Source organism: Canis lupus, chromosome 22, assembly GCF_048164855.1.
Source record: "Canis lupus baileyi chromosome 22, mCanLup2.hap1, whole genome shotgun sequence".
Lineage (NCBI taxonomy): Eukaryota > Metazoa > Chordata > Mammalia > Carnivora > Canidae > Canis > Canis lupus.
In genome coordinates this window covers 4663975-4808153 of record NC_132859.1, presented here as the reverse complement: position 1 = coordinate 4808153, position 144179 = coordinate 4663975, and the positions used below count along the sequence as shown (strand labels likewise).

The 144179-nt window shown below is 37.4% G+C and overlaps 1 long non-coding RNA gene across 1 annotated transcript; it reads right to left on the bottom strand.

The window, feature by feature from the left end:
• Positions 1–54348: 54348 nt before the first annotated feature.
• LOC140614413 (uncharacterized) lies at positions 54349–103875 on the bottom strand. Its single transcript, XR_012015275.1, has 4 exons — positions 103760–103875; positions 60853–60888; positions 55326–55387; positions 54349–54572 (listed from the first exon to the last, which is right to left on the bottom strand). It is a non-coding gene; the product is annotated as an uncharacterized lncRNA (long non-coding RNA).
• Between the last annotated feature and the right edge of the window lie 40304 nt (positions 103876–144179).

The window sequence follows — 144179 nt, the reverse complement described above, 5'->3', positions numbered from 1 at the left end:
ACAAACATTTGAGTGGCTGAGTAAAGCAGATGGCACTCCTTAATGTACCTGGGCCTGATCCAGTCACCTGAAGTCCTGATAGGATGAAAAGGCTAAGAGGGAACTCCTTCTGCCTGTTTGAGCTGGGACATCAGTCTTTTCCTGCCTTTGAACTGGAATTGAACATTGGCTATTCTAGGGTCTGGAATGAACCCAATAGTTTTTGAATTGAAATTCACACCACTGGCTTTCCTGGTTCTCAGGCCTTCACACTCAGAATTACACCATCAGTTCTCATGAGTTTCCAGCCTTCCAAGTGCATTAGCTTTGGACTGCTCATCCTCCATAATCATGTGAGCCACTCCCTTACAATAAATCTTTCATCTCTCTCTATATACACATATACAATATACATAGATTCTGAAGAAAACTATTGTCTGTGTGAAAATATATGTATGTGTGTGTGTATATTGTTTCTGTAGAGAACCCTAGTATAGAAGAAAAGAGGAAAGAAAAAAAGGAAGAGAGAAAAAAAAGAAAAAGAAAAAAGAAAAATCTAGTCAAGCAGCAGAACACCAAGTACAAAGACCAAGAAAGGAAAATAAAGTCTATCTGTTTGAAGAATAGCGGGGGAGGGGAAAGGCCAGAGGCCTAGAGAACAGAGGTAACTGGTAGGAGGTGGAGGCAGAGAGAGAGGCAGAGGCCAGAGCCCAATGATAAACTATTCTCCCGAAAGTTGTAGCTGTACCTGTTTATTTTCCTACCACCACTCCATGGTAGTGCCCTTGGCTATGTTGAAGGGTATAGGTACAACTAACTGGACATGAACAAAAAACTGAGAACAGTATGTAAATGATGAGTTATGCTAGGTTGATGAGTTTTTATGAGAAACAGAGACAAAGATATCAAGGATAGAACATGTGAGGTTTAAAGTAAGCTGTATTTTGGGCAACACTGCACTGGGGTATCAGACTGGGAGTGGTAATTCTTCAGGATCACAGATTTTATGTTTTACAAGACTGTTTATTTATGAGTTAAGCTAATATTAATATCAAAATAAGCAGATATTCTTGTATCATTCAAACTATACCAGACGAAAGCATTTTATTAACTTGGAACATGCAAGAAGGAATTTGAAATGGAGGAAATTCCTACTGACATATCCATATTCTCTACCTGATTAAATCCTAATCAATATTTGTTTCCTAATTTCGGGGTAAGAGCCCCTTGAGATGTGATCAAATAAGCTAAACTGTGAGAGTAAAGCAACATCAAGAACTCTGCATAGATCTATTAAGATTTAAAAAGTATCCAAAGACAGCAAGAAACAGCCAAGTAAGGAATATCAAACAGCAAAACCCAAACTTAGAAGAATTAGGCATCTTGAGAGCATATAGTTATTAAGACACCTGTACTTTGTCTTGCAGAAAAGGCCGGTCTTTCTCAGGTCATCTCAAGTTTAATGTCAGTGTGAGAAGTGGCCTGTGCGTATTGGTGGTCTGGACAACAAGTAAGTGAGAAATATAGCTGAGGCTCTTAAATTTTCAATCCACATCTATTCAGAATCTCAAGAGGTTTTTTTTTTTTTTTTTTTTTTTTTTAAACACACTTTTGGGACACCTGGATAGCTCAGTGGTTAAGCATCTGCCTTTGGCTCAGGTCATGATCCCTGGATCCAGGATCTAGTCCCACATCAGGCTCCCTGCATGGAGCCTGCTTTTCCCTCTGCCTATGTCTCTGCTTCTCTCTGTGTGTCTCTCATGAATAAATAAAATCTTAAAAAAATAAATAAATAAAACACTTTTATACATTTTATCTAATTCTCAAAATGTTTAACAGTTTTCATAAAGGCTAAAAGATTTACTCAACCTGTAAGTAATAAATGATAGAGCAAGAGCTAAACCCAGGTTGTTTCTGTAACCCAGCTCTTTATCACTGGGAAGAATGGTTAGATTTAGGGACAGGGGGAAAATCATCTCCCTCATTTTTGGCGCCAATGAAAGGTGAAAACTGAAGGTCAAACAAACAAACAAGCAAACAAAAAATTCCTACCTTGCCCAAAATAAGAACATAAGAAAGAACTGGGACTAAAATCCAGATTTTTCAACTCCAGAGTCACTAGAAAGGATTTTAATTCATTGTACTTTTCTATATTTGACATTTAATTATCAGTGAGTGTGGATCTTTAAAATCTTGTAATATTGAAGTTCCTGAGATTTTCAGAAAAATAGAAACTTCTGAAGGAAACCATTTCAAACCTTCTGATATTTTTCTAAGTTCATTCAAATAGATTCTAAAGGAAATTTATGTTTATTTAGGTGTTAGTTTCAAATGCATTCCATTCAACTCCACTACTGTTTATTGAGAACCTATGTGTAAGTTACAGTGGTGGATTAGATATGTCGTGCCTAAGTTATCTTGTGATTTTTCATGCTCATTTCTGGAGCTTTATTCTCCAAAGTTCTGATGAGTGCAATGGCAATGTTGATAAACATTCTAGAGAGTGCAATGGCAAGAAATGAGAGAATATTAAGTCTACTTTAAATGCAAGTAGAACAGATAAAAAAATAAAGTATATTTTAATTCCAACTTAGAAACAAGTACTCAACTCAGTACAAATGACGTGATTTAAGAAAGAGCTATATTGTTTTCCACTCCCAAGTTCTAAAAATTAAGACACAAAGCTAGAATCTGTTCATTTCTTCTTACCCTGGGAAAAAGTTATACGAGTCTATGATTTAAGTGATTTGTACACATTGGTAGTAACTTACACGCCTTTTTAATAAAATGAATGAAAACTTACATATTGCTGCAATTAGAGGAATTAGAGACCATATTCTCTCCTTTTCTGTTCACGGGCCACCCTGCTAAAAAACCTAACAAGGATGAAAGACTACCAAAGGACCTAATGGCCAAAAGACACACATCTGTGAAGCATAGCATATTCCAAAAAATTTATTCTCATTCGTTTATAACTGTTCATATGTATTATGCCACAAAAAATAAACAGGATCTCAAGCCATTTCTATTCATGCTTGAAGTTCACAAATAGTGTCAACTTAATTTTTTTATGTTTCATATTGCTCTAGCTAGAGTCCTTTTTTTCTTTTTTTTTTTACTTCTTATTGTGAGTTATAGCATATATTCCTAGGAATATAAAATATATGTACAGTTTAAAGGATATAATGGAATAAACAACCACACATTTACTAAGAAATAGGCCATTTTTAGAATCAGAGGAGCCTTCTGCTTTCCCTTTTCTGATCTAATTCTCCTTTTGCCTTCCTAGGGAACCACTATCCTAAATATGTGTTAATCATTCTCTTGCTTTTCTTTAGAGTATAGCACATATTTATGTCTTTTTAGGCAACTATCTTTGCACTTTACTCATATGATTTTTAAATGTATCTTCTGAGACTTTCTCTTCAAAATTTACGTATGAGCTGTGTTTCATTGTCACTGATGCAGAGTATCCAAATTATTTGAATAATTTCCTCATCTGTTCTACAAATGATGAATATTTGGGTTTTGTGGGGGGTTGCTATCATGAAAAGCCTGCTATGAACATTTTTCTAACAGGTTTAGAAATTTAGTTTGTCTTTTTAAACACAAAAGTTTGCTTTCACGAAAATGGGTACAAAGTGATACAAATGCTTTCAAACATGATTACAACTATGACATTAAGGAATGATGCAGCTAATATTTTATTCTTATAAAGGACTTTACAGAATAGGGGTGATCCTGGAAACCTACATGACTATAATCTTGTTTTATAATGTGAGTATGCATCCACTTCTTTAAGCATAAACCAGAAAACCTTCCTGTATAAAGTTTTACATAAATATTTCTGGAAAGAAAAAAATTCTGTGTCAAATAAGTAACCCAAATTGAGTTTGTAAGCTACATTTGCTATATTCAAGGTACTCAGAAATTGGTATTTTCTTGTGAAGTAGCAGTAATCTCCCCAACCCTACAGCCTCCCTTAATTTATCGAAGTAATGTCACAACCTGAACCATGTGTGCTTGGCATACCTTATGGATCCTGGGCTCTCTAACAGCTGTGTGGCCCCATGCAGCTTGACAATGTTTTATCAAGGGCACACCTGTGAAGGCTCAGCCTGCTGGGCTTGCCATTTACTCTGGCAGAGAAGGTCAGGAGGGCCCATGGCCTCCTTTAATATGAACACCCAAAGAAAGGATCTCATGTCACTGAGCGTTATTCAAGAATTTTCAAGTGGATTTTTCCTTACGTTTATGTTTTTCTAGTTGCATATTTCACATCTAAAATATATGTTCCGTATAAAAAGAAAAACAGAGTTATGACTCATTCCTCTTATTTTCGTGTCCTTATTTATATTGAGGTACGTGATCCAACAGCTTCAAGCTGCTTTTACAATGAAAACATAATTTGATAAATATAAATATATATTTATTATATATTATATATTATATTATATATATATAAATATAAATATATATAAATAATAGTGAAAGGGAATATAAGGGAAGGGAGAAGAAATGTGTGGGAAATATCAGAAAGGGAGACAGAACGTAAAGACTGCTAACTCTGGGAAACGAACTAGGGGTGGTGGAAGGGGAGGAGGGCGGGGGTGGGAGTGAATGGGTGACGGGCACTGGGGGTTATTCTGTATGTTAGTAAATTGAACACCAATAAAAAATAAATTAAAAAAAAAAGTTGTTTTCAAAGACTGTGGATACGTTTTTAAAAGGAGATTTTATTTATCTTATGCACTATTTGAACACAAGCAATTACTTGTACCAATAGATCCTGTAAAGGTACTAAATGATCTATAGGACTGTTTAAGTGTGGGAGACAGTCATTTACTCAAGTAAATGCTTTTGAACTTTTTGTACACAGTCTTATAAGAAAAAAGAATGACTTGAACTGAACACTTAGTGTTTGACACATATACAGCAAAATAGACACATAGCAGAAATCTGACAGGGTAGCTTCCTTTATTGTAATTCACCTATTGAAAAAAAATATTCGTTAAACATCAACTACATGTGAAGCCCTGTTCATGATAGAAATATAAAGAACAAGAGACCTGATGCCCCTGCCTTTGACAAGTGAATGCTCCAATACAGAGACAATCCATAGGTAAGCAATAAAAAACATAGATAGCAAATTTTATGTATATACACCAGGTATAATATACACATATATAAATGCTCAGATACATTACATATTGTGCTTAACAACTGGATTGATGTAGAGTGCCATGATAGAAAATAATGCGCGAACCGCTTTAGAAACTTGACTAGAAAAGGCCTATCTGAGGAAGAAATATTTATAATTATGACGTGCTTTTCTAATGGCACAGTGTGTATGGTTTTCACCTTGTGGCTTGTGTTGATATTTCCTAAGTCTTTTATTGATCTGAGAAGTAATTTAAAAATGCTTTTCATCTGTATCCTATTTAAATACCTGTTTATCAACTCATCATTTTAAGTTATAGGTTTTCCAGACTCCTTTTCATCCAGAATTATTATATAAGTTTGAGAACATAATTTATTGGTGACACTAATGTTTACCCCTGCACATCATAATGGGATTTATTTCAATTTAAATCCATCCTTGGCATAACTTGTTTTTGTCTCCCCTGCTAGATTGTTGGCTCCAGGAAGCAGGAAGCTGATCTTATGCCTAGCACAAGGCTTGGCGTATGTTGAGGAATCAATCTTCTTTTGAAGAATTATTCAAAAGAAGTTTCTAAGATAAATATTATAGCAGTATTATCTCTTACCATTATGACTCTTATCCTTCCCAAGTAGTGCCTAACTTTGCAGATATTAAATTATTTCTACTGTTGATTGAACAACCTCCACTCCCTCTTCACAATGGTGAAGGCTGGAGACCTTAAAAAGGAAAAAATGAAAAATTTATTTGAGTGTCCCTTGCCAAAGAGCGGTGATGGGGAAAGCTATTTCTGAACATGAAGTATGTATCATTTATGCTTGCTTTTCTCTATTCCCTTTAATATTTTGCTGAAGGGCTCTTTTTAATTATACAGGAGAGGAAACTATAAGAGAAATTGAAATAGACATCTCTTTGCAGAGAAGTACCAGGCTCTGGCCACCTGATGCATCCATGTGCTGCTGGGATGGTGCGCTAGTGAGATGCTGGACACCCGGAAACAGCGATAGGACAATGGTAGCAGGTAAAAAAGTCAGTGACTGATAGGACCACTGCTGAATTTGGAAAAGTATTATGTACCTTAATTTTTCCACACTTTAATTATACTAAATTATGGGAGTTTACACTAAATTATGGGAGTTTGTAGACCCTGCTAATGTTTGGCCAAAATAAAAAAGCCATTTCATATATTTATCTGAATTCTTTGTTTTTATCTAAAGAATTGCTGTCTATGGTGAATCACTTTCCATGGTTGATAAAAATATACAAAACCAAAAAACACACATGCTCCTGGGGAGGAGCCCTCTCATATATAGGCCCTCTCATATATTGGTAGAAGAAGTGTAAATTCATTGTTTCAACAAACATTATAGGTTCTGGGGCTATGACAGGGTGTTAAACAAAATCCCCACCATCCTGGGGTTTATATTTTAACTGAGAAGATACAAGTGCATATATACCAAAAAAACAGGTGATATTTTATGCTATGAAAAATAAAACAGGTTAAGGAGAATGGGCAGTGTCAGAGTTTGAGGAGGGGGTTTGGTATCTTAGTGTGTCAGAGAAAATCTGACATTTGAGCAGAGTTGTAAAGGAAGAAAAACTAGCCATACAGATATTTGGAGAAAGATTACTCAGGACTGAAGGTCGAAGTGTTAAAGCTCCGAGGTCTGTGCAAGCTTAGGGTGCATGAAAGCCAAATGGAATGAGTAAATGAGAAGCTAGGATGCCAGAGCCTAGGTCTGAATGAGATGGAGAGCCTTTGCTTTTTGTTTTAAAAGTGTTTTAAAATAGCAGTGAGAGGACTCATGTTAAAAGGTTCCCTCTAGGGATCCCTGGGTGGCACAGCAGTTTGGTGCCTGCCTTTGGCCCAGGGTGTGATCCTGGAGACCCGGGATCGAATCCCACATCAGGCTCCCGGTGCATGGAGCCTGCTTCTCCCTCTGCCTGTGTCTCTGCCTCTCTCTCTCTCTCTCTCTCTCTGTGTGACTATCATAAATAAATAAAAATTAAAAAAAAAAAGTTCCCTCTAGCTTCTGTACACCACTATTTGGGCAACATTGGTATGAGGTACATGGAACAGGAGGCCATTATAATCAGCCAAGCAAAAGACAGTAGTGGCTGAGACCAGTGGGGAAAGCAATGGAGGTATGGAGGTGGTCAAACTCTAGATGTATTTGGAAATATTATATATATATATATATATATATATATATATATATATATATATATGACTGTTTTCTATGGATGGATGGTTCTAACCATTTTGCCTGAACTATTACATAGACAGACTCGCTCTTTTTTCAGGTAAGAAATCTGTAGAAGCAGCTGGTTTGAGGGGAAAAACCTAGGGGTTTGTTGTTTTGTTTTGTTTTGTTTTTGCTTTTGTTTTAAATATGATCAATTTGAAATGCCTATTAGAAATCCAATTGGAATTGTTAGTACAGCAGCCTATAGCCCAAGGTTAGGGATCCTTGGGATTATCAAAGTAGAGATGAAATTCAAATCCCTAAGCCTGAATACGATTTCAAAGGACACAGAGTCAAACGACATGGAGAATGGAAAAGAAACAGAGTTAGAATACAACTACTGGAATTCAGTTTCCCATGAGAGAGAGAGAACAGTTTAGCAAATAAGAGCATGAACTTTGTGGTCAATGTTTGAGTTCAAACCATAGTTCCAATATGGATGGATTCTTTGACCATGGAGCATAGGTAAATGGCAGGTTTATAGTTACTTGTCTCAGAATTATTGTGAAGATCACATGAGGACCCAAATACAAAGCACTTAACATAGAAGTGCTCGATACAGGTTAATCATCATCACGGTCATTGGTAGGTGACAACTTCTATGGAAAGACACATGATAATACATGTACGAATGATCGTCAAAGGATAAAATAAAGTGGTGGACAGGAGTTCAAGTTATACACATGGCAGCACCAAGCTTCCTTCTGCCCCGTCATGTTCTCTATTCTAGAGACTTCAGTATAGATCTTATAGACGCCAGCCATAAAGACCATATCTCTTTCCCATGTTTAAATTTCTTAATTTTTTATTGTAATATTATTGTGTTTACTGGAGTATCATAAGATCTGGGTTTTTTAATGGTTTGCATATATAAGCACAAGGTTATGCATATATCTGAGTCATTCACTGGTCAAGTGATCTTAATTAGAAGGAACAAATCAGGAGAACTGATCATGAACTACACTGAGTAAGTGACCAGGGAGTCAAAGGAAAATCAGAAAAACATGTAGAAAAGAGATGGGGTGGGGGAGCCAGAGAATAAGCAGTATGTTCTCCAAAAGATTAAGAGCAAGAAAAGAGTACTGATGATGCTAAAGTCTGACCAGGGAAGGGCTGTTTGCTCCTAGTATTAGAATGAGTAATATAGTTGCGTTAATTAGGGACCCCAACCAAGAAAGCAGTAGCTTTATTATTAAAAACCAGTTATTTGGGGGATGCCTGAGTGACTATCTTGGTTAAGCATCTAACTCTTGCTTTTGGCTCAGGTCATGATCTCACGAGTCATAGGATCAAGCCCCGTATCAGTGTCAGGCTCCATGCTCAGCAAGGATTCTGCTTGAAGATTCTCTCCTTCTGCCTCTGAGCCCCCATCATGCTCTCTCTCTCTCTCTCTCTCTCTAAAAATAAATAAATCCTTAAAAAGAACAGTTATTTTCCTCTATGTTGGCTTCATTCAAATTCAATATTGCTGATTATCATGCATTCCAAGTCTAAGTAAAATCAGACGATGAGCCTAAAAGAGTTCAATGCACTGTGGTTCTACTTGGGTATAATGGTCTTAATAGTAAACAAAAATGAAGTTTTAAAAATCAGAAATCTAGTTGAAAGAATATAGGTTTTGTAGAATTATCTGTAGAATTTTATTTCAAGCAACTTTTATAATTTAATTCAGGACAATTTGAAAAAATGATCATGTCACTTAATCTTTTCCAGTTAACAACCAACAATTCAATTAAATCTCCTAAGTACTATCTAGTAATAACATACATTTAGATTATTTTTAGGCAAGTACTTACTAAAATTGTTTAGGAAATGTTTTGGACAGGTATGTTAACCTGCAGTCTATGGAATCATAAAAGGTCTACTGATGAACTTCAGCACATCTAGAGCCTCCCTAAAATCGCATGAAAATGTGTATTATTTGTGTCCCTGTGAGTTTTTCTGGAGATAGGGTCCAACAACATCACAGGATTCTAAAATTGATTCTGACTCTCTCAAAAGTTTTCAGACTGCTTCACAGAAAACAACGCATCAACTATTTAAAATAAGATGTAGATCTCAGAACACTGATAGATTATGAATTGGAAGATATGAAAATTTACCAGCAAGATGTTATTCATGGAGACAACTCTGACTTCCTCTAGTCATTTTTCTCGAAAATTATTTACGGTCTTTAAAGTTGTTTATCTTCTACACTTAGACAATGAAATGCTTATTTTTTTTTTTTCCTAACCACTCCCTCCTTCTGGCAAAAACATCTATCTAATCAGGGATCAGACATGCTTCTGGGTCAACACCAACATTTATGGGTTTCCTTTATTCTCATCCCAGGAGTTTTGACTTATTAAGCTGGAGGGTGGAGCAGAGAGGTTTTTGGAGCTGTAATAACTCATCTTTGTAATGAAACCCTGATTTACTTGATTTCAGTGGATCTAGAAGAATGTTGTGAGGGACAGCAGGAGAAAGTAGCTGAGAGAGGAGGTGAAAGCAGCAAGGACAGGATCAAAGGGGGAAACACATTTGCTTCTTGGGGAACTGGCAAGTTTGCAAACCTGTGTTACCAATTTGCTTAGCATGAGGATTTCCAGCCTAATGAATACATTTTGTACAATCAGTTAACAATTATATATATATATATATATATATATATATATATATATATATATAAAATGCAAGATGCCTAGTGCACTTCAATGTTCACTAAAAGGGATGGAAGATAAATAGAAATAACACCCTCAACCCTTAAAGGATGTTTAATTTCATGGCAAAATTAACCTAAAAAAACTAAATCAAAAAGAAGAAATTATAAAGTCTCACAGACATACAGATATTTATAGAGATCTGCCTAGAAACAGATCTATATTTATATTAGATATAGATTATTTATATAGAGAGTGTATATGTATAATCCACTAAATTTATTGACTGGTTTTAGATTTCTATCATTCAAAAAATGTTTAATTGAAACACTAAATATATAGACAACTGTAGAATAATGTATCAGTAAGATACTCAACAAGGTTAAATAGATACTAACTTTGAGCATTTTTTTCTTTCTTTACAAAAGAAAAAAAAAAGATGAAATGCTATAGTTTCAGTTAATATCCTTGTCTTTCTTCCTCCCTCCCTTCCTCCCCAGGGGTAAACACTGTTACTGCGTATCATTGCCACCTGGGTCTATGCATAGGTTTTACATTACTAAAAAAACATTTTAGGAGTCTCAAAACTTTGCATAAATAATATCATGCAGTACGTATAATTTTGTGTCGTTTTCCAATTTCTTTGTTTTTTGTATTTATGTATGTTGATACACTTGGATCCATTTCATACACTCAAGAGTTCTATATTAATCCATTTCTATGCTTAAAGAATAGTGCAGTTGTTTACAATTTTGCTAAAGGAACATCTTTTTTGTACAGGTATAAAATGTTCTCAAGAATAGATATCTAAAAGTAAAACTGTTATTGTCTACACCTTGAACTTTACCAGCTGTAAAATTGTTCTCCAATCTGTTTGCACTATACAGAAAACTTTCCATTTCTTCCCATCCTCAACTACTTTTGGGATCATCAGTTTCGCCAACTGTATGCCATGAACTGGAATCTCACTGTTGTTTTAATTCGCTTAGTAAAGTTAAACACTTTTTAGATGCTTCTGTTTACTGTTCTGTAAACTATCTGTTCCTTTCTTCCCTTGTCCATTTTTTATTAGTTTGTCTTTCTTTTCCTCACGGATTTTCCCCAGCCTAAGGCATATCTTTTTCACTTTGTTCTTATTGTCTTTCATTGAGCAGAAGTTTTAAGTTATGTAATTCAGTGAACAGTTTTTTGTTTTGTTTTGTTTTTTCATTATGGTTCAGGTTTCTTCTATTTAAGAAAAACGCCACGCAGGGGCACCTGTGTAGCTCAGCTGGTTAACTGTCTGACTCTTGGTGACTCAGGTCATGATCTCAGGGTTGTGAGACTGAGCCCCACACTGGACTCTGCACTGGGCGGGGTGGGAGTTGAGGGTGGGCAGGAGTCTGATTGGTATTTCTCTCTCTCCTTCTGGTCCTCCACAGCCCTCCCCCTTGCAAACACTTGCATGCTCTCTCAAATTTGGAAAGACGAGGACATTCCAGACATGTGAGAGACAAAACTAGAAACAAGGCAGAAGACAGCAAATAGACTGGCTTGACGTCAAGAGAAAGGACTTCAAAGAGTCACCTTGCCTACCTCAGTAGGCAGTCTACCATATGCAGCACCTCATTTGGAGGTGTCCGGAGCTGACTACACTACGTTATCCTACAAATGGACCTTGAGAGCTTGCTTGGAAGTTCTAGCAGGGGACTGCAGCTACTGGTATACCCTTGACTGAAGAACAGTTCTCCCCTATCAGGGAAGGTTGTCCTCTTCAACCTAGCATGCAGCTTCAGGAGAGACGCACATGGGCTGGTAAGAGAGGAAGGAGACACTGCCGGGGCAGCCAAATCCGGTGAATCAACCCTGGCAACCAAAGGGGTGACAGATGCCACAGCCAGTTTGCTTTCATGTCCTTGTCCACCTTTTATATTTTATATATATATAAATATACAGTGTGTGTGAGGGTGTATACACACATCTTTTCTACATATGTATGTAATATTTTGTGTTAATATTTAATAGATTAATGATAATATAAAAAACATATTTGTGTGTGTATCTGCCATAGAAAATGGTAATAATTTAGGCCACTTGAGGTCATGGCAGAGCCAACTCAAGAATGGAGACAGCTTTTGAGTTCACTGTCCCAGGTCTACGCAAGCACTGCTAAGGCTGAAGGGATCCTCTATATGTTGGCACATCTATAACCAGATGAGGCACAGCAGTATGCCAAGGCACATAAGTTGGGAATCTCTGTCATCTTGCCACCAGAGCAATCACACACTAAGTTATTCTTGGCAGACCTTTGCTAAATTTACAAAATCTCAGAGGTACACATTCTTCACAGTCTCACCATGGAAAATCCAACAAACCTCTCTCCAAGAAATGTTTCCTCCTATCATCTGGATTCCTTGTATCTTACACTCACTTCTATTATCTGAGGCCATTACTTTATCTAATACAAAGGCAAGGATGCTTTCCCTCCTTGGTCACTGCTCTTAAGATTAAAATCCCCATTAACTGAAATGCTTTCTCAAATGTTTCTTCTAGAAAAATTTCTAATCAGGACAGTAAAGTAACACTAAGCTGAAGTATGGAGAAAATATAGATTACGTGTACACACCAATGCAAGATATTACACTCTATCGTACTCAATTTTTTCTCATTAGTCTTGTTTGGTTCTTTCCATCATGTTACATCCAGCCTGTCATAAGCAAAGGACAGCACATTTTTATAAAACTAATTATATTTTTTCAATGACAGTTGGCACTGATAATTTTTTTAAATTGTCTTAATATTTTGAAAATTCGTCTATGTGTTTAGTCTGCCAAACTTTTCCCTCACAATAAAAAGAGAAAAGGAACATTAACAAATGTATCTAAGGATACATCACTGCTAAAGACAAGTATATAGGAAAGGATTTGAAAGAATGAGGCCAATTAGGAAGTAGTTCCTTGACACTGCAATCAGTTCATCAACTTAAAATCATTCCCCCATGTTCTTATGGGTACCAAGTCAATCAAAACGGGATGAAAGGAAAACATTTCTCAAGACTCATCAGAACTTAACAAGAGTGACAAGTGCATGCTTCTCAAGTGAAAACACACACGTCAACTGGGAAAACCCACTTACTACTATTAGATTTGTGTAATTACTATGCTTAGAGAGTAAATTCTGACTCATGGCATATATCATCTTAAATTTTTATTAGCATCAAATTTCCATTTTACGCAGATGGCTCCAAAATTTTACATAGGTATATTTGTCATACTTTTCTCTTATAAAATTTGGCTAAAGTAATACTCTGTAAATAATGTATTACAAGCCCTTCAGATTATCATCATGCAGACTAAAAGTCAAGTGAAGGACACTGCTTTAGTCCAATGACTCTGGAAAGACTGTTTTGCCAAATGTGTATTACTAGCTTAAATATATTTGTATGTTTTGAATATACATCAAGAACATGATTATGCACTATATAAAACATTATTACATCAGCCAAAGAAAATTGTAATGCATTGACATCTATTTCATTGCTGATGAGTCACTGATCTTCCTTTGAAATATAACCCACAGTGATCAATTACTTTAACTTCACATAATCTAATAGAAATAAAAAGGTAAGTCAAAGAGGATTCTGTAGTGGCTGGAGGAAAAAAAAAGAAATATGTTCCACATCAAAGCTCACAGAATCTTCATTAAACATATTAATCTTAGACTAATAGGCATCATAAAGTCATTCTTACTGATGTCATTCCCAAATACATATAGACTGTTACCTAACGGCTCAATTACATGTAGCCACTTAATTAGAGATCTGTTGGGCCTATGCTACAATTTAATACACATGAAAACAGTAATAACAAATGTTATCAAATTTATGGAAAAACATGATCCTGCAGATAAAACTATTGAGAAAACATCCAGGCCTTGTACCAAAATCCAGTAGTAGGTCTGAATACACAAGTCAACCCAAAAAACATCAGGAATACCTGATTTATAACTGAAGCTAATAGATAATTTATATAATGCTAACAACCAATCAAACCTTTCAATAAAATTGTTCAACTGCATAATTCCCAAGAGAAAAATACAGTTAAGCTGCTGCATTGTTTAAAGTATAATTGAATCCTTGAGTTAAAAAACAAACATTAAAAATCTTGACATTAAACTGTCTAAGTATTTGTTCCATGAATATGTAATAGAAAAACTTTTAAAAATATTAGGAATACCCAAATTGTCTTTTAAATTTTTAAAAATACTATAAAATGGATTAAAAAAAATCCAGTTGGGTGGATCACTTAGAATTATACCTGTGTTGCTTGGAATGCTATGAAATTGGAGATTTTTTTGGCATCTCTATTGTGATTTTCATGGAATGCAGATTAGAAAGAAATGCCACTTGTCTTAATGCAATAAAATGGTGTTCTTAATATAATAAAATGGTGTTTGGTTGCTTATTATTGCTTTCAGAGAGAATTTTTTTATGTTTATTCACTCAGTTGTAGCTTGTCTTAATCTTTATTCACTGAATATTCCTGATTTGATTGTCTAAATTTGTGTCTTTGAAAGTCATTTCTATTGAGTTTGCACTTACTGTCTTATCCACAGAGGAAAAAAAAATACATTAACAAGATGTCATTAAAAGAAATGTTAACGTAAAATCAGGCTTTATCAATTCAAATATTTAAGCAGTTCATTGACTTAGCTTTGCATAAAGTCAACTGAATCACTGAACTTTATTTTTCCAGATTCTAATTCCTACCTAAAATTTTAAGATAATTTAGGAAGAAATAGTGCAAGAGGAAGTAGAGTGGGGGAGAACATGGACTTACTGCATCCAAAATGTAGAGGGAGTCCCTAACTCCCACCCCATCTCATACCCCATGGTCATCGTGAACAGAATAGAGAAGAAAAGAATGACATGCCATGAAGTATTTAGGGGTAAGAGAGATCGATTCTAACACTCCAAACTGTGGCTGAGATCCCCAGGCAATACCCCTATTGAACAATAACCAGCAACTTGCAATTGGGGCTACTTTCCCACCAGAGTTCAGGTTGCCGAGGCAGGTAAGAAGGGCAGAGTTTCTTTACTAAGAAAGTAATACTCTCATATTTCCATATGGTCAGAATTTCTGAGCAAACATCATCCTCCACTTGGGTTTAAAGGTGAGTGAATAGAAAACAAGCCTTATAGACAATGAAATACCCAGGGAATATTTATAAATTTCTCCTTCCTGGAGCTATTTGTTCATATTAAAAAAAGGGTTTTGTAACAACTTAGGGACATCCAACCCCCCACATCCCTTCCAGATATGATTTGTTTAGATAACAAAAATCTCTCTCTCTTCAGCAGTGGAGGAAAGTCATCTCTACATCAGTCCCCATATAAGCTCCAAGATTCATAATTTTCAAGTTCTCTACTAAAGAGCCCCTATTTTAATACATAAGGTGATATACACCCCCCCCCCATATATTATACCAACAGGGAAATGAGGCAGGGAGCTAGCATTAAGATTGTTGTATAATTAAATCATGCATCTGTCTTAATCAGTAACCTCATGCTGATAGGATAAAATAAATATAGATAAAAAGGTTTCACTCTGTCCAAAGGAACTAATCATCTTCCTTTATAATTGTAGTCCAATCAACACATAAAGAATTTTGTTTCCAATAACTGGAAAATAAACATTTTCAATCAGGTATGGAATACTTATGCAAAGCGACTATGTAGTAGGCTCCAAAATCATTGTCAATATAAAGAATATACAGACCATATTCTCTAACCATAGTGTTCAGATGAAATTAGAGTCAAAGAAAACAAATACACATATATATACATAAGTATTTACAAATAATCAATGCATCAAGAAGACCTAATATTACAGAATAATGATAAATGTCAGAATCTGTAGGATTAAAACTGAAGAACTTTTTTTTTAATTTTTAAAAAGATTTTATTTATTTATTCATGAGAGACAGAGAGAGGGGTGGGGGGCAGAGACACAGGCAGAAGGAGAAGCAGGCTCCATGCAGGGAGCCTGATGTGGGACTTGATCCTGGGTCTCCAGTATCACACCCTGGGCTGAAGGTGGCACTAAACCTCTGAGTCACCCGGGCGCCCTAATTCTTTTTTTTTTAAGCCTTTATTTATTTTTTGGAGAGAGAGAGAAGGAGAAGTCAACTCTCAGTTGAGCCGGGAGCCCAACTTGGTGTTCAATTCCAGGACCCTGAGAAGATGACCTGAGCTGAAGGCAGATGCTTAACCATCTGAGTCACGCAGACACTTCAAAACCGAAGAGATATTTAAGACCAAAGTTAATAGCTTTCAAGGTAGTGAAATTGTAAAAGGAAACTCATCTAAAATGGAGTCAGGAGGCCAGAAGTGGGGAGCCCTCATGAAGTACCACTTGTTGCAGCTCTGCAGTTCCAAGGAAAAGGGGCCTACTTTACTATCCCAGCAGGATGAAGGAAGATTTTCCCTTGCCTTGTGATACCCCAGCCAATGAAAGACCATCACAAGTCAGCCAATGAAAAGCCACTACACTCTGAACTCCCAATTTGGTCCACTAGACTTCCATTCAAAACAGCCCCTCAGATTTCCATCTTTTTCTCCATTTACTAGCATTCCCTTTCCTTTGTTCTCTAGACTTGCCTGAAGCTGTGGTCTGCCATAGGCTGCATGTCCCAAATTGCAATTCCTCTTCTATTCTCGAATGAACCCATGTTGATGGTAAAATAACTGGCTATTTTCAAAGTTGACAAGGCTTATGTTTGCAAAATGGAGAGATTAAAATTTACTGAGCTAAGGATTCAACTTAAAGTTGAGCAAAAGAATAATTGCAAAGTATAAAAGTAGTATCAGAAGTCATTGAAATAGAAAACAAATTAAATGACTACATATATTTAACCTGCTGCCCCATATATAGTCACTTGTCAGTTCATTTTTTATCACATATTTTCGCACTTGAAGGAGGTAACAAGATTATTATATGGAGATAGCCACTTATTAAAATAGCAAGCGGGGGTTGGCAGGCAAAATTACTATCTTGGTAGGACTGAGAACACTTGATCAAAGATTCAGAACCATGATGGATTCAATGATCCTTTAAAATTAGCAACAGGGACTGGGGTGCTTCAGGGAATCTTGTAGGCCTGCGTGACCTGAGCTGGCACTGATTGAGCTGGAGCTCTTATTTGAGAAATACAAATCTTTGAATCCCCTATGCTCCATTTTTTGCCATCTGGTATGTTATTCACTACCCTCATCTATTCACTGAACCATAATATCTTTTATAGAGGACAAGTTGGAAAGTTAGTAATTTGAAAACAATTGCTAATTATTGCCAACTGGAAATACTAACAGAGTAAAAACAATTGTCAATATTAAATTGTAAATAAACATTTAAAGATGCAGCAAATCCAAATTGAATGCTTTTTAAAAATATTAAAAGGAAGTGACTCAGTGATTTATTATCTTCCTAGAAAGAAGGTACTAGGTCTAGAAAGTTGGACTAGTGACTTCTACCAAGTATTCAAATAACTCAGGTAATTTTAGTATTATATAAAGGCTTCTAAGGAATACAAAGAGGTTATCTTCGTATGTGGCTTTTATGAGGTAAGCATCATCTTGATACAAAAAAAACAGACACAGAAAATATGAAGAGGGTATCTCTGGGTGGCTCAGTGGTTTAGCACCTGTCTTTGGCCAAGGGCATGATCCTGGAGTCCCAGGATCGAGTCCCACATCGGGCCCCCTGCATGGAGCCTGCCTCTCCCTCTGCCTCTCTCTTTCTCTCTCTATCTGTGTCTCTCATGAATAAATAAATAAAATCTTAAAAATAAAGAAAATATGAAGAAAGAAAATAATCTTTATCATTGATTTTGGTGTAATCTCAACCAATTTCTCTATGGTATATATGGATTAAACTGAATAATTCAGTTAATCAATTTCAGTAAATTAAAACTATGATATTAATATTTTTATACCAAGGACTTTTTATATTTTTGATTATTTAAAGTATTTGTGCTTTTAGAAGTCTGGTCTATCAGAGTAAGTGAGTCAACACTGGTTCCAATCCAACTGTGTTAGTGAGCAGTTGATTTAGACTCGTGGTTTTAACTCGAAATGAGTATATGTAACCTTAAAGCAAATAATTATATTTGTTAGACTGTAAGAATCACTTAAGTACATATTTTTTATTGTTTAACAGTAAAAATACTTAAATAGACTATATAAAGTCTATAGACATACTTAGAATGCTTATATGACTTTGGTTAAGTTTATAGGAGAGACGCACAATAATCACACAAAAACTTCTTTGATCTTTCCTGGTTATATAAATAGAATCGTATTTATAAGATGTAGCTACAGAATAAAGAACTGAGTTTTTTTTTAAATAAATTGAAAATCAATGCAATGATCTAAGTAATCTTGTGCACACAAAAGCTACTTTCAAGAACACTAAAAATTCAGTGCCTATAGACAGGAACATAGATGAATATTCATCCAGCATGCCTCCATGACAGTTCCATTCAGGCAGTATCAATCCTGATTGTTCAGAAATCAATAGCTGTGTTGGGGTCTATGAGTTGATGCTTAATTATTTTGAGTATCACCTGGCTAGAAAGATTCTGAGTTATTGTGAAGCCAATTGTCCACTGGTAAATCTAGAGGAGTAGTTCCAAAAAAAATTCCAACCTTGTTATATGGTAACATGACATACTAACTTAAAAGTTTACATTAAAGAATAAAGATCAAGAATATTCAAGACACTCCTGTAAAAGAATGAGGTGAAGAGCTTGCACTACTAGATACTAAAACATAGAACTATAAAATTTAAGACAATGTAATATAGGCTAAATGATAAAAAAAAAAAAAAAGAAGAGGGGAATAGAGAGTCAAGAAATAGTTTTATGCCCATAGATAGCTTGATGTAGGAGAAAAGAACTACTTCCTACTACATCTACCCCATACAGGCATCTGCATTCCCACATTCTTTATTTTCTGCCAATTATCTCAGATGAAGCATCAGTACTTGGGTCTAGCATCAAATTTTGGGCATGTTCGCTGTGTCCATCCTTCTCCCCTGCTTAAGGACATCAGCTGGCCAAAATTATGCCTCTGTTTTGAGGGTGAAGAATATGACTTCTCAATTCTTCTGTCCTCAATTTCATACAGTGTTTAACAGAGACACTGAAGAATATATGTTAAATAAATTATTGAAGACTGTAATCCCCAAAGCATTACTGGATTTTCAAAATTATGTTCAAGAGCATTGCTGAAAGAAGGGAAATAAAACTTTCTGTTCTTTTCCCTTCTCTAACCCAGTGGCTCAGGATACAATCTTATGTTTTCACTGCTACAGGTCAGCAACCCTGTGGGTAAAGTAGATTTTCATGGAATTTTTGAGAATCTAATAATTTATAAAAAAAAGTTGTTTCTTTGGGAAATAAGTTGTAAGTTAAAAGGAGATGACTTACAAACTCTTTGTTTTAATTATCTTGACAATATCATGCCTATGGAATGATGCCTGAGACACATGAAAATTGTAAGACAAGATGGAGTGATTGAGGCCGTAGTGAGACATTCACGATCTCAGTCAGGGCACTTCAAAGAGGGGCTAGAGAATATTTACAATCAACATGTGGCTTCATGTGTCGTTTAAGTAGCATTAGATGTTAAAGTTGGTAAAAGAACACAGAGAAGATTCTAACTCAAAAAAGGAAAAATAAAAGATTTTAATTTAATATATGATTTGAAGAAAGCTTGGAAAAGTTGATGTAAACTCAAATTATAAAACATTTGCCTTCTTTAGCTCTGCTACTAACATGGGATATCCTTGGCATCAGTCCAGCATCAACCTTCACTGGATACTCATCTTTAGCACCTACATGTTGGCCTACAATGTTAGTCTTGACTAAAATCAATCAGAGCTCCTTGGAGACCAGCAGATTGCATGGCTCCCTGCAATGAAAATAAAAATAAGTTCAGGACATTTTGCTGCATAAAGCAATGAAGGGTTTAGCTTAAAGGGACTTTCGTTGTCAAGTTATGATAACCTGAACAGTAATTTTGTGCAAGATCATGGCAAATACTCTGAGATATGCTAAAAAAAGAAAAGGCAGAAATGGGTTTCTAAACACCTATAAAGAAACACCTAGGCTGCAAATCCCTTAGGGGTAAAATCTCACAAAACATTGATTTAAAGAATTAAAGTGTGGTTGGGTAGTATAAAATCTCAACTCAAATTACGTAATAAAATCTATAAAAGATATTATGGTTCAGTGAATAGATGAGGGTAGTGAATAACATACCAGATGGCAAAAAAAAAAAAAAAAAAAAAAAAAGAGCATAAGGGATTCAAAGATTTGTATTTCTCAGATAAGAGCTCCAGTTCAACCAGTGCCAGCTCAGGTCACGCAGGCCTACGAGATTCCCCGAAGCACCCCAGTCCCTGTTGCTAATTTTAAAGGATCGTTGAATCCATCATGGTTCTGAATCTTTGATCAAGTGTTCTCAGTCCTGCCAAGATGGTAATTTTACCTGCCAACCCCAGCTTGTTATTTTAATAAGTGGCTATGTCCATATAATAATCTTGTTACCTCCTTCAAGTGCGAAAATATATGATAAAAAATGAACTGACAAATGACTATTTGGGGCAGTATATATATGTATACACACACATACATATGCATGAAATCATTGTGAAGCTTAAAGAATACTTTGTTTATTCCTTTAAATATGTTTAGATACATACTCAGAAGGACATCAGCTATTGAATTTTGAGGTTTGCTTCATTAGATTTCTAAGAGTTGCTTACATGCTTGGAAGAATGTAGTTGTATAGATATACCAATCTGTCCTGTTGTTGGAAGGTCTTAAAATCAGATAAATCTGGGACTATTGCTTGAAACAGCTAAGGAACTTTAATTAAACTTTATTATAAATGCTATTATTTCTGGGAATTTAATCTATCCAATTTACTAATTAGGCATTTATCAAAGTAAGAGTGAATTTTAACACAAAATTGCTAGATTCATAAACAAGAGGCTTAATTATTTGAGCTTTAAGGTTTATGAAGAATTACAAACCTCTTTTAAAGTATAATACTTTAATAGGCTGAATTCCAACCAAAGCACAACTATATCTACTTTTCTACATACTAAAATACTCCTTACATATTAAAAAATATAATAACCCATTTATAAATTTGGAGGCTGTCATGCAATGTGAGATAGTGGTTGGTTATATGTACTACTTGACTTTGCAAAGATACAAAGATCTGGAATGGGATCTCAGTTCTGCTGCTACTTAACAGCCACTTACCTGGGAAAGCTACTTCACCTCTCTGAGCTTGAATTTTCAATATTAACATGGGTATGGTAATAGTATCTTACACACCATTTTGATGACTATGGTAAGTAAAAGACTTTGCTTTAGGTCCTGCTAAATAGTAGTCATGAAAATGGTAGTTATATATTGTTAACACAGGCAAAATTAGCCAAAAGTGTTTGTGCAATATCGAATGTCCAAGGAGACCACATTCAGGTAAGCAAAGACTTTGTGGAGGAAGGTAAGTCAGTTGTATAGGACAAAAAGGGAATTTCAGGGAATTTCTGATTGAGGCTCAAAAGCAAGAAAACAAAGCAAATCTTGAGTTCTGTAAACAAATTTCACAAAATTTATATTGAGGAAATAGCTATGAGCAAATGGATTAAGTTCAGATTGTAGTGAAGCTGTAATAACAGAACAGTTTTGATGTTAGTAACGGCTTACATATTAAGAGATGTGAAGCAAACAGTTAAGTACTAAATATTGAACACTGGAACTAGATGTAAATATACTGTCAAAATGATATTTAGACTAAAATATGTAGAACACAAAATTGCTTCCCAGTATCATTTCCTAAAAATAAAATTAAGTTTCATTCAGTGCGAATGCATTTAAAAATGCGAAACATTGCAACTTTCCTGAATTTGATTTTCGAAAATGACAGGTTTATTCTCTTGATGTGTTTTAGAGATTTAAATGGTTTTACCACAGAACTATTAAGCTAACACAAAAACCTCAATCTCAAATGATAAAGTGGTGATGAAGTCCTGAAGCAAAGTGTCATTAGTCCTGGTTATGAACTGAAATGGATCTCTTTTTTCTTTTTTCTTTTTTGCTTTAGGAAATTTAATTCCTTCACATGATGATAAAATCATGTATTTTCTCACCATAGGGTATTTAAAACTAATTTTGTTCCATGTAATGAATAACTTATTCTGGAATCCTTTCTATGTTAGAAATAAGCAGTAGCTTTTCAAGAATAAAACAAGCTGATTGTTAATAAAAACTACATATACATTATTTTGAGAGATGATTTAAGTAAAATAATTTTAAGTAAAAATAATTTTCTTAGGGTCATAATGCTTAGTTTTAGAATAGACATTTGTTCAAATAGTTTTTCTATTATCTTTTATGTGATTTTTATAACAATTGGGCAATCTGAAAGAAAACTTTTTAGTGATATGCTCTTGGATCAGCCCAATAGATCTCAAAATGTGGTTGCCATACCCACAGAAACAGCAGCATCACCTGGGAAATTTATAAGCACAAATTCTCAGGCCGTGTCCTAGTCCTCTGAATCAGAAACTGGACATGGGGCCCAGCAGCCAGTGTTTTAATGAACTCTTCAGATATTTCTGATGTACACTAACGCTTGAGAACTACCGATTTAAGCTTTCCCACTAGATTAGAGATTTTCAATAAACTTTAATTACTGTGTACAGATAATCAGAGAAACATACATTTTTTATGTCTAACATTTTTTCATTCAGCCCAATTAGCATTTTCTAATTCCCTGAAATTTTGCTGCTTGGTGTTCATATATGCCGAAGAATTTAAGTAGGTAATTGCTAACTTAAGAATGGTTTCTAAGTAATTTTTCATCAAGCCAGTAATTCATACTTAATTATAAGTTTATGAGGAACTCACACATTTTTAAACCTTAAGGGGAAGAGATATTGTACAATCCTGCCAGAACTTATCCCATGAAATCCACCCATCGCTTCCATCTTTGATTTGACAGCGTTTGCCAAATGGTGGTATAAAGACTTGCTTTCTTGTAAATACTATAGAGAAGTAGAAACTACCTTTTTATTAATTCAGGTGCAATCATCTATTCACATATTACGTTTCTAGTCATGCCCAACACACATACATGATCATACACAGGCACAAACATGTACTTACAACCCCATTGCCCAAACACTTCCTGCCCAGGAAGAGGAGTGCCACTGCTGTCCCAGCTAGAATTAGTAATTTTTTTTCTCTTACAGAAAGAATATTATATCAATTGTTGTTCTACGGTAGTGACATGAAATATTATACTACAGGGACAGTAAGGGCCAAGCATGTTTTGCCAACTTTCTTGGGAACCCCATAAACTTATCCAACATAGTTTCTCTGGGGGGGAAGGAGGAATAGCTAACCTTGCCACAATTACTTCCTTATTTATGGATCTCTCTGGTCTAGGTTAGCATTGCCTAGTCGAAATATAATGTGAGCTACGGATGTTTTTCTAATTTTTAGTTGCTACATTAGAAAGGTAAAAAGATCCTGATAAAATGCAGAGAGGTTATTCAATCCAATACATCCAAAGTATTACCAAGTCAAAATATAATCTGTATAAAAATTGAGATATTTTATATTTTGATTTGGCATGTAGCTTGCATTTAGAGGACCTCTCAATTCACACAAGTATTGTAACTAGTAGCTATTGAATACATGTCCCAGTTCTGGCCTCATAAGCAAGCAGGTTTTCTTCAGACATGATTAAAAAAAAAAAAAAAAAAAAAAAAAAAAACACTAAAAGCTTTATTAACATATCCATTCACCAAATTAAACTTTCTCATAAAAGGCTATACTTCTGTGTGTAAGACCTAAGTATATGAGGACTTTAGGTTATATATTAATATATTTTTTTGGCTTGGATTTCGAGCAGTAAGGTGCTACAAGTGGTGCTCTTTTTTTTTTTATGACTTTTTAATTTTTTAAGGTAGATGGTCCTGAATCTAAGCTTTCAGAATGTTCCTTGCTGCACAATAGGCCTAAATATCATTTGTAGGATTTCCATAGCTCTAGAACTATTTTCAGCAATAGAATATTTGTGTGAATATTTCCATGTTACACTAATACACACAAACTTTCTTAGGCCGTGATTATAGTGGCTGTTTACGACTGGGCTTACTTTAAAAGGGGATAATCAAAAGGAATTTTGCTGAGTTGTACTGAGAATCCAGTTTAGGAAAATAATGTCTATTGCCATGTACAGTCCAAATCTATCTTGGGTAAGTCTTCTCATGTTATCTTCCTCAATAATTCTTCTCCAGGTCTCCAAAATAATGAGTGTTTTTATCATTAACATGAAAGATATCTGAAATCATCCTTATTAGCTTGACTGTATCCCCCCCCTTAGTTTCCCATATAAAATTTTGATAATTTCTTTGACCCTTTCATCCCTCATTCATTTCAGCACTAGCAAGTCTGTAATCTCTTTTTTAAGTGCAATATTAAATCATTTTATTTTTCTTTTCTTTTACTAGGGAAGGTGATATAAAATTCCAAGGAGCTAACTATTCCCAAACAATTCTACTTTTTAAAGTGGTAGTACAACTTGATTTTTGTAAATTGTATTTTTTACCATGTTTTCTTATTAATAAGTGTACTGTTATAAAATTGCAAAAACAAAAAAAAAAGCAGTTTAAGGATTACATTTTCCTCAAGCAAATGTTATTTAAACGTCCTTGACTCATACAAGTGACAAAACAGACTCAACGAGTAAACCCCATTTCAATAAATTACAATTTTATTTCTTAACTGTTTAGTATTTCTTTGTATTTGCATTGTGCTAAGTCATTTTTCAATCACAAATCTCCCTTCTCCTACCCTCTAGCATTTCTTAGCAAGAAAGAGCTATTTGGTTAGATACAGACTCAAAACTCATTAAAAAGGAGTAACTATATAAGGTCAGGGAGCAAGAACTCCCTGTCCCTTTCAAGGTCCTTTTATAGCTGAACTAAGAAGTCAAATTGACACGAGACAGATTATCACGATAAAATCAAATGTAATGGGTTACTCACAGAGAATCCACACAGACCCAGAAATTCCAAATAGAGTCCATGGAAGTGAGGTATATGTATCATTGTGAACTGAGGAGAAGAGGGTAGAGGTTTGAGGAGAGGTAGAGGGTAGAGGGTAGAGGTTTCAAAAGGAAGGAATGCCCTTCATAGGAAAATGAAAACGAGTAAATGTTTGGTAAACAAGTATTTACAGGGCCACTCATGCAATGGGACATCGAGGACTTTGATCAAGGAGGTCTTCTTGCTAGGTTGCTCCTCGTCTATGCAACCTAGTTCACATCACATTGTGTCATTTTCTATGGTGAGTGCTCCTTCCCAAAGCACTTTCTCCATCTAAATTCTTTTGAGGCAGTTCAGTGGGGGAGGTAAAGAGATTTTCCTGAATCTGCTGGGTTTTCAACTGCTTTTAACCTCACAATTATTTTCATGCCAAGTGGCCTTTCTTGGGGTGGCCTGCTCTTTGCCCCTAGGTCACTTTCTCCTCACTTCTGCAAAAGAAATAATGACACAGTGTGTTGAGATAGAGCAAAGGAAAAACCAATCGTGATTTTTCCATTGTTCCAAGTTTTGAGCTATTGTGTGAAACTGAATCATCAACTACATATTCTCTTGGATCCAATGAATGTCTCGTTTTCTTTTTAAAGGTTTGTTACAGGTTTTTCTCTTTTGTTGCCATGTATTTTTAACAAACCTTCTACACCTTTTTGGGAGTATTCCTTTCTCAAACATTGACCCCTAAAGGCACCCACACACTCATTTCTTTGATTTCAGGCTAATATGTCTTATTAACCAACTGTAGCATCTCTTTTGCTTTATCGAAGGTAAGAGAGAGAAACTGCTCATGTACTGAAGAGGGGTAGTTATAAAATGTCAGCCTTTAGCCTAATTCCAGTCATCCTTCCGAACAAAGCATCCAGATAGTAGGTGGCTTTTCTTTTTCAAGATTCAACAGATAATTTTTTCATCTTATTCAAGGACTTAGAATTTCAGTCTTGTCAAAGACCTCAGTCTAATATAACAAAAGGTTTATATTTCAGTAATACTCTACAATTCTTAAGTGAACTTCCGACATACCCGAGCCTCTTTTATGCATGTACTCATTAAGAACCAAATGTATTACTTCTCCAGACCTCTAAGCCCATCCTATTATATATAAAAACATTAGAAAAGATACCCTAGCGTGTGTATGTTTCCCTGATGCCAATAATTCCAGATACCCTAGAATTGGACCTCCATTCTCTGAGACAGGATTAGGCTCCTAGAGTATTGCCTTCTCAATTCATTTTTTTTTTTTTTTTTTTTTGCCTTCTCAATTCAGACTGCTTTTCCTTTGAGATAGCAAATAGTACCTATTTTGTCCTCCCATCTGTGCACCCACATCATGCTTAAGCCCATCCATGTTCAACCATACACTGGTAGAGGTAGCTTTTACAACTTAATAGGCCATTAAGATAATTTGTGAATATTTAGTTATGGAAACCACCGGTAAGGTCAAGTTAACGATCAGAATTGCCACCTCCGAAAACATGTAGGTTATCATGTTTCACTTCCCTGCTTTGTAAAGCTTTTTGCAGGTGTGTGGTTATCTGGGACACCGTGTGCCTACGGGCTGAGATCAGAGGCTCTCTGGAAAAACTTTATTCCTCTTTAATTGTATTTTACCCTAGAGGGCACTGCCCTCTTGTACTTGATATACTATCAGTAGATAGTCATTCATAGGCTAAGGCTTCTCATCTTCAGAAATTCTCTATAAAAATGCAAATTTCCTTCAAATGGCTCTGAAACGGACTGCTAAGAGGTTATTTATCCGGAAGAATCCTGGGGAAGCTGGAACTCTCAGCTAGGATTCCATTACCTTCTAAGAGTATTTTGATGCTGATTCGAAACCTGAGGCAACCAAAGAATGACAGTGTTCCCCTGGGGCCGGCAAAGAGGGAAGGAACATGACTTGGAGCAAAACGGAGAGGCAGATTTAAAGGTCTGATAATTGCTTTCTGGATCAAATAACATTAATGAGTCACTGGTCATCTGAAAATGTGTTTTTTCATTTATGGTTGGAGAGAAGACAGTTTGGTGGAAAAACAGAGAGCTTACATTCAAAAGACCTAAATTTAAGGCACTCACTGAAAGCGTAGAACTAAAGGTAGCCAGGTCTTGAGGTTTCAGTGCCACCATCATCTTCACCAGTAATGTGACTTCAGGCAAAAGTATTGCTTAGTCCCCCCACCACAGAGTAGAGAGGACAGCAAGGTTATTTGGAGGATTCCATCAAATGAAACAAGGTAAGCGCTGGAAAAAAAAAATGTTACTATTACAATTACCATGATTCCTACCATCACGACGGCCTAACATATCAGAGTTGGTACTACATGCTGGGCACTCTTGTAAGCAATTTATTTATTCATTTAATCCTCCTCAGCACCAGGAGGTAGATTCTTTTGAAACCCCTACCTCACCATCAAGCAAACAAAACAGATTGTTGAGCAACTTGAAGATTTTATACTTAGTGAGTAGGAGAGTTAGTATTTGAACCTAAGTAGTCTGACTCCGGGGCCGGGAATCTTAGCCACTTCTGTGTTATGCTGCTGCTGCTGCTTTTTTTCTTAGTATTAATATTAATAATAATGCAAAAACTCACAGCTATATTCTTGAGGAATTTCAGATGGTTTTCAATCAAATCCCAATACCTCCGTTTCTTTGGAACAATGCTAAAGGTAACAGAGATAATCTGCCTCATGGGTTTGCTGCAAGGCTTTAATAAAATACCGTTTGTGCTAACACAGTATTTCTTAAAGTTTAAATTACCTGGAATCTTGTTAAAATGCAGCTTGTAATTCATCATGCCTGGGATATTTCTAACAAATTTCTGAATTTCCAATAAGTTTCCAGAAGATGCTGATGGTCCAGGTACCACACTGAGTGACAAGATGCTATGAATCTCCTGGAAAATTCTATATTTTTAGTTTCAGTGACTCTTGGCTACTTGCTATGTGACAAGTTTTGGGCCCATGGGGCTTGATGAGTATCGGTGATGTATTAGGGCAGAGTTCTGTACAGACAGGGCCGTTCCGTTACCCAAAGATATGATGTACGTTACAAAAACAGAATGAAAGTTTGCGATGCTCTATAAACATCTTTAATTTCCAAACTGTCTTGAGACATTAAACATGGTATCCATTTAAGCATTTTCTGGTTTAAGAATAAAAGATGGCATCTTTAAGTGTCTCCCAAATGAGAAAAGTTATAATTAAATATAATCACTATCAGTTGCCTGGGATAGAAGAAATGACATTTTGCCACCTTGCCCCCTTGGAAATGGTGACAAGGTGTCAGAGATTGCATCAATGGCTGAATCGTCTTGTACTCTGTGCTTCCATCCTTCCCCAATAAGGGAAAGGGAGATAAGGGTTTTTTCCCTGTTCTTGTTTTGAAATAAAAGCAGTAACACCCAGCAGAGGACTGACGATAAATGTCTGATTCTTAATATTATCTTGGGGGAGAAAAAAAAAACCTTTTCACCAAAAAACAATATTTTTCACTACTCTGTCCCTTGGGATTTTGATTCTCTTATTTCCTATCTTATTTAAAACAAATATAAAAACAAACCTAACAGAAACTTTGATTAATTCAGAGTCTCACAGGGAGACAGTGTCTGTCTTTATCTTTGGCTAAAGAATTCCCCAAAAATGATTGGTAAAAGTTCTTACGAACCATAAAATATCAAATGTCAATCAAATGTCAGGATAATAATATTGCAGCTATAAGATTTCTTCACACAATAATACGGAAATCTCTTTTAAAAGTCTAAACAGAACCTATACTCTTTAAAAAAATGGTTTCCCCCAAGCAGTTTTTGGAGGTGATGGAAGAGGTGACAGTGATGAATATTTGACCCTTTCCCTCCGTTCATCCTGGACAGCTGTCTTAGCAAGAAAGTAAATACTATGCCTCTCAGTCACCTTGAAACTTACAGTCTCTACAGTGGCCACCTGATTGCTTCAATATTCATTTGTTCATTTCTTCCACAAATGTTTGAGAAAGTGTCAAAGAGGAGAAACAAAGTCATGGATATGTGGGAGAGTGTCACAAAGAGGCCAACTTGCTTCATGATTGTGCCCTCATTCATGCCAATGAATAAAGATGGAATTGATTTGAGGATGCCATAAATGTTACCAATTTCCAAGCATGGGGTAATAATAAATGGTATTTTGTCAAAAGGTTTAAGAAGTATTAAAAAAAATGGTAAACTTTTGAAGTTTGTCATTATTTAGAGAAAGTGCTCAGTTGATTTACTAGCTGGCAAATGAATGCAGTAAAATAACAGCAACCCCATGACCATCGGTGTTGAGAAGTACATAACTAGACTGATATTAATGCTCAAATGGGTGATTTTATATGTAATGCTCAACTCTAAGATTTTATTTATGCCAGAGAGCCAGAGAGCCAGAGAGCTAGGGGAAAGTGAACACATGAGCAAAGGGATGGGCAGAGGGAGAAGCAGTCACCCTGCTGAGCAGGGAGCCTGGTGGGGGGCTGGATCCCAGGACCCTGGGATCATGACCTGAGCCAAAAGCAGACACTTAACGGACTGAGCCACCCAGGTACCCCAACTCTGACATTTTGGAGAATAACTTCTAAATGGTGCGTGAGGCATGTCTTATCTTTAGATTAATGGGTGATGTGGAAGACGGGGCACAAATGTCTCTCAACCGTGAAAATTAGCACCTTTTCCTGGTGTGTAGTATTTTGCCACAATTTGAGAATAAAACACTTTTGCAATACATGAATTATAATTTAGCAAAAGATTGAGAATAGACAAAAAAGCTCAAAAGGTTTTTGTTTTGTTTATCTTTTAAAGATTGTATTTATTTATTCATGAGAGACCCACAGAGAGAGGCAGAGACACAGGCAGAGGGAGAAGCAGGCTCTCTGTGGGGAGCCCAATGTGGGACTCGATCCCAGGACCCCGAGGTCACGACATGAGCCAAAGGCAGAAGCTCAACCACTGAGCCACCCAGGCATCCCAAAGCTCAAAAGCTTTTAAAAGCACTAAAAATAACCTCTGTGAACATCATCCTTATATTTAAAGATAAAGAGGTTATTAGAAATAGAAGGCTTAGGTTTCCTTAAAAGAGATAAATTTTATAATCAAAAGATTCTATGTGGCAAAAAAAAAAAATTGGTATCCATATAAAAAGTTGGAAATTTCTTTGAAATGCTTGATGAACTCAGAACAGCTGTTTAAATCCTTACCTTTAATAATTATTTTTTTTACTCTTACTGATTTATGCATGGTCATGCACATACAACTACTGCATTAAAATAGTGACCCAGACAACCAGGAATAGAGTCTATAACCTTGAAAAGGTGTTGTATGTAGGATAGCCATAACCCAATATGAGATGCACTCCCCAGCTCTTCACTGGGGATACAGAAGATGCCACTGCCCCTCCCACACTTAGGAAATGCTCTGAAATGCCTTCTTCAAGGCATTTCACAGTGCTGATGACTACATCACATTAACAATCCTCAAGCTTCCGCCACTAAGACAAACTGAACACATATTTGAGAAGTCGGCGTCCCAGATTAGCAACTGAAAGTACGAGTTAATCAGCTAAATTTGAATTTCAGATAAATCTTTAGGGTATATCCCATGCAAATATGTGATACAGCATAAGTGTATCCCATTCAATACTTATCCTAAAAACCTACTTGTTATCTGAAATTTGTGTTTACTGGGTACCCTGAGCTTTATCTAGCAACCCTATAGAGAAGGCTTGATTTCAGGTGTGAGCTATCATCTAGAGGAAGAGGAGGAGGAGAAGAGCAGCATAAGCAAAAGCACCAACTACTTGTAGAAAAAGCAAACTATTAAGTGCTCCGTCTGTCTGTGCTCTGTGTTATCTTATTGAACTCTTCCCAACAGTTCTCTGGGGTAAGTACTTTGATGGATGAGGAATTTAGCCTGTGTCTGGCACATAATAACCATCATATCTGTTAGTCGTTTGTAATTTTTAATATTACCATACCTCTTCTCAAAGAAGAGGTCACTGGGGCTCTAAGACCCCATGTTCCCTGAGTTTGAAAGAAAGCTCCTTGGAATTTGAATCGTGTCCTGTTGCAGGAGCCTAAGATCTTAGATACTTTGCTGTACTATCCTAGATACTTTAGTCTTTGAATGTCTGAACTGTACTAGGTGGCTAAAGCTTTGAAGTGGCCTTCATTCTGACTGTTCTAACTCATGCCAACATAACTCTAGTTGGTTGGTTGCTTCAAGCTTAAGCTCAGAAGTGAGAATGGTATACAGCTAATATGGAACAAAGGTGTTCAGCATGAAAATGTAGGACAATCAGAACTAACAGGCATTCACACATATCAGACTTTTGACAGCATTCACAAATACCAGAAAAAAATAACTTGGTAAGAATTACAGAGGGGGCATCTGGGTGGCTCAGTGGTTGACCATCTGCCTTTGGCTCAGGCCGTGATCCTGGGGGTCCTGGGACCAAGTCCCACATCAGGCTCCCTGCATGGACACTGTTTCTCCCTCTGCCTATGGTCTCTTCCTCTCTCTCCCTGTCTCTCTCATGAACAAACAAGTAAAATCTTAAAAAAAAAAAAAAGAGTTACAGAGGCAGTAAATATCTGCCAAGTAAGTATAATCAAGGTCCTCTGATTCCTGGTAGTGCTCAAAAATAAGGTCATCTTCATTTCAATTTTTCCTTCACGTATTTTGAATAAACTAACTTGTCAATAGAAAAGTCATTTAGTAATAAAGTCCACTAAATTTCTTCTGGAAGTCATAAGTGCAGAAATCAATGATAAAAATCACCTAATACACACTTTTTCAATTAAACTTATCTCTATCACCAAGCCTATGATTAGTTTATTGGAAAATCCTTAAAAAATCCTAATTATAAATTCTTCATTTCCATTCTAGATAGTCTAATTTTGATATATTACTTTTGGAAAAACATTATTAGTTCAACATCTGAATAAGAAGGCTTCATAAATAATAATTCAGACATCAGCTTTTAATAACTAATGTCTTACACCATTAACCTGTCACAGCCACCAGATTTATGGAGTAGCAAGGTGAGAAAGAGAAAATAGATTGGAAATCATTCTGGTAACTACCCATCTTCCCCCAGTTTCACCATTTAACCAACGGAAGAGAAGAACAATATAGTATGACAGTGTAACTGATGACTTGTTTAAATATCAAAGGGCAACGAGCCAAACTTATTTTGAGGCTGTAACAAGATGAAATTCAAAATTAAAATTGATTTATAAATCTTATGACTAGTGTAATATTTAAGCTTTTCTCCCTCCCCCCCCCCCCGTAATATATGCCTCAGATGTTGTTGGAGCTCATTTTCATAATATCTCATAGTTGCTAATTGCAGATGATTTCCCACGAAACTTCAATGAAGTTTGATAGCAATTTTTCCCCCTTCTGAAATAGTGCCGATACATTTACATGAATGCCAGGCCAAATACACATTCTTGTCTACTGAAAAAGTAGAAGTGATGGTTGTGGGTTTTCGGAACTTCATTTTTAAGAATAATTCCATAGAGTACAGGAAACTCAAGATGAAGCTGTATAGTCTGCTCAGAAAAGCAAAGAACCGTGCATCTTTCCAGAATGTTTTGCTTAAGAATTTTGAAGTTCTTTCTTTGTATCAGAAGTAATTCTTTGTGTCTTACAAAACAGAATACACTCTTAATTTAAAGTAACTTTATAAAACAAGTCTCATAAAATATAACAGAGCTGCATATTCAAAGTCCACTCTCCTCAGGATGCAAAGGAATGAACTATACTAATTTTGATTTTGTTTCTTGGTATGATATGTAAGATGGTTATTATTTGTATCAATAATGTTTGATATTTATTTTTTATTTATTTTTTTTAATGTTTGATATTTAGACAAGAAAAACTGATTTTCTCCAGATGACAGCGTCTCCATTCCTTCCCTTTGCCAAATGTTCACATAGTCCGCAATTGTGGTTCAACTTTAACAAAGAGTAATAACAGTCATATTTTTCCATTAAAATCATCTTTGTAGAGTGTCTGCTTGTAGAAAAAGTAATTTTTGTGAATTTATAGTATAGCAGTGTTTTCTAAATCTGGCAGGAGGCGTGTCATATCATATTCTCTAAGGGTTTGAGGGAAGCTCCAAGTAAAGGAGGAAGCTATGACATTTCAAAGCCTGGTTTATAGGTAATCATCAGGAACTGGCAATGATCTAAGTACTATTTCTCTGTGCCCTTTTCATCCATTTCTTAAATTTGCCTGCTACCAACTTGAGGGGAAAATGAGTTTCAAGACTGTTTGTGAAAGTGTCAGAGTTGGACTGGGGTTTTGCAAATGTGTATTAGGAGACAGTAACAAACAGAAGGCAAGTAAGGGGAAACTTGAGGCATGCAGAACTCTAAATAATGGAAGCCTGATATCCCACCAATAATTTGAAGGGCAGATGAAGACTTCGGGTGCTCAAAACAAGCATCAGCATCGTCTAAGTCCAAATTAAAGGTTACATTCATGGTTATCATTTGTTACAGTAGAAATCAATCCTATTGAAACCTATTTTGTAAATGACTCATTATAAAAGGCAACACATCACACAAAACTAACCTTTTATAGAACATAGTTTATATCTACAGGTTCTTCCTGAGGTAAAATAAAAGGAACTAGGATGACCAATCACTCTAATGTAAAAAGGATTTCTGACGCTGTGTCCTCTTGCTGCTGTTCCATGGATGAATGTTCCTATAGTTTTTCTATTCTATTCCGAATGCCTTACATGCATTTATTTAGTTCCAACAGAAACTAAGGGAGTGGTAGTAATAATGACCATTTTTGTTTTTATTTCCTCGTCACAGATACAGATCTCCTAACTCAGAGACACCTCTTCTTCCTCGCACTCCTTTGCTGCTCCTTCCCTCACTCTTCTTCACCTACAAATATTTAATAACACTGTGTCACTTCAGGAAACATCACATTCCTCTGACTGTAAAATAAGCTCCTCTTGTTATTACCAAGCTCTCCCCCCTCTTTCATGAATTTCCTGCAAGACAGTTGCCTGGGTGACATTTATACCTATTCCTGGAAGTTACCACACAAAATTGGAATCCTCGATATACAGACAATTTTCTTTTAGTCTAGTTAGCGGTGGCGATTAGAACTTTAAGCCAAGGTTGAGCATGTCCATTCTGGGTGCCAGGTACATTTCAAAAATGAACATTGAAAAAGGACATGTCTTACCACAGTGACAATCTACTCAAAACTTTAAGTGATACTGAGGAATAGGTATTAATTATAGAATCTCCTTTTTTAATAGGTTGTGACCTTTGACTTACTAACTATCAAACTATCTTAATATTAAAACCAAGTCAAAATTCAATTGCTCTCTTTCCATAAGGTCAAGTTTTGAGACCTACTGAATATACTAACTCTGAAAATTCTATCTTCCCTTAGTTTGATATATGCATACAGTTTTAGCTAGTTGTTTTAAGAAAGGCTACTGCCTTTTTGAGTGACAGTGACCTATCTTCGGCTATGATATTGCCTCGAATTTTGCATTCATTTGAAAATGCCAATCTTTAAAAATCGCTGTAATTCTTCTTGGAGAAGAGTAAATGTCTTTTAACTATCAATTAGTAAGCTTGATCCCAGAGATGTTCAAGTATTATAGGTTATCAAGACATCTGGCAGATGCCTTGCTCGAGTTCAGCTGTGCTTTATGTGTTGACATCCCCCCATATAGCAGTATGACATGCTTAAACCCAGAAGGATGCATTGCAGTGTATAGTAGCAGAATGAAAGGTTTGAGGAAAGAGTCTAAACAATATAGGTCTTATTACTGATTTGGGGGACTGTAAAGGTTATTTTATCCGCTAACTTGGACAAGAATTTTGAAATCTTTTACACCAAATAAATTCGCTACAATGCTGAAAGGAATAGCTAATGGGTTGTACAAGAAAAGATGTTAAAAGGGGTGTGGGTAGGGACTGTCAATCCAGATCTTTTACTGGGTATATATTCCTTTGGCCATTATGAGCTCTACTTCCCTCATATGTTAAGATGATATCACCTAACACATGGTAGTGAAATGGCATTATGAAAGTCACTCTGCAGAATGACAGGAAGATAAATTTAATCAGTAATAAGAACGTCTATATACTAAATATTTCTATAAAGCCAGATACAGCTACATTCATTGGATCTTAGGTGAAAATAGTTATTTCATTTGTTTCAGGAAACTGAAAATCAGAAGTTTCACTTGTGTCCCCCAAAGACAATTAAAGACCAACAGGTATGACTTAGTAGCCTATCTGGAAACTACTTAAAATCTTTAAATGTCTATAACCCAAGTGTGACTAGCCAATCTTTCAAGGTGACTTTACAGAAATGGAGCGGTAAGAGAAGAGATGATCTCCTCCCTGTACTCTGCCCAAATCAGACCTTGCCAAGAACCTGGTGTTCTGTGCCAGGGGCTATAAAGACAGCTTAAAGACAGTGACAGATTGATGCAAATCCTTAAATCTGTGCCATGTGTAAGATAATTATAGAATCTGAAGATTGAAAAAATAATACAGTGGGTAAGCAATTATTGTCTTTAAATATCTGACAGATTATCCCTTGAAGGAAGCCTAGACGTGTTCTTTGTTATCTTAGAGTATCATCAGAACTACCTGAAAATGGTCAATCTTAGTAATTAGAAAGCATCAGAGCATTGGCTGGAAGCTCCTATGACATGGATGTCATATGGGGTGATTTAATACAATACCCTTTCCTCAGGCCACCTTGGAGTTCATTTGTTTTGCATTTTTACTATACTGTCTTGGTATAGATTATTTTTAAAGTATTTCTAGGGACTTACTGGTCCTTGTGAATCTTTTGATTAGTGTTTTTTATCAGTTCAGGAATACCCTCAGGTATTCCACTTTCAAATATCTCCTTTGCCTCACTTTTTCTTCTTCTTAAGTTGTATTTAAATGTTTATTAGATCTTCTTATTCTAATCTTCATGTTTTGTGATATCATTGCTACCTCTTCTCTGTGGCATTCAAGATACTTTATTGTGATTTTCTGGTTCAATAATTTTATCTTCACTGGTTCTGAATATGCTGTTAAATTATTCCACTGAAGTGTATTTTGAGTGAATTTTGACTCCTTGCTATTCCTTAAGTCTTGATTAAATCAGGTGTGTATTTGACTTTATATGGATTGACCTAAAATATGTGAATATGTGTTTGTGTACTTCTAAAATCTTCTGCTGTAGAAATCTATGGGTTAGATGTCGATATTTAACTTGGAAGGTCAAGGTCATATATATATAAAAGTTATGGCCACTTTAACTTAAAGATACTCAGACACTGGCTATCCTATGACACAGAATCATAGTTAGGAAATTGGACTTTTTTCTAAGTAAAATTTTATTCTATATATATTGTTTTTAATTTTTTTTTAAATGCTCATTTATTTTAGAGAGAGAGTGAGCAGGGGGAGACACAGAGTCATGGGGAGGGGGAGACAGAATCTGACTCCTTGCTGAGTGCGGAGCCTGATGTAGGGCTCCACCCCACAACCATGACCATGACCCGAGTCAAAAATCAAGAATTGGACACTTAACCAACTGAGCCACCCATATAGTCATATTTTTTTTTTTTAGATTTTATTTATTTATTCATGGGAGACAGACAGACAGAGAGAGAGAGAGAGAGAGAGAGGCAGAGACACAGGCAGAGGGAGAAGCAGGCTCCATGCAGGGAGCCTGACGTGGGACTCGATCCTGGGTCTCCAGGATCACACCCTGGGCCGAAGGCGGTGCTAAACCACTGAGCCACCTGGGCTTCCCATATAGTCATATTTTTAAATGTAAACCTTTCTTCCTATTTTTCATCCCTAATCTTTGCAAGTCCTACAAAAGTATCTTACATTTAATTAGCATTATTCTAAAACACATTTTAAGTGTTATTTAGTTTATTTAGTACCATTTTTCATAAGTTTATAAGCTTAAAGCAACTTAAGAAAATATTGTTTTATGTACTTTTCACTTAGAGTGAAAATATGCAATGCTTTTTTCTATACAGTTTTCTTCTAAGTCTCTAAACTGTTAAAAAAATTATCAAATTCACGCCTGCAGTCAACATTTTTGTTTGAATAAAATGAAGTTGGCTTAAAACTATTAAGCATTTTCAAACACCCAGAAGGGATTGGTTTTCTTTTTATTTCTTCAGTGATGTGCTGGATGTTGGAGTCTATCCAGGGGTATTAAAAAAAAAGTTTTTGAGTAGGTATTTCTCTATGAACTTATTGTCAACTTATTCTGACAAAAATATTTTATAATTTCTGCATTTTTATGAAAAAGATTTAAATATTTTGCTACCCAAATTGGTGGTTGTAGAATTATGGGATTATGAACATGGGAAGGTGCAGGTAAAGTCAGAGATTAAAAAAAAAAAAAAAGTTTTATAGAAGAACTCTCTGCTAATCAGACATTAACAGAATCAGGAACTGCTATTAAAAAAAGTCTCTAAAAATCCTATTGGACTATTTCTGGCTTTTGTAAATCCTCCCATCTCCTTTGGGGAGTTACTTGGCAGGAATTAAAATATTTATGATAACCACTTAGAAATAGGATTATGGCATATGAAACAGGGTGATTTATACAGCATTTGCTTAGCTTCCTTTCACTCTTTATATATGTTCACGAAACAACTAACAGGAGCTCATTCACAAGTAACAAGAACCCAACTCACAATGGTAAGGCACACTGGCTGGTCCAGGGACAGGACCCTTAGTTTCAGGCAAGGGTGCAGATATTATTTTCAGGGTTTGGTCTCTCTCTGGTCAACTTCTCTGCCATCTCCTCCATATCAACCACTCACAGGCCACTCTCAGGCCAACATCTTCACATGGCAGCCCCCAGGAGTTATAGGCTTATAACTTGGAGTAAAGAAATCATCTTCCAGTTAGTGGTATCAACAGAAGTCCTAGATTATGTACTGTTGGATCAATCAAGATCCCTGGTTCTTTCTGTACTAGTCACCATCAGAATCAGTGAGATGGAAAGCACCGAATAGTCAGATTTAAACTATGAGCCCTTTTCCAAGAGCTCATAAGGCCTGTAGAAGTTGGGGTACCAGGAAAGAGAAGCTCACACAAATATACAAATTGAGAGACAAGGAAGGGGATTTTTCCCTATGGCAAAAATGCATTGTTACCACCAGAGAATAAAGTGGTTATTAGGTAGGCAAATATTGCAGAGGTCCACATAACAACTAATATAAGGTAATTTAGCATGTACATGAAACCAACTTTTTAAAAACAGGCCTCCCGAAATGTTGTAAGTGGATGAAAGATGACCTCCCTGATGAGTCATAGAAAAAATATTTTTTTCTCATCACTCACCAAACTCAATTAAGTTAACTTAGTTTCATAGTTATAGTTTAGATATGACTAGAACACAAGAAATCTAGCTAAAATCTTTTTCAAAACGGGGTGTGTGCATATATGTTATTTGAGAGAGACAATGGGTGCATGAACACATGGGTGGAGGGGCAGAAGGAGAGAGACAAGCAGACTCCACGTGGAGCCCCATCTCACGACTCAGAAATCATGTCCTGAGCCAAAATCAAGAGTCAGATGCTTAACCAACTGAGCTACCCAGGTGCCCCTAAAATATGCCTGTTGGTGGAGCACCTCAAACATCTTGAAGATTCTGTGGATTACACAGAAGCTTATTTGAAAACTACATAAAATAAGAACTTCCTAATAATGTTGACTAGAACCTTATTTATTTATTTCTGCTAAAGGAAGTCACTTGGTAAGCAAAATCCAGTCAATTTATGAAAGTTTTAAAGATTAAATAGTATTCTAATTATAGAAAAATTCAGAATTCCTGAAGGTTTAAGGTGTCCCACAGTCGTTATGAGCCATAAAATTCCAGTGCACATGCTTAGTTGTCCTATAATCACTGGCAATCTCCAGTCATCCAGAAACTTGGAATAAAAATACTTATGCCATCACAACTCTACGTGAAGATTAAATAAGAAAACAAATGCCAGGCATATGGGACACACTCAAATACATAGTAGTTCAAACAGAATAGAGAATTATTTCTTATCCTCTAACAGTCCAAGATTGTGTATGTAGCTGGCTGGCAATTAGCCAACCAAATTCTTTTCATTGTGTGGCTCTATGAACTCCAGGGCTTTATCATGTGCAAGCATCTGCTAGAAGAGGAAAGAAAGAAAAAGCTTTGTGGCGTCTTCATAATGCACAAATGGTACACATCACTTCTGGTCATCATTTATTGAGGGTCATGGCTACACTCAACTCAAACAATGTTGAGGTATATTGCCTAGTTTTACCAAGTAGGAAAAAAAAATGTGTTTTGTTTTTGTTTCTGTGTGTGTGTGTGTGTGTGTGTGTGTGTGTGTTTTAAGCCATAATAGCCATGCCAATGCAGTGATTAAATGGGTTTCTTTGATGCAAGCTAAAGGGTTTATAAAATTTTGGCTGAAAGACTCATTTATTATAATGGCCATGAGCAAAGCAGAAGCTCTTTCTGAACCATAAGCTTTGCTCTAGACATTATATATATATATATATATATATATATATATATATATAAAGAGAGTTCTAACTAAATCCATCCCAGTTGACAAAGAAATCAACTCACATGTAGAAAGAAATTGACCACGTTAAAAGGAAACATCACATTTGCAAATTTGGCCAATATGACAACATGTCTCAGTACAGGATATCATTAAATTAAAAAATAAAGACCTAAAAACCAAATGAATGGATATATGATTTTAATACATTTGACAAATTTAAAAAAATGTTTTAAATTCTGAAAGGTTTCTAGGCTTAGGATTTTAATTGCAAATCAAAGATTTTTAATAGAATTTTCTTTTGTTAACTTGCAAATGCTTTGGCCTTTTCCAGGTAGATCAAGTTATACACAGACTACTAGTTTACTCACATGACTATCCACCCCATTCCTCACTATAATGGTCCAAGAATTTCCTAAATACATATCTGGCCTCATATGCCCAGACTCACCCCTAATATGCTGGTACAAATTACAATTCTAATAGGGAATCCTATGGAGTCATTAGTTCACAAGACAGAATCAAAACCAGCTGAATCGAAGCTACAGTAATTCTCAATTCATACTGGATAATATTAAATGGATCACCATACAACTTGCAAAGAATTGTCTTTCAGAGAAATCATAGTTGTTCATTCAGTTCTAATAGCCCCACACTCTCGTATAGAATTTTCAATCTAACCCCCCCCGCCCCCCCAAAAAAGGACCATAGATAAGGCTGCACATGGAGTAAAGTTAATGCCCACAAACACAAATCAATGGAATAATTTTTATACCCAAGGAGATTCTTCTGATATTCTCTTGTACAAGACAGCACATTAACAGCCACTGCCTTTGTTGTAATGCATCCAGAGTAAGTCACCAGATGAGAATGTGACCCTTGGTCAAAAGAGCACAACTGGGCTTACTGTTAATTTGAACAGACATCGTGGCATAAAACAAAGACACAGACCAAAACCTTGTCAGTTAGAATGTAAATGAACCCTGCTGACAGAAAACTCTTTTCTGCATCCAGAAGCCAGAGTCATCCTGGGAGGCCCTGTGAATGGTCGCCTGTCAAAGCTTGAAGAGAGCCAGGGCTTCCCCACATAGTTTACGTGACATTGAGCAGAACTGGGGGCGGCGATGAGCAGAACAGTGCACCGGGGACAGTGTGCCTTGTGTGCTAGGCAGTTTACAAGACTCTAGTAGATGAGCAATGCGTTTCGCTTTCTGGGGTTTTGTTTTCGTTCTTTCCTACATTCATAAGTATTGGAACTCACAGGAAGCTTCCAAATAAGAGGCAGAGTCGGGTGAGCAAATGAAAACTGATGCCTTCCCCATGTCCACAGAGTGATGGCTCCGTTATTTTTCTGGCTTCCAGTACAGCTGTGAGGAAGCGTTTGCCAGCGTCGTCTAAAGGCCCTGTCCCCTCTATAAAACTGCCCTGGAGTTCCAGTGAGGACTTCAAGATAAGGCCTCTTGGCCTCTAGAATAAGGCCAAGATAAGGCCTCTTGGGCTCTAGAATCTACTAAACACGTTGTAGTAACTGGGCCCCAACTAACGAGGTGGTGTAGGCAGCTATTCAGACAAGCTAACCCTGGTAGCTGGGCACAACCAAAGTTCGTAACACACACAGTGCCATCTGTCAAAGGTATTAGGATAAGAGGAGACGCGGCAACAGGCTGAGGTGTAGCAGAAGTTGATCTGCTGTGGGATCTCCCTACGTCTCTACGTTACCTGGGAGACAGAAGTCACTTGGAACACATGAGAGGGTTCCCGTTTCGTCCTTGAATATTGCTATCACAAAAATGTGTGTTTGTAACGAGCCGCTATTACAAATGTATTTTTCCGACTGGAGAACAAGATCACTGATCCCCACTTTGTGGATCCTTACAAATTTGTTTTCCTCACCTCTTCTCCCTGACCCACAAAGTTAGGAGAACTCATAGTTCCCACCTCAACTCTTCTTTTTAATACAGAATTTTCCCACAGACTTTCTCACTACTTATTCAAACAGGCCTTTACTCTTTAAGCACACTAGAGCCGCCCAGTGTGCCTGATGCACCAGTTCTCACTACTCCATGTTTTTGTTTTTGTTTTTTCTCCTTTGGTTGCAAATACCCTGTTATTCATAAAGTGAAGTAATTTAAGATAAATTACCTTCTTCTCACAGAGCAGTCAGGTCAATTCCACACACCAGATTAGAGCAGAAGTGGGCACTGTGGGCAGAGGGGATGCCTTAGTGGGATCTGAGGTCACGAAGGTACACAGGGAAACATGGTAGAGCTGGAAATCTAGGGCATGGGTAAGGCTCTGGCAAGAAAGCAGAGGCATCACTAGGGAATGAGCAAGATTCTTGGAAAACAACTAAGGACACCCTAAATTCCAGTTCTGTTTACTTTATACATTTTGCAAAGTAGGAATCTCAGCTTTTATCATCAGCAGTAGACATTGGGAGAGACAACTGTGAAAGCCCAGGAGTACAAAGCTATGCTATTCCTTATGTAGATTTAAAGACACAAGAATGGAACATATTTGTGACATAGAGTATCACAAGGTAAGCCAATTAAAATTTTTGTTTCCAGAGCAGTGCATCAAGTGTCCAAGCTCACATTTTACTGTCCTGCTCAACACCCTTCAACCCAAATGTTCAAAAAGCTTTCTTGGTCAGAATTTAACTCACCACACAACGTGATGACTTGGACTTCGGAGCGTGACTAGTGTGGCACAATTTCTTTCAGATATTGTTGGACTTTTAGGAAAAAAAAAGGTTTCCGCCTTTTATATCTTATAATCAAGTAGTAGACTCGAACATGGACAATAGCACTTTTCCCATAATTCACAGCATCAATAGGTCATGGTTGTTGGAGAAGGCTTGGACCTTTGATGTTAAATATATTTTGAGTCAGATCTCCGTTTCTGTAGGACTTTTGGCAAATTAGCTTCTGACCCTCGGTTTTCTTATCCATGAAATGGAGATGACTAATACCTTCCTCTCAGAGTTACTGTAAGACACTTAAAACTCACAGCAGATAAGAGATAAAGCTTCCATTTTTACGACCCATCTGCTTTGACAGACCTGCTGGCATTTTCTCATCGTTGTGTAGTGTGGGGTAAGGGCTGAAATCGTGTGCTGCCTTGACATCTGGAACCGTAAGGGCATCAAATGGCCTTACATTCTTCTCATCACTGCTTCCAGGAAGAAATCAAAGTCATTGTAGAAAATACAGTAATTGACATCTACGAGATGTCCAATAAATGCCATATGCTCTCCTAGGGAGATCAGTTTTTCTGATGGATAAAGAGATTTAGAGAAGTTAGACTATCTAAGACCACACACCTGCCAGTGGGAGATTGCAAACTCACACTGTCTGCCATGACACTCCACGCTCCTTCCACTATATCAAAAGTCTTCGTAGCAGCAGTAACAACAAAAACCACTGCAAACAATAAGAACAATATAAAGCGTGATTAAGTTTCAAGTATGGTTCCAGGTCCTTTCAAATTATTTCCGATGACTTACATGGGAAGAGTATCTTCTAGTTTTCCTGAACCTTTTTAATGAGCTAAGGGTAGACAGAGCTAAAGGGAGAAAGGCAAGAAAAAGGGAGAATGTAAAATCCAAGAGGGCAGAAACCGGAACTGCTGCGTTTAGAATTATATGCCATTACTAGCACCACAGGCTCTCAGTATTTGTAGCAAAAAAAGAAAAAAAAAAAAAAAAAGGAAGGAAAATGCGTTTTCATGCAAGTTCCCAAGGCTTGGTAACTACTGGAAGGAAGATGCCATGGATTCAGGCTGGGGCCTCACTCCATGGCTTTGATTCACTCACTCAGTAAACATTTATGGTCCTGGGCACTACAGGTTTTAAATGAGAGTTGGGGCCAAAAAATTACAGAATTTCAGAGCAGGAAGGCATCTTAGAGATTGAATTCATACTTCTGTGCTCCCTGTTAACCCAGGATAAAATTCAAATTCTCAGGGCTCCTGGGTGGCTCAGCCAGTTAAGCATCCAACTCTTGATTTCAGCTCAGGTCATGATCTCATGACAGGCTCCGTGCTGGGCATGAAGCCTGCTTAAGATTCTCTCTCTCTCCCTCTGCTTCTCCCCCACCTAAAAAAAAAATCCTCCAACTCTTTCATACAGCGTACTGAGATCTTGACAGTTTTCTTCCTGTGCACCGATGTGACTGCATCTCGCACCAGGTTTTGCTCTCCCTCTTTAGGATTTGTACTTGTCCAAGGGCAGCGTTCTCCTTTTCCTCCGAGCCTCTGCCCCGCACTGCATCTCACCTGTGGCATCCCAATATGCCCCCTTCCTCTGGCAACTTCTGATCATCCACAGCATCACCTCGATTCGCATGACCTTTGGGGTCAGTGCCTCTCTTTGAGTACACACCACCTCCGGGGTCTGTCAAAGCACCGGAAACACAGTGTGACCATGTCTCTTACTAGACAGTAAGCTCCCTGAGCACGGGAGCCAAGTGTTTCCACCTGTGGAGCTCCAGTGCATTGCTCAGGGCCTGGGACTGACACTTCAGATATTAGCTCCACTGTGCAGAGGCATGTCTTATAAACAAGGCCTGAGGGATATAAGCCAGGTTTCAAAAGATGAGTAAAATCTGACAAGGTGGACTCGACCCAAATTCCCAGCTCTAAGAGAAGCAGGAAAGCTGAAGGTATGCTCAGGGGGTGTGTGGCTAGAGCAGAGACATTTAAATAGAGGCTGGCTTTGAAACCTGGGTTGGGAGGAGACTGGTTTAATAACACAGAGAAATGCCAGCATCCTCCTTTGAAGGAATTTGATCGCATTCACCTTTTTTATACACCTTGGCACTTGCTATGCACTCAGTCTGGGAGTTACTGGAGGACTGACAGCAAAGACATGGCTCTGTTAATCACACGTATATTGATTCAATAACCAGTATCGTAGAGGAAGAGCCAGATGACAGCACAGAAGGATATTGTAAGCTTCATATTTAGCAGGTCAGGGAGTAGAGGCACGGAAATCTCTGGGCAAGGTCTCCAAGGCAATACGGTTTGATTATATGCCAAGTAAGAGGGGGAAAAAAAAGTTGTCCAAAGGCATCTTAGACATCCTAAGACTAATGTTTGTGAGCTATTAGTCCTTTCAATTACAGAAAGAATAAATAATGGACAATATTCTAGTGAACACTTACAAGGATATGAACCAAAATATTTTTGCCAGAGACAATATATTGACTACCTCTTACAAAACATACTGTTCTTTAGTCAATAATATGGCTTTAATAGTTTAAGTGCTAGTTAGTGAATTTCTGGAGAAATCTAGAAACATTCTTCTGAGTGTGCGTAGGTGTGCTGGTCACGTCACCCGTACGTGCTAGTGTATAGAAACAGGCAATTGATTACCTCAGTGACGGTCCACGAGATGTGCTGTTTTGAGCATTCCCCTCAGTATGATGCGTGAAATAGCTCTCTGAATTCTTTAACACAAGCCTCAAAGAAACGAAACTGCTCATCGCAAACCATCCTGGGACACGCAGAGTGGCCACGGTGGGGTAGACATTTAATTCAAAATAAAGTTGAAAAGAAGCGACAAGTATTCCATATAAATATATCTAAGGATAATATGCGAAACCATATTTTGGAGTTTTGCCTGCTGCCCCAAAAGCACATTTTAAAGTTAACAGTGAAGCCTGGTAAGGCTCTACATGGGCAGATTTTATTTTAATTTGTTGCTTTGCTGCAGGAATCTTACTCCACGGTATGCCCAAGTTTCTCTGCACACATAAGACAATGTTTTTTTTTTTTTCAATAGCACATTCATAAGATTCTAGAAGATGTGAGACTTTCTAAGGAGTAGAATCTGATGTCAGAAACTACAATATATGATTACTCTAAGTTCCTCAATGGCTGCTCTTCTATTGGAGTCATTCTCACCGTGTTCTTGGGGGAGCAGGGAAGAATCACTGTCCCTTCATTATCAGCTGATGATTCCCCAGGATCCTAATTTTGAAATGGCTTATCTGTCTTTTCAAAGATATATTTTTTTTTTGAAAAATAAAGCCACTCCCCATCCCTTTAAGATGCAATATCCACAAACTCCATTCAATTGGAGGAGAATTTAATGATTTTTTTTTTTTTTTTTTTTTGGTCTAGTAAAACTAGAATCACAAAGAAAGGCAAAGAGCCACCAAAAAGAACACGGAGATTAGAGCTTCTGGCCTCATCTCTAGCATTAAGTCTGTGTGACCCAGAGGTTGCAACAAAAGGTGACAGTTCAAGCAGCACTGGAATTATTGTGATAGTCTTGGTGGGGAAAGCTGTAAAAAGTCCAGTATTCCAAGATAATTTGATTTTTCAAGAGAAGCGAGGAATTTAGACTTATGGGAAAGTTCCTGATTTTTGAATGTTAAAAACTAAATTTAACTAAAAATAAATGGAAGTGAAAATATAGCACATGAAGGTCATGGTCTTTTTCTGGGAAACTTTAATTTTATGTCTTGATTCAACATTACTTTGCAGCGAGCTGAACCATGAAAAAAACCTCATGGATTAGGACCATAACCACACTTAAAAGCTGTCCACATCTTTCTATAGCTTCAAGAGGTGCTAGAGAAAATGCTATTCGATATTAGCCTCCCCGTTGCCTCTCATTTATTCTTCATACAGAAGCCAACGTGATCTTTGAAAAACAAATCTGTGCACAGGACTTCTCCACTCAAGATCTTCCCATCACTTCTTATGACTCTTCCAGTGCAAGTCTAAGTCTTCACTACAGCCTGTGAGGTGGTTTTAAAACAGCCACAGACACTTTACTGATAATCCCATTAAGAGGTTGAGTCTCTTCCCACCCTCTGAATCTGGGGTGGGCTTGTGACTTCATTTGATTATTTAAATGAGTCAGAGAGGGTCTTGAGCAAGGTCTGAGTCTAGATCTCAAGAGGCCTATAGCTCCCAACTCTCATCCTTCTGGATAACTCCTGCCATTATGTGAACAAGGCCAAGGTGGAAAACCATGTCAGTTAAGGTCCCAGACAAGTGAGGGAGGATATTCCAGGTCCTAAGCTCTAACCAAGCTGCACGTTGACTTCAGCTCATGAGGGACACCAGGCAAGACCAACAGAAGTCACAGAATTGTGAGAACTATTACTGTTTTAAGACACTAGGTTTTAGTATGATTTTCTATATAGCAGCAGATAACTAATACAGCCTAAAGGTGCTGAATGATTTGACCACTGGGTACCTCCCTGTCTTGCTTCCCACTTCCCTTTTCAAACCATTCTGGTCTCTTTGCTACTCTTCAACCACACAAGTATGGCCCACTCTTTGCCTGAGTGCAACATACTTTTCCTCCCAATTTGCACACGACTCCCTCACTCAGTGCAGTCTTCTTACCACTCTGTGGAAAAGAGCAACCATCTTCCTTCTCTGATCGCTCGTCAACTCCTTCTGCCTCATTATTCTTCTTAGCTTCTTGTACTACGATCTTAGTTGGCAATATGTTTATTTACATTTAAGTCAAGGAAGAATGGAAACTCCATGAAGCTGGAAAGTTTACTAGAATATCCTCAATGTCTAGAACAGTGTCTGGAACAGAACAGGTGTTCAATTAAAAATGTGTTGTAATGAATTACTGTTCAATTCCTAGAGATTATTCCATAGGGATTCAAAGTAGAAAACCTGCTCATGTTTATGTATCACCCTATATGTACCTTGAAAAACAAAACCTAAAAATCCTAGAAAATAGTAGTGTATATATGCTCTTGAGTTTTTCTATAACACAGGAATAGGAGTTCCCTCCATGGAGCAATTGCAGATCTTGTATTTATATAGAAATACAAAGGAAAAAAAAAAAAAAACTAATGCCATTCAGTTTCTCTCTGGGATGCTTTTCCTAAAATGTCTCTATACTACTTTTTTCCTGATCCTTAAACAAATTTGTGTGCTGCCTCAATCATTATATCAACATAGGTCATAATTTATTTACCACTTAATACCCTCCTCCTACCACCTCACCCCCATGATTTGAGTCTAAGACATTAGATTTGTGAATACTTCATTTGTATTGGCTCCAATTGCTGCTTTTTTAAAAGTCAGACTATTTTTAGAGCAGCTTCAGGTTCATAGCAAAATTTAGAAGATCTAGAGATTTCTTTATACCTTCTGCCCCCACACATGCACTGACTCCCTCATTATCAACAACCCCCCTCAGAGAGGTACATTTGTGACAACTGATGAACCTACACTGACATATCATTATTACCCCAAATCCGTAATTTACATTAGGCTTCACTTTTGGTGTTCTACATCCTGTGTGTTTGGACAAATACATAACCTGTATCCATTCTAATAACATACAGAGTAGTGATTTACACTGCTAAAAATTCTGTGTCCCACCTATTCATCTCTACCTATTTCATGCATGTCCTTGTCTCTTGATTGAAACCATTTGGACACGAGTGAACCCCAGGAAAGGCCCTACCCTATAAGAATGTATCACACATGCCAAAGAAATTAAGAAAACATCACCTGACATCCCTGGTGCTCATGCACACAGGCTGTGGGTCAACATAGCACACACACTGCCCACTGCACACTGCTATTTGCAAGTCACTTTACATAAGTTCAAATCTGTTCCTCTTCAAGCAGTGACCTAGGTGTCATACTAGATTACTTCAGTTACCTTTTTTTCTCTTTTTCTTTTTTCATTCTTTCTCTCCTTTTTTTTTTTTTTTTTTTTTTGTTGTTGTTGTTGTTGTTGTTGTTGTTGTTGCTGTTTCCTTCTCCACTTACTCAGCAAATCCAAATCTGGAGGCTTTGACTTTTAAATAGTCATGTAATCCATCCTCTCACTTTTCTTCAGTTCATCCACACAACTATAGCCAAGGTGCTCATTAGCTCTTGTCTACGCTGTCATAACAGCTTCTTACCTAACATCCTTGGCTTAAGCCTTGCTCCACCTCGGGTTCATTCACAGCTGTCAGCATTCTGTCAGCAGCTGAAGACGCGAGGGAGGAAAGCACTTAGCTCTTCTTCCTAGCATCTCCAGATGTTCAACTCAACATCCACCAATCTCACCTATTTTCCTATGAGGCTAGAAATAATCTCCTAGAGAATCTGCAGTGAACTTTGCTTGAAGCTTTTCCTCTGTAGCTTTTTATCCTTTTGAAAGAATATTGCCTATTAGAAAACCTCTGGAACATTTATTTGTAGCTTCTCTTCTGTTTCACCTTGTCAACAAACAGTAAGTCTGATTATGAAGTCCCAGAAGGAGACATTGCTGCCTTTTTATTATTTGAAAATACAGCGTTCAGGATTAGGCTCTCTGGTGGCCTTATTTCTTCTTGTTATGAGGGCTTTCCAGTATTCTACTTCATATCTTTATAACTTGTTTCCTTGGTTTCTATATGTTATATATAAAATTTGGTAGTCCATTCTGTCAAAGAGTTCTATGTAATAGTCTCAGACTTGCAGTCTTCTGTATGTTTACTTTTCAGTTATTAGAAGTCCAATTCTTTCTTCATGTAAGGTTAGAAATACAAAAATATCCACAAGTAAAATTCTGCTTGGGCCTCTGAGCTCACACTGAATTGGGAAAATATTAATTTCTTTCTGTTGATGCCTCCAGGGTCCCAGACATAAGTGAGGAGGAAGATTTTTTTTAAGATTCTTTTTAGCTCTGCCTTTTATGGAAGTACTATATAGAGTTTTCTTCTGTCAAGTTGTATTTGAGATTTCTGATTTTGCTTTTATGGAGTTTATCCATAAAGCATATACAGAATTGTTAACAGCATGAGAAAAAAATTACATTTAGTAATTAAATTTGTTCCTAAATTTGCTGAATATATTAGCCCTTTGTATCCAAGAAACACTTTTAGTTCACTTTCATATATTCCCATTTATCTTAGAAACCCTTAGAAGAATACTGTTTTATTATATTAAATCATTTGTCATTAATACTGTGTTCCAAGTTTCTGTGACAACTGAAAATTCAATATGCCACCAATTTATTTTTTGACTATTTCTTGCTAAAGTCCATGATAAATCACTTAACTAAAACTATGGCAAGGAGCTATAACTATTCATTTGTACTTTTCATGCTAAGATTATTTTCAAATGGTAAATGGCAGATTATTTACCTTGTCTACCATTAAACAACTTAACTAACCAACATTCTGGTCATTGTTGTAATTCTATCAGAAAAGGCTAGAAATGCTCATACCAGTAACAAACTATAGAACAACAGGATTTGTAGAAAATCAATTATCATTGCCAAAGTAAGGTACCTATAGTTTTGGATCTTTATTCACATCATTCTTCTTTGGGAAACTGATTCAATTAGAGTTAGATTTTTTGGAAAATTGCCCAAATTAACACACAGTTTACTGGTGCCCTGTAAAAATTCACCTTGGGCAGCCCAGGTGGCTCAGCAGTTTAGCGCTGCCTTCAGCCCAGGGCATGATTCGGGAGACCCGGGATCAAGTCCCACATCAGACTCCCTGCATGGAGCCTGCTTCGCCCTCTGCCTCTCTCTCTCTCTCTCTCTCTCCCTCTCTTTCTCTCTCTGTGTGTCTCTCATGAATAAATAAAAAAATAAAAATATTTTAAAAAATAAAATAAAAAAATAAAAATTCATCTTTATATTGCCTATTGAACTTAAAGATATCCATTCCCACTAAGGCTATAGATAAGATAGGGATGTGAGGAAAATTAAAGTTTCTTGAAAGTCACACCAGAAGACGTTTGTTCTCCTGCTCTGGGTATATTACAATATAACGACAGCAGCTGGTTTGGGATGCCTACTATTCTCCTCGGCAAATATAACCCTGCTCATTGAAATCTTTGGTCTAAGGCAGAACCATAAATACCTCCAGGAAGAGGTCATTTTGCATGGTTGCAAGAGAGAACCAGAAGCTGGAAGTCACCTAAGAGGATGAGGATATTGGGAAAGAAAAAAGAGCCAACATGCATGGAGCCTCTGGGATACCACACTCTGAGCTAAACTCTCTCATATCCTATCTCTCACATAATCCCCCAAACAAGCCTATAAATAGCTTTCACCATTCTCATTTTATAGATTGAAAAAATAATTCAAGAGGCTTGTTTGAATAAAAGAAGTACACAGGAACATATCACTAAAAAAAAATTTACAAATGGTTGGCTGACTGCTAGAACATTTCCCTAAACACTGAGAACCCCAGGTTCAACCACTCTGTCCAGAAGGTAAATGCTCAATGGACTGGTGACTCTTTTTGGTTACCAACATCACCCAACTCTATCAGCTCAAGCTCAGCACGGTAATTATCTCGTAAGAAAGGTTTCCCAGATAATTAACCATGCCTGCTGCAAAGTAGCATATTTGAAAAGCTTTTATTCAACAAAAAACATCAAACCTATTTAAAATATACCAAAGGTGCTCATATATTCTTCCTCGTAACGTTTCTGACAAGATTTTTATTCTTTAAATTGTTTATGTAAATCAGTATCTGCTGCTTTAAGTTATAAACATGTAATCATGGACTTCAAAAAGGAATCTTTTTGAAATATTACAAGATTAGATTTGTCACGAGTTGGCAAAAAATTAAGTGTATTGTTTTCAATGAATCACATTTGGATATGTGTATAGAGTGCATCTGAACATATTTACATAATTTAGAATTATGTTGTTTTTCCATAAATAAACTTAGAGCTTTCAGTATTAATTACTTTGAATCTTGTCTTCATTGCAGTAGAAAAAAAATGTTTTTCAAACTAAACACATTTGTTGTACAAATGAGAATGCTCTTGCTTTTGCCAAAATGTAGAATTGTAAGACCCCATCTGACATAATGTGCTCTGTGTTTTGCGAAATGACAATTACATTTCTCACATACAGAGATATGTCATTAGGAAGCACAATGGGGGCACCATGCTATCATTTTTTGAGGTGAATGAAGCATGGTATTGATCAAAACGATGACTCTTGTTGATGATGAAATGCCTTTTTTTTTTCAGTCCCCCCTAAGGTGGTATCAAAACAATGTAGCTTCTAAATATATCTAATTAGATACGAAGTTGGAGTGGATATTTCCTAAGCTTAATTTTCTTATCCAAATAAACTTCAAAGCACATGATATAAATAAGCTTTTTTATGTAATTTGATTGTGGATACCTAGATCATTGTGTTAATCCAGATGTTCATTAAGCCTCCCTTTGTGGTTTTATATTATACACGGAAGTAGACTTTGTTATTGAAAGAAATCCTTAGTAATGACCTATGTGTGTTCTCTTCCCCTACATGCAAGTTATTTTTTATCTGTCTTCTCTCAAAGACATTGTAAATAACTGGAAATTTTATCATCTTACTGTGACCTCACGTAAGTCATTTGAATGATTACTACTTTAAAATAGGATAGCCTCTTTCTCTCCTTGTACTCTTACTCCCTGGAAATTCTCTAAAAGTTGTACCTTGATTTAAACATTAAAAAATGCTTTGAACTCTTTGTGAGAATAAGGTATAGGCTTTCCAAGCCTTTTTAACCTACAAATTCTGCATTGTAGGTTGATCGAACACAAAGCATTACGGAAGTTCAAGGGGAATAAGATGAAGTCTAAGAAATGATCCCTGCTGTCAATGGCTTTATTTTTTTTTTCTAGTGAGACTGGAAATACCTAAAAATAATGTTATTTTTTGTCCTCAAAAACCAATTAACTTACTTCCAGTCAGTAAGTACTACGAATTCCTTCTTATCCATTACGGTTCAAGCACTTTGGATAAGACAGCCAATCTCCCTTAGATGCAAATGTCCTCCCTTCCGTCCTGGATCAAAAGTTGGAGGAACTTTTGATCTCCAAACTATAATTATCTCACAAGTATGATGGGAAAGCCTATCTGAAAAAGACGCCAACACCATACATGAAAGAAAACAGAGGTAAGCTGTGAGAAAGTGTTCTCCATACTACCTATGCCTGTATGGAATTGGCCCAAACCTGGTGCTTCCCTTGACTTTAGACAATGGGTTGTAATCAGTCACTTCCAACAAACCCATTCTTAACTTAGACACACTGCAAAAGCTCAAGAAGAAACAAGTGATGAAGAGCTATTCACACTGTATTCCAAAAGTCATTAAAAGCATTTTTACTGCTACATATCTCTGTTACACTCATGCATTCTATTTCTAATGTCCCTATTTTGAATTCAAGTAGCTAAATTTGGGCAGCAATCCACTTTCTCCTCTGTAAAGATTATTATTAATATTATTGTACAAAATACTACTGAGGTAATATACTCTGTTGTAAGATTTAGTTCTTGCATAAAATCAGTGGGGGCAAGTTTTCATTAAAAAAAAAAAAGACATCGTCTTGAGTTGGAAATTTTGGCTCCTGAACACTCATTAAAATATAGCTGTGTTTTTTAATAGATGCATTTCAATAACTATGTAGGATGCCAAGTAATAATGAGAGAGTATCTTCCAAGAGGATTGAAAGAGAAGGAGTTGGGAGAAAGGACTTCTTCCCTTCTTGGCTCTATAGCAGTGGTTCTCAACCAGGATGGTTTTACTGCTCAGTTGACATTAGGCAATGTTGGAAGGTATCTTTCATTATTACAACTTTGGGTGGGATGGCAAGGGGGATGGTTCTATCTGCATCTGCTCAACAGAGACCAAAGATGTTGCCAAGCATCCTACTATGTACAGGAAGGGCCCCAGCAACAAAGAATCCTCTGGCCCAAAATGTCAGTAGTACTGAGGTTGAAAAGTCTTGCCTATAGAATATTCTTTAGAGTTCAGATATTTAGTTGGAATAAACCATAGATAGGCAAAATGATTAGGCAGGCATAGCAGAAATGTTGCACATATTTGGTCATAGACACCTAAGCCTAGTCTCTCTTAGAGTCCAATTATCTACATATTCATATATGAGTTACCAATGAAAGATATTGTCAGTCTTCCCTTGTCATTTAGTAGCTGTTACATAATATATCAATGGTATTACTGGTATTGGCAACTTTTGTATGAGCTTTCACAGGCCTTTGGTATTGAGGAGTGCACACCTTTACGATTTAAAGGGGTTAGTTTCAACTGGGCCATTGCCCATATGATTTGTACAAGTATGCTGCATCTGTGACCTTGTACTAGGCCTTCAAATCTAAATCAAATACAGCACCTATTGTGATCTTTCCTGCAGCTAAAGTCAAAAGGGAATACTCTAATTCTGCGAATTAGTCAATGGAAAGGTTTCTTCGAGGCAGAATTTGTTGAGCAACTTTGACAGTCACGTTCAGATACATGACTATATTGAAACGGAAGTCAAACTGCACAGTCACTAAAATCCGTTTAGTTTCACAGACACGGGGGCAAGGACATCCACAGCAAGAATTAAGTGTCTAGTAGATACCTCGATATTGTCAAATGCAATCTTACTTAATTTTCTATGACTTATTTTAGTCTTTACAATATGAAAATTATTGCTCTGCCAGAAGGATACCAGGCCAAGTTCTGAATGCTGAAGGAATAGGCAGCACAATTTGTACAACCAAAGTCATCACGTAAACTTGTTAATTGTGTAATTTAAAAAGCTAAGCCTACTGTACATATGAACTCAATATAAAAAATCAGTTCTTATTTAATATTGGTTCTTGAGTTAATACGGAGAACTGAAGTTCAAATATAGCATATTTCCTGTTCTGATTTCACAAAAGAGATTTTGGTTTGCTTTCAAATGTCCAACTTCTGATCTCTACCAGTAGTAATTAAAATGGGCAGAAATAAGACATGAAATCATTTCCTGTCAATGGAACAGCAGTAGCACCTTGGTACAGAATCAAAGCATCTTCAACACTTGCGCAGTAACATCTGAGGAAGTCTCTGAAAGTTGGTCAAATAGAAATTAAAGTTTCTACTGCATTTTCTAATAAACATGGTACTTAAGCATTCATATAATTTCAGGTACATGGCCTCAAATCTTATTTCTTCTGTATCTTTTTTAATCCTTATTAATAACAATAGAAAATTTATTAGCCCACATAAATTAACAGTCACTATTCCCTATGGAAGATTAGAGGTAATAAATAAAATGCTCACACCTCATGACTCAAATCATATTAATGTCTTGAGCAAATAATTCTATTATGGGTCAAAGCCTGAAATGCGATAAATTTTTCATTTTCTCTTGATTTTTAAAAATGGTTTGTTTTTGGTTTCTTTATCTATCTTCTGTTATAGATAAAGAATTGAAACCGGAACATCCATTTCTTCAAAGTTACCCAGTGGTAGGACTAGGAAGGAGCTGAGATAATAAGACTTGTATTAGATACAGAAGAATCCCATCTCAGTGCAATGATCAGATTTAAAAACAGTTCTAACTGAAGGAATTTCTATTTGAACATACTTGTTTACAGATAAAGTGGCAGGATTTTTATTGATTTTGATTTCCTTGTTCCCTTTTCTCTTTGCAAGAGGAAACAGATTTGATTAGATGAAATAAGGGTTTTCATCTTACCAAGCCAGATCTATGTAGATACATTTATTGTTTAGCAGGGAAACAAACAAGCCACTTTGTAGTGTTTTTCTAGCTTTGCCACTGAAGTAGCTCAGTTAATAGATGTAATATAAGCATACCTTATAGGAATATGGATGATGGTCCTGGTTCAGCTATTCCATGTCTGCCATTTCCTTGAAATCTAACATATTAAAAATACATTTAAATTCACCATTAAACTTCATAAAATCATGTACTGGCACCCCAGTTTGGAAAAGCCATAGTACTATAGCTAGTGTCTTGGCGCCGTACATTTCTCATGATTGAAGATACCCTACACGTGTTACCTATGTACCTATTTGGTGGTTCCAAATGTTCTGGGAGGCTCACAGTGCTTGTCTATTCTGCCTTCATTTGTTACTATAAAATTTCTCCTTTTGGGGATACCTGGGTGGCTCAGCAGTTGAGCATCTGCCTCTGGCTCAGGTCGTGATCCCGGGGTCCTGGGATCGAGCCCCACATTGGGTTCCCCGTAGGGAACCTGCTTCTCCCGTTCTGTGTCTCTCATGAATAGATAAAATCTTTAAAAAAAAATTCTCCTTTTGTGGACACAAATGGTTCTATCATTGTGTGGTAGCAATGATCAGTTTCACCGGATCTTCAATATCAGATGTGATTTGGGGAATTAGATAGATTATTGGACCCTAGCCTAGAGCCTGGATTCTGGCCCCAGGTTTACCAGTTACTCACTACAAAGACTTTCAAATACAGGAAAGGCTATAGGTAAGAAGTCCGTTTATGCGAGAAAGTTGGGACTGCTGCAGCACGGGGTCTTGCACATGGTGGGCTCTCAACAAGCCCGATGGACCCAAGTTAGTGAACTGAAAGAACACCCATGCACTATTTAGATTTGGGGACCAACAGTGACCATCCTCTCCCACCCCCCGCCACTGATAGAGTCTTTGTGCTTCTACCCAAAATTTGCTCAGACCAGGCCACACAGTACACTGTGCATATCAGGAGATGAATTCCATCATATTTCATAATTCCATTGTCACTGATATTTCAAATTCCATTGTCACTGATAAAGAGAAGTTCTCATAGGTTACTCTACAATTGCTCTAATTTAGGATCCTCCTTCATGTGTTCTCCTTGTGAGGCCAAGGAAAAGATTCTCTCCGACTTTAGACAGTATTACCTTATGAAATTATAATACCAGCCTCTTCTTCAGAAATAAGTCCACTACATTATAAATAAATCTAGATGCTCTAGATTTCTTTTCATTGTGAATTTTTTTTAACCAGGGTATCTTACTAAATTTTAGTTTTTATTGTATTTGAGTCTCTTAGTTTATATATCTCTAGACCTTTCTCTCTACATATATACCCACACACATCCCCTTGTATAAGTAAGTTGAAAATATCTATGTGTGAAGAACATTTAACAGACCTGACCAAATTCAGAGGAGTATTCACAGCCCTTAAAAACCATTAGGATTATTGGCTCTGACTTCAGATAAGCAAAACCAGTCCCGTGAAGTGAGCATTAGCCCCTTTTGAATTTTTGTGGAAATAAGATACTCTGAATTTGAAGAGGACAGCTGACAGTGGATTTATAAAGGAGAGCTGTGGCAGGACAGCAAGTTTAGGTTAAGAGAATGGTGCTCTCCAAAGGAGAGTCTTGGGGTTTAGAACTTGAGTGAGTGAGCAGGAGTGGGTATGCTAAAGGTTAGAAGTGTGTCCAGGCAAGGAATGAGAGGTTCAGATTGAAATGCAACAGGGCACTACCCTTGATGAAGGTAAAAGGTTTAACAATATGTGACAGTGTGTTCACTTCTCACGGTGACAGTGCACTGCTGGCATTCAGTGCTGAGAACAGAGATCTCACAAGTTAAGCAAGGAGTGAGAGTCCCACCCACTGAAAAACTGTCAGACTCAAGATAACAGTAGGGCTCCCATTAGAAAAACACTAACAGGATAAATCAGATTTCATAGGTGTTTATACTTAGCAGTATTTAAGGGTATTTAAGTATTTAAGTATTTCAGAAAGTTGACTTAGGTAAATTTAGGGACCCAGGCCTGGAGACTGAGCAGTGAGAACAAGAACTCAGTAGCATGGTATTGGACAGATTTGCCCATCTAATAAATGATGAACATCATCATCAGCAACCCAGACCCTATTGTATTGAAAACTCATGCCCAGCACTTCAGGAAAAAGAGGATAAAAGATATGGACCATTGGTCCACTCTGGACACAAGCCTTTTTTTTTTTTCTTTAAGATTTATTTGAGGAAGGGGGGGGGGAATAGGGGGACAAGGATGGGGACAGAAGTGGGGCTAGGGGCAGAAGGAGAGCAAATCCAAAGCATACTCCCTCTGAATGTGGAACCTGACCAGGGCTTGATCTCAGGACCCATGAGATCAGGACTGGAGGTGAAACCGAGTCAGATGCTTAAACCAATTGAGCCACCCAGGTGCCCTTGGACATGAGTCTTTTACCACACAGAGATCCTCTCCAGATTGGGATGGTGGGCACTTCTTTCAGGAAAACAAATAAGACTCACAAAACAAATAAGACTCAATCAGTCTTGCAAGGTCACTAATCTGATGGAGGCAACGGTCTGTCCACTACCTAAACATCAATTTGTAATCCTTACACCTTACTTCCCTGCCCAGAGTCAGATTTCTCTGAGCCTAATGTGTAAACTGGCCAGCAAAGTCCTTTTGGTCACCCCTGTGGCTTACACTCCCTACAACTTAATCACTTAGCTCCTGCCACTCCTCAAGCCTCCAGAGTCCTTGGAGAAGACCGCTTCCTTAGACCCAAGTGTAGCTGGCCTGGCTCCCAAAACCTAAGTACATACATCAGAGCTTGTAGGCTATGCCGGGGCCTTTAATCTACCTTCTACTGTAACTTTTTATATTAAAAATGGTCTTGATTTTTATTTCTGAGGCCCAGGAATCAAGGACATTTAACTCTGTAGCATTTTAGAAGTAACAGTTGGTTTTTAGCTTTAGAGATAATAAGTGAAATCATATATCCAGAATTTTTAATTGATCCCTAGAGGGAAAGCTGTAGCATCTGCAATCCCAGAGCAAAGATCTGGGATAAGATATAGGAGAGTGAGGTTAGGCAGAGATTGACAACTCAAAGAATTACCCTGCATGCTTATCCTCAGGAGCCATTTTGCTTTTTGTGATAAAAAGGTCTGCTTCCCTCCCTCTCCAAATACTTTTTTACGTAGCATTTGCCAATCACTGGGCTCTTCTCTCACTGAATGGCCTATGATCTAAGATCAGTTCTCTATAAGGCAGTTTGGAGAAATTACAGGTTTTATGAATAAAACTACCTATAGTATCAGCAATCAGCATCCTTTTAGTCCAGAATGAAAAAGAAAAAAAAAAAAAAAAAAGGCAGCTCTGTTAGGCCAGTTAAATAGTGGGGGCTTTTTCCATAGCAGAGACCCTAGGTGCTGCTCTTAGGTGTAAAGACTTACCTTGATTCATCTCCCTCTGCCCTGCTTGGTTATAGAGGAATTATTTTAGGAACTGTGAGCCTCTGGGGTCTATTCTCTAGGCATAAGCACCTGGCAAGAAGATCGATTTCTTTCCTTCAGGACTTCAGGAGATTAGAGGATGCTCTTCTAGGTAGATGTTAAGTTATTTTGCCATTTCCCTTATATTTTAAGGAAAATGCTACTATTTCTGATGACAATATTAGTAATATTTCTTATGTAGCTTCATGCTCACAGAGCCATGCGTGCTTGTCTTTGAATGGCTTTCTTAAATGCAGGCCCACGCTCCCTCCCTAAATATGTTTGGCTCCCCTGAGCTTCAGAAATGAATTGCATGAATTACATATCAACTAACTTTCTAAGTCTTGCAACACTTCCCATATTCACAATTCAGAAGCTAACCAAACATAATTGTAAATTACAGACATCTAAAACAGATCATTATCTTTCCAGAGTTAAGTTCCTCTTGGGAAACTATTTTTGCTCAAACGGTTCACTGGAATGATTTCCTCTACAGAAAATGTAGATAAGATCTTAATCCATTATTAACTCATTGCTTTTAACTTCAGCCTTGATTCGAACAGCAATGAAACCAAATATGTAACATGTTATGCTTATGTCAGAGATACTTCTAGCACAAAGGATCTGTTTTAAAATAAGAGAATTCCATACATCTCCTTAAGGTACCAGTGAAGGAAAATCTTCCTAATGGATAAAATGTAAGCAAGTATACCGACTGCAATATTTATCAAACTTTCCTAAATAGTCAACAAGTTATAGAACTTCTGTTTCCAGCCAAGATAGAACTAACAGGAACCTGGTTTACCCTCTGACCCCAAACAACAAGTTAAAATACATCTTAAAGTTTAAGACATTGGATGTGAGGAAATGAAGGACAGTAAGGTCTAAGACAGGAAGCAATAGGAGGTCAAGATTGCTCCGGCATGGTCTTGAGCCAGTTTCCAGGCCACTGAGCAGGGAAGGGGAACCCAAATAGAGCCTGGTGTTCTACTTGCTAAGTCAATGCCCATGGTCTGAAGAGACAGGCAGCTCGAGTTTCGGTTGGAACACCTAAGACGAATGAGCAGCATAGACGGAGAGCTCTAGAGATTTGCAGAGGGTCCGTCTCTAGAATTTAATACAGAACTGTCAGTACATGCATGTGAAGGAACCACTGAAGCCAGAAAAAGAACCCTCCAAAAAGATTAGAGGAATAAATAGTGCATGGTAGCCCCCATAGGGCCAGAATAGTCCCTGTGACCATAGTCATGCTGGAAAAAATCTCGTAGGTTTATAGGCAATAGTACTCAGAATGGTTTTATTTCAATAATGGGGAAGAATTAAGTCCCAAGAAGACCAAACTCTTTCCAAATACCTTAACTGAATTCCAGAACGAAGTTCAATAATCTTTATAGGAATACAAACACTCAAAAATTCAACCTATACTTCAAGCAGAAGATCATAACCTAGAATCTACAACCTGACAAATAATATTTCATGTAATAAATTCATACAGTAAAGACCTGTTACATCAAGAGATAAGTACCAAGACTATGCTAGTTCTCAAGAAGTTTCTAGTCAAGTAGGCGGCAAAAGGGAGACAGGTATTATCCTAAAACTATGCACACTGGGAAAGTACAGATTCAAAGTGGGAATTCCATGTGGAAAATGCTTTGGCAAGGGCTCTTATTTTAAATAATGAGGCTCTCCCTTTACCTCAAACAAAGTAGCATTTTATTGAAATGCAGTCATGGATTAGAAATGGAAACAACCAGAAAACCCCAAGGAAGCTGGGCAGTATCTTCAGAGACATGGTCTCTTGCTCATAGAATCTTCATCTATGCCTATACATCTGCTCTATTGTATTCTATGGACAGTCATCCCCAGGACTTTGGCCTGCATTGAACAAGAGTGCCAGTGTTGCCCCAAGTAACCAATGACCCGGCTATTCCTGAAGCTAGAATGTTCAGTCTGTTTTCCACATTCCCCAAAGAGAATGCCTATTAGGCTCCACGCAGCTTTTTGAGCTGGACCACACCATGTGTACCATTAAGTTAGGTGTTAACATCCCTTTGCCCACCCATCTGTGCCTGCAAATGGAACACAACTAACCCCCTCATCAGCAGCTGTATGTTTAAGGCAGAGTTACTTACTCAAGGGCGTGGCAGGCAAGAAGTCCTCACAAAGAGCTGGAAAGATGATTAGACATTTGTCAAGTAGTTGCGTGAGACGGAGAACATTTCATGCAGAGAAAAGCAAAGCTATGTGAGTACTCAAGGTCTAATACTTACAAATTTCCTCATATTGGCTTCCTCTGCTAATAAAAATACAATGTTTTTATACAAGTTTGATCCACATCCTGCCTATGTGGTCCCCTCTGAGGGATATTTTCTTACAGAGATGGATCTGTCCAGGGATCTCTTGGCTTTGTTAAATGCATTAATAGAAGAAAACATCCAGAACAAGTTCTGTCTCTGCACTCTGGCTGGTCAGACCAAATCCGCAGAATGCTACTGCACCTGGGAAGCACCCTCAGTGGGTAATTGGCAAAGTAGGCCGGATTGACAAGTCATGAGTTGAAAGAAAAAAAAGAAAAAAACATTTTGTGGAATTATTGAAAAATTAGGGATATTTCACCTGAAAACAAACAAAAGTAATTAGTGGAGGCTACCTGACAGCTGACCGAAAATATCTTCACGGGCCATCAGGTTAAAAGAGACCAGACTGGGTCTGATGATACTAAAAGCAAAACCCCATGGGATGAATGTGATTGAAAGACAGATCTCAACTCAGTAGAAGGAAAACATGAACAAGTACACAAATATAGCTATTAAGAAGGAAACAAGACTTTCTGTGATCCATGCTATGACTCCAGACTAAAATCAAAAACTAGACTACAGCTATCATGTAGTGTGGCAACTGAAGAGAAAAGCAAAGGAGAGACAACTCTGTAATTGCTTTTGTCACAGAGGTAATACATGGCAAGAGTTTCTGGGATTAAAAAATATTTAATAGCGAATTCAGAGAATCATTGTTAGTTCTCACAAGGGTAAGATAAAATTACACATAAGATAAAGAAATTGTTCCACCCCTCAAAAAAAAAAAAAAAAAAAAGCAATCAGAGCGTTGTAGAGGAAGTTTAACGATACAAAGAGGTAAAGAGACTCAGGTGATTAGAGAACTATATTCTATCTTGCAGCAAGGTCCACAATATACTGAGAAACATTCACAATTTTAAGTGATCCTGATTCTGGAACCAAAGCATCTTTTTTCTATAAGAGTTGATTCAAGGGAACCCTGGGTGGCGCAGCGGTTTGGCGCCTGCCTTTGGCCCAGGGCACGAGCCTGGAGACCCAGGATCGAATCCCACATCGGGCTCCCGGTGCATGGAGCCTGCTTCTCCCTCTGCCTGTGTCTCTGCCTCTCTCTCTCTCTCTCTCTGTATGACTATCATAAATAAAAAAAAAAGAGTTGATTCAATACACTGGTAATGAAATAGTGAGGATTTACATCGTACCCAAATAATTCCTAGAAATTTGAATAGAAAAAAAAAAGGGGGAGCCTGAAAATGAAGCAATGGAAATATATTCTCTGTGTTGGCATTTTCATAATTAGCTATGGAAATCCCTGGCTAACACCTACCTCAACCACTTAGGAACCCATGTTGCTCTTGTCATTCTTTTCCTTAACTCTGACAATACAGGGAGCTACATCCTGATCCTATTACTTACTATGAGACTTACTTAGATCTCTCTGTGCCTCAGTTTCCTCATCTGCAAGATGGAGATAACACTGGTAACTTCTTTGCTGCATAATTTTAAGAATTAAAAGCTTCTTAAATATAGAACACTCAACATTATTTCTCCCCTTTTCCCAATCTATAGGCATACTTCCCTTAAGCCCATGCCTCCCTACAACTTACTATATTATTTAACCCCTCAGTTAATACTGGAGATAAGAAAGAAGCTAGACTACATTTAAGTTTATTTTTTTTCAATTAACAGTGACTAAGGTACTTTCAAAATTGTTCCTAGGTAGTTCAGAATTTTAATTTCTCCTCCTATTTGTATTTAAAGTTTTCTTCAAATGTAGAAAGAGCTTATTAATTTGGATATCTTTAAATCTATTTAAGAAAACCTCACCTTAAAACAAATTTTTAAGTGTTACAGTGTTCTTTTAACTCTGCAAGTAGCTGCTTCTTTCCCAGATTTAAGTTCCTCTGTGGTTGTTATTCAGCATCTTATAAGACTGAGGATATGATCTCAGCTCCTATTACTAGAATCCTCTGGCATATCTTTTGCTATCGGCTATCTTTGTTCTTAAGCTAGGTTTGGCAGGCACAGTCACAAGTATCTGACAGACACGTGTTTTTCCATTGTTAAGAAAGGAAAGTGTTCCTAAGACAAGTATGCTCAAATCCATAGCAAACTTTTGAAAATGCACTGTACATTTCCTTTATGCCCAGCACACATGTTGGTCTGCCCACCAGGCAAGCTGGTATCATTAGCCCCCAAGCAAAGATGTGCAATTAAACCTCTACCTGGTGCCACCAAGGCACAGGCTCACATGGTGAGCTGATGATGCAGGAATTTTCGGCTTAGTCAATGCATCTGACAGATAATTTTCAGCTTAGTCAATGCATCTGACTGAGCCTTACCAGCACTTATTGAAACTATGGACTTGTTTTTCCTCTCAATGTGAACAAAAGTATGATCATCCAGAGGTATTTGCATGTGTACTAAGGGTCTGAAGTATTCAAAATTAACATACACACGTAACTTTACTGGAATAAAGCCATGTGAAAATCTATTTATGAACATAAATATAATCTATTATTATAATTTGCTATGGAATAAAGTTATTTCCTGACTTGTGTGGCTATAAAGAAAAAAAAAGCATGATTCTTCCTCATTATGTAAGAAAAAAAAGTCAGTGTGTGCTATTAGAGCAAAAATTATATTCTTCATATAAAAGAATCTGATGTTCTCTCATGCCTCCAAATTAGAGAAAGGAGCATCCCATCTAGGAGGACTACAGAGCCTTTGAATTCATATCACATCTAAGAACATTCTCTGCTAAAATAATCTTAAATATTATTGGGAACAATTCCCAAAAAGTTGTATTTGATTGCAGAATCATAGACACCTTCACATAAATTACTTACATATAAGTAATAGAAGAACCATTTTATAGTGGAGGGAAACAATTTGTTAAGTTGCACTAATATGTTAAAATCTATTAATGTTTTTCAGAGAATACAGGTGAACTGCTTTAAGAAATAAACTGAAAGGCTTCTGGAAATATGACAGACAAGGATGATGGGACAAGCCTATTTTCCAGTTCTAAACACAAAAAGGCTAGAGAAAGAAAAGGAAAAAAAACAAAAGAAAAAGCAAAGTGAAAAGAAAGAAAAAGAAAAGAAAAGAAAAGAAAGAAAAGAAAAGAAAAGAAAAAAGAAGAAGACGAAGAAGACGAAGAAGAAGAAGAAGAAGAGGAGGAGGAGGAGGAGGAGGAGGAGGAGGAGGAGGAGCAGCAGCAGCAGCAGCTATATTTAAGAGCAAGTAGGTATTAAGCACAAAACAAAGGAAAACCCCCAGGTACCATAAATGAAGAAAGAAAATAAAGCCAGAACTTCTATCTGTAGCTAAAGCCAGGGTGGCCACAGGGATTTTAGTTCTTGATTTTGACTTGAGGAGCTAGGGGCTGGGCTTCCAGTGCCCACAGACATCAAACTTGGTTTCACCCATGGTAGATGGAAGATCTGGAACAGGAAGCCCTCTAGTCCTGTAGGAGAGAATTAGAAAACTTCTCTCACCGAAGCAGGGCGTTGGGAGAGGAGTAAGTGCACAAGAAGCCAAAGTAAGAGCCTAAAAAATGAAAAACTGGGATCACTGGACCCTTCAGGGCCCATGACAAAAAATAAAAATCTCTCTATTCATCACTGTCCGGGAAACCACTGGTTCTGAATTTGGAAGGGGGTGTGACATAACACTGAAAGAGAACTTGGAGATATAACAAGATATCAGCACAATCAATTACTGTAAATAAAAAATGATGGGAAAGGACCAAAATCTATAGAAAATGAAAAAAAAAAAAACACACACACACAAAAACAGGTGAAGTCAATCTAAAAACTCAATAGGTAGCTTTAAAAAGTAACCAAATACAAACATAATCAGGAAAACGAAAAATTAGGTAACTACCATTAGGTACTTAATTGCTAAACACCCGGATCTAGCTTTTCTTAAATGTTAACACATAGCACAGCCATAGTATAATCACAAAAACTGTAAAGTTGACATTAGAATCCTTAAAATATATTTTTTACTCAATTTTTTGCAGCTTTTCCACTGATGTGCTTCTGTTCTAGAAGATAATCTATGAGACCACTTCACACTTAGTTTTACCATCTCCTCAGTCTCTCCCAATCTGTAACTGTTCTGTAGTCCTTCCTTTCCATAACCTTAATACTGGTCAGTCCTTTTTTTAAAAATATTTTATTTATTTATTCATGACAGACACAGACACACACACACACAGAGAGAAAGGCAGAGACCCAGGCAGAGGGAGAAGCAGGCTCCATGCCAGGAGTCCGACGCGGGACTCGATCCTGGGACCCCAGGGTCACGCCCTGGGCCAAAGGCAGGCACCAAACCACTGAGCCATCCAGGGATCCCCCTGGTCAGTCCTTTTAAAGAACGTTCCTTACTTTTGATTTGTGTGGATTTTATCTCATCATTAGATTGAGTTTCAGCGTTTCTCTTCATACCACAGAACGGATACTTCATCCTATCAAAAGGTACACATCAGTGTGTCTTCTTACCGGCAATATTAACTTTGATTGGTCGGGTTGCTCTTTATCCATTTATGCATTACAAAGTCATTATTTTTCCCTTACTAGCTAATATAGATCTCTGGGGAGAGCCTGTGGGACTAGGTCATTATCCTGCTTCTCCTCAAATTCCTTCTTTACCGGTTAATTTTTAGCATCAATTGTGTATGTTTCCTGCCATAATTATTACTTTGCTGTTCTAATGGTGGCTTTATATTCTTCTCATTCCTCTTACATTAATTCGAATTCTTCTGTAGGGAAGAACTGTCCATTCTTCTCTCCCATTTATTTATTCAGTTATTTATCGCTCATTATTCTGTGGTCTATGATATAACATGGATTATTTGTTATGTTATTGTATATTTGGCCATTGGTAACTCTTGCAAATTGGCTATGTTTTTGCAACCTGCCCCCATCTTTCTTTGAGCACTACCATAATATGAGCCAACCTTGTAATATGCCACTTCAAGAACCCCTGGTTGCTTTTATTGGAGAATGTTTTATTCATGGAAAATTATGCTCAGAGACAGAATATCGTTGCCAATTTAACACAGGTTCACTGTGGAAATTGTAATTTATAATTGTATTTCATAAGCCAATAGTATACAGGATAATGTCTCTTAATAAGCCATTAAAGAAATAACATATTCCAAACCAATGATGGATTAATTATACTGTTATTCCAGGCATAGGGGAGAAGGGAGTCCAAATTTAGTTGAGGTGTACCTTTGTTCAAGCTAGTTCTCAGTAATGTTAGTCCTCCCAACGAAAAACTGGGTATCGGCTGCTGGCTTAGGTCCCTCACTGCTAGGGCATGAAGCTAGGAGGCAGTGGCATTGGTATTGGTAGACAAGATGTGCTGCACTGTAGGTTATTACTCCAGGGATCATTATATGGTTTGCACCACTGCTCATGAGAAGTAGCCTCACCAAAGCAGGAATAGATGTTTCTCTTCCTGAGACTGCTGGCATGGTTTAAATACCATTACCATCCAAGAGTTGCCCGGCCACACCAAAAGCAAGTGTCTCAAAATCTTCAGAAAACTATTTAGATCAGTAAGGAGTAACTATGCCCAGACTGAGCACTCTTGGAAAGTCCTCACAAATACTTGGTATTTAAAGTTTAAAAGTCAATTATGTCTTAGCCACTCTTCCATATGTTTTTATGGCTAAGTCCTCAGTGGTACCCCTACCAGCTGAGCTGAGTGCTTATCAAAAACAGATGTCAATGACAGTGCCCCAACATAGCTTCTTCAATGTAGACAAATTCACCCTTAAAACTTCACTTAATTCGGAGCAACTCGGTGGCTCAATTAAGCATCCAACTCTTGATTTCAGTTCAGACCATCATCTAAGGATGGTAAGATCCAGCCCCAAGTCAAGGCTCATGCTGGGCATGAAACCTGCTTAAGATTCTCTGTCTCTTCATCTGCCCCTGCCTCTGCTTCTGCCCCTCCTTCCAACACTCTTTCTCTCTCCCTCTCAAAAAAAAAAAAAAAAAACAAAAAAAAAAAACACTTCAATTAATTCATAAACAAGTGGATTTGAAATCATAACAAATGAATATACAGAGAATGGGATTCAGAAGCCAAGATCCGGATCTCAATATCTTCCTTACTACTGGGTGTCACTGACCACTCAGCCTCAATAGAGTTAGGGAAATTGTGCATATATCCTAACTCATGGCATTTTTGTTTAATCTCCAACTCTTCCTGCATGTGCCAAGACAAAAAACTAACTAAAACCAAATACCAGGAACTAGGACAGTGAAACCTAAAACCCATAGAAAATATATATATATCTCAAAAGTAACAACACTTTGAAAAAGTAACCTCTCTAAAAGACAAAAACAAAAACAAAACAAATAAACAAATAAAAACCCAAAAGCCAAAACAAAACAAAAATTGTTAAATATAGGACTAAACTACTAATAGCTTTAAGATCCATATGGAATAAGCACCTGGGCAGAAACTGGGAGAAATAATACCAGGACACATGGTGGCCTGAAAATAGGAAAGATACAAGACTACTAATAGGTAGTCATGAGAAAATTTGGAGAACCAGAAAACAGTTTAAATATGTAGCAAAGGGATTCCTAAAAGTCACATGAAATAACTGATCATAAATGTGTATCCTACTGGTAGCATAACTATATATAAAATAACTTCAAGTGACTTTAGACCATAATCTGTATCTGTATCTCTAGAGGCATATAATCTAAGAATGAAAAGAACTGGAAAAGTTATACTGTTTTCGAAACTCATTTTATTAGGGATAACATTGGTATTGTTCTAAGAATGTTTGTTGTTGAGTTGAAAAATAAAGGAGTTATTCTGAGAATCAGGATTTTCAGTATGAGAAAGAGGAAGTACACATGTAAGAGCAATGAATTTATGTAAAAACCATGAATGGTCCTGAATTTGAATTTAAATTACTAGTATAAATCTTTAATGCATTTTATGTTGAGAATATGTATTTCCTAGCTCTGCTCATGGAAACAAAACAAAACAAAACAATAACAATGAATATACTTAGCACCCAGATTGGGATCTCTAAATAAAGGAAACAGCCTTTTGGAGAATTAGCTGATTCTAGAACTGGGAAGAGAAATTAAGAGATGAACCTGAAACTTCTGGTCATACCATAAAAGCGAGGAGTAATGAAAGCTTATAAACTACTAGAGTTTAAGGGGCAAAGTGATACATGTCACCCTCCAAAGCCCATAGTTTATCTCAGGATTCACTGTTGCTGTTATACATTCCATGGGTTTTGGACAAATGTGTGACATGTACCCATTATGGCATCATAGAGTATTTTCACTACCCTAAAAAACCTCTGTTCAACCTATCATCTCCATCTGACCCCTGATAACCACTGATCTTTTTGTTCCCTCTATATTGTTTCCTTTTCCATAACATCCTGTAGTTGGAATCATAGTATGTAGCCTTTTCAGATTCACTTCTTTCACTCATTCGTATTCATTTAGAATTCCTCTGCATGTTTTTAGCTCTAAATAATATTGCAAACAGAAACAGAAACCCTCACTGGAGGAAAGCATTCTCCATTGAGTCTAAAAATTCCGAATTCAGCCAACTTATGGAAAAATAAGCCACCTTGAGTAAAAGACAATGAGACAAATACTGCCACATGTGAACATCATTTATTGGAAACCTAAGTTACTGAAATACTGAATAGAAAATAACTTTATGAAATTTTTTTAAAAGGGTAGAATGAGGGGAAAACTCAATAGATATTAAAAAATATCTAAGCAGATTTTTAAAAATAAGATATTTTAGAAGTCATAAATTTAGGGCACCTGGGTGGCTCAGTGGTTGAGCGTCTGCCTTTGGCTCAGGGCATGATCCCAGGGTCCGGGATCAAGTCCCGTATCAGGATCCCTGTAGGGAGCCTGCTTCTCCCTCTACCTGTGTCTCTCATGAATAAATAAATTCTTTAAAAAATAAAAATAAAACAGACAAAAGAGTGATCAACCTAGAATTGTGTATCCTACAAATTTGTCTTTTAAGAAAGACAACAAAATAACTCCCAATTTCATGCAAATGAAGACTTACAGGCATTTGTGCCATCATACTATTATAGAGAACCTGTACTTTGGCCAGTGAGTAGCTTAGAAAGAACCACAGCCTATTAAAAGAGACATATAAAATGTGGCTCTGGGCTATTTACAAGAGACCCCAATAAAATGTAAGATACAATGAAGAAAAAAAAATCAAATGGAAAAGATCATTAGGAATTTCTGAGGGTTTATAAATATGCTTATCATCTTGATTGTGGGGGTGGTTTCAGGGTATATACACATGTCAAACCAACCAAATTACACATCTTTTAAGTATGTGTGGCTTATCGAATGTCAGTTATAGTTCAGGAAAGAGGTTTCAGAGAAAATAAAATAGGAAATGATACATCCAACAAATATTAACAGCAACAATGAAGATAGCTTTTGGTAAAATTACATCAGACAATCTTAGAATCTCACTTTCCTGGTTCCTGTCCCCCCACCCCTCACCAGCCAGTCATGCTCAGTTTCCTTTGCTGCTTCTTTCCTATTGCCCTAATCTCTCAACATTGACCACCGCAAGTTCACATCCCTTGCCCGTAGCCCTCCACTGACTTCCGGACCCGTATATCCAGCTGTCTATCCTACGTTTCCACTTGGATGTCTGTGTCATGCACCTGGATGAACTTAAGATTTTCTGCCTCCACATCAAGATGCTATTTCTGCAACTCTTCTCATCTCCGTAGATGGCAACTTCATTCTCCCAGTTGCATGTACCAAAAAGCCTAGATAATGACTTGACTTTTTGAAGTCTCTTCCACCTCCCATATCCAGGAACAAGCAACACCTTTATGTTTGCAGTCTATCTAGACTCTGACCACTTCTCACCACCTTGATTGCTACCATACTTGTTAGCATCACCATTCTCTCCTTGGAACAGTCATGGCATCCTGGTCAAATAATGCTATTATTCTCTTCAAAATTCCTGTTTGTTCCATCTTTGTCAGAAAAAGCTCAAGGGCTTTGAGTGTTTTCCAAGGCCCATACATAACTTTTGCTTTTTTCCTTATTCCTTGAGTGTCACCTGCCCTAAGGCCTTTGTACATGCTACTTGTTCTGTCTGCAATGCTCTACTTCCCAGGCTCAGACCCTCAATCCCCGGGACTTTAATAGAGAAGTCTTTCTCAATCCTCCCTAAAAGGGCGAGTCCTCACTTGTTTTTTTTCCTCCCTCCAGCGAAATTCTTTCCAGTTAATAGGTAGTAGTTGGACAATAAAAGTAATGATCTCTCCCCCAATGTCTAGTGCCTAGAAGAGCACCTAGTAGGTCACGGACATGTAGTATTTGTTGAATGAATATCATAAATACTTGATATCCATATCAATTTGCCTTTAATCAGGCTTTGCTTTTTCACTTTTACTTTTTGACTTTTCACACGTAATGATCTCCAGGGAGATTTTCCATCCTCAAATGATATATTTGCTATGCTTTTTTTACTCCTGCACAGATACAGCGAATATGAAAGGCAATATACCCTATTCAAAGATTTTGAAACATAAAAAGTCATCCCAAAGACACTACGTAGGAGTATTTTTTAACACATGCAAAAAAAAATATTAGTGAATGTATTTTATATCTGCAATTTATATACATAAATATAAATATATATATTTATGACTTAACTTCTTTGCTGAAGAAGGTTAGATATTCATGTAATTATGTCTCTTGGACTGCTCAAATAGTTCAGAATTCACCATTAGGGAAAACCCCCAAGTTGGTGAGGTGTCTGGAAAACTACCTAGGAAGAAATAAGCCCCCAAAACTACTTCTGCAAGTGGTGCTCCCTATGATCCTCCAGACTAGTTTATTCTAAATGAGAGTCATGCAAAGCCAGTATGGATGGTATAACAGATTCTTACCAGAAAGTCGTGGGACATAGGGATGGGAAGGCATGTCAGGCTTTGATTATGAAGGATGTTGAATCCTAGGCTTTTCTTATTCTCTGGATTCTCTGGTATGGGGAGGGAAAGTCAGTCAACGGGTAGAAGGGCCAAGAATCATTTGAATGATTTGCATATATTACAGAAAGGACCTGAGTGCCAGGCTATAGGCTGCACACTGCACAATTCCATGGGTTGCCAGATATATTGTGGTCCATGGCATCTGCCTGGGTTGGATAATGTGGCCACACTAATCAAGTATGAGAAAATTTTGCAGATAGTTAAAAAGATATTTAATTTCAATAATCTGGGCAAAAACTTGGAGCAGTTGTTTTGTTTTGTTTTGCTTTGTGGCTTTTTTTGTTGTTGTTGTTGTTGTATAGAAGGAAGCTGAATTAGGCTACTACTGCAATTGTTTGCAAAGATAAAGGTCGGGTTGGGGTCTAGCAGTGGGAATAAAAAGGAAGAAGAAGATGACAAAGCCATTTGAAGCAAGCAGCAGCAAAACCAATGAGTCAGATGCAGGGAGGAAGAAGAAAGCAATCTCATAGTGTCTACTACAGATGGCTTGGAGAATGCCTCACAGGAAGAGCTAGGATGATGAAAAAAGTTAAAGATAGATTTCATGTTTGATACACTGTGTTTGGGAAAGATGTAGAATTAGAGAATGCATTTTCTAATTCCCAAAGACTTTTCCCCATTGATCTATCATCTTCCATGAAAAAAAAAAAAATTCTCATTTTACTTTACACTTTTAGAAGACAAATTACTGCATATGCTGGTCTTTTTGAACTGACCAAAATGCTCATCCTTAGGAGTTTTACATTTTCTTCAGCACGCATTAATTTCCCACTGTAAATAGTAAGATCAATACCATATATATTTGAGGAGAGGGTCATCTACTATTTTCACTGAACTTACCTTGACAGTCACCATGCTAGAAACTTCGAGTTGTATTTATTCATAGCCCTGAAGAGTTATGTGTTTTCTCTTTTACAGAGGAAAATTGTCTGAGAGAAGTGAATCCAGTTACCAAGTCCCCATGGGTAGAAAGTTACGGGGTTGAGTCGCAAGTCTAGATCTAACTATAAAGGTCTTCCTTGTCTACTCTCTGATAGTATCTCAACATAGACAGTTCTAACAGTGCTTACAGGCTGAAAGAAATAAGTGAGGGAAATACTCATACTTGACTATCCTTGCAGTCAATGTTGTTTGATAAATTTGAACTGGGCAATACTAACTGAAGCATATAGGGTGATAAAATCATACCTATCAGGTTTTACGTGCAGGGAATTTTATACGCAATTTCCAAGTTTCATTGAAGTGTTCACTAGTGTAAGATCACTGGCCCAGCACCATCTGTTCCAATAGCTTATTGTTAAATTACTTCAAGTCTTACACAAATTGTGTTTCCTCCAAAGCAAAACGTGTGTAAAATATCTGGACTAACTAGCCTAAGAGTGGGACTTGCTCATAAGAAGACCACCTAGAGGGATCCCTGGGTGGCGCAGCGGTTTGGCGCCTGCCTTTGGCCCAGGGTGCGATCCTGGAGACCCTGGATCGAATCCCGTGTCAGGCTCCCTGCATGGAGCCTGCTTCTCCCTCTGCCTGTGTCTCTGCCTCTCTCTCTCTCTCTCTCTGTGTGACTATCATGAATAAATAAATAAAATCTTAAAAAAAAATAAAATAAAAAAAAAGAAGACCACCTAAACTCTAGGGGATGTTTCTCCATGTTGAAGAACTGAAAACAAACAAACAAACAAACAAACAAAAAAAAACTGCTTTGTAGTGGAGACATGGGGTATTTGAATTATGACAATAATTCAAGTCCAATACTAGCAAATTCATTAATACTGCAATGAGAATAAAATAAAAAAAAAAAAGGTGGAGACTAATCTTGCCCTAAAACAGTAAAGAAATTGGTATGAAACTGCTTTATAGGGTACAAATGGGAAATTATCTCTACTGTTTACGTATAAAGTTTAGTTAAATGTGCTCACACTTCAATTTCAAGCACATCAGCAGAGCACCGGATGGAAATGAAGCTCTGTGTCAAGGCCCAGAAATGATAAAGAAGAACAGGGCAGGGCCCTGCCCCTCAGAAACTTCTTGTCACTCAAACCAAAAAGAAAAGTCTTGCTGTCTTTGTCAAATCACATGGAATTCTAGAAACCTGATTAGTAGGAATTAAAAACTTGGGGAAAGTAACAGGATAAAGACTTAGTTATGCAGCAATAAATATCCCAGGAAAGCAGAGGTTATCTATATCTTGTAGATTTTCAATAGTGCCACATTTTTTTCCCCTGAAGATTTGTTATGACAGTAAAAGAAAAAAAAAAAGTTGAAACTACTATTTCGGGGTTGGCAAGAGCATAGAGATTTCAGGTTATGGATTTTCATAACCAGTGAACAGATGAAGACAAGAAGCAAATTAAAGGTTGTTGCAATCTGACATGACAAGCAAAAGATGCATCATGCCAAGTTGTGTCCTTAAAACCCACTCCCCAGAAACCCCAACCACTGAAGCTGCAGGTAGACTCTTGAACACTAATGATTCTGGGAGGAAATCTCTAAAGTCACACCTGGTTCAGACAGAGAGAATACACTGGGTGTCCCTGGTTTTAAAGGTCTCCAAAATATGAAGTGTTTTTTGTGACACTTCAAAGGAGAACACAAGAAAAACAGCCTCTGATGAGAGGAGGGGCTCTGGAACTAAAGAGTGGAAAGGCCCATGTAGGATTTCCTATAAGAAAGGAAAGCTCACGGGGACGCCTGGGGGGCTCAGTGGTTGAGCGTCTGCCTTCAGCTCAGGGCGAGACCCCGAGGTCCTGGGATCAAGTCCTGTGTCCGGCTCCCTGCACAGAGCCTGCTTCTCCCTCTACCTGTGTCTCTGCCTTTCTCTCTCTCTCTCTCTCTCTCTGTGTCTCATGAATAAATAAATTTTTTAAAAATCTTAAGAGGAAAAATAAAGGAAAGCTGACCTTTTATTAAATTAAGGTTTTAAACATTTCATATCCTATCTTTTCTGTTCTACTCTGCTTTCATATCTCCTTGCCTCCTTCCGCTTTTCCGGTTATCCTTTTCTAGTATAAATGTAAAATAAGTAGATTTCACAAAGCAAGGATGTCATAAGCAAATATAAGTTGACTTTTGATAAGGTATTCACAGATGATCCTATTTCTTCAGAGATTATCCCATTAGAGCTTGACGAGAATTTGGTAGCCAATGATATTATATCAAGGTCTAGATTATAAGTGCTTTGATGACAGCTTCTTTATTGAAGCTTTTAACTATATAGAAAAAGCACCAGTGACTGAATAGTGGTGAGTGCTTTGAGAATCCACTGGGAAAAAAAAAAAGAGAGAGAGAGACAGAATCCACTGGAAACACCTAGTAAGAGAAGGCACAGCACCCTGAGGGTTCAACCCAAATCCCTATCATATGTCCACATAAGGGTGACTGGCCTCCTTGGTTCCAGCATCTTGCCCCAGCTGACTGTACCTTGGCCTAGCTCCTCCCTTCATAGAGCCCAGCTTCTCTAGCACCATTACTTCTAGGGAGGAATCTCTCTTACCTGCAACACAAACCCACAACCCACATGCTGTATTTTATGGGAGTTGCTTTTAACCTTTCACCTTATGCCCCAACACCATAACCCATAATTTTCTGATTAAATACAGCCATACAAATAATCAGGTGTCCCAAAAGAAATCTACAAGTCAGTGAATTGGGTGGGAATTTTATAGCAGATGCTAAAAAAAAAGGGAACTAACGCTCCCTGTCTTTATACACCTTCATATTTCAGTTCTCATCTGCTTGAAAGAGTTAAAGAAGGAAGAGGTTTCACTACACAGGGAATATGGGTTCTTTTAAAATTTACCCAAATTAGAGTCGCATCGAAAAGAAATGCTCCTTTATCTGCTACTTTTAAGCTGGGAACTTCTTTTGAGAAACATAGACAATAATTATAGGATATTAAAGGAAAAAAAGGATGTTTCCAAATGGTTTTCCACCTGTATGAACTGCCATTGAAACCTCTGCATAAGTCCCTCTGTTCCTGCAGGCAAATTTTGGTGTAGGAAATTTCAACAGCAGCAGTCTGATAAGACTGCAGTGAGATTGCCCACAGTCAGTGCACATGTGACCCAAACGTACTATTGAATATATTGCACCCAAAGGGAGAAGAGGCAAGAATACAACAGTTTTTAGTATCCGTAGGGCTCTCCATCCATCACATCCTTTCCAAGGCTAAAAGCTCGGTCAGATGCCCACTTCAGTTTTATGTAATTGAAAACAGTTTATGTTTTTCTCCCTCTGGCAGCAATCTTGCACCCCTTTCAGCCCCTCTCATTCTCCAAGACAGAATTATATCTTAAATCCTGACCAACCAAACCCCTCTGTTCTCTGCTGCTGGGCATTTAGAAGTATAGAGCCAATTTGGGGGACTAATCCTGGAAATGTGACATTTGTACCCTTCCAAAATAACCCAGTTATTATAGACACAATTTGGGGGGGGGCAAATAATTTAAAACATCTACATTTACATTATCTTTCAACATTAAGTACGTATTTATTCCATTCTGATTGCTAATGGTAATGTCTGCTGTTATTAGTTATAGTGCTGGTAATGATAATTATATATGCTGCACAAATACTTCTGTTCAGATTAGCCTAATCTAGTATTAATAGAACTCACTTTAAGCTTTTGCTGTAACAGTCTTTTGTGTATTTAAATTGTTTCAAAGAAAAATTGGCTGTTATTTCCCTCCACCCCCATCTCCCCAGCCAATAAAAAAATAAAAAAAAAAAAGAAAGAAAGAAAGAAAAGAAAGAAGAAAGCAGCAACATTGTAGCATTTGTGAAATAATGGATCACACCGGAACTGCCCTGGCCTAATTGTAACGTGTAATTACAGGTTGCTCTACAATTAGAACCATTTTGTTTTAATAATGCATCCACGTGCCCAAGTACCTAATGCTTCTCATGAGGTTAGATAAAAGTACAGTATTTCTTCCTTTCTTTCATAAACTACTAATGTTAAGAAACGAGGGGGGGAAAAAAACCTTCACAATAAAAGCAGTGATGGCTTTATCACGGTCTTTAGTGCATCATCAAGCACAGTGATGTGTCTCTTATTTTCCCCACACTCGACTTCAGACACACCAACATCTGCTTCTGAGAGTCAGGTCCTCCCTGTTTTAATTCAAGAGAAATAATGAGCTAAAGTTACAAGGCAGAGTGACTGCTCAGAGAAACTACTAATTATCAGCAGGACAAGTTGCTGTCCTGGGGATGGTACAGCAGTTGGCTGGTGGGCTTGCCCATCTCTGGGGACTCTATTTTAGGAAAGATTTATCAGAACTAAGGAAGTGTAAAGGAGGACTATGCATTGTTATAGTTGAATTCACTGCTATTTTAGGTTTTGAGTTGATGTAAAACATTTCATTTAGCCTTCAAACAGCAGTATTACTACTGCAGCACTCTTGTCAATCTTTCTGAATATCTTTCCAACATTTATTTTGGCCAGATCAATCTATTTATGATTTTTTAAAAATATGAATTCTTGAATGTAGGCAAAGATGCAAAATGGCTATTTAAAAATAAAACTGGCTTGGATGAGGGTTGAAGGTTTTTGGTGTCCCCCCTCTTACCCCCCCCATGCTGGAATAGATGATTCAAAAAGAATAACTGCTAAGTCTCTTTAGTATATAATTTGGGCTATGTCTTTGGAACTTGAAAGTGAAAGACAAGAAGTGTTATCATTTAGGATATTTCATTTTTAGGTGTCATGGCTTCCTGTGATCAGTTAGTTTCACCTAAGAGGATAGAAAGAGTAGAGGTATATACAATGAGGATTTCAACAACAACAACAAAAAAATCTTACAAATATCAACCTAAAAACAGGCGAGGGTTGACATAAGTCACAAACTATGATAAGCTAGTTTAAGGTAAAAAAAAAAAAAAAACTGAAATATTTGACCTTGAAAGCTATAAACACAAGATTTCTAGAGAAGCTGTAGCTCTTGAATTTTACCTATTTTCAATAGTTGAATGAAATGGAATCTGATCACATTCAGAGCATTATTCTGCTCCAATCTGGCTTTTCTTGAGGTTGTGAGGAAGCCTTAATTCTTTCTAGGATATTGATATTTCCCATCCAATTGATTTAAGCCTCCTTCCAGGTAAAAGAGAGTACATGCAGAACACTGTGTGCACCATATGGGGCACCTCCAATCCCTACTAAGTAGATGCTACCAGCAGCCATAATGGAAAGTTCTAAAAAGGGTGAGGCAATGATACACTATTAAAAGTTATCAGCTACTTGCGCTGTGATTAGCCATACCAATTAAGGCTATAGCTATTCAAAATCCAGAAGTTATAGATACTTTTGATTGTAGATAGATGATCAACTACTCTGTGTTATAAACACATCCTGGGGTGTAAGGGGGGGGCACATCTGCTTTAAATATCCTGATAAACTTCTCTCAAAAATTTTGGTCACAACTCACAAACAAAAGGTCATATATAACTAAGTAGAGTTTTCACAAAGGGCAGCCGAATTTTATGAGGGGAGCAGAAATGACTACCTGTTGTGTCTGAAAACCTTAGAAAACTCATGAAATAGGTATAGTCATCCTGGACTCCCCAAGAGGATGTATTTGCAGATGCCACAAAGCTTGGTGATACAAAGAGTGGTCAATGACAGTCTCTGGGTGGCTCAGTCGGTAAGCACCTGCCTTCGGTTCTGGTCATGATCTCAGGGTCCTGGGATCAAACCCCGCATTGGGCTCTCTGCTCGGTGGGGAGCCTGCTTCTCCCTCTCTCTGTGCCTCTCCCCATGCTTGTGCTCTCTGCCAAATAAATAAATAAATAAAATCTTTTTTTTTAAAAAATACAGTATCTGGAAGATCTTGTCAAAGCTAAACTAAGGCTAGAACCATTAAGATTACACTGAAGAGAACTAAATATAATTCTGAATTTCCAGCTAAACATGGTAGTTTGAACCCATGCATTTGTTTCCTCATTTTTCCAAAGCTCCACTATAAGGACAGTTAAGGAATTTTAAAAATATACAAATCTACAAGGTCAAACAGAATAGGAGACAAGACCACACCAAGTGATAAATGGGAACAAAGTTTTAGAAGCAGGAACAGCAGCTAAGTATAGATATGAACAGAAAATGAAACCAGCACACAACTTCCTCCATCCCACTACTTAAAGGATATGAATTTCCAGTTTAAAAAAGATCAAATTTGGGCAGCCTGGGTGGCTCAGCGGTTTAGCACCAATTTCAGCCCAGGGTGTGATCCTGGAGACCCCGGATCAAGTCCCACGTCGGGCTCCCTGCATGGAGCCTGCTTCTCCCTTTGCCTGTGTCTCTGCTTCTCTCTCTCTCTCTGTGTATGTCTCTCATGAATAAATAAATAAAATCTTAAAAAATAATAATAATAATAAAGGTCAAATGTTTAGTAAAGTGACTTTTAAAATTCTTTAAATATATCAGTAATAATGGAAAAATCTTAAGAGTTTCTATAGAAGGGTTTAAAAAAAAAAGGTCATGTGCAATACAGTAAATTTAAGAATATCAGACTTATTAATAAATATGGAAGTTAAAAAATGGAACAATGCTTTCAAAATTCTGAAGGAAATGTTTCCAATATAGAACTCTGTATCTTGACAAAGGATCAATTAATAGTGGGATTAAGGCACTCTAGACATAATACCTCAAAATTTATCTTCCTTTTTAGGAAGCAGCTAGAGGATAGAACATATCAAAATGAAAGAGTAAATGAAAAGATAGGAGATCCAGGAAACTTCTGCTCTAACAGAGATGAGGGAATTCCCAGGAGGATGGTATAAAGAGCTTTCTAGCAACAGCAGGTCTACAGATCAATCAGTCCACATTGGAAGAGAGAAGCAGCTTTAGGACAAGAGAACACAAGAGATTACCTGGGGTCTGAATCTTCTAGAGTCAGATTTTCGGGACTAACAGAAAATTAAGATTTGAGTGCCAGGTAAGTAGAAAGCCAAATAACCCACCAAAATCAGCAACAGATATTAACTCTGGGGGGAGGGGGGAACCAGACACAAAAGAAAAGAATTACCATAGCAACCACAGATATATAGGTGGACTGTAATAACATTTATAAAGCCATAATAATGCAAACTAATAATTGATTTAAAAAAATAGATTAAAAGTTGTGTCCAGTGGAATGAACCTGGAAAGTCAGGCATCTTTTCTCCTCCACCGCAGTGGCTGTATTACAGTCAACCACAGCCCTGTTAGAAACAGTAACAGAAGTCACAGTCCCGGAAGCCATGGCTGAAGGAAAGGGATGAATAATCAAATGGGCAACCCCAAATCCCCAGGTGAGCATGATCATTTTCTCTTCCTAGAAAGAGACTCTTCAGCTGGCACTGGCCTCCCATCTCTTATGGATGAAAAATCAATAGTAGGATCTGAGCAGAAAAATTGGTAAAGTTCAAACCCAAAATGGTTTGATTCAATTCACTTGGGGGTGTGTTATATGTATGCTGGGTGGGGGGGGAGGGCAGGAAATCAGACAACTATGTCGTTTTAGAAAGGCTGGTTCATATTATTTATATATCCAGTTATTTTCATTTCATTTATAGCCATATACTGAACCTGTTTCTAGTTACCTCTATAACTTGAGATATTCTGAAATTGCCTGCTGAATTTAATGGGCCATCACCAGACTCTTTTTACTATTTTGTTAAGCTCCATTGTCCTTGACTTTAATGTCCAAATAGATTAAAAAAAAAAAAACAGGAAATGATGTGTTTCTATATTACTTTGAAACTGAAGAATCACTAAAATGGTAAGATTAAAAACAGGAAATAGTCAAATAGTTTGTAGTGTGCTTTTCTACAAATTTTATCATCGGAAGACCATGAGTGGCATTTTTGGCAATCAAGCTCACAAAGTGGAAAACAGAAGCCACACGGTATCTCCTCTTACAGGGTAGAGCCAGCCTTCACCGAGATCATAGCTGCTGACAAGTGAGTGTGAAAAAGAAGGTCATACATCCCACTCTTTTCAGTTGGGCTGATGTCAACACCAAGAGTTACCAGCTACATATGTAGATAATAAAGTTGGCACTTCCAGGACAGCCACTGTGGTGGGACTGGATCTTCAGGCAGGGGGGTAACAAGAGATCTGAAACCTCTCCTCCCCGTTGTTTCAGCTCCGTGTTAGAGTGTGTTAGAGACACCCCAGGTGAGTGTTTACAAGATTTAGTTCAAATCCCCTATTAAAAAAAATGAGGCACAACCTCTTGGTAAAGAAGGTCATAGTGATCAGAATCCAATTTTATTGTCTTATTCTTTCAGAATAGGACATAGGTGACCGATAAGAGTTTCTCTGTAACTTGGCACGTGGTTTAAAACAAAACAAAACAAAAACAAAAACTAACGCTAGCACTAGAAACAAAAAGAGGAAAGCTTCTTGGTGAAATCTGAAAAGCCTAATACTAAAGTCCTTCAGATATAAATTGTTTACTTGATGCAAAAAAGTGGCCTCAGATATTATGCCTGGACCTTTCAGTTTGCATGTAGGTTTTCACAAATAATGAAAATTATCTTTGGAAAAACCTCTGGCAAGGTTCATCCTGATTTGGCTTTTCAAACAGGGCAGATTCTTTCTAGACACTGGAATCTAAGTGCCAGACTTTAAGAGTTTGAGATATAGTTCATATACCATATAGCTCACCCACTTCAAGCATCATTTCAACGGTTTTAGTGTAGTACCAGGACAACCATCCCTATAATCTAGTTTTAGGATTTTTTTTTTTTTTTTTTTTTTAGCTTCAAAAAGAAACCCCATACATGGTGGCAGTCAAGAATGGCAGACCCTTGGGCACCTGGGTGGCTCAGCCCTGGGTTGGGCCTCTGCCTCTGGCTCAGGTCGTGATCCCAGGTCCCGGGATCAAGTCCCACCTCGGGCTCCCTGTGGAGAGCCTACTTCTCCCTCTGCCTATGTCTCTGTCTCTCCCTGTGTCTCTCATGGATAAATAAATAAAATCTTAAAAAAAAAAAAAAAAAAGAATGGCAGACCCTTGGCAGTTTTTCTTCCCTTAAAAACACATAAACAAATAAAAGGCTAAGGTAAACTGGGTGGCTCAGTCAGGTAAGCATCTGACTCTTGGTTTCAATGCAGTCATGATCTCAAGGTCGTGAGATGGAGCCCCAAGCTGGGCTCCATGCTCAGTGCAGAGTCCATTTGTCCCTCTTCCTCTGCTCCTCTTGCTCACATGCAGGCTTTCACTCTCAAATAAGATCTTTTTTAAAAAGCTTAGTTGTTGGGGATCCCTGGGTGGCTCAGCGGTTTAGCCTTTGCCTTAGGCCCAGGGCCTGACCCTGGAGTCCTGGGATCAAGTCCCACATCGGGCTCCCCACATGGGGCCTGCTTTTCCCTTTGCCTGTGTCTCTGCCTCTCCCTCTCTCTCTCTCTCTGTGTCTAATGAATAAATAAATAAAATCTAAAAAAAAAATAAAAGCTTAGTTGTTTAGACCTAGCTGCTTAATGTGCTTCTGGGGTAGCCTAAAATTGCTCTCTGGTGTGTGAAGGAGTACCCTATAGAGTAAATTTGTCTATAATAAGGGTTTGGAGATTATCAATCAGTGCTAACGATGGCCAGTATTAACATACCTAGTATTTGCCTCGCCCTCTTAAGTGGTTCTTCTACCTGAACTCCTTTAATCATTTGACAACCCTACGAGGGAAGTACTGCTATGATTTCAATTTTATAGATGGAGAAACTGAGACATGAGCTTAGAAGCCTAGGAAATATTTATTACAGTCATTTGGTTTTCTCTGTAACTATTGGGACTGCAAAGTGTTTTCCTTTGGTTCCTTCTAAAACCAGTCAGTAAGAATTTACTCTATAAACACTGTTCGGGTTATCTGAAAATGAAACTCCACGTTCACATGCATTCCTTTGACTATGAAAATTTTTGCAAAATGGAAGTTGGGCATTTAATTTGCACTGGTATTTTATACACGTATCCCATATATTGGCTGTTTCAAAAGCTTTGTGTGAAACTGAATTCTTGTTTGAACTTAAAAGCAAATTTATCCTGGGAATATTGTTTTCAGTAGTCGTGTAGGTCTCTGGTTGGTCTACAGGTGCCCAAAATGTACTTGAAACCACAACCCTGTAACCAGGGGTTGTAGATATGTTATGGCCTTAGGGTCCTGGGCACCCTGTAGAGTGAGGTTTGCCTTGGGGGAGGTCCTGAATGCCAACACAAGCCTCCTCTCTGGGGCTCTGCCCCTGTCTGCATCCTCTGAGGGGCAAGGAAGGTACACATGGTGTGTTTGTTCTTTAATCCCTCAGATGCACAAACAAACAAAAAAACCAAGCCCACTTCTTTGACTCCATCTCTGCAGTTAGAAGGAAAAGAGACTCTAAAGGTGGAGAGTATGTCAAATGTGGCAATTCCAGCATTATGACCAAGATTCAGGTGGCAGCAGGGTGTATATGGGGGCGGGTGTACAAGGGACATGGGAAAGGCCCAGGCTGTAGACAGATTCCTCTCTTTCTCCTTAAGGATAGACTTTTTCCTGTTGAACTTTTTTTTTTTTTAATTTAAATTCAATTTGCCAATATAGAGTACCTCATTAGTTTCGGATGTAGTTTTTCTTTTCTTTGTCTAAGATTTTACTTATTTATTCATGAGACACACACAGAGAGGCAGAGACACAGGCAGAGGGAGACGCAGGCTCCATGCAGGGAGCCCGACGTGGGACTTGATCCCAGGACCCCAGGGTCACGACCTGAGCTGAAGGCGGATGCTCATCCATTTAGCCACCCAGATGTCCCTCAGACTTCTTTTTAAATGTAGGATATAACTAGGGAAAACATAAGGTGAAATTTTCTAAGAGACAAATAGGTGTTGGTTTTTTTTTTTTTTTTTTTGGATAAAGCACTTCAGGATTTTACTGAGAGGACCAGAGGGTTTCTGCAATGATCAGACTAAAATTTGTGAATGAAAGCCACCTTAACATTAGGGAACAAATTTGAAGACAATTATATGAAGAGGCAGAGATCTCAGCTCTGCTACTTTGAAATATCTGTAGGCATAAACTAATACTTTGTACATCCCTCTAGCAAGTGAGAAACAGTTACACAGTACCCATAAAGAATAAGAGTGGGAATAAAATAACTTTCACTTTTTATAAGCTTTTGCATTATTTAAATCATTTTACAATAAATGCTTATTTTTATAGTGATAAAAGACATGTCGTAAATATATTGATATCTAAGCAGATAAATAAATATCCGAATGGGCAAAAGCATGAGTGCCATCAAATCTCCTACACATTGCCATAAAATTCCTATTTAAAATCCACTCTTAGGTGAACCGTCTATGTGCGTACATGCTCATATTTATCTGCAATTTTAAATCCTTTAATTCCAATTAGGTAGAAAACAGTGAATATGAATCTGTATTGTGGTTATGCTGTACATCTTACTCTAATTTTGGAGAGTAGGTGTTTTCTTACTTTCCTGACCACACACAGGACATTGGACAATTGCCCTTTCCAGGGCAACTTCTTAGTATTTTCTGAATTAAAAAGCTCAACTAAAGGAACTACTAAAAGAACAACAAAAAATTACTGAAGAGGTGATAAATCTATCTTTAAGCAGGAGGATACATCTGATCTGGTCAATTCTAAAAAGAGGAGGAAGGCTTTGAGAAGACTAAGAAAGCATGTTGCAGGGAGAGGAAGCAGTGTGAGCAAAGACACTGGGAAGCAGAGGTGGTCAGGTGAAGACGGGCAAGTTGGCTTGGTTGGACAGAGTACAGGTGGACAATAGGTGTCTAACAAGTGTAGAAGAACACCTGCATGTGACTAACAGCTGAAGGTTTAATTTTCTGTGTAAAAAATGTAGCTGGTGGGATGTCTGGGCGGCTCCATGGCTGAGTGTCTGCCTTTGGCTCTAGGCGTGATCCCAGGGTCCTGGGATCAAATCCTGCATTGGGCTTCCTGCAGGGAGCCTGCTTCTCCCTCTCCCTATATCGCTGCCTCTCTCTGTGTCTCTCATGAATAAATAAACAAAATAAAATAAAATGTAGCTGGCAAGAAATCAATGTTTAAACTTGGCATACTCTTCAAAAGCATGTATATACGGCCATATTACATTGGACTCTACTTTCGTGGAAAAGCATCCTTCCCCATGATTCGACTGTTGTGAAGGAACAGTGTTTTTTTTTTTTTTTTTTTTTTTTACTAATTAAATGTACGTTGTGGTCAAAGGCCTGGAAAGACACAAAGGCCTTTGTGTCTCTTTGTGACAAGAGAAGATAATGGGTAACTCTTACTCTTTCAACATGAAATTGTAAGGCAGCTTAACTTTGACTTATAGAGTTGGCCAACATGAAGCCCCAGAGAGTATTCACATTTAGGTTCTTACATATTCCTTGAAACACAGAAGGAAAACACTTCCTTCTAAGTATGTGAGGAGTCCTTTACATTAATACAGCCCTGTAATTCATTGGAAACAAGAAGGAACATGGTGGAATGGGGTGCTAAGGGATTTTCTTGATATCCCAAGAGAATGCCCTCAATAATTTATAAACTCACATGTAGTACTGTCATGTGCGAGGTCTAAAAAAAAAAAAAAATTACATAGAACATATACATTTGTTAACTCTCAGGATTCTTCTTGTAGCCCTACCTTAAGGCCCTAGAAAGGCCAATAACCATGGAAGGACATGATTCATTTCTTTCCCCGGTTCTTGATTTCTCCTTGTTAGTGCTTTCAACTTTATCATGGTCAAAACTTTCCACGTCAATAATCAGGTTTGGAGGAATGAAACACCATTTCCATGAAAATTGCCTCTAAGATATAGTGATTTGACGAGATCATACTATTAGAACTTCATAGACACGGTGCATGTATTTTTCTTCAAATGTTCCCTATGAAGGAGACGATATGCAACTGTTTGATAGCTGTTCGATCTTACTGAAAGAATTTTAAACCTCTGTAACTTTATAAGTTGCTGTTTTAGAGAATTATGATTCCGTATGCAGTTAAGCAGTTTGTGATTTTAGGTCTTTTTCCAATGTTACGATAAGAAACTGGAGCTTCCTGTCTGAAGTCATCGTAGTCAAACCCACATTTCAGGAAGTCAATCTATTATCGGCCTTTCCAGATGTTTCTTCAACTTGTCTGAAGCTGCCTGCAACTAATTTGCTTCCTTTAAAGACGCAGTCCTTTCCGTTCCCTTTATGACCATTCTCAAGTAGAGAACACGGCATTTGCCCCAACCTCTCATTCATTTTTCTAAAATTACTGGTGAACATGTGTGTGTGCTTTCTATTCTCTCATCTCCGGAACCGTGTGTCACTGCAGCTTCCTTGGTCAGAAATGTCCTTCTTAAAAAAAGGAAACGTATTGTTCCTTTTAAAATATTGAAAATTCTGAAAATCTCTAAACCAACCTGGAAGTATTGTAATAACTTCTAACAATGTCACTGTGTAAGAATTTATTAGGGGTTTTTATGACCTCTCATTCAAGGCCCCACCAGATTTTTCTGGCACTTCCTATTGCCAAATAAGAGTGCTGCAGATGTTCAGTGGAAAATGCTGTATTTACGTGACTTGTCTGTTGAATTTGCCAAATACTGCATGGTTTGAAGGTTGCAGAGAATAAAGAATGAAAGCCACAGAGAGTAGGTCAGACCTGGCAAGTCAGCCTTCTCTGCCAGTCTTGTAACAAGATTAGGACTCTGACAGGTTACAGGTTAGGGTTTTTAAAAAATATTTTATATCTTTATTAACAGTAATATTTTTCATTTCCTACCAGTGTGTCTCACTCAAGGTAGGTTTTCACTTGGGCGGCAGAAAGCAATCCCAGTAAATCAGGGACTTCATCCTACATGGAGTTCTGCTGATCTGTCCCATGTAATCTATCACCTAATTCTATAAACCCCCCAAGAAACTCCTTTTCTCCTATTTTCTTTTCCTGGCTTTGATGCTCAATCACTGCAAGTACTAAATTAATTCCTACCCACCTTTTAACAGCTTTCATAGGACAAGGTGGGGTTATCTTCTATGTGTCGAAGGAGAGAGGATATTTCCTATTTGATCAATTTGTATAAGGAAGTTGCCTATAATGGAAAATACGGTCTAGGAGTCAGGCACACACATCAATTCAAATGATATCCCGGTGAAAATATTATTTTTAACCTCAGTTTTCTTATCTGCTACATTGCAGCATCATAGCCACTTTTTAGGAACTGCAATGAGAAAGAACATATATAACATGCCTAAAAGAATGCCTGCAGCCCAACATTGATGATACGCTACGACATGCCAGGTACTATCCTAGGTTCTAATGCCACAAAGAGGAAGAAAGCAGTGACCCTGCTCTCCGTGAAATCACATCTGTGAAGCAAAGACCCTGAATGGAATACAGTGAGAAGTAACTATCATCACTACTTAGACATTCTACTTTGTTGACAGACCATGCTACCATATTTAAAAAGGGAGTATCTTAAATGTCGCTCTAATAGAGGTCTAAGCAAATGGCCATGGGAGCAAGGCTGGAAAAAAAGAAATTACTTTGGAAAGAAGAATATATAAAGGAGTATCCAGGAAACCACCGAATGGAAGTTATTTTTGATCTGAACTTTACTTTTTTAAAGATTTTATTTATTTACTCATGAGAGGCACAGAATGAGAGAGAGGCAGAGACAAAGGCAGAGGGAGAAGCAGGCTCCCCCCAGGGAGCCTGATGTGGGACTGGACCCCTGAACTCCAGGATCACGCCCTGAGCCGAAAGCAGAGCTCAACCGCTGAGCCACCCAGGCATCCCTGATCAGAACTTTATAGAGAAGTAGAAAGTGAACATTTCAGGAGGCAGGAACAAGAACAAAAAGGCACAAGGGTAGGAGACTGCATGACATGCACAGATGCCAGCCAAAAGTCTTCTAAAATGGGAGTACAATACAGAGCAGGAGGGGAGGCTAGAACAACGAGGAACTCAGTTGTCAAGGGCTTTAGACGACATTGAAGAGTGTGGACTTGGGATATAATCATATGGGGAGTCACAAGTAAAAATCACTATAATTAGATCTGTGCTCTAGAATGGAAGCTCTATTTGCAGGATGGAATAGAATGGACAGTAGCTAAGCTGAAGGAGAGAAGTCAGAAGAAAAACAGACAAGAGATTATGATAACTGAAATCAGGGCTAGTGGGGAGAGCGAGGAAGGAATTATCTGAAAGACAATTGGAGATGTGCTTCGTTAGCTTATCTGGTCGGATGATCAAAGAATATTTACTTCTTCACTGTCACCATTATTATGGGGCACTCTGAAGGCTCCATGGAGACAATATCGCTGTTTAACGGGGAGAGGGGGTGGGGGCCATGGGGGAGAGATGGAAAGCAGGCAAATCAATCTGTTTGCCTATCTGTTTTCCCAACCAAGAACCCCTTTGTAATCACCTCTGTTTGAATTCTCAGTAGGTTTAAACACAATGCTGACTTTCAGAAAATGCTCAAAGAGGAGAAAAAGATGGTTATGGGAGGAACAGGAGAACCAACAAAAGTATTTCAGAGCGCCTGGACAACAGAATTATGCTTTGGGGAAAGAAGATGGAGGCCAAGAGGACTCTTTACCACCCAACAGCTGGGTGACCTTGGACAAGCCACTTAATACCACACAATCTGAGCAGTAGCATCTGTAGTGGGAAGATAATGACAACACCTGTCTTGCTTGCCTACTGGAGACACAAAAGCAATGTAAGGAGCTAACATGCCTGAAAATTCTTCCCCAACTCATGATATTAATGTAAGGAACTACAATTATAGGATTACAAATGTTGATATCATGGGCACCTTTCCACTCAAATGGAGACAGAGACCATGTCTGTGCTCCTAAAGATGCTTATTTTATGAAGATATATTCATATCTGTAAACCCATGTACTCACTGGAAGCATGAAGAATAGGGCTAAATCCAACTACTTCGTTTCAGCCTGCTATATGAGATTTCAGCACGTCCCAGTGAAGAACAAAAAATATGGATCCATTATCTAATGAGCTCACTCTTTAACGATTAGGCATTCCTTAAGGGAGGACGAAACACAGGACCTAAGAGTTCCCAGTTATTTCCACTAGTGAGGTAGAGAAAATCGGTATCTCACCACTAAACACATGTTTTTAAAAATTTTAAAGGTAAAAAGAAAAAAAAAAAAAAAGGAGGGGGACTGCCTGAGTGGCTCAGTCGATTGAAGGTCCAACTCAGGTCATGATCTCAGGTCATGGGATTGAGCCCTAGGCAGGGCTCTGCTGAGCATAGTCTGCCTGAGATTCTTTCCCTCTCTTATTCCCCCTCTGCTCCTTCCCCACTCACGCTCTTTCTCTCCCAACTAAATAAATTGAATCTTTAAAAAAAATAGGTAATAATACTTAGCAGAATGTTTGACATAATAGGGGGTTCCATTCCCCCAGAATCATTCATTTAGCAAATTAGTAGATGTCAGTATACCAGGAATCATTTGAGGATTTGATAGAACAGAAATTAAGAATGATGGTGCCTCTACCCTCACGAAGCCTATAATGTAACTAAGGAAGCAAAACAAAGAAAAACAGACTGACAAGTTCTATGAGGCAATGAAAGGTTGTAGTAGAATCAATGCAGGGCAAGGTTTGAGGGGTGGAGGCGAAGGCTGTTTTAAAAAGAATCAAGGAAGGCCTTTCAGAAAATAGGATATGCAGCTGAGATTTCAAGAGTATAAAGGAGCCAACTCTCCCCCTTTCTGCACCCACCCCCCCTCCCAACATATCCATGCATGCTGATATTCCAGGAAGAACAAACACATAGAAAGAAGGGCCTGGAGTGTTTGTTGGCACAGCTGAAGGTGGCCAAGGCAGCTGGAAAGCAGCAAGTAGGAGGGAGAGCCATACAGATCAAGTTGGAAAGACGTAGAGGCCAGATCACACGGGGCCATGGCTGTCATCCCAAGAGTTTGGGTTTAATCTCAACTTCAACGGGAAGACTCAAAGATTTTAAAGAATGGACATGATCTGAGTTCCAGCCCCAGGACTGTGCCTTATACATAAATAAGCTTTGAGGGGAGGAGCCTCATATTTGACCTCTATACCTTTCACGTTCAAGACGTCTCTCATCTTGAAGATGTAGCAGTAAAGAAATACCTATCACGTTTAACTTTAAATCTTGCTGAATGATTTCATTAATTAAGAGATGCACCTATGGGCAGATGATTCCTGGGTCTGATGTACTTAACAATTTTCATCAGTCAGGTATAAATCTTCCAAAGTAATTTCTAGGCTCCTTAATAGTGTAGTTTAGAATCAGGCTCCAAATAAATAGCTCTTTGCCACTACGGCAATAGCTTCCCTGCCACCACCACCCCTTTCCCTAGTATCTATTTTCCTTCCGTAAGGAGAAAGAAGATGAAATGGGGGGTGGGGTGGCTATTTTTCTGGTGACCTGCTATCACTTTACTGACCAAATACTAAGAAGTAATTTTCTTTGCCAGACCAATGTAGTTATCAAGCCATTTTAGGAAAGGAAAAGAATTGCTGTCCTACTTTTCTCCCTCTCACGATTGATCCTTTTTTTTTTTTTTTTTTTTTTTTTTTAAGATGTGTGGTACTTGTCTTCAGGTCCTGCTCCTCTGATTCTTGGTCCTAGGACAGGCTTTTGTTTGACTTGTAGAAACCATGCTCTGTGTTTCTGCATGGCAACCTACCGCTTGCCTGGATTCCTTCTCATATCCATTCCCATTCTCTCGTTTGTTTCTATTTCCTTTCTTTCTCTCCCCTAGAGAGTCAAAGAATATAAAATTTCACATGAAATTGTGTTAGGACAAAGTTTCCACATTGTGCAATAGCTCTTCCTGTGGTTTTCACTAACTAAGTGTCTCTGGATATATGCTCAGCAGTGGGCCATGATTTTTTTATTTTAAAAAGAAAAGAGTGTTCACTGTTTAGAATGAAAGTTCCCCAGCATTGGGCTCATGGCACAGGGGTAATATAATCCTTCAGTGAACAGAAGCCTCAGGTGGGCTGAGTCTCTTTTCATCTCCATCTCTAGCTGGTCCCAGAGGGAAACCATATAATTAGTTTAAACTGGGCATATAAAGATGTAAACTGTACTAGAACAAAAAGGATAGGGCAAGGGGTCTTCCCTTTTAAATGGAGGCAGTGGGAACAAATTAACAGGTAGGATTTTCATACGAGGAATAATTAAGAAAAATAGATAGGAAAAGATAGTCATCAAAAGTAAGATCACCTAGCAACTTCCATGGTATCTAGTAGGTGTTGGGTAAATGCCAATTAAACCAGCACTGTCTTACAGTTTATAAAGAAATATGTAATATAATATCACATTTGGTTTTCACCACTCACTCAGGGAAAATTAGAAACCTGTGATAGTTAAATAAATGGAAAAAATTTATGTAATAGCTCTCACACTCTAGAATCAGACCAGTCTGGCTTCGGGACCTGACACTACGACTTACTTAGCTGTGTGACCTTGAGCGAATTACTTCATCTGTCAAAATCCTACTATTGTGAAGTATCAAATATGGAATAATAACCATTTCATTTTTAAAAAATCTGTTTTAGGGATTGTAAAGAATTAAGATAATGCATGCAGAAAATGCTCTATAGTTTTTAGTACCTAGTAACCATATAAATATTATAGCCATAAAATAAGACTAGGATTGAAACCCCAAACCGAACTTCACATTTCATATCTAAACCTTTGGAAGCTTGGAAGGTTTTGTGAGTTACCTTTCTCACATATGGTGAAATATTAAACTGTGAGTATTTCACTGAACAGTCCCTTCACTTTGGGATTAGTTGCCATATATGAAGCTGTAGCAGCCACATTTTTTAGCTATCTACCAGAAGACTTAACTCCTGTTCCTGTTCGTATAGTCAGTCCAGCCTCCTCATCCTCATCACCCACCATTGCCTTAGTTTCGCATTGACTAAGGAGTGGCCTCTGATAAAATCTTATTAGAGGTGCTGTCTTCACATAGGGTGTGAAAGGGTCTACTTTATAGGAGAACTCCACACCATCCTTCTGAACCTATAAGAGATGGGATTTGTTTCCCATGTTGACGATCCCCTATCCTATTACCTATTACCTAGGATAACCAAGCACTATCCTTCCCCTTCCATTTTTTCAGCCGGCGTCTTCTAAGTAACAGTATGTGTCCTATATCCCTGGAGAAAGGAGACTCCATCCTCTTCCAGAGACCACAAAGCAATGGCCTACCGGTTGAATGTAGTCATAGATTTTTTTTTCTTTTTTTTTTTTTTTGGTCTGTGGGTTATATACTTAGGAAGCCCATACTTCGTTAATGCTGTTTGACTAGAAATCCAATTTTCTGACTTCCCTTAAATAATCAGAGTATTTGACAGTATGGTAAGTGGGGGCTGATAGCAGCTATTCTCCTTGGTGGATTGGGTCCTTTCCAGGTAGTCATGCGCCCACCTCTTTGTATTACATCTTGCCTGCCTTACTCATTTAGGTGAACTTCCTGGACTCTATAGGCATTTGGGTTTGCAAACACTCTTATGCTACATACCCCCAGATTTAGTAATTATACCTTTCTGTTCGCTATTCACTATGCTGGGCCTTAAGCTTTTAAATATTTTAAGATTTTAAAGAAAGAGAGCCTACACACAAGCATAAGTGGGAGGACAGAAAGAGAGGGAATCTCAAGCAGACGTCATGCTGAGCAGGAGCCCATCTGATGACATGGAGATCACGACCTGAGCTGATACCAAGACCTGGACACTTAACCAACTGTGCCACCCAGGTGCCTCTAAGCTTTTGCACATCAAGAGTCATCACTAATGAGTAAACTCTAACACCTACCACAGGTAGTCCCTACTCTGTGCTAATGATTGAGACATCTGCTCAGTGTAGACTGCCTGGGAACTCCGATCCATACTACACTTCCTACTTTCTCCATCCGCCCCCAACCTTGTAAAAGAGTAGAGCCTTAAGAAACCCTTCATTACTCAGGCCATTATCCAGTCTTGATCACTGACCTTTAAAGTAGGTGTGGAGACACAGCCCATCCTTGAAGTTCGACAGTGGTTTCCAAACCATAGCCCAAGCTTCTCACCATTTGAAGCTTAAGAGTCACCATATCCTCTTCTTCATCTCATTCTCTAACTTCCAGTCGCACCGTCACCAGCAGCAAGATTATTGGTGACATCTCTTAACCCAATGCTTGCAGAATCCCCAGTACTTTATGAAAGCTTCACATCAAGTATCATCCGTCTCCATTCTTGCCATCACTGCCAATACATTTTGTGTTCATTTATTTTTATCATTTATAGTCTACTTCTAAAGATGTAGTAACATATAAGAAAAAAATTCAAGAAAATAAAACCTAAAGACCAATAAGACAGAAGAGGCATATATAGGATTTGAAAGATAAAGATGAGAGGTAATCATTCTAAATCTGGATTAAATGACAGCTCCTACAAGTCCGCACAAAACTTACTTCATTTCCTGGCAGACAAGAAAAGTAGGAAGCATGCTCATCACTCCATGCCTGGATTATCTGCTTTTCCTAGCTCACCTTCCTGCTTGCTCAAGTCCACCTATACATACATGCATGCCAGCCTGGCTTCCCTTGTTCAGATACAAGCATGGTATAGGTGTGGTCCTGGCTCAAGCTCTAGCCATGATGCCCACCAAGGAGTTTAGAGATGCCTGAGAAGATCTTGCCAACCCACCATAGTCTACATATGAGGGACTCTAAAGTCCCTAAATCAGGAAAGGATCAGACATACACACTCGATAGAGGAATGCATCCTTCGTAGTCAAGAGGAGAAAAATATGACTAGAGCATCATGTTTATCACTAAGATTTTTCTTTGGATCCAGGACCTTTCCCTGTTCTGCTTACCCCAGCGGGACTCATGATCAAATCCTGGGGTGCAGTAGTTGTTAGTACTGTGAGAAACTATAAGTAGAAATCGAAAACTTTTTTTTTTCCTGTTTCAGTCTAACACACGGCGCACACTGGGAACATGACGAAGGATTATAATGACAAAGATGGCCAGGAGCTTGCTTGAGTGCCTTGAGCTCCATACTTCAGAGGCAGTAGGAAAAGCTTACCCAGCACAAGCTTAAGTTCTGTGGGAGGGGTGGTACAACAGCTCGTTAGGCCGGGGCCTGAGGTGTGGTGGTTTCATTCTAGGGAAGAGGTGAACGGCGTGAGGAAAGAAACAATCCAAACAATCCAAATGTGGATGTCAAATGCCAAATTCATTCTAAATCAAATGAATTAGATTCATTTGTGAATTCAGGTATAACACTTCTTATGATTCCCCTGAAATACTCTGTGGGACATTCAGGAGTTTATTTAGGACCCGGTATTGACAGGAGAGTTCACAGGCAGGGTTACAGTGATGTAGCATCCAGAATATGCACTTTGGCTAGGGTTAAAGGACTCTTGGTGCCACAATTTTTTTTTTTAAGATCTTATTTATTTATTCATGAGAGACACAGAGAGAGAGGCAGAGACACAGGCAGAGGGAGAAGAAGGCTGCATGCAGGGAACCTGATGTGGGACTAGATCCCGGGACCCCGAGATCACGCCCTGAGCCAAAGGCAGATGCTTTTCCACTGAGCCACCCAGGTGCCCCAGTGCCACAATTCTATAAATCCCTTCTCTGAGACCCATGGGGCAGACCGCCCAGGCCAATGTCAAACCAGTTTCTCCTTCACTGATCAGGGCATACATCTCAGTTGGGCTCACCCTTCCTAGCCTACCACCTCTCACACTGCTCCCCAGAGCAAAACTCCATTTCAGTTAGGCTACAGCTTCCCATCCATGCAGCACTTGGCCCCATCTGTGCATTTTCTCGTGTGCTCTTCCCAACCCAAATCTTCGTGTGCCTACTGACATCAAGTCGGTGCTTCTACAGACCAGTAGACATTACCCTAATCATTTCCCTGTATTTGCATTCTCAGCCTCTTATCAGGCATCTATTTCAGTATCACTTTAGACGTGTCCATTGTGTATATTTATTCAGCTTAAGCATTTTAACTTGACTTTAAGAACACAGAGTTCACTCATATGTGGAATATAAGAAATAGTGCAGAGGATCCTAAAGGAAGGGAGGGAAAACTGAATGGGAAGTCATCAGAGAGGGAGACAAACCATAAGAGACTCAAATATAGGAAACAAACTGAGGGTTGCTGTAGGGGAGGTTGAGGGGGATGGGGCAACTGGGTGATGTGATGAGTGCTGGGTGTAGCAACTGATGAATTACTGAACTCTACACATGAAAGTGATGATGTACTATATGCTGGCTAACTGAATTCAGATTTTAAAAAGTCTTCAAGAACACAGAAGTTAAATGCCATCTTCAATTAATAAGAGTTTAACTTTTATGTGCTTAGCAGTGTTCTGGATACACAGAAAGAAAAAGCTGCTGTTTGCCATTTCCAAGAGTTTGCTAGGACAGCACTTTATGAACACTTTCAGAGAACAGTAATTGAATGGGCAAAAAACACAGAGGCAGGGATAGTCAGAGATGGTTTCAAGAACACGATGAAATTTGGACTTGGTCTTAAGGGATGGACCAGAGTATCATGACAGGCAGCAAAGAGAATGGGAAAAAGTCCCCTCTCTGTGCAGGGCTCATCCTACATGCCTCCATCCCTTGTACATGGTCGTATTTGCCATCCCCCAAAACAACGTGTATACCTACACTCTCCTGCTCACAGTCTTCCCTCTGCCACCTTTCCCAGGTGAGGAAACCCCACTAGCCTTCAAAATCTAGTTCAAAAATTTCTTGGTACTCCTTTGCTTCTATTCTTCTTGTTTCACAGAAATTCATTCCACAACTACAGCACTTACCACATTACTAGTAGCCAACATTTTTTGTCACTTAATCATGAACTCCTTAAACTGTATTTTGGGGTCTTTGACTTGAGCACCTAGCATACAGTCTGGCTGTCATTCAACAGGGACTTAATGAAAATTGATTAAATCCCCCCCACCCCCGCCTCCAAAACTGACTAAACCATCAAGGCATCAGAGTATGAGAAAAATCAGCTAAGATTTCAGGTCATCCAACTGGATAGAACATATTACATTAAAAATTACCCCATAACTCAGTGGCTTAAACAATTCATTAAATCACCATTTCTGTAAGTTAGGAATTCAGGCATGGTTCAACTGGGGTCCTTTGGCTCAGGGCCTCTTAGAAATCTGCTATCAAACAATGGGCCAGTGCTTCAGTCACATCCAGGCTTTGCCTGAGAAAGAACAGTTTCCAGCCTTCCTCACATGGCTATTAGCAGGGCTCAGCTTCTCACTAGCTATAGCCAGAGACCTCAACCCTCCCTCAAGTAGGCCTCTCATCAGGGGTGCTCACAAATGGTGACTGGCTTCTCTCAAATGAGAGAATGCTCCCAAGACAGAAGCCACCGTCCTTTTTATAACAATCTTTATGACCTTTACTTCTATCATATGCAATTCCTTAGAAACTAGTCAATAAATTTAGCCTAGACTCAAGGGAAGGATTACACAGGGATCTACATATAAAAAGAAATGAAGATTATTAGGAGCAGGCTCAGAGGATGCCTACAACAGAGGGCTAGACAGGAAAGCTAGAGATGCTTTCTGAGGTACAAATGGGAGCCAAATCATTAAAGACCTTATAGGCCATGTTGAAGAATCTGGAATTTATGCAATCACAGAACACTCTGCAGAACCATCACATGAGAAGTTCACACATTAAAGAGATTATTCAGAATATTTAAGATTGTTTGAGATATATTCATTGGATCAGGTTAGTGTGATAAGCAAGAAAGCCAGTACAAAGGCATTTATACCAACAGGTGAAGTCTTCCTTAGTGATTCATTTTTTTTTCATTCAAATATTTTGTTCCAACTTTCAAGGGTCTTTTGAATATCAAAAAATATATAGAAATTATTTTTAAATATATATAATAAGACGCTCTAGTCTATGGTTATAAAATATGTTGCATGTGTAAAAAAAGTACATTTGGAAAGAGCTTTAAAAACAAAGTGGCAAGGGCAAAGACAGACTGAGGTGGTTATAGACTGAAGGAGACTAAGGAGATGGGATTCAATGCAAGATAGCATCCCAGATTTGATCCCGGAACAGACAGAAAGATATCAGTAAAAATACTCAGAAAGTCAAACAAAACATGAGGCTTAGTTAGTAGTACTGTACTAGGGTTAATTTCCTAGCTTTAGTAGAGGCTGAGTGAAGGATATATAGAAAAAGCTCTTATCTTCACAACTCTTCAATAAATCTACATTTCAAAACATTTTTTTTTTAAGAAACATCAGGAACAGAACGTTTAGATACACAGCTGACAATTCCAGAAGAAACTTGGATGTGCCTACAGTTAGAAATCACTGGTCTCGTTATATTGAGGAAAACAACTTAAAAAAAAAAAAATCAAGCTCTGTGGGTGGTATAGTGGAAATGCTGCCAGACTCCCGGCTGTGGAATCTCTGGGAAGACACAAGAGCTTACCACATTCTCAGGAGGCTTTAATGCTGATAAAAATAAGTTAGGCAACAGCCCTTTGGGAAAAATTTGAAATTGTGTATTAATCTGATGGAATTTTTATGATTTTTGTTCAAGAATCCATAGTTCACATTTAAAGGGAAAGCAGAGCCCTATTACATGAGGAACTGAGTGTGCGCAGCATAAAACAAGAGAGTTGGTATTTTTCTCCTAAAACAGATAAGCAAATAGAGAAATTTATGTTCTTTTGAATATAGAGAAAGGTTTCTTTGCAGAGATTTGTTTCTTCTTTCCTTATGGTATGCTTTGGTCTATAGGTCCAAAAATAGCTCCTCTACTTACTGACCTCCTAATCCAATAGAAATTTTAACTAGGTTTTCTGAAAAGGTAATTCCACTCATTACCCATGTAAGCAGGATGAATCTGGCACAGTGTTTGTTCAGTAAGTGTTTTTGTCTATTTTAGCTGTTGAATGCTTTACCAGGAAGAGGGCTAGATCTTAAGTGAATGAGGAACAGGAGGAAGAATTCGTTTAGATTTAAAAAAAAAAATCAACAACCCTCAACCTGCTTTTAATTTCAGATTTGCAAGCGAATCTTAAAGGTAATTATGCTACGTCCCCGGCCTTTTGAACAAGCTGCTATCAGTGGTGCTGTTTCGAGCCTCCCCCCAACCCTCCTAAGCTAAATTGAATACCGTGAATTACATGACAAGTAAATGCTTGATACAGCAGGAACTTCAGAGGCAGTGTGTCCAGACTTACAGAAAAGCAGAAACACCTATAAAATCTTGAATAAATGCCCAATATACATAGGATGTAGGTCTCAATTAACCAGCGAAATTTAACTGCCTACTCTGTGCTTACCATTGCAGTGTGTTCAGTGGGGATATTAGAAAAGAAAAAAAAAAGTCTCTTAAAAATGCCTGCTATGGAATGAATTCCATCCCCGCAAATGCATCTCTTGAAGCCCTAATCTCCAACATGAAGGTCTTTGAAGAGGAGACCTCTGGAAGGGAATAAGGCTGAGTTCTTAAAGGTAGGGTCCTCACGATGGGATTAATGCCCTTAAAAAAAAGGGACACCCAAGAGCTTGCTTGGTTTCTCCCTCTTTCACTCTCTGCCATATGAGCACATAGAAAGCAGTCATTCACAAGCCAGGAGGAGAACCCTCTCTGGGGATTTAAAAAAAAAAAAAAATCACAGTGTTATTACCTTGGACTTCTCAGCCTGCAGAACAGCAAGAAATAAATTATGAAGTCTATAGTAATTTTTTTTTATAGCAGCTTGAGCTAATAATGACCATCTAAGAAAACCAAGCAGGTTACTAAGTCCTAAATTGTGAGGTTTAATATGCTTTGGTCAAAAACAATGAAAGTGAGGGTGACTGAAGAATAGGTTTTGGAGGATTTGGGACTGGAGCTGATCCTTATGGGCCTTTCCAATCAATCTATCAACTGGACTCGTGGATGTCTTCCACCTATAGGCTTGGTCTCTGCCAGTCCCAGTTCCATCCTATCCGTACCCAGGCCTCAACAGTCAGCAGGAGCCACAGGAGAATTGCTACTTTTAGAACTTGTATCTGCCAGAGGAGCCCAAGTCCTTAATATCCACTAGGTTGCTACCTAAACACTGCTTGCCCAGTGGTCCAATACTTGGGCTTAGGTCTTTGCTTTAATTATACTTGTTCTACTTGATTTCCTCACTGAAACAAACCTGTATGCTGAGCTCCCACCAAAAAATGGTGAGAAGTTAGATCAGTGGTAGGGAGAGGAAATGAAGGACTCTCAGTAAATGTGAAGGAAAGGAATAAAGACCTGCAGTGGGAAGGAAGTAGGATATTGTTATAATATTAACCTACCCCCCCCCCCCAACCATACATACCCCAAAGGTGAGACTAGATGAGCTAGGTGAGGGAATAATGGGAAAAGAAACCAAGGGAGTGCAACTATCCAAAACTTGGGGCAGACAGTGTGAGGGTTAATTTTACTTGTTAAGTTGACTGCACTAAAGGGATGCCCAAATAACAGGTCAACATATCTGAGTGGGTCTGTGCGAGTGTCTTAGGAAGAGATTAGCATTTGAGTCAGTAGACTGAATTTCACCACAGTTTTCCTGGTTATCCAGCTTGCAGAGGGCAGATCGTGGGATTTCTTGGCCTTCTGAACTGTGTGAGCCAATTCTGTAAGAAATCTCCTCTTATCTATCCTATTGGTTCTGTTTCTCTACAACTCTAATGCAGACAGTGTCTAAAGTTTATAGCAGCAAGCAAAGGAAAGGTAACAAGAGCAAAGAAAACAGGACTTATTTTGCTCCTAGCGATAGTTCACCAGCACACCTGCTAGCACGAGTTGGCTGCTGCCACACTGGAAACCACAAACACAGGAGTAACGCATTAGCCAGGTAAATCACCCTTCTAATAATTAAAACTGATGTGTGTTTAGTAATGTGTCACGGCACAGATGGGATAAGTTTACAAGAATGAGGGAAGCGCTTTCTAAGTATCTCATTTCATTTTACAGTGTTTGAATAATTAATGAGCGAGTCAGATATGAAGAGGTACAAATTGACAGATGCCATTGACTTTACCGTAGGTTTAGGGAGTAGTCCTCAAACTTCAGCAGACACCAGAATCTGAGTGTGAGATTTCTGACTCATTTGGGGAAGAGGGATGTGGAGTGAGCAGACCAAGAATTTGCATTTCTAACAAATGTAAGTGCTAACATTTTTGGATCTGCTAGTCCAAAGATCACATTTTGAGAAATGCAAGTCTAAGGGAGAAAAAAAAAAAAAAACCCAAAACTGATCATGTTTGCTTGAGGAAAATGCTGTTAAGAATTACATCTAATTGCCTATTACTCAAGAGTTTGACAGACCACTCCCCTTTGTACCACTAGCAGCCCTCTCCCTAAATTCCTTATAGTTAAAATGAGATATTACCCAACCAAGTCAAGGAGTGAGAACTAGGAAACATTTTTTCCATTTGATTATTTTAATACACTAGGAAGGTCATAAGATAAAATAGTCAACATTAAAAAGAAGAGTGGAAAAAAATTATTTTAAGTCAAATGCCTTGCCTCATATAACCCTGACCTGAGTTAGGGTTAAAAATGGGTTTTGCATACAAGTCTTTAAAGTGGTCAGATGCTTATTTTATGAATAATGATTCTATAGTATTTCTATATATTGGGTAAGCCAATACATAAAGGGGCATTTAGTAATGCCACTAACATAAAACTGTTACATTCGTTTAAAAAAAAAAAAAAAAAAAACAACAACTCTGGGAGGCACTACTTAATCAGGCTGCCTAACTATGGCCTTCCAAAGCCTGGAGACTTCAAAACGAAATGTTTTTTCATACTTTGAAGTTTCTTCATAGACTTTAAAACATTATACTTAAAATAATAAATTCCTACCCTACTTGGAAACGACTCATGATTTATAACAATAAGTAACCACCAGTTATAAACCAGTCCCAATCTGTCAATGTGAGGCACTTCAGCAATCACACCTCTGAAAAAAAAGTCAATCAATAGTCCCTGCTGGGGCAACTTACCCTTAAATATCTTCTACTTCCAAAATCAGCCAATTCTGAAACTCTTAGGGTTTCACAAATTCCATGTAAGTTCAGCTCTTTGCTTTACTCAGAGACTAACAACCACGGCTCTACTGTAGTAAGGAATAAATTCAGTTTAATGGGCAAAACATTCAGCTTTTGATTTCAAATACTTCCTCTGGTACTGCACATTAAGGATTATCAATTGTCTGAGGCTGATTGTTTATTCTTCCCAGCACTTACTTGGAGAATGTATAATCACCTCATTGGTCAGTGGGGTTTATGCCAGTAGTTCTCTATGACTGGGGAGGGGGGCAGTTTTGCTCCAGGAAATATTTGACAATATGGAGAGACTTTTGGTTGTCATGACAGAGGGGAGGGCAAGGCTACTGATATCTTATAGGTAGAGGCCTCAGCTGTTGCCAAATACCCTACACTGCACAGGACAGCCCCTTTATAATGAATTCTCTGGCCCAAAATGTCAACACTATCACTACTAAGAAACCTTGGCTTAAAAAAATAAAATGTGGGGAAAAAATACTAGAAAATAAGCCTTCTGAAAAAGGGAAGACCTGGGAAGATTTGAATCCCTTTTTTTTTTTTTGCCTCCTCACTAATCAATGCACATTTTTGTTGAATTTCAAATGTTAGCTCTCCCAAAATATTTCAAAGTACTCCAACCAGAAAATGAGACATTAAACTTGTCAAAGGGTATTATTTTTTTTCTTTTATCCAATCCCATCAAGATCTCTTTAACCCAAAGGAAAAGTAATAAACACACTGATCAGCCAATCAAGTCTCTCTAAAACCAACTTGTAGCTTTTCAAGCCAGTCTTCTACAACTCTCCTTAATGTACCTTCCATTTCATCATTTTAAGTTACCTAGTGCCCTCCCCCTAAAACCTTATACTCTCAATCCTTCCAGCACTGACAGCTTACATTCACCAATTCCTCCATCTCTCTTCATTCCACTGCAAATACAGTGGAATTCGCAATGAAATCCCCTTTCATTTTTTTCCCCAAAGGTTTCCTTGACATCAACCCAGATTCCCAAATCCAATAGCAGCTTACGCATATTCCTTCACCTCAAACACTTTGCTATATACCATAATAATGCAGGCTCCTCCTTTTATGTGTATAACTTACTCATCAGTCTAATACTGAAGTTTCTTTGCTTGAAATCTCTGACGTGTCTCTTTCATGGCCCTTATTTAGGCACTTCCTAAATTAGGCATGGTCTTTCATTCCCCTAAATGTAGGCACTTCCTGAAGTTCTCAGGTTTTCTTTCCTACATGCCATCCATGGAAGCATCCATGTCCCAAATCCACATTTCCAGCCCCCAAACAGATGTCTACTACGTCGTATTCACTTTGCAAAAACATAGCATTGACTGGTTGTCCATACACAAATTTTCTCCTGATTTCATTACTGAAATACAAACACACTGTTGGTGTGAGTGTAAATTAGCACAATCCCCCTGGAAAGTATTTCTTAGTATCTAAAAAACCTGAAAATATACCTATCGTGTATGGCTCAGGATTCCACTCCTGGGCACATATCCAATAGAAGTGAGTATACATGTGCATCTAAAGACACATGTAGGAATATTCATAGCAACGTCAGCATTATCTCCACACACCGGAAACCACCCAAACATTTATCAATAGATGAGATACATAACTGTGCAGGATACTCTTCCAATGGAATATGTGTGGTACAGGAAAACATGGTTACATCTCACAGATAGAACGTTAAGCAAAAGAAGTAAACACAATGGCATTCAGTAGGATTTCATTTATGAAAAGGCCCCAAACAGAAACCAAATCTCTGGTGATGGAAGTCATGACAACTATTACCTTTAGTGATACTTTTGGAGTATTTAGTGCTCCACGTCTTCATCTGGGTGGTGGTTTCATAGGTGTGTCCACTTTGTAAAATATCATCCACTCCTAAAATATCATCTATGATATATTAGGATATATTTCAGGATGATGTGTCCATCCTTAATGTTGATGTTATATTTTAATTAAAACACATTTCCCGAACACTTTCTTAGTTTAAACATTCAAATGCATTCCCATGCTCTCCTCTTGTGAGCAACAGAACCATAAGTTTCTAAGACTAAAGTCCTCTTATTATTAATCGGACAGTGTGGTATTTGTCCTTTTAGAACGATCCGCAGACACTTAACGGTCACATGATTGTCAGCTTCACTAAATAACTATATAAAGTAATAACTACTCATTATTCGAGATGAACTTAAAAATAGAGACCAAAAGAAATCTGCATATTAAAGCTACCGGCCATATAGTTTGACACATGCCGCTTAGATTTTTCATGTTGTTCATGAAGAAGTTTGAAAACCATGTTCTAGAAGGCACAGAAATACCCTTAGGACTTTTTTTCTGGAAACTACTCTCCTGACCCCTTCTTTCAGTATACTTGAATTTCAATATGCCTTTCCAATTTCTTCATAGAAATCCACTTAATGTTAGAAACTAAAGGGCTAAATTTAACCCCTTTAATATGAAATGAACATGATAACTGCACTAAAATAGATTTTTGCTTTTTTGAGTATTATCGTGAGGTTTTTGTTGTTTTGCCTACTAAGTGGTATTCTCTCATATAGAAATAAAATGAAAACAAAGGTCATTTCCAGAAAAAGCCTATCGAAAGTCCAACCTACTCTTGAAACGTGAATTAAGATCTTATGTAAGTTAAATTCATGTAGTTGTTTTAAGCTTTTTAAAGAAGCAGAATGCTTTCTAGAAAGAAAGGACTTTAAACCTTTCCGTGGCTTTTCACACAACTATGATTAACTGGCAAAACTCCCTCTTATTTCAGCATTTGTCATCGGGACCAGATTTCTAATATTATTCTGACTTTTCATGCTTTCCCCTTCAAAATCTATCATTTTTTATGTGATAATTTATCATCTTCACACTGTAATCTCAGTCACTGTGTCATACCAAGAATTGGAAATTCATGGTTAATAAATCTCTGGGAAAGAAAGTCAGCAAAAACAGAGAATCATGTTGAATCTAGTGCTGGGTTACTCAGCCCATAGGGGCAGCCTGTGAAAAATGTAGGGGCACCAAGACCATTTTTAAGGAGTTCTGTACTTCTTTTTAAAAGGTAGTCAACATATTTTAGAAGAAAGAATTTCTTCATAATTTCTCCTACTTATTTTAAAGCTTAATTTTTTTAAGTGTAAACATATTTGAGGTGGGAAAACCATTTTTTCTATTGCATAGGGCCAGGAGAGGGATTGGGGCCCCCTCTTAACACACTTCTAGATAAGGGCTATGTGTCTTTGCAGCACAACTACAGAAGAAAAGTTACAAGCAGAGACCTTGCGACAAGGAAGATGCAAATCCGGATAGAACTACTTTAGTCTCTACAACAGCCTCTCTAAGTGAAAGGATATCATAGAGATAGGGAGAAACATCCACGACATGCCTTCAGAGAAATTCTGCTCCTTCCTACTTAGGATTTATTTCTACAGTCAACAAGAAAAGTAAATTTGGTTCACTACTGATTTTCCAGAGTTTCTATTTGTTCCCCACGGTTTTTACACCAATTTTACTTTACTACAACTTCAAAGTGTGTTGGCAACGTACGTTACATCACTAAAAACATTCAAGAATGCCAAAAATTAAATTCAAACTGCTTACAGTTTTGTGTTCACCTCCAGTCTGAGGCAACGCCAACATCTCAGGAAACTGACTGGCATCTTAAATACATCAGGAGAGAAGGGTCCAGAGCTCTGCACAGCTGCTTTCAATCCTTGGTATACGCTGGAATCACATGGAAATTTTGAAAAACAAAATTTTTCAGGCCAGTGACCCGCCTCCAGAATCTGAGTTAGGTGACTTGGGGAGGGACCCTAATAACGTTGGAATGCTTAAGAAGCACCCAGGTGATTCTATTCTACACACAGGGCTGAAAACCGCTGCTCTGGACCTAAAACTGATTCAAACTACAGTAAAATGGGTTCTAATTTCTCTATCAAGTGTTAATTTTTACTTAGGAAACAAGCTTTTAAAGTTTATCTCACTGAAATCTTGGCAACATAAATAACATATCCTTAATTTCGGACTTTTTTTTTTCTTTTTTTGGCCAACTGTCATATTAAATGCATCAGAAAACACCTAAATTCCTATCCTAGCATCAAAACACAGACCACGGTTGCTAGAAGGAAAATCTTAGCTCCTCAGAAATCCCTCACTGGATTTACAAATGGGTGACTCTATTTTTCCTACTTTTAATATTCCTCTTTACTAAGAAGCTCACCCCACCCCACCCCCATCTCCTCTAGCACTCAACAAAAGAAGATGAAGAAAGACTAGTGCCCTGGGAAATGTTTAACAAGTAGCTCTCAGGGGGCAGGAGGAAGCACTGGTCTGTAGCATTGACTGATTTCTAATGCGTATATACTACCACCAAGACTGACCAACTGTCTTGCAAAGTTTTAGAAAATTTAACAATCTTGTGATCCAGCATGATCTAGTTCCAGCGCTCCACTGTGAAATTAAGATATTTATGTATCAGAGGCCTGGATTGGTGACAACTGAGATTTAGTTACATCTGACATATTACTTGGGCTATCTCCCTACAAATACCAATTGGAAAATTCTCATTTACGGTAGACTTGAGGACCTACTTTTGGATGGGGACACTTGAACTATGTTTTATCCACAGTTGGGGTCAGGAATATATAGATCTATCTGTGGACAAAAGAAATAAGACTTTAGTGGTATTAAGAGATACTACCAAAAAGCAAGATCTCTGTGTGCTAGACTTAGCAATAAATCCTAAGAGTCAGAGAGGAGTTGGTACTGTTAGTCAAGTACAGAATGACAACAGAGGTATAAAGTCCTTTAGACCTAATGAATTTGCTATATGGTTTGCATCACTAAACTCAGGATCAAACATGCTGCAGGCTCCACTAACTTTTTAAGTTGGGGGAGAATCCATTCTCCCTGCTTTTGAGAGAGGTATTTTTTTTTTAAGATTTTATTTTATTTATTCATGGCAGACACACAGGCAGAGGGAGAAGCAGGCTCCATGCAGGGAACCTGACGTGGGACTTGATCCCGGGACCCCGAGGTCACGCCCTGAGCTGAAGGCAGACACTCAACCACTGAGCCACTCAGGCATCCCGAGAGAGGTATTTTGAAGAGAGCTGATTACCAGATTGATCACCTGGGATAGGCTAAGCTTGCTTAGAGAAGTCTCTGGTAGACCGGAGTTCTTCATGTAGTTGGAGATTTAGAGCTATGAGGATCCTGGTTTAGCTGTTCATATGTTAATATTATATACTTGGGAACATACAGGCACTTTACATTTCACCACCTCCCTCCTGCAACTGCATATCTAGGCAGGGTAGCATCGTCTTAAGAATAAACTCAGAATCAGACCAAAATTCCAACTGCACCATCTAATATCTAGGTAACCTTGTGACATTTCTCTGATTATCAGTTATCACCTCTGTAAAATGGAGATAATAATAGTACCTATTTACCATAGGGTCATCACAAGAATTACATGAAATAATACAAGAGAAACATTCATCATGACGCCTCCTGAAGCCTTCTATTGCTTTTTGGGCATCAAGAAAATATGGGCAAATATAGTGTAGTGAGGTATATAGTCCCAGCAACACTGGAAAAAAAAATGCACTCAAGAAATGAAATATCTGGGATGCCTGGGTGGCTCAGCGGTTGAGCGTCTGCCTTCAGCTCAGGGCATGATCCTGGGATCTGGGATCAAGTCCCACATCGGGCTCCTTGTGGGGAGTCTGCTTCTCCCTCTGCCTGTGTCTCTGCCTCTCTCTCTCTCTATGTCTCTCATAAATAAATAAAATCTTTAAAAAAAGAGAAAGAAATGAAATATCTTGCCCAAGATCGTGCATTTAGTAAGTTATGATACAGAATACAAACTGAAGCCAGCCTGGTCCTGAAGCTCCTATTTTTCCCATACAAGGTCTTTTCTCCTGATGGGAGAGGCCATAATAATAATAATGCTAATGGATTATCTAAGATGCTTACTCATCCAGGCGGTGATTTGGATGACAGATGTCCTAGTGCAAAGTTTTGGGTTTTTTTTATAAAAGGGTTAACGTCAGGTAAGTTATGTAAGCAATAGAGTACTCCTCAAACTCTGATTTGAGACGGATTTCTGCAGCAGGACCCCATTTCTTTGCTCCCACACCTCTTCTCTGTCAACATTGCAGTTTTCCACCCAGGGCATAAGCAAAAGTCAAATAATGTGGCTTGAACAGCAAGCTATTTCTTATTCTGCCTAGATCAGAGCTCTGCTCAACACTCTTATTCACCCCCTCCGGAGCTGCTCTGTGATGTCCCGCGTGGCTTCAGTCTATCAGCCCGCCAGCTACTTTCCTCTACTTCCATTCTGGCCATCTTTCTCTCTGTGATTGTTTCTCAGAAGTGATAATATATACTCTTTCCCAAAGTGTGTATGGAATGAAGAAAATGTCCTGGGTACATTAATAAGTGTATGGTAAAAAGTGTTACGTGCCCAAACATGTTTGGGAAGTTGTAGGCTACACAAAGTTTAATACCAGAGCCTTCAATATTTCAGTCCATGCTACATATCTTCGAGAAAGAGAGATGTAATGTGTAACATTCGCAAATAGAATTTTAGAAACATGGAATGCCCCTTGCTCACATTATTTTCATTGTTTTTTGAAAGTGGTAGTTTCTACTCATTTGCCCTTCTCCTCACTTGCTGGTCCTGCAAAGAAGATCTACTAGCAAAAATATTCCATTATTCCCAAAATATCCCATTAATTCCATCAATAATAGTTCTTGCCCAGAAAATGATGAAATACAACTGCAAGAGTATGGTACCAAACATTTATACAACAGGTTTCTATATGGGGCTGAGTTTTTTTTCACTTTTTACTACAACAGAAAACTCTTAGGAAGCAAGAAGCAGAACTTGCCGAGCATATCTGAAATAAGTGGATAGCCGGTTAATTGGATAATAAACTCTTGGGCTCGTTGCAATAATGAACAGCACTTATATTTGGATTAGAGCATAAACCAATATATTGAAAACCATATAAACTGATTATGCAGAATAAAGAAATGATAACATGTGATAAGGGCTAACTGGAGAATGCTGACCTAGGTTCACAGTAATCTGTTGGAAAACACAATTTGAGTCCCAACTGCATATTCCTTTTTCATGGGGGCACTTTTCCATCCGTTTTCCCCCCTTTCTCTTATCATCATTTGCTTTTTACAGACAGGCTGGCATACTTCCAGGTTAATTTTATTACATTTTGAACAGCCTCATTTTTATCCTCCCATCACTCTATAATGGATAATCTGGGGCTGTTTCATATACTGTTGAACCTTCTCATCTCACCTTTGCAACTCAGGTCATTTATGCTTAATTTGAGTGAAAGGTGAATCTCTTTGACCTTCAGTTGAGAGACTATTGTAACTTTCTTTAGCTGTAGGTTTGCTTTCCCGCTGTTTAGAAAAGACAAGGTAGTGATGAAAATATTAAGTGAATCTGTCCTCTCAACTATATAGAGTTATCAAATAATAACTTACTTAACTTCTCTGATGACTAACAATGCTAGTTAAGTTTAATATTATGTTAACTTGCTTGGGGAGAAATTAAGTTGCTAAAAATATCAAATATTTCAGGAAACATGGAGGGTGGTTAAATTTCCTCATTTCAGAAGTGTCAGCATCTTTCTATTCTTTGGAAATAAGTAAGCCCTGGGGAAAAAATGTTTTCTGTAATCTTGTACGAATTATTGCCTTCATTACTGATTTAAGGACCTGCTAAAGGTAATGGTTGGTTAAAGTGCTATGAATACCTGAGAGGAGATGTAGCACATACATACCAAATAATAATTATTATTATAAAAGAATGAAACATGCTATAGATTGACACTGCTGGCTGCATTTCATAAGTCCATTAAATAAACCAGACATGAAGTAAAGTGTTATAATGGGTAGATTACACAGTAAGCTGCTACTAGCATAATACATCGTAAGAGCTTGCTAATGATGGGGAAGAGAAGAGGTAGGAGTAAAGGTAATACTGAGAATCAAGGCAAAGATAGCTTCCTTTGTTTATTAGGCAAGGGAGGCTAGCAGTGAAAATAAATCATAGACTCTTGATTCAAAAAGTTCAAAGTTAAAAAAAAAGTTCAAAGTTAAATAACAATCATACTGCTAAAGAATCGGGTGGGGGGATGGACTGAAACTGTCTTTGTAAAAACATGAGTGAGGAGAAACCATACACTGAATATTAATCTATAGATGAAGCACAAGCATGCTTCTCAATGTGATATTAAAATAAAAGTTGGCCCCTGAATGATGTAGGGGTTAGGGGGGCTGACCCCCTAAACCACTGAAAATCTACCTATAACTTTTTTTTGAAGTTTAAAAGCCAATCGTACGGAAAGCCTTTTATAATTTTTTATTGAGGTATAATTGACATATAACATTATATTATTTCAGGTTTACCACATGATAATTTCATATTTGTATATATTACAAAATAATCACAATAAGTCTAGTTATATCTTTCACTACAGTCACGGATTTTTTTTTTTCTTATGATAAGAAGTATCAAGTTTTACTTTCTTAAGAACTTCCAAACATGCAGCACAGTATTATTAACTATAGTCACCATCCTATAAATGACAACCTCATGACTTATTTAATTTATTACTGGAAGTTTTGCCCTGTTTGATCCCCTTTGCCTATTTTGCCCACCCCTGTCCTCTGCCTTTGGCAACCACTAATCCGTTCTGTGTATTTATGAGCTTGGTTTTGTTGTTGTTGTTGTTGTTGTTATTGTTTAGATTCCACATATAAGTGAGATCACGTGGTACCTGTCTTTGTCTTATTTCACTTAGAATAATGACCTCAAGTTCCATTGTGGAAAGGCTTTTAAATGATCATTCACTTTGAGTCTAAGTGATGTAATGGTATAATGAAAGACTGTTATTAGAATAGACTTTGTAATTCTACATTTGGAAACCAACCATTACCTAGGTAGCACTCTGGATCCTAATCTGCACCCACTATGATATTCAAATCCTCTAGCTTTTGGCTATTCAAAGATAATCATATTAAATATGCTTTTACTTAACACACACACACAAAATAATCCTTATATTTGTAAGAACATATATATATTGCTGTTTGATTCTAAAGTGATGGTTGTATGAATATATACATAGAATGAGTTTAGTATTTTGGTTAAATTTAATATAAACCTGCGCTTCGGCACTGTCGTTAAGAGACGAGGGGTTCTATATCTAGCAGCACCTATAGAAATAGCTGTTGTTGGAAATATAAACTCTGGGTAATTCCAGAGAGCTGTGACCCACCTGTGAGTATAACAGAGAGAGGATAAGGTAGGCAGAGAAACATGAATACCAAGGGGTATAAAATAGGAGTGCATACTTCATGTCAAAAACGAACCCTTGAACTAATGTCTCATTTTATGCGGGGATTTCTTTAATTCTAACTTTTTACAGTGACCTTTTTAAATTAGTAAATCTAAAACAATTTATAAATTTTAAAAAGTAAAAATTCAGTAGTGAACACTTAAATTTGAGCTACAGAACAATCCTGATTTTTTTGAACTTTTTAAAAATTTAAGTAGAGTCGACGTACAATGGTACGTTAGTTTCAAGTGTACAACTTGGTGATTTGACAAGTGTGTACATTACGCTGTGTTCACTACAAGTAGAGCTACCGTCTATCTCATGTCATTGCTCTTATAATATCACTGACTATATTCCTTATGCCCTGCTTTTCATTCCTGTGACTCACTTATTATATAAGTAGAGAACTAGCTCACCCATTTTGCCTAACCTCCCGACCTCCCTTCTGGCAACCATAACTTTGTTCTCTGTATTTATAGATCTGATTCTGTTTGTTGATTCATTTCTTAGATTCTATTTATGAGTAGAATCATAAGATATTTGTTTTTTCTCAGTCTGACTTAGTTCACTTAAAATAATACCCTCTAGGTCCATCCATGTTGTCTCAAATACCATGATCTCATCCTTTTTATGGTCGTGTAATATTCTATTGTGTGTATATTTGTCTGTGTGTGTGTAACTTTTTTTTTTTTTTTTGTCTATTTGTCTGTTGATGGACACTTACGTTGCTTCCATGTCTTGGCTATTATAAATAATGCTGCAATAAATATAGGGTGCACAAAGCTTTTCAAGTCAGTATTTTTGTGTTTTCTTTGGGTAAATATCCAATAGTAGACTTATTGGATCATATATTTCTGTTTTTAATTTTTGAAAAACCTCCATACTGTTTTCCACAGTAGCTGTGTCAATTTATATTCCCACCAACTATACACACAGGTTATTTATTTCTCCACATCCTCATCGACACTGGTTGTTTCTTGTCTTCTTGCTTTTTAGCCATTCTGACTAGTGTGAGGTGATGTCTTACTGTGTTTTGATTTGCATTTCCTTGTGATTAGTGATATTGAGCATCTTTTCATGTGTCTGTCATCTGCTATGTCTTCTTTGGAAAAAAGTCTACTCCTATCCTCTAATTTTAATTGGATTCTTTGTGTTTTTTGTTTGGTTTGGTTTGGTGTTGAGCTGTATAGGTTCATTATATATTTTGGGTATTAACCTCTTGTCAGATACCTTCTCCTTTTCCGTGAGTTGTGAGTTGTCCTTTTTGTTTCCTTGATGGTTTCCTTTGATGTGAAAAAGCTTTTTATTTTTTATGAAGTCTCAATAGTTTAGTTTGTATTTTATTTCCCTTGCCTTAGGAGACATTTCTAGAAAACTACTGCTGTGGCTGATGTCAGAGAAATCACTGCCTGTGTTCTCTAGTAGAATTTTTATGGTTTCAAGTCTCACATTTAGATCTTTGAGTTCATTTTTGTGTATGATGTTAGAAACTAGTCCAGTTTCATTCTTTTGCATGTTGCTGGCCATTTTTCCCAGTGTCATTTATTGAAGAAACTATTTTCCCCATTGTATATTGTTGTCTCCATTATCATAGGTTAGTTGGCCATATAAATATGGGTTTATTTCTGGGCTCTTTATTCTGTTCCATTGATCTATATGTCTATTTTTGTGCCAGCACCAACCTGTTTTGATTACAACTTTGTAGTATATCTTGAAATCTGGAATGTAATACCTCCATCTTTGTTCTTTTGGCTATTTGGTGTCTTCTGTAGTTCCATACAAATTTTAATATTAATTGTTCTAGTTTTTCAAAAGATGCTGTTGGTATTTTGATAAGGATTGCATTGAATCTGTAGATTTCTTTGGATAATATGGATATTTTGACAATATTTGTTCTCCCAATCCATGAGCATGGCATAACTTTCCATTTGTTTGTATTATCTTCAATTTCTTTCATGAGTGTTTTATAGTTTTCAGAGTATAGTCTTTTGCCTCTTTGGTTAAGTTTATTCCTAGGTATCTTATTCTTTTTGGTGCATTATAAGTGGTATTTTTAAAATTTCTCTTTCTGGGACTTTGTTGCTAAGTATAGATAGGCTACTGATTTATGGGTATTAATTTTGCATCCTACCACTTTACTGAGTTTGTGTATTACTTCCAGTAACTTTTCAGTATCATCTTTAGGAGATTCTTTGTATAGTATCCTGTTGTCTGCAAACAGTGGCAATTAAACTTATTCTTTACCATTATGAATTCCTCTTACTCCTTTTTCTTGTCTTATTGCTGTGGTTAGGACTTCTAGCACTATACTGAATAGAAATAACTACAGTGGACATCTTTGTCTTATTACTGACCTTAAAGGAAAGTCTCTGTTTTTCAACATTGCAGATAATGTGGGTTTTTCATATATGGCCTTTATTATGTTGAAGTATGTTTCATCCAATGCCTTTAATATGTTGTAGTATGCTTTCTCTAATCCCATTTTGTTGAGAGTTTCTCTCATGAATGGATATTGCATCTTGTCAAATGATTTTTCAACATCTATTGATATGATCATATGATTTCATTTTTTTTTTTTTACTGATCTTGTATATGACACTGTTTAAATTGTGAATATAGAGCCATCCTTGCATGCCAGGAATAGATCCCATCTGATCATGGTGAATGATCTTTTGAATATATGTTATATGCAGTTTGCTAATACTTTGTTGAGAAATTTTGCATCTATGTTCATCAGGGATATTGGCCTGCTGTTTTCTTTTTTGGTGGTGTCTTTGGTTGGTGTATCAGTAATATTTGTTTTAAGCATTTTGGTGCTCCAGTGTTGGGTGCATAGAGATTTACAATTGTTATATCCTTTTGTTAGATTGATCTCTTTATATCCTTATGTAATGCCCTTCTTTATCTCTTGTTACAATCTTAATTTCTAAGTCTTTTTTGTCTGACATAAGTATTACTACTCTGGCATTTTTTTCCCATCCCTTTACTTTCAGTATGTATGCATCTTTAGATCTGAAGTGAGTTCCTTATAGGCAGCATATAGATGGGTGTTCTAGTTGTTTATTTTATTTTATTTTATTTTATTTTATTTTTAATCCATTCTGCCAGTCTAAGTCTTTTTATTGGAACATTAGTCCATTTACATTTAAAGAAATTATTGATAGGTATGCACTATTGCCATTTTTAGAAGTTGTTTTCAGGTTTTTGTTTTGTTGTTATTTTTGTTTATTTTTTTTACAGTTCTTATTTCTTTCTTCTTCTCTTGCTCCTTTCATTTGTGATAAATGACTAGCTATAGTGTTTTGTTTGGCTTTATTTACCTCCACTTTTTGTATATCTATCATAAATTTGGGGTTTGTGGTTAAGATGAGGTTTATATATAACACCCTAAGTCAATAACAATCCATACTAATTTGATGATCATTCAAGTCCAAACACATTCTAAGATAAAAATCAAAACAAGATAAACAAAAAGCATGAAAAAATATTTTTCTTTTTCCTCTTCTGTTCCCTCTTTACTCTCCTCTCCACATTTTATATATATGTTGTCATATTTTACATCTTTTTATTCATATATTTCTTAATGTCTAATTATAGCCATTGCTTTTCCACTGAAAAAAAGTCCCTTTAACATTTCATTTAAGGCTGGTTGACTGGTAATAAACTCCTTTATCTTCTATTTGTCTGGAAAACTCTTTATCTCTTTCAAATATGAATGATAACTTTTCCAGGCATAGTATTCTTGGTTGCACGTTTTTTCCATTCTGCAGTTTGAATATATCATGCCACTCCCTCTGGCTTGCAATGTTTCTGCTGAAAAATCAGCTGACAGCCTTACAGGTTTTCCCTTGTATGTAATGTTTTGTTTTTCTCTTGCTGCTTTTTAAATTTTCTCTTTATTTTTAACCTTTGACATTTTAATTATTATGTGTTATGGGGTGGACCTCACTAGGTTCATCTTGTTTAGAATCTTCTATGCTTCTTGAACTTGGATGTCTATTTCCTTCCCTAGGTTAGGGAAATTTTCAGTTATTTCTTTTATGCCTTTTCCTTTTTCTTCTTCTGGGATCCCTATAATGTGAATGTTTGTTCATTTAATGTTGTCCATAGATCTCTTAATCTATCCACATTTTTAAAAAATTATTTTCTCTTTTTTGCTATTCAGCTTGTATGCTTTCTATGACCCTGCCTTCCAGATCACTGATATGTCCAGTATCCTCTAATCTACTGCTGATTCCCTCTAGTGTTTATTCTACTTTAGTTGTTGTATTCTTCAAATGTGATTGGTTCTTTTTAATTATTTATTTATTTTAAAGACTTTATATATTTATTAATGAGAGACACAGGCAGAGGGAGAAGCAGGCTCCCCACAAGGAGCCCGATGTTGGACTTGATCCTAGATCCCAGGATCAACAACCCTGAGCCGAGAGCAGACGCTCAACCACTGAGCTACCCAGGTGTAGCTGGGTACAATTGATTCTTTTTAATACTTTGTGTCTTTTTATTGAAGGTCTCATTGAGTTCTTTTATTCTTTTCTGCAGTCCAGTGATTATCTTTACAAATTACTTTAAGTTCTTTCTTAGGCATATTGCTTATCTCTGTTTCATTCAGGTTTTTTTCTTGAGGTTTGTTTCTTGTTCTTTCTTTGGAGCTTTTGGAACTTCCCATTTTGCTTGACTTTATGTATTTGTTTCTATGGAATAAGTGAAATGGCTACTTCTGAAGCTAAGGAGTGGGCTTGTGTATGGTGTCCCCTATGCAGACTGTGTGTGTTTGGTGATTTTTGCCAGCTAGCTGAACCTGTGGCTGTATATGCTAGTTACTCTTTCAAACTGTGGCTTTTTAGGAAAAGAATAAAGAAAAAAATAATAGTAATAAAAGAAAAAAAATAATAAGAGAACAAGGAAAAAATGTAAAGAGGAGGAAAAAGAACAAGAAAGAACAAAACCAAAAAGAAAAAATAAATAAAAACAAGAGAAGACAAATATAAAAACTAAAAATAATAATAATAAATTAAATTTAAAACAAAAATTAAAAAAATAAGCAAACAAAACTCAAAATCATGGCTTCTTTTCTGTGCCCCAGTACCACAAGTTGGCTGGTGTGGGCTTGTGGATGCTGGGCTTGCTGAGGTCTAAAGCTCATCATGAGACAGACCCTTCTCTGGTCTGGGTCTTTAAGGCTGGGGGTGGGGAGAGAATGTTTCTATAGTTCCTTGGCCATTTTAAACTGTGGCATTGTTTCCTGTGTTCTGGCAACCAGGGCTGGGACAGCAACAGGGCTGAAGCCACAAGCATTCTGTGATGACTGGATCTGCCAGTTATGGCATCTGGACCTACCTGCTAAGGCCTTAGAACCTGCCTTTATGGTCTCAAGCTCACTGAGATGACGAGACCTGCCTGTTATGTTATCCAGATCATGCTCAAGTCTAGGCTTTTAAGATGGGGTGGGAATGTAAACCATGTTGTTCTTCAGTCCCTCTGACCTGGAGAGGTTTCCTGCAGGTCCTCCACCACTTGACAGAGTTTTAGTGTTGTCTCTGTTACATATTAGTTGCTCTTTTAAATCATGTTTCTGTTTTTGTTTTCTGTGCTTATTAAGAACAGAGGGATCTCTTCCCAGTGCCTCAGTACTATCCTTCCCCATTACCATTTATAGCATCAGGGATGCATGTTCCCTATATTATCATATCTCTGTCTCTCTTGCTATTCTCTTCCATTCTCTTTGTCTTGGGTCGTTCAATAGCTGTTCAGGCAGCCCTTCTTTCTTCTTCAAGAGGAATTGAAGTGGTGTGTTACTAAGTATAACTGGTGTGTTCTGTGATGGGGTTGTATTTAGAGTCTCCTATGTCACCTATAACTTTTGACTCTCTCCAAATTTAATTACTAATAGCCTACTATTGACCAGAAGCCTTAATGATAAACATAAAGTCAACTGACACATATTTGTATATGTATTATATACTATATTCTTTTTTTTAAAAAGATTTATTTATTTATTTATCAGAGAGAGAGAGAGGCAGAGACACAGGAGGAGGGAGAAGCAGGCTCCATGCCGGGAGCCTGATGTGGGACTCAATCCCGGAACTCCAGGATCGCGCCCTGGGCCAAAGGCAGGAGCTAAACCACTGAGCCACCCAGGGATCCCCTATATACTATATTCTTTTGTTTTGTTTTGCTTTTTTTTACTATATTCTTATAATAAAGTATGCTAGAGAAAAAAGTTATTAAGAAAATCACAAGGAGGAGAAAATACACTTATACTACTGCATGATATTGAAAAAAATCCACATGTAAGTAGACCCATAGAGTTCAAATCCATATTGCTTAAGAATAAACTATATAGGGTTTTTCCTGTTTCTATGTCATTTCAAACAATTATTTTGTTTTGCTTTTTACTAAAGACTACAAAGTACTACATTTTCATTTAATTAACCTTAGCTCAGTAAATAAACATTGGAAATAAGACATTAAAAACCATATGCTGAAACTAAAGTGAGCTAAATGCAAAATGATTATATCTAATGCTTTCAGAGATGTTCTTTTCAAAGGTTTTACTAAATCATCTGGTCTCACCTCCAGTTGTCTCCCTAACTTTCCTTTGCCTAGCAACAATATAACATTAAAATCCTTTGCTGCTCTGGAACAAATATTGCCTTAATATTTGTAGTCTATTTTTCTGATCTGTAATGTGGTTGTTAAGATGCTTGTACAAATGCTTTTACTTTGCTGCAGATGAAAAGGAGAAGGCATTAATCAACTACTCAATTTAAGTGCAAGCCAGAATAATGACTGTGTTAGTATGGTGGCAAGAGTTACTGAACCAGTGTGGACAAAACAAAATGTGTGAGTCACATTGGCTGGCTAGCACACAATGTCAACTTCCTGAGCAAGATTCAGCAGAAAATGAATATAATTTGAAGGGGAAAAAATGTATGTTGTGCTGAAAAACCTTTTAAAAGACAGGCTTCTCTATGCAAAGTGAATATTAACAAATGAAATACCTCAGGAACGCTAACAAGAAACATGGTTGGTTACTCATGAATACTGTGCTCACCCATCATCCAAACCAACTTGCATGGATTGTAGTTTAACACTTTTAATAGTGACCACATCTTTGGGGCTTTGTATAGATCCATGGAAAATATATTGCTAACTACTTATTCATTACTCTTTTCTTTCACCTTCCACTCACACAACTCCCAGAGATTCACTCAAATATTCAAATATTCTAAAAGGACCTAATTAGTCACTTAAAATTAAACCTATTTATTACACAGTTTATTATATAACTGGCTGCTGACATATATTGCTCACACAGTTTGTCAAGAATGTAGTCGTGATTATTTAATAAATAAGCTCTTACTGTAAGAAAAGTGAGAACAATGTTTTTTGTGTACGTATTCAGTAAGAGCTATAATAAAACATGACTGGTGCTAATTAGATTTGTGTTTTTTTTTTAATTTATAAAAGGAAAAATATTCCTTTTATTTCCTAGATAGAAAAACTAAGACCCTCCATTGTTAAACTATCAAAAGTCTTATTTATACTTCTCATAGTGCATTCTAACTGCCTAAATATATAGGTTTAAAAATATGTGAGAAATTTTTTTAAAAGATCTCAAAGACCGTGTTCTCTAACCATCCTGTTAGGTTCCAAACTCCTCAGTTCTAAAATAACATGAATTCTATCTTTCTTCACTAAAAATAATTTTGGATATAACAATGAAGAAAATCACCTTTTTATAGGTATTTAACAATTAGTTTCTTAGCACAAAACCACCCAGGGCTCTCTTCCACTTTTATTTTTTCTAAGAGAGAGACACAGATAGAGAGGCAGAGACAGAGAGAGGGAGAAGCAGGCTTCCTGCAGGGAGCCTGATGTGGGACTTGATCCCAGGAGCCTGAGATCATGAGCTGAGCCAAAGGCAAATGATTAACCACTGAGCCCCCCAGGTGTCCCTCTTCCACTTTTATAATACATTTTGCACTTGCTATTTGATATGTAAGCACACACACACACACAAATTGAAGGGATGGGAGTGGGAAACTCAATGTTTTAAAGTCCCATTATCTTTAACATTCCAGAAATCCCCTGAGTGTTCTGTTTTTGAGTTGAGTGTTCTGCAAATGTAGCCCCAGAAAACATGTAAGAAAGGAAGAAGCGAAGGTGCAAAGAGAGAAAGAGATAAGGAAAAGGAATAATAAAATCACACTATTCTTAAGTACAGAATAAAGTCATTTGTTCAACCCATTATGAAACTTAGTTAAACCATTTGGACTCTCATCTATAAAGAAGGATAGAAGACTTTAAAACTGAGCTATTAGCACAATAATATTACAGTTAAAATAAGTCAAATACAAATTCATGTATGCAAATAAAAAGATGCTACTGAACTTATAACTATACCCAGGTCCAAATTTACCCTTGTTTCTATGCATTTTATATCCACCCTACAGGTAGTACTTTAATTTCCATCTCAATTGCCCAGGGTAAATCAGTTAATAAGAGATTCAAAACTGAATGAAGCCAGAATTATGATTATTGCTGAGACTGGGTGATAGGAGTTTACTATATTATTCTTTTTATTTTATTACATATTTGAAACTTTCCATAATAAATTTCCATTAAAAATTAGTCTAAATCTGGGCAGCCCCAGTGGCTTAGCAGTTTAGCCCTGCCTTCCGCTCAGGGTGTGATCCTGGAGACCCTGCCTTTCGCTTGGGCTCCGTGCATGGAGCTTGCTTCTCCCTCTGCCTGTTTTTCTCTCTCTCTCTCTCTCTCTCTCTAATAAATAAATAAAAAATCTTTTAAAAAGTTAGTCTAAATCCCAGGTCCATATTTTTTTATTTCATATATTCATTTTGCATACTTCTTCCATTAACTGGGATTTGGATTGGAGATAAGACAAATGCTAAAATTACTATCACTAAAAATGGAATAGAATGATGAAAAGATAAGTAGAAAATAGCATAAGATATCAGAGAAAAAAAGATGATGCTAAATGGAAGGATTAGGAAAATATTGACTGAGAAGAAGCATTTGGCATGGGACTTGAAAAATAATTTGAGGCAGTTTAGAGGCTGAAGGAAGAGGGGCAAGATGAACAAAAGTAAAGAAGTAGAAATATACTGTGTGGGTTCAAGAATGACAGGTTGTCCAGTATGGCTAGAACATAAAGGGCAAGGAGAAAAGTGTTGAAAAATAGGGGCCACCCAATTAGAAATCTTGGTGACTAGTGCTAGTAAAGAGGAGGAATAATGGCTAGCATAATATAACAGTTATTTATTTTTAAATTCTCTTTTAAAAAATGAAATAGCCCCAGAAAACTACATAAACTGTATGGATTATTGCAATAATAATTCCATGAATGATGTAACCACCCTCAGATTAAAAATCATCACATTAACAGCTCCTCTGCCCCAGAAACCTCTTGTGTCTGCTCTCAATCCCTCTCCTGCACCTCAAACACTATTGATTACCTCTGCCTGTTTTTGAACTTTCTATGAGAGCATATAGCATGTTTTCTTTTGTGTAAGTCTCCTTTCACTAAGCAATGTGATTGTGATACTCATCTGCATTGTTTCCTGTAGCTATTATTGCTCTTTTATTAGTGTTTAGTATCCTATTGTGTGAAAATATGAAATTTATTTAATCTATTATTCATGAATATTTGGGTTTTTCAAATTTGGAGCTATTGCAAATAATGCTGGTATGAACTTTTTTTTAAATATAACTTCTAGTGAATATTTGCACATATTTCTGTTGGATATGTACCTATTAGTAACACTTCTGTGTCATAAGGTATGCATATGTTCAACGTTATTGGATAATGACAGGTTTTGACAAAAATTTCTACTCTGATTAGCAGTATATTACAATTCTCATTGTTCTCCATCTTTACCAACATTTAATGTAGTCATTATCTTTTATTTCATTATTCTGGTGGACTTTAGGAGTTTCTCTTTATACTTTTAATAATTAATGACATTGGACATGTTTGAATATTTTCATTTGTCATTTGGTATGCTATTTTGTAGAGGTCTATTTCAGACTTGTGTTGTTTTTGTTGTTTTATACTGGATTGTCTACCTTTTACTTATTAACTAGCAAGAATTCTTATATTATCATAGGACATATTCTTTATGAAGTACATTGCAAATACCTCTTTCTACTCTGTTGCTTATGCCTTTATTCCTTAAATAGCATCTTTTAATGAACAGAAAGAAGTCTTTACTAATTAACTACAATGTTTTTCAATTATAATGAGGACATTTTGTATCCTATTAAAGAAATAGTTCTTTACCACTATATCATGAAGATATTATCTTTTATTACTTATAGGAACATTGTATTAGGCTTTCACCTATACATCTACAATCTGCTTGAAACTGATTTTGGTGTATGTAAATTCTCTCTCAAAAGTAAAAAGATTACACAAAGACTTGAACTTTAGTAATGGAATGCATGGTGGAGTATTTTTTACTAAATACTCCACCTGTATCTGTAATTTCTTATTTGATTTCTTTTTTTTTTTAAGATTTTATTTATTTATTCATGAGAGACACAGAGAGAGAGGCAGAGATATAGGCAGAGGGAGAAGCAGGCTCCCTGCATGGAATCCGATGCAGGACTTGATCCCAGGACCCTGGGATCATGCCTTGAGCCAAAAGCAGATGCTCAACCCTGAGCCACCCAGGCATCCCTCTGATTTTATTTTAAATGCATCAATGAAAGATGGATTAATGAAAGGTAGAAATGTAGGCAATGAGATGTATATGTGATAAAATACATATAATAAAATACTAATGCTAGAATACAAATTGTGGGTATACCAATATTTACTGTAAAATTATTTCAACTTTGTTGAATGCTCAAAAATGTCCATGATATAATAAAATACTAATCATTGCATCTTACTATTTTAAAGATATGAGAAAATTGGTAGGATTATCTTAATAAATTCAGATAAAGCATTTGACAAAACTCTACTGAAACCCTGAGCAAACCAGGAATACAAGGGAACTTTTTCAACTCAATGAAAGATGCTTGTTGAGGGCTGGATGATGACTCCAAAAAAGATATGCTGAAGTCCTTATCCCTGCTACCTGCGAATGTGACCTTATCTGGAAATAGAGTATTTGCAATTGTAATTAAGTTAAAGTAAGGTCATATTGGATTAGGGTGGACTCTACATCTAATGACTGATATCTTTATAAGACAATCATGTCAAGACACAAAGAAGTCAATGTGAAGACAGACACAAAGAAAAAAATGGCCAAACCTTAGAATTTCTTGGTTTATAGCTGCATCACTCCAATTTTTGCTTCTGCCTTCACATGGCCATTTTCTTTTCTAAAAGCTAGAAAGAGGCAAGGAAGACTCTCCTTTTAAAGCTTTTAGGATAAGTAAGACCCTGTTGATCTTTTGATTTCAGAATTCTAGCCTCTAGACTTGGAGAAAATAAATTTCTGTTGTTTTAAGCACCCAATTTGTGGTATTTTTTTCTGGGAAATTAACACAGCACCTATTTAAAAAAAAGTATGGCTAACATCATGCTTAAAGATTAAAATATGAAAATTTTTCCTCTAATATTAGGAATAAGCAAGGATATAAGCTATAATCACTTCTATCTAACACTGCACTTCAGGTCCTATCCAGTGTAATAAGGCAAGAAAAAGCAACAGAGACATATAGATTGGAACATATAAAGTAAAACAATTTGTAATTGCAGCTAACTTGATCTTATACGTAGAAAATCCCAAGGAATCTGGGGGACATAAAACTACTAAAATTAATAAGTAGGTGTGATAATTTACATGATACAGGTTCAAAAATATCAAAGTTAACAATATTTAACAAAATATGTATGAAACCTGTACACTTTGTAAGCTACTAAACAAGGTTTAGAAAAATTTAAGCAAACCTAAGTAAATAAATATATCACTCCATGAATTGGAAGACTCAATACCAATTTTCCCCCAAGCTAGTTTTTAGATTCAATGTACCTCAAATAAAGCCCCAGCAGATTTTTTCTTGTAAAAATCTCCATACTATATACCATACATTTACATGGTAATGCAAAGAACCTAGAATAATCAAAACAATTAAAAAAAAATTGAAGGGCTGGCATTACCTGATTTAAAGGTTTACTATAAAGCTATAGTAGCAAAGTTAGTACATGGTATTGGTGTTAAAATAGACATATAGATCAATGAAAAGTAATACGCAGTTCAGAAATAGGCTCACACATACACCATCAATTAATTTTTAACAAAGGTACTTAGGTAAATTAATGGGAAAGGACAGCCTCTTTAACAAATGGTACAGGGAAAATTGGGTTTATTAGAAAAATAAACTCAATCCTTCACTTGTACCACACAGAAAAAAGAAAAAAAAAAAAAAACCCTCAAGATGGGTTGTATATCTAAAGCTAAAAGCTTCTGAAGAAAATGCAGGATAAAGTCTTCACTACCTAAATTAGGCAAAGATTTTTTCTTAGAATATAGAAAGCACTAACCATAAAAGGAAAAAGAAATCTGATGAAGTGAATTTCATCCAAATAAAAACAACTGCTCCTGGAAAGATGCCATTTCAAATATTAAAAGGCAAGCCACAGACTGGAAGAAAAAACATTGCCAATGCATATATTTGATGAAGGGCTGATATCTAGAAGAATTTTCACAGCTCAGTAATAAGAAGACAAGCAACTCAATTATTAAAATGTCCAAATGATTTTAAGAAACACTTCACAAAATAAAATTCATAAATGGCTAATAATAACCAAAACATTTTAAGTATCACTGTTCATTAGAAGGATGAAAAAATAAAACCGTAATAATAAACCACTAACTGCTAACTACAATGACTACAATTTTTTTTAATTGACAATATCAAGTGTTGGTGAAGATGGGTAACAATCAGAATTCTCATACATTGCAGATGAAAGTGTTAAAACTATTTTGTTTTATACTTGGGAAAATCGTTTAGCAATTTCTTCAAAAATTAAACATACATTTTCCATATGATATGGAAATCCCACTCCTAGGTATTACCCAAGAGAAATGAAAATATATACATACATAAATATTTGAATATGAATGCATATAGCAATTTTATTCATAATAGCACCAAACTGGAAATAATCCAAATGTCTATCAACAGGTGAATGAATAAACAACACATTTTGGCATATTCATTCAATAGAATACTACTCAACCATAAAAAAGGAATCAATTATAAATCAGTGCAAAACATGTATAAATTCCCCAAACATCATTATGAGAAAAAGAATCCAGACACAATATACACTATATGATTCTACTTACATGAAGTTCTAGAACAGAAAAAATTAATATACAGTGGTGAAAAAAAGTCAAAAGTTGCCTAGGGCTTGGTATGGGTGGTAATTCATTGCCAGGGCAAAAGAGAACATTTTGGGGTGTTAGAAGTATTTTATATCTTGATTCCACTAATGCACCAATTAACTAGTAAACTATAAATCACCTGCACAGTAAAAATGCATAAATTTTACTGCATGAAAATTATACCTACATAAAATTGATTTGAAAATTAAAAAAATTTTTTGAAAAATAGTAAACGGGGAAGGAAGGGCGGGAGGGAGAAACAAGAAAACAGGAAGGAGGGATCCCTGGGTGGCGCAGCGGTTTGGCGCCTGCCTTTGGCCCAGGGCGCGATCCTGGAGACCCGGGATCGAATCCCACGTCGGGCTCCCGGTGCATGGAGCCTGCTTCTCCCTCTGCCTATGTCTCTGCCTCTCTCTCTCTCTCTCTCTCTCTCTCTCTCTCTATGTGACTATCATAAATAAATAAAAAAAAAATTAAAAAAAAAAAAAAAAGAAAGAAAACAGGAAGGAGGTATTACAGATGCTGTAACTTCTGAATGTTTTCACCCCAAAAACAGAGAGGGGAAAGAGAAGAGATTAAAATTCTTACAACTTGAAGCATATATGTTTGAAATAAGAAAACTTCCAGAGCTTACACAGAGGAAAGAGTGCCAGCTGGCTGAGGGAATATGTATGTAATGGGTGAGAGGAGAACGCGACGAGTCTGTATTTAGAAAGTATGGGAAAATGATAAAATGGAACTGTCACAGTCAGACTAAGGGGCCACTGTTGAACTGATACTGACAGGAATAAGAGGCAAACAGAGGAAAGAGGTCCCTGTCTCCATTTTCCAACCTTTCAATCTCCCTCCCATGCTCCCTATGTGCAGGGTCTAGTGGGAGCCACTGAACAAAGGAAATGTGGTTTGCAGGGACCCACCCCCAGCACCACAAGACTAAGTACAGAAAGATGAATCAGAGAGATACAACAGCATGGTAACCAGCATGTTCTACCCCTGGGACTACTTGGTATCCCCCCCACCTTTTTACATGTATTTTAACATCTATTCAGTAACAGAACCACCTCATTTCACCTAACAAGGTACACCTATCCTATATCCAAAGATCTCCTACCCTCTCCCAAAAGTGAAGACACCAAATCCCAATAATCATCTTATCCTTTGTCCTGAGATAGTCACAGTATCTATCTCTAAGCGTTGTTAATTTCTTCTCAAATTTAGTCAGTTTCTCTCTGAATGTTCTGTTCCAAACAACTAAATTTTAAGGTTAACCACCAGTAACAATCTTATATAAAATAGTAAGAGGTAAGAGAGAGGGGGGAAAAATAGTTAACATACACACAAATAGTTAACATACACACATATACCCAGAACCAATGTTTAATTGGCCAATGTTTACACCTTTGTAGGTTGACCTAAACCTTTATTCCTGAGGGATGTCTAAATTATCCGAATCCTTCATGATCCTGCACAATCCTGCATGATGCTTCGGTTGTTCTAATTGTCCTTTAAATTTTTTGACGTAGATGGAAATACTAAGAGGCAACGGAGAGAATCCTTTGAGATCCAGTCTCTCTTGTATCCATTGCATAGCTGCATATCCACAAGTACTGGTTACACGAATACACTGATTTTGTAAAGTCAATTGTGCCACATACTTATGATATGTGTAGTTTTCTGCACATATATTAGACTTCAATGAAAATGTATGATAATACTAAAGATAGAAGGAATGAAAACCTGAACTAGAGCAATGGTTGTAAATACAGAAAAGACAGGCTTGTAGATATTGAAGAGAGGGCTGTGAAAGTTAAATTGGTCATACATATCTTAATGTGCATATTATGTATATGCATAAATATGTGCAATAAATGGAAGGAAAGAATAAGCATAACACTATGATTCATGGCTTCAGTAACTGGAGAAATTAAATGAGACAGGGAATATAGCAGGAGGAGCAGATAATAAAGGACAAACATAAAAGAATGAGTCCATTCTAAAACATGTTAAATGTAAAATGGTTATGAGATTTGCAAATGAAAACAGTTGGCATCTGAAGGTCTGCTGGTATGCAGAAGCCTAAAATTATCGGAGATTGGGGCTGAAGATACAGATTTGAGAGCCACCAGTTTATAGGTGGTAACAGAAACCATCTCAAGAGAACACCTAGATGTAGAAGAGCAGTGAGGTAGGCAGGGTTCTGAGATCTCTAATGTTCACTCCGTCATACAATCCTCTCCTACTGAGTGCATCCAGGCCTCTGCATATGATGAGATATCACTCGAGTGATTGTTATGGGACAAGGTATTTTACAGACGTAATTAAGGTTCCGTGTCAGTTGATTTTAGAATAGGAAGATTTACCCTAGCAGCACATAACCTTAAAATCATTTGGGCTCTTCTTGGTGAAAGGTATTTATAAAGTCTGAGAGGAATTCAAGAGAAAGGAAATTCTTTGTTGCTAGCTTACAATAGAAAGGACCACATGACAAAGGAATGCAGATGATCCCCAGGCACTGGGAGTGGCCTCAGCTGAAAGCCAGCAAGAAAATGGGGGACCTCTAGCACAAACTGAATGAGCTTTGGTGCACAGGATTCCCCAGAGCCTCCAAAAAAGAGGACAGCCCTGCCAACTCCTTCATTTCAGCTTGTGAAACTCTAAGAGAGGACCTGGCTAACCCATGGCTGGACTCTTGACCTACAAAACTGTGAGATAATAAATGAGAGTTGTTATAAACTAACTTTGTGGTCATTTATTAGGAAATAGTAGAAAACTAATATAAATAGCAAATACAGAGGCTCAAAGGATTAATGGAAAAAAATTCCATGAAGAAACCAAAAAAAGAACAGTCAGAGCAGTATGACAAAGATTAGAAAATAAGTGAGTCTCAAGGAAAGTGCTTCCAACAGCTTAAATTGCAGGAGAGAAGGCCATGAGTATATTATCTAAAATAATGGGGTTCAATAAGGCATTGATCACTAATAACTTGTCAGGGCATTTGGGGTACAGGAAACCCAAACTATAGCAACTTGAGGGAGGGAAATGAGTATAGACTTTTTTTTTTTTCATGAAGACGTTTGAAGAGAGAAAGAGAAATAGGAAGGAAAATAATCAACAAAAGACTTCTGGTTAGGAGGGAAAGGCAGAATGGAAAGAGAAAGGGAGACATTGAAGATATAGCAGAGAAGAGAAAAAGCCGATGGAGTGAGTTTTCCAAGGAGAAGACAGAAAATAATAGAACACAGATGGAGCAGTTGACCGCAGATACTCAGTGGTTTAACCCAATACCAACTTACTGTTTTATAGTTCTTGAAGTCAAAAGTTTGAAATCGGTTTTACTGGGCTAAAAATCAAGATGTTGGGAGGCTGGTAATCCCATATTAAATTGAAATCTAGGGAAAGAAATCTAGGGAAGAATCTAGGGAAGAATCTGTTCCCTTGCTTTTTTAGTTTGTAGAGGTCACCTGCATTTCTTGACTCCTCTCCCTGTCCTCTATCTTCAAGGCCCTAAGCATAGCATAGAGTGGGGGAGCATCATTCAACCTACCACAAAGGGTGTGTTGAGAAAATGAATGCTTCTACCTAGTGTCCTCCAGGGACATGAGCATTCACAAGGAAAGGCAGGGTTTAGCTAGGGACACAAAAACAAAACTTATGTTGAGTGAAGAAGATTTAGCAATTAAATTGCTTTGTTCAGTGTGGCATAGAGGTTCTAGATGCTAAAACTGAAAGATTTGGTAGAGGGGAGAGTTGTGGGAAGGTGGATTAAGCAAGACTATTATGGGGTTGAGAATATGAGAAAAAACAAGAGATACAACAGTATCAATTAAATGGTGATTGTGAGTGGCAGTGATGTGGAATCGTCTAGGCTTAAGGCTGAAAACAGACGCCTGGTGTCAAAATTAAGCGCCCCCTCACAGTACAGAGTGCCAGGAGATGCAGCATGTGGAGTCTGTCATAGAAGCTCCCAGGTAAAGTGACTGAGCTTTATATTTACTTAAACTAACAAAATTATCTGTAATGTCTTGGAAGGGATGAGTGTGCTTTTTTTTAAAATTTTCATGTTTGCATTGTTTTCTCATTTATAAGAAAGGGCATTCCATTTTATGAAGCTTTAGAAAATTGAAACATTGGAAGCTCTTGCTTTCTTGAAAATGTATAAATTTAGAATCAATTCTGGAACTCTGAGAACTTCTATTATAGTGGAAGAAAAATTGTATTTTATAGATTACATGATATAGTTATTCCTAAGCCCAAACTGAATAGAATGAGAAAGTCAATACCAATTATGTCAACCTTAAATTGCACGTTTGCAAGAAATTCCCCAAAAAAGAAAACCCCTTGGTATAAATATCCTAGAAAAATCCTTGGTATTCTGGTTCCAAACCAAATACCATCCATAATTTGCAAGCTATTTGAATAAAGTTTTAAAATTCTTATTATTTTTATTTCCATACTCTCAAAATAGAATTTCTTCAGGCAAATTGATCCTAGACATAACTATCGAAGGGGTGATATTGGTCATGACTGGGGACTTGAATAGTTAAAGACTCCATGGGGCATCATTTTTTGTCAAGGGTAAGTTTTTCAAGTTTTTCTTTGATTTTCATCTAAAATAGTATGAGGGCATGATGCTATGTGAACCTTCTTAATATAACCTTGGTTTTAAGCTTTTCATCTCTTAGGCATTTAAATCTATTTTTTCTTTTCTGCCGAAAAAGTTCAAACAGAAAGAAGAATGAAAAAGAACCCCTGCTTTAAGTTCTAAGAGTACTTGGATGAGCCACGAGATGAGGAGGTATATGATAGCTTCTTGCTCTTTTCTACAACCCCATGACCTAACTGTGAGAAGCACTTTCCATCCCCAGGGTCAATTTCAACTCATCTAATAGCAAAATGTGAATGAAACAGCCAATAACTGAGTCTGACTGGCTGGTAATAGCAGCTGCAGCACTGTCAAATCATCAGCAATTTTTCCCTCAAAAACACAGAGGAGATAAATTTGTATTTTTTTCCTCATTACAACCAAGAAAGCTGATATACACAATATAAATGTAAGTATTCTATCTTTCTCCTTATGGCTTTTCCTTTGCAGACTTCTTTTTCTCCTTGTGTACCTTGTAGCCGGATATCAGAAACTTTTTACACAAAGCTTGCAAAGCAATAAGTAAGCTATAAATGTTGGGCAAATATATTTTTTCCAGCTATAGGATGACCCATCAGGTACTTCACCCATAGCCTATAGGATGATGATTCAAACCCGGGGTCTAGAGAGAGGTACTGGGTCAACAGGTGATTTTATTATTTCACAGAGTATAATAGAAATGAAAATGAGAGCTTTCTTTGTTTTGGGATGAGTTTTATCACCGTATTATAGAAACTACAGATTATCTTATGTTCTGATTGGCAGCAATATACATTTTAATGAATAGAGAAAGGGAAAACAAATCAGCACATAAATATATATTTTTCTTATGTACACATTTTTTAGAATAGCATCTTTCAAACTATGGATCATTAACTTAGTGGGTCCCAACTAGTATTTTTTAATGAAATAAAATAGAAATATCGAGAAATAGTTAAATAGTAAAATTATGCCTATCTCTTGACATTTTGTTTCCATTGCAAAAGGTGAGCACACATATATGTGTGTACATTACTGGGAAATTAAATGTATTTCTTAGAGCAGACTGCACTCAATGTTTAAACACAAGACTTTACCACACTGGGATACATGGGAATAATAACTACAAAGACATCTTCATATACACCGTAGATGATGGAAAAGATGAGTGAAGCTCCTGAACTGACACTGGATAAACAGGATCGATTTTGGGAAGATTCTTACTGAGGTAGCAGAATGAAAACCACAGGCAGCACCTCAGAGAGGCCACTAGAAGATACCATAATCAATAAACATGAAATCACCATAACAAATTTCTGTTTCCTCTTGCCAATGTTTTCTCAATCTCAAGATTGACCCATAATGCAAATATTTACTCTAATAAAAATAATACCGCATTTAGTCATCATTTATCAAAAACATTATATTTCAATGAATGGTAAGTTCTCCTAGGATTGCTAATAAATATAGTTTTAGGAATTCAGTTAAAAGATATTTATTCATTTAAAAGTAATTTCTGTCTTCAAATCTAAGAATAAGTTTTTAAAAGAGAAGTGAGCCCCAAGATATCATCTCTACATTGTTAAGTTCCAGACACTCAAGTATCAGGGGAAATTCAGTCACAAATCTCAAAATCTTTGTCTTAAGAGAACCAAAAAATCTTTCCATATAACTAGGAAAATAAGAATAAATCAGCAAATTTATGGGGGAGAAAGTGAGGAGTTGACCCTGGCATACACTCATTTGGGCAATTCTTTATTACAAAAGTAGTCTTCTCCAATGCTGTTTTCACAAACAAAACATCTTTAAAATATTCTTATTTTGCAACACTTTTTGCAGTGTGTGCAACATGGATGAGTTAAGTATAAACCACAGCAGTAAGCTTAAACATTACAAATTGAAACCTCAAGAAACAAGAAAAAATCTCAAATAAACAACTTAACTTTACACTTCAAGAGAATAGAGAAAGAAGAACAAATAAAGCCCAAAGTTAGGAAATAAAAGCAGATTCTTAAGGAACTGCAGGGATTTTTGTTTTAAAGGATCTAAAAACTGTTCAAGTATAATAAGCTGAGTCATTAATAGTAATAAAACCAAGTAAAAGTAATATAAGTGCTAAATGTCTCACCTTGACTAATTAGTAGATTCAGAATAATTTTGTACTGAGAGGTCTGATTCAATGTGTAATGAATATTTTAACAGTAGTAGTATATGATGATCCTCAAGAAAATTACCAGTTGAACTAGTGCTGAAAGAAAGTGGGAGCCTCAAAATCCTTTTTGCTTTAGCAAGGACCTATAGTTTCAAAACACTGGAAGAAATGAGTAATGAAAAGGCAAGGAGCAAGAAAGGGCATAACAGGAGAAATATCTTAAAAACAAAAAAGTTTTTAAATTACATTTTCAGTTTAAATTCATCTAAAATGTTTAAATTTACCCAAAGGAAAAAAATGAGCATTACTCATTACATTTAAAATCATACACACACACAAACACACTCTCTCTCTCTCTCAATACACTAAACAAAATAAACTAAGATTAACCTAAATTTGTAATTTTATCTCTTTGGAAGTAAAGGGAGGAAAAGACGGTGACGATGATTCATCTGTTCTTTCAAGACTGAATTTAAGGGTAAAATAGATTAGAAATTACCATAACAACCTAGGTACTTTCTAGAGGACCTAAAGATTCTGTTTCTCCCTGCTGCATTCCCCCACTGCCCTGATAACCTCAGACCTAGGTTAGAAGCAGAAGAGCATCATCCCATGGGCATACTGCCCTGAGGCCGCCATCAGACTTAAGATGCATCTGACTCTATAGGTGGCCTGCCTTTGTACATTGTATAGTGAATCTTTTCCTCTTCAGTCCTTCATCCTCACTTTCTGGAGTGGTTTTCAAGTACCAGACATTCAACACCTGTCAATCAATCCACACCCTTATTTGACATCAAGTTTGTGAAAGATTCAGTACCAGGGGCTTAGAGAAGGAAAAACAGAGCTAATGATAATGTATATTATTGAGTTGTTATTGTGTACTAGGTACTCTGCATTCTTTACATGCATTCACTCATCCAGTACTACCAATAAACCGATATACCAATCAAATTTATGCTAGCATGATGTGAGAAACTGAGGCTCATCTAGGTAAACTTTACTTGGCAGAGCTGGTTATTGGCAAAGTCTAGATATGAATTCAGACAGTATGATCATAGAGTCTATAGTCTTAACCACTCTCATAGTAAAGAAGAGAAAGAAAAATATCTAATGATGTATAATTTTGAAATTATATTGGCACATAGAAATTAGAACAAATATACAAAACAAAGTCTAGAAATCACATCAAGAAATCCTAACTAGTAGCTAAAAAGTTGCAAAGAATTTGTGCAATATCTTGTTTCCCCAACTTTGTGCTTGGATGAGGCTGTGGCCCATCTTAGATCTATGCAAAACATGATAAAGAAAAAGAATGAACATGACCATGAATCTGTAAAAACAAAGAATCAAATCTACAGAGAAGTTAGATATTGGAATCAATCCTCCCCAAAATACATGTCATATATTTAAAGAGATAAAAGAAATAATTCTAAGAATGAATTAGGAACAAGAGATCATCAAATATGATGGGACAGGCCTGAAAAAGAGCCAAATAGAACTATAAATAAAAATATATTAGGATTAAACTTGATTAATAGATTATAAAATGCATTCAGAAGAGCAAAAGTCCAAAATTCACCAAGATACTCTCCAAGTAGAATATTTGCGGGGATTAGAAAACATTAAGACATATTAAAAATTTCTAGTACTCAAAATGTGTGTCATTGTTACAGAGCTAAACAGGCTAACACAGTGAAATAGAAAGCAGAAACACATATCTATTCATGTGTCATATCCTAATATGATGGTGCCGAATGGCACATCAAAGGGGAGAGAATGATACTCAATGAATGATGAGGGGACAATTGATTACTTTATGCTTTGCATTAAAATCAATACTTGATGGATTCATGGTTTAAATAGGAAAGACAAAATTTTTATACTTTAATAAAAATTGGAGAAAGAATCTATCACCTTACAGAAGGGTATGGTTGCTGACATCATTTTTTAAAAGTTTGGTCAATTTTACTAAATAAAATTGGAATTTTGACCACCAAAAGACATCATAAAGTAAATGAAAAGTTAAGCCAAAAACTGGGAGAAGATATGTGCAGTTCACATAGGCAACAGAGGATGCATATCCAGAACACATAGGGAATTAAAAAGTTGTAAAAAAAAAAATCCAATAGAAAAATGAGCAAAAGATACAAACAGGAATTTCACAAAAGTGCAAAACTCAAATAGTTCATCCTCATATTAAAAGACAATACCATTAGTACTTGAGGGAATGAATATTTAAATTATAAAACACCATTTCATATCATATTTTATCAAAAACAAAAGTCTTACAGATAGTACCTAGACTTATGGTGATCATTTTGTCATGTATATAAATATTGAATTACTATGTTGCACATCTGAAACTAATACATCAATGTATGCCAATTATTCTTCAATTAAAAAAAATAAGAGAGTCTTATAGTACCAAGTGTTGGTTAAGATGTATAATAATAGGAACATACATAAACACTGGTAAGACCACAAGTAAAATCACAAAAAGGAAAAAAGAAAAAAACAAAAAAACACTTGGCATTAGGTACTAAAGTTAGATATAAGCCTACCCTATAACCTATGCATTTTATTCCTAAATATGCACCCTAGAGAAGCTCTCAAGTACAGGCATAAGGGGACATGTAAAAGAATGTTAATAATGATAGAAATAAAATAGATATAAAAGTAGAAACCCTGGAAACAACCCAAACACCCACAGATTGGAGGATATATTCATCCCCCAAAACACTGTCAATCAAGATGAATTAACTAGAGCTATGTGCATCAACATGGATGATTCTCACAACCACAGTCATGTATGAATAAATGAAGATATCAGAAAATAATATGTACTATAATATTACATATATTTAAATTTCATAAATATCCAAAACTAGTTAGATTTTTAGGAATGCATGCATGCATATTAAACCTCCACAAAACCCAGTAGAATTACAAGGTCCAGGGTAGCATTTGGCAAGAATGCAGGAGTCTGTGAGGGCAAAAGAAACTCTGGGGACCTCCGAGTTCTTAATGTGAGTAGTAACACCCTCTTCTGGAGCATTTCAGAAATTCAAGATTAGGTATGCACGACTGGCCTTATTGGACCTCTGACTATCTTGCTGAACTAAATCCTTACACATACAGACTGGTGGTATTTTAATGCATAATAGTCCTAAAACATTTTTATAAGAAATTACTCTAGAAGTTCAGTAATGTAACAGATCTTACAGAGAAGGAAGTCTAAATGGAATAAAGACATTTTAAAAACTAATGTTTTACTTGCACATTCCACCCACTCAATATATTCTAAGAGCATTTTCAGCTACATATGTAATTGAAAAGTGTTTCAGCATATAATGTGCTTATGGCAGTATCCTCGACTGTAACAAATGGAGTAATTTTCACACAACAGCTTCAAATCCAGCTCAGAATATCACTTGAGAGACTATGGTTCTTATTTTCTCCACTTTGGCAGTCTGTGTTTTGCCTTGGCCAGTTTTCTGTACTTGTTTTTCCTCCTCTTCTTTCCATTGGTCTGTAATTACTTAAAGAACTTTTATCTATCTATCTATCTATCTATCTATCTATCTATCTATCTATCTATCATCTATTGTATCTATCTATCTACCTATCTATCGTGTCTATCCTTAACTCTGTTCATGTAGGAAATGACTTTTGATCTCATGTATTCTATATCAAAACAAATTTAAGCATGCAAGAAGAATGCAACTGCTTCATGGCAGCTATAATAGACGTGCTTAAACGTTTACAGATTGAAACACATTTTGTTTTGCTTTCTCTTTCTTTTATTAAGAACTTCATTAAGTTGATTTTTTTTAAAAAAGTGTGAGTTTATGAATTTTACTGCCAGAAAATGAAATATCATTAAAATATTTATTTTAATATATTATTACATATAATAATATATGCAATTTATTTATACATATTTATAAATAGATATATGATATTTCTTATTAACACCTGGGTACACAGGTGGCCATTTCACCATGATTTATGACAGCTCTCCTATAGGTCACCCTATGTGCATGAAAAACCTCCTGGTGAGAAGAATAGCCCTCACCTCCAAAGAGTGCGGGAGCGGTGTGAGTAGTAAGCAGGTATGTGCTTGACACTGGGGTGTAGGAAGCAAACTGAGGGTCAAGGAGGCAAGGGGTGGAGTGCACGGATCCAAAGCACAAGACAAGGCTCAAGATGGGCTACTGGCTGAGGGGCAAAGGAGGGGGGTTCTTTCTCCAGTCAAACCTGCCCCTACCTCCAGCACCTGGAAGGGGAGCAAGTGAGGGTTTGCAGGAGCCTGGAAGTCCTACGTGGGCAACAGCACAAAGGGAGTAGGGGATCAACAGCTTCCCACGACAGGTCTCATTGCCGAAAATCAGCAGCTCACACGTCGGAAAGCACTCCTGCCAAGATCTTCACCTGGTTCCCCGAGCTTGACAAGCAAGCGCTTACCTGCGTGGAAACACCTGGAGGAGCCACGCATGCGCACACCCTGCCCGCCAGGGGCAGGTGGAATTAGGTTGGGGGAGCATTTAAACAGCCTTGGGGAGCGTTTGCAAGCTAGTAGGGGACCCAGTGTTTGGAACTGAGGCTCAAAGCAGAAAGAAAAAGAAAGAAAGAAAGAAAGAAAGAAAGAAAGAAAGAAAGAAAGAAAGAAAGGAAGGAAGGAAGGAAGGAAGAAAAGAAAGAAAGAAAGAAAAGAAAGAAAGAAAGAAAGAAAGAAAGAAAGAAAGAAAGAAAGAAAGAAAGAAAGAAAGAAAGAAAGAAAGAAAGAAAGAAAAGAAAAAAGAAAAAAAAGGAAAGAAAGAAAGAAAGAAAAGAAGAAAAGAAAAGAAAGAAAAGAAAAGAAAGAAAAGAAAAGAAAGAAAAGAAAAGAAAAGAAAAGAAAAGAAAAGAAAAGAAAAGAAAAGAAAAGAAAAGAAAGAAAAGAAAAGAAAAGAAAGGAAAAGACAAAACTACAGGAAACAGTTGTTAAGACTTTACTCCCTAAGCGACCAAAATAAGGATCTTGGAGCACACAGAGAAAACAACAAAAGTCAAACTTCCCGGGGGCTGAGTCTCAAGTAAGGGCTTAATTTAACTACAATAAATAGACCAGATTCCTTGTCGCGGAACAGAACCAGAGCCAACAAAGCAGAAAACCATCATGTTTACTGGAACTCAGAAGCATGATTTGCAACTGATGAAACAACGTGGACAATCTAGTAGAGATGATTGACTTTACACGTATATATTTGCCTGACATCTTCAGTTACCTAATGTATTGTTTCCAGGTTCTGTTAGATAGAGTGGTAAATGGGAGTGAAAATACAGTGAGGAAGTAAAACAGTTTATTGCAAAAAAGGATTCTCGGGTTTCCTGTAGGTACTATTTCTCTTTGATAAGTCACAGTACCTTATCAGATTTGAATAAGAGCACCCACTGCTAACATTGACATCATTTGTGTAGCTTGCTTTATCACTAATAAATAAATGATTTTTTCTTTGATATGGAGAAATATTTGAGAGAGAAGGGGGCTTCTTAAATATTTTTAAATACAAAGGAAAGGTTGGTTATTTTTTTTTACAACCTATTATAAATAGAACACATCTCATGTTATAAATATAGATTCAGTTCCACTTTCAAGTGAAAAGATTGTCTCCCATCAGAAACACTTCCCAAATGTTCAGAATCTGCTTTGACAGTTTGGCTTTGCATATCAGAAGGATAGAACTGCAAGCAGCATTGGGATCTGAGCACTAAATTAGGGACTTCTCTCCAAATTAGTGTCGCTTAAGATTTGCCAAATGTTAGACACAAACTGTCTGCAAGATGCATTCAGTCTTGAGAAACTTCTGAATATTCAAACAGTTTTTTCTTGGGAGATAAGAAAGATACGGGATTAGATGGTTGAAGAAGACAGTTTTTCTCTATTCAGCTAGTCTCACGCAAAATTTTACATGAAGCTATTTAGGAATCTTCTGTTATCAATTTGACTCATGCTACGTATATGAACCACTGCTGTTGAGTTTGCCCAATGCTAGATTTCTTGCCAAGTTCAAATGAAAATATAGATGATCAAAGATCTTCCTGATTGTTACACGAGATTATGTAAGAACATGCAGGATTTACTATCAAGATTCTTCTGTATTCTTGACCAAGATCTGCGTTTAAGGCAGAGGACATTAAATGTGAAGGAGACCCGCCCTATCACATTTACTGCCACTTCAGCACATTTGAGTGATGATCAGTCACATGATCAGTCCCAATCAACTAAATCTTTCTCTTTTTCACCCCCAGCTTTATTGACTTATTAGTGACACCTAACATATGTAAATTTAAGTATACAATGTGATCATTTGATACACATACATTACATAATAAGTACCACAATAGGGTTATTTAACACTTCCATCCCATCACATGATTACCTTTTGTGTGTGTGTGTGGCATTAACTTTTAAAATCTACTCTCCTAACAAGTTTTAAGGATATGATGGGATATTTATTATACTCCGATACTTTATATTAGATTCCCAAAAGTTATTTATCTTATAGTTGAGAGTCTATGCCCTTTGACCAACATCTCTTTGTTTCCCTCACCCCTGGTCCCTGGCAACCACCATTCTACTCTATTTCTAGGAGTTCAGCTTTTTCAGATTCCACATATAAGTGAAAACGTAAGTGTTTGTCTGTCTCTATCTGACTTATTTCACTCAGCATCTGCCCTCAAGGTCCACCGTTGTTGTCTCAAAAGACAGGATCTCCTTTTTATGGCTGAATAATATTCCACCTATTACCTATATGTACCACATTTTCTTTATTTGGTCATCTGTTGATGGACACTTAGGTTGTTTCCAAGTCTTGGCTACTGTGAATAATAATAACTGTGAACATGGGGGTGTAGTTAACTCTTCAAAATAGTGTTTTGATTTCCTTCAAATATATACCAAGGACTGGAATTGCCGGGTCAAATGTTAGTTCTGTTTTTAATTTCTTGAGGAAACTCCATGCTGCTTTCCATAGTGGCTGTACAAATTTGCCTTTCAACCAATAATGCACGAGTTCTCTTTTCTCCACAGCCTTGCCAAGACTTGTTGGTGCTTGTCTTTTTGATAATAGCTATTTTTTTTTTAATAATAGCTTTTTGGTAATAGCTATTCTATCAGGTGTGAGATGATGGGTCACTGAGATTTCAATTTGCATTTCCCTGATGTTGAGCATCTTTTCGTGTATCAGTTGGCCATGTATTATGTCATCTTTGGAAAAATGTCTATTTAGGTCCTTTGCCCATTTTTTAATCAGACTGGGTTATTTGGGTTTTTGTTTTTACTTTTTTGTTTGTTTGTTTGCTATTTTGTTGTATGAATTCCTCATATATTTTGGATATTAACTTCTTATCAGATAGATGGTTTACAAATATTTTCTCACATTCTGTAGATTGCCTTTTTATTTTGCAGATTGTTTCTTTTACTAAGAGCAGAAGCATTTTAATTTGATATAGTATCATTTGTTTACTTTTGCTTTCCTTGCTTGCACTATTGGTGTCAAATCCAAAAAGTCCTTGCCAAGACCAATGTCAGGCAGATTATTCCCTAGTTTTCTTCTAGGATTTTTACAGTTTCAGATCTCACATTCAAGTCTTTAATCTATTTCAAGTTATTTTTTGTGAGCGGTATAAGATGGGGGGCCAATTTAATTCTTTAATATGTGGTTATCCAGTTTTCCACACACCACTTATTGAAGAGACTATACTTTCCTTTTTGAGTCTTCTTGGCTCCCTTGTTAAATATTGGTTGATCATATACACAAGAGTTTATTTCTAGGCTCTTCATTTAGTTCTATTGTACTATGTGTCTGTGTTTATGCCAGTGCCATACTGTTTTATTACCAGAGCTTCATAATAAAATTTGAGATTAGGAATTGTTTTGTACTTCTTTCTCAGGACTACTTTGGTTATTTAAGGGTCTTTTGTGATGACATGTGAATTTTAGGATTGTTTTTTCTATTCCCGTAAAAAATGTCATTGGAATTTTAACAGAAATTACGTCAAATCTGTAGATGGCCTCATAGTAGTATGGACATTTTAAAAATATTGACTTCTGATCCATGAAAATGAAATATCTTTCCATTTATTTGTGTCTTCTTCAATTTCTTCTGCCATGTCTTATAACTTTCAGGGTACAGATCTTTCACCTCTTGTGGTAGATTTATGCCTAAACATGTTATTTTTTTAAAGCTACTATATATGAGAATTTGTTTTTAATTTCTTTTTCAGGTAGTTCCTTGTTCATTCACAGAAATGCACCTGATTCTTGCATGTTCATTTTGTACCCTGCAACTTTACTGAATTTGTTAATTAGTTCCAGTATTTTTTTGGTGCAGTCTTTAGGGTTCTTTCTTTTTTTTTTTTTTTTTTTTTTTTTTTTTTTTTTTTAAGTTTATTTATTTATTTATTTTTATTTTTATTTTTTTTATTTTTTATTGGTGTTCAATTTACTAACATACAGAATAACACCCAGTGCCCGTCACCCATTCACTCCCACCCACCGCCCTCCTCCCCTTCTACCACCCCTAGTTCGTTTCCCAGAGTTAGCAGTCTTTACGTTCTGTCTCCCTTTCTGATATTTCCCACACATTTCTTCCCCCTTCCCTTCTTTTCCCTTTCACTATTATTTATATTCCCCAAATGAATGAGAACATATAATGTTTGTCCTTCTCCGACTGACTTACTTCACTCAGCATAATACCCTCCAGTTCCATCCACGTTGAAGCAAATGGTGGGTATTTGTCATTTCTAATAGCTGAGTAATATTCCATTGTATACATAAACCACATCTTCTTTATCCATTCATCTTTCGTTGGACACCGAGGCTCCTTCCACAGTTTGGCTATCGTGGCCATTGCTGCTAGAAACATCGGGGTGCAGGTGTCCCGGCGTTTCATTGCATTTGTATCTTTGGGGTAAATCCCCAACAGTGCAATTGCTGGGTCGTAGGGCAGGTATATTTTTAACTGTTTGAGGAACCTCCACACAGTTTTCCAGAGTGGCTGCACCAGTTCACATTCCCACCAACAGTGTAAGAGGGTTCCCTTTTCTCCGCATCCTCTCCAACATTTGTTGTTTCCTGCCTTGTTAATTTTCCCCATTCTCACTGGTGTGAGGTGGGATCTCATTGTAGTTTTGATTTGTATTTCCCTGATGGCAAGTGATGCAGAGCATTTTCTCATATGCATGTTGGCCATGTCTATGTCTTCCTCTGTGAGATTTCTGTTCATGTCTTTTGCCCATTTCATGATTGGATTGTTTGTTTCTTTGGTGTTGAGTTTAATAAGTTCTTTATAGATCTTGGAAACTAGCCCTTTATCTGATATGTCATTTGCAAATATCTTCTCCCATTCTGTAGGTTGTCTTTGAGTTTTGTTGACTGTATCCTTTGCTGTGCAAAAGCTTCTTATCTTGATGAAGTCCCAATAGTTCATTTTTGCTTTTGTTTCTTTTGCCTTCGTGGATGTATCTTGCAAGAAGTTACTATGGCCGAGTTCAAAAAGGGTGTTGCCTGTGTTCTTCTCTAGGATTTTGATGGAATCTTGTCTCACATTTAGATCTTTCATCCATTTTGAGTTTATCTTTGTGTATGGTGAAAGAGAGTGGTCTAGTTTCATTCTTCTGCATGTGGATGTCCAATTTTCCCAGCACCATTTATTGAAGAGACTGTCTTTCTTCCAATGGATAGTCTTTCCTCCTTTATCGAATATTAGTTGCCCATAAAGTTCAGGGTCCACTTCTGGATTCTCTATTCTGTTCCACTGATCTATGTGTCTGTTTTTGTGCCAGTACCACACTGTCTTGATGACCACAGCTTTGTAATACAACCTGAAATCTGGCATTGTGATGCCCCCAGATATGGTTTTCTTTTTTAAAATTCCCCTGGCTATTCGGGGTCTTTTCTGATTCCACACAAATCTTAAAATAATTTGTTCTAACTCTCTGAAGAAAGTCCATGGTATTTTGATAGGGATTGCATTAAACGTGTATATTGCCCTGGGTAACATTGACATTTTCACAATATTAATTCTGCCAATCCATGAGCATGGAATATTTTTCCATCTCTTTGTGTCTTCCTCAATTTCTTTCAGAAGTGTTCTATAGTTTTGAGGGTATAGATCCTTTACATCTTTGGTTAGGTTTATTCCTAGGTATCTTATGCTTTTGGGTGCAATTGTAAATGGGATTGACTCCTTAATTTCTCTTTCTTCAGTCTCATTGTTAGTGTATAGAAATGCCACTGACTTCTGGGCATTGATTTTGTATCCTGCCACGCTACCGAATTGCTGTATGAGTTCTAGCAATCTTGGGGTGGAGACTTTTGGGTTTTCTATGTAGAGTATCATGTCATCGGCGAAGAGGGAGAGTTTGACTTCTTCTTTGCCAATTTGAATGCCTTTAATGTCTTTTTGTTGTCTGATTGCTGAGGCTAGGACTTCCAGTACTATATTGAATAGCAGTGGTGAGAGTGGACATCCCTGTCTTGTTCCTGATCTTAGGGGAAAGGCTCCCAGTGCTTCCCCATTGAGAATGATATTTGCTGTGGGCTTTTCATAGATGGCTTTTAAGATGTCGAGGAATGTTCCCTCTATCCCTACACTCTGAAGAGTTTTGATCAGGAATGGATGCTGTATTTTGTCAAATGCTTTCTCTGCATCTAATGAGAGGATCATATGGTTCTTGGTTTTTCTCTTGCTGATATGATGAATCACATTGATTGTTTTACGGGTGTTGAACCAGCCTTGTGTCCCAGGGATAAATCCTACTTGGTCATGGTGAATAATTTTCTTAATGTACTGTTGGATCCTATTGGCCAGTATCTTGTTGAGAATTTTTGCATCCATGTTCATCAGGGATATTGGTCTGTAATTCTCCTTTTTGGCGGGGTCTTTGTCTGGCTTTGGAATTAAGGTGATGCTGGCTTCATAGAACGAATTTGGAAGTACTCCATCTCTTTCTATCTTTCCAAACAGCTTTAGGAGAATAGGTATGATTTCTTCTTTAAACGTTTGATAAAATTCTCCGGGGAAGCCATCTGGCCCTGGACTCTTGTGTCTTGGGAGGTTTTTGATGACTGCTTCAATTTCTTCCCTGGTTATTGGCCTGTTCAGGTTTTCTATTTCTTCCTGTTCCAGTTTTGGTAGTTTGTGGCTTTCCAGGAATGCGTCCATTTCTTCTAGATTGCCTAATTTATTGGCGTATAGCTGTTCATAATATGTTTTTAAAATCGTTTGTATTTCCTTGGTGTTGGTAGTGATCTCTCCTTTCTCATTCATGATTTTATTAATTTGAGTCTTCTCTCTCTTCTTTTTAATAAGGCTGGCTAATGGTTTATCTATCTTATTAATTCTTTCAAAGAACCAACTCCTGGTTCTGTTGATCTGTTCCACAGTTCTTCTGGTCTCGATTTCGTTGAGTTCTGCTCGAATCTTTATTAACTCCCTTCTTCTCTTGGGTGTAGGATCTATTTGCTGTTTTTTCTCTAGCTCCTTTATGTGTAAGGTTAGCTTTTGTATTTGAGTTCTTTCCAGTTTTTGAATGGATGCTTGTATTGCGATGTATTTCCCCCTTAGGACTGCTTTTGCTGCATCCCAAAGATTTTGAACGGTTGTATCTTCATTCTCATTAGTTTCCATGAATCTTTTTAATTCTTCCTTAATTTCTTGGTTGACCCTTTTATCTTTTAGCAGGATGGTCCTTAACCTCCATGTGTTTGAGGTCCTTCCAAACTTCTTGTTGTGATTTAGTTCTAATTTCAAGGCATTATGGTCCGAGAATATGCAGGGGACAATCCCAATCTTTTGGTATCGGTTCAGACCCGATTTGTGACCCAATATGTGGTCTATTCTGGAGAAAGTTCCATGTGCGCTTGAGAAGAATGTGTATTCAGTTGAATTTGGATGTAAAGTTCTGTAGATATCTGTGAAATCCATCTGGTCCAGTGTATCATTTAAAGCTTTCGTTTCTTTGGAGATGTTTTGCTTAGAAGACCTATCGAGTATAGAAAGAGCTAGATTGAAGTCACCAAGTATAAGTGTATTATTATCTAAGTATTTCTTCACTTTGGTTAATAATTGATTTATATATTTGGCAGCTCCCACATTCGGAGCATATATATTGAGGATTGTTAATTCCTCTTGTTGAATAGATCCTTTAAGTATGATATAGTGTCCCTCTTCATCTCTCACTACAGTCTTTGGGGTAAATTTTAGTTTATCTGATATAAGGATGGCTACCCCTGCTTTCTTTTGAGGACCATTCGAATGGTAAATGGTTCTCCAACCTTTTATTTTCAGGCTGTAGGTGTCCTTCTGTCTAAAATGAGTCTCTTGTAGACAGCAAATAGATGGGTCCTGCTTTTTTATCCAGTCTGAAACCCTGCGCCTTTTGATGGGGTCATTAAGCCCGTTCACATTCAGAGTTACTATTGAGAGATATGAGTTTAGTGTCATCATGATATCTATTCAGTCTTTGTATTTGTGGACTGTTCCACTGAACTTCTTCTTAAAGGGGAATTTTAAGAGGCCCCCTTAAAATTTCTTGCAGAGCTGGTTTGGAGGTCACATATTCTTTTAGTTGCTGCCTGTCTTGGAAGCTCTTTATCTCTCCTTCCATTTTGAATGAGAGCCTTGCTGGATAAAGTATTCTTGGTTGCATGTTCTTCTCATTTAGGACCCTGAATATATCCTGCCAGCCCTTTCTGGCCTGCCAGGTCTCTGTGGAGAGGTCTGCTGTTACCCTAATACTCCTCCCCATAAAAGTCAGGGATTTCTTGTCTCTTGCTGCTTTAAGGATCTTCTCTTTATCTTTGGAATTTGCAAGCTTCACAATTAAATGTCGAGGTGTTGAACGGTTTTTATTGATTTTAGGGGGGGATCTCTCTATTTCCTGGATCTGAATGCCTGTTTCCCTTCCCAGATTAGGAAAGTTTTCAGCTAGAATTTGTTCAAATACATATTCTGGCCCTCTGTCCCTTTCGGCGCCCTCGGGAACCCCAATTAAACGTAGGTTTTTCTTTCTCAGGCTGTCGTTTATTTCCCTTAATCTATCTTCATGGTCTTTTAATTGTTTGTCTCTTTTTTCCTCAGTTTCCCTCTTTGCTATCAACTTGTCTTCTAGGTCACTCACTCGTTCTTCCACCTCGTTAACCCTCATCGTTAGGACTTCTAGTTTGGATTGCATCTCATTCAATTGATTTTTAATTTCTGCCTGATTAGCTCTAAATTCTGCAGTCATGAAGTCTCTTGAGTCCTTTATACTTTTTTCTAGAGCCACCAGTAGCTGTATAATAGTGCTTCTGAATTGGCTTTCTGACATTGAATTGTAATCCAGATTTTGTAACTCTGTGGGAGAGAGGACTGTTTCTGATTCTTTCTTTTGAGGTGAGGTTTTCCTTCTAGTCATTTTGCTCAGTGCAGAGTGGCCAAAAGCAAGTTGTATTGGGAAAAAGAGAAAAAGAGAGGAGAGAAAGAAGGAAAGAAAAGAGAAAGAGAAAAAAAAGGGAAGAAAAAGAAAAAAAAAAACAAAAAAAAAAAAAGGGAAGAAAAAGAGAAAGAAAAAGAAAGGAGAAAAAAAAGGGGGTGGGGGAAGGATACAAATCAAAAAGCAAAATAAAACAAAAACAAAAACAAAAACAAAAACAAACAAACAAAAAAAGAACCACCGGGGAGTATCTTCTGATTCTGTGTACTTTAAGTCCCTTGGCTTCTCCTGGAAGTTGTCCGTCTAGCTGGTGTTCTGGGGGAGGGGCCTGTTGTGCTGATTTTCAGGTGTTAGCAGTTGGGGGAGCTGCTGTGCCCCCTCCTGGTGCAGGGCTCAGTGGGGGTTGTTTACCCCGTGAGGCCGCAGGAGGAACAGCCCCAGTGGCGGGGCAGCTCTGGAAACCTGGATTCAGCCCCCGCAGGAACTCCGGAGCTCTCCGTCTGCAGGGCCTGGAGGCTCCGGGGCGGGGCCGCTGATCTGCTCAGCTGGGGCAGGAGCGTCCTTGCTGTCCTGGGCCCTCCCGGCCTCTGCCTGTCCCGGGGGAGGCCGGATCCTGGGCTGTGTCCCGGCGCCCTGTGCTCCGGAGCCTGCGCTGGTGGATTCGCGCTCCCGGGCCGCGCAGCCCCCTCCGCGGAGCCGCCCCCGAGCCCCTCCGAGCTGCTCCTGGAACCGCGCAGCCCCCTCTGCACGGAGCCTCTTCCTCTGCCCGAGCCCCTCCGAGCTGCTCCCGGGGCCGCGCAGCCCCCTCCGCGGAGCCGCCGCCCGAGCCCCCCGAGCTGCTCCGGGTCCCGCCGGGTCCCGCTGTGCGCGCTGCAGCCCTTAGGGAGCTCGGCGCACTCTCCTGGGCGCGCAGTTGCTGTTACTGTCCCAGGGAGCCGGAGGGCATCCTCGCCCTCCTGGGTCCTGCTCCCACTCCCCACGAGCCCCTTTCCGCCCGGGAAGGTCGGTGCAGCTCCTGCTCCTCCGGGACGGGGCTCTCCTGTCCTGG